The sequence below is a fragment of the Callithrix jacchus genome, chromosome 2 (genome assembly GCF_049354715.1).
Source record: "Callithrix jacchus isolate 240 chromosome 2, calJac240_pri, whole genome shotgun sequence".
Classification (NCBI taxonomy): Eukaryota; Metazoa; Chordata; class Mammalia; order Primates; family Cebidae; genus Callithrix; species Callithrix jacchus.
This window is the reverse complement of record NC_133503.1, coordinates 161,037,482-161,161,548: the sequence shown is the minus strand read 5'-3', so window position 1 is coordinate 161,161,548 and position 124,067 is coordinate 161,037,482. Positions and strand designations below refer to the sequence as shown.

Here is a 124,067-nt window from a genome sequence, read left to right as displayed (position 1 = left end):
GGAGAGCGATCAACATTTCAACTAATTTGCTGCATTTGATACAGCACCCAGATTTTAAACAAGTTTTCTGGTAATAAAACTGTGTTGTGTCTTAAAGTCTATTTATGGTATTTTGAATGCTGAGTCCTCCTGTAATCATTTAGCATTGGGTTATCCCACCATAATTTTATTTCCTTTGCAGAGGTTTAATTTGTTGAAGGTCTGATATCTCTTTGCTTTTTTAACTACTAACAGTTCAATGGAGATGGAATTTCACATGGCGAAGATAGGAGAGTAAGATACAAAGCACTGTCAGCATTTTAGATATTATTGGCTTCACCAGTATAAGTTATCAGTGAAGGATGGATTTTTGCCCCAAATATCCAATAGACAATACATCTTCCCATGTGAACTTAAAATTACAAACTCATGGTTAGTCAAAATATATAATGAACAAAGATCACCACCAAAACAGAAATCAAAATGGTAAAGATTATCAAATACTTAGCAATAAACCTAATGAGAAATGTGCAGATTATATAACAAGGCTTGAGGAAATGAAAAATTAAGTTTGTGGTTGGTGAAAACTCAATATTATAAAAACGTTTATTTACCCCAAATTAATGACATTTTTAGCTGTCACAACTGGTAGAGCATTACTGGCATCTAGTTAGTAGAGGTCAGGGAAGCTGCTAAATGTTCTACAGGGTACAGGGCAGTCTAGCATAAAATGTCAATAGCACAGAGGTTGTGAAATCCTTGCCTTGAACAGTGTCTTTAACAGGGAAAATCATTAATATAGACTCCCTCATGGGTCAAGTATAATTTGGAAACAGAGGTTCTTGGCCCAATAGTTTAGATTTTTAGTCAAAATATTAAATTCAGCAAACTGACAAAAGAACAGAAAATCAAATACCACATGTTCTCACTCTTAGGCGAGTATTAAAAAATGAGAACACATAGACACAGGGAGGAGAGCATCACACATCTGCTAGGGGGATCTAGGGGAGGGACAGCGCGGGGTGGGGAGGTTGGGGAAGAATAACATGGGGAGAAATGCCAGATATTGGTGATAGGGGAATGGAGGCAACAAACCACTTTGCCGTGTATGTACCTATCTAACAATCCTGCATGATCTGCACATGTACCCCAGAACTTAAAGGACAATTAAAAAACCAAAAACACTGAGGCAGGAGAATTGCCTGAACCCAGGAGGCGGAGGTTGCGGTGAGCGGAGATCGCGCCATTGCACTCCAGCCTGGGTAACAAGAGCGAAACTCCATCTCAAAACAATAGCAACAACAATAAAAACAAAAAAACAAAACAAAACAGAAAAAAGTAAAATAATAATAATTTTAAAAAGATATTAAATTTACTTTTACTTTCCTATAACATTAAAGGACAGTTTGAGATTTTTGTGTTTATGAAAGAGGAAAAGGTCTGTGAAACATTAGGTAGTAATTAAGGAATTATGGTGCTTAAACCTGGGTAGATGTTAATGGATCAATAATATTTTTAAGAAATAAGACAATTGGCCATCTACGGTGGCTTATGCTTGTAATCCCAGCACTTGGGGAAGCCGAGGCGGGCAGATCACGAGGTCAGGAATTCAAGATCAGCCTGGCCAACATGGTGAAACCCCATCTCTACCAAAAGTAAAAAAATTAGCAGGGTTTGGTGGCACGTTGGGAGGCTGAGGTAGGAGAATTGCTTGAACTGGGACCCAGGAGGCAGAGGTTGCAGTGAGCTGAGATTGCGCCACTGCACTCCAGCTTGGGCTACAGAGTAAAAGTCCATCTCAAAAAAAAAAAAAAAAGAAAGAAAAAGAAAGAAATAAGATCATTAGGAGAGAATGTTTGGCAAATGTAACTGTACTTACAAAGGTCCTTGTAGTTTTTGGTTACATAACACAAGCATTCTTTTGTTTTATTTATTGTGTGTTCCAGATGAATTTACTAAAGTGTTCAGAGAAGGGGACCCTTATTATTTACCTATCTTGTAATTGCACACAGTAGGAACACAGGAAAGGAACCAGTTTAGTAATGTATTTAGACTCAGAAGTTAATTCTGCAATTCTTTTGGGAAAAGGAAGACTAAAAAAGACAGAGGCTAGGACTGTAAATGATTGTGAGACCAGGTACCTATCCCTGGTATAAACTTCCATGGATAGGATGCAAGCCACTGGGATCAAATGCATGCATTGGCAGGATGTAAGAGTTGGGTAAGAGAGCATCTAATTTCTATGATGAAGACTAATAATATTAATAGTCTTCTAATGTTCTAATCTGAAGTGGACAATATTTATTTGAATGTATAAATTTTGATATGTTGGCCAGTGTAATTATTTTGTAGTCATGTCTCCCTGACCATGTAATTTCAAACATTTTTCTGTAAAAAAATCATTATTAAGATATCTTACTCCATAGAAACTATTATAAATTATCAGAAGTTAATGGAGGCTGCCATGAATAGATTTATATTGCATATAATGGTTTGATTATATTTTTTCTTGTTTCTCTAGTAAACAGATAAGGTCAAGAATTTTTAAAAATCAGACCATCAATAGCATATCTATTCCACACTCAATTTTCTGGCCTACACCAAATTTACCTAATTTGCATATTGAGATATAGGTCAAATGTAGTTATTCAAACCTATTATGTGTAGGGCCATTGGGACAAGCATACAGAAACTTTGAGGGAAAAGTGTACCATGGTCATATGTCATCCCCATTACTATGGGGATATTACAAAAAAAAAAAAAAACCCAAAACTATTGGTAGATTAAAGACTTACTGAGTAAAACTGTGCATGCATGCCTTAGGAGGTTCATATTAACAACAAAAGCATTTTTTTGTTAATATGAAGGTTAGAGCAAACAATTCCTGCACTGAGTGAAAGCCTTATGATTCCAGGTGTGTCAGACCACTTCCCAACTATGAGTTCTGTGGTCTTAAGTTCCAGGCCATGTATTAGTTTCCTAGGATTTCCATAACGAAGTATCACAAACTGGATGGGTTGAACAACAGAAATTTATTATTTCACAATTCTGAGGGCTAGATGTCTGAAATCAAGGTGTTGGCAGAGTTGTTTTTTCCTGAGGGAGAATCTGTGCCACACGTCTCTCCCAGTTTCTGGTGGTTTACTGGCAAGCTTTGGTGTTTCTGGGCTTGTAGACTCACCACCTCTGTCTCTGCCTTCACGTTCATCTGGTGTTCTTGCTATAGACTAAATGCTTCTCTCCCCAAAATTTCTATGTTGGAACTGAATCCCCAGTGAGATGGTAGTAAGAGGTGGATGGGGCCTTTGAGAGGTGATTAGGTAATGAGGGGAGAATCCTCTTAAATGGGATTGGTGCCTTTATAAAGGAGATCCTGGAAGCTTCTTCCTCCCTTCTGTCTTGTGAGGATACAGTAAGAAGGCAGTCATCTATGAACCAGGAAGCAGGCTATTACCAGAATTCAGCTAAACTGGCACCCTGGCCTTAGACTTCCAGAATTACAAGAAATAAATTTCTATTGTTTATAAAAGCCACTCTATTTATAATAATATTGTTATAGCAGCTTGAATGGATTAAGACAGTTCTACCTATGTGCAAGCATGTGTCTAAATTTTCCCTTTTCATAAAGACACCATTCAGATTAGAGGTCCACCCTACTCTAGCCTGACCTCATATTAACTAATTGTCCTGTTTCTAAATAAAGCCATTGACCCTGTTTTTGAATAGAGCTGCATTGGTAGGTACCGGGAATTAGGACTTCAACCCATAATAGTCCTTATGTTTAATTTTTTTCCCAATACTATGATTAATTAATTTAAATGATTAGGGATAATTAAGGTTATCACTAGGGAATACTGATGTGTGGAGAGAAACAATATTTAAAAATTGGTAGGGAGAATGTAACAATAATTCCCAGTTCTCATTACTAATTGCCTCCAACGATTTTTGCAAATACTACTATGGGGTCTTTGCTCATTTGAAGCAGCCGAAGTAGGTGATTGGTCCAAATAAAGTCTGTCACTTTCTTGTGAGTCTAATAGAGGAATACATATCACATAGTTCTTTAATATCACCTGGCACTGAAAATGAGGAGAGAGAGAAAGATAAGCTAATTGCTGCAGTTGAAATATACTGATTGGACTATTTCTTAGGAGATCTTGGAGGATGAAATGCAGAACTTTTATAAGTTGAGGAAAAATGATTGCTGATACTGACTTGAAAATCGCATTTAGTTTCATGGTTTGCTGCGTGACAATAAACACAAACTGTAAAATGGGTTTCATGCCCAGTATCTAATTTGTCAGGAAAGCAAATATGATATTGTTTGTATCTTTATTTACATGCATGCCATATCTCAGTGTTTCTCTTTTGTTTTCCTCAGTGGAAAAGCTCCCTAAAACAGATATTTTTCTCATAACATTTTATAGGTATTAACTTAAATACCACTGACATCTGGACATATTGATATGTCACAAAAAAAATGGCTATCAAGACATTTAGTGTTTATATACCTGATGTTAAAATATTTTTAATGCTGATTTGATTTGATTAGTGACCCCAGTCTTAATACTTCTTGTAACCATAAAAAGCAGACTTTAAAAAATTGTAATACCTCATGAAACGCTGGTTTTAATTTGCTTCTTGAAAGACCTCACTAAGAATATTTGCATTGTCAGCAGCTTAAATTGACCACGGAGATAATAACTAAATAATTTAGAAAACTGTAAAATGATTTAGTCATTTAAGATGTGTATAAGGTAATTAAAAGCAAACTTTAGGAGGGCTAAGGCCACACTGCAATTGGTTATTCTATATCTAGGGTCACTGCCTAAGTTGTATGAAGGCATATGTTCAATTTACAGTTGTAATGAGGAACATGGGGTGTTTTGATTCTTCATTTGTTGTGCTCATCTCTAGAGGATGCAATTGCCTGAATTAAACAATGAACATGGGCTCTTTTGTGGCGGATAATAAAAATGTGTAAGATAATACATGCCACATGCATGTATGGTTGGCATATGGCTTTTCTCTGTGTATCAAATTGTTGCCTTTGGTTGCTATCATGGAACAGGCTCATGGAAAGCTGTAAGATGATTTAGGCATTTTGGATGTGTATAAGATGTGTATTATTATTAGCCACATAGGAACAAGATCAATTCCTTTGACATCATTAGCTAGATCATGATTATTCCTTTTTAACTAATACATGGTATTTATGAAGGTGTTTTTCATAGATTATTTACTTGTAAGTGCATTTTGCGTTTTATTTTTTACTCTTCTGCAAAAGGATAGATAAACATTAGGTGATAAATTTTTCTTTTGTCACATGTTGAATGTAGTAAAAGAAATGAAGCAGGTTTTGTCTTTTTCCTTTTTTTATTTTACAAATGAATGACATCAGGGTTTCAGATTTTTTCTATATGTTGATATACTTGAAAATACTAGCACATACTCTTGGGGTAAACTGAAAGAAACATTTATAACATCATGTTGTTATACAGGCTGAAGTAGAAGGACCAGATTTTTATTTAGTGAAAACTTGCAGTCATCCCAAATGAATGTTTGCAAAACCCCAGTGAGCCTAGTTATATCCAGGGCCCCACTCTTGGCTTAAAACAAAGCAAAGCAAATATAATCTTTCAATGGTAAAGAACATATGGAAGAGAAAGATCTTGAAACCTCTCTGATTTGGACAAATAGGTGAAGAATAATTGGAATTGGTGGGGAATAATTGGAATTGGTGGGAAATAGAAAATGTACTTATGTTACTAGTCTCATTTAATAAGATGTAGCAAACAACCATTTGGTTTTTGCACCTGCGCAGCACTGCTGTCTCCTTGGTGTACTATTCTTCACTAGTTGTAGTTGTGTGGGCTGCCAAAATCTGCACCTTGCCTCTCTGTGGTCATGTCACTGAAGATTGGCCAATCACAATGCCCAAATCTCTTATACTGATCGGTCTAGAGGTTATGTTATTCAAACCTGACCAATAAGAATTACAACTAGGATGTTTACCTTTTGAATCTTGTAGTAAAGGAATTTGGGGTTTTCAGTTTGGAGTAGGAAAGAAGTAGACTAGAAGCAATCAGTAGCCAACTAAATAAATCCAGTAAAGTGTAAGTAAGAGAAATTGAAGTCTGAGAGGAAGCAGATCTTTATTGCTTCATTTCTAAGTACTCATAGAACTCAGAGTTCCTTTTTCTCCTGAGCATCCTTTAAAGATACTTCTTTTCCTTTTATATATATTTTTTGTTTAAGTTGTAAAAGTCCTGCTTCATGAAATAAATAAGAATTCTTTTCTTTTTTTTTCTTTTTTTTGAGATGAAATTTCGCTCTTGTTACCCAGGCTGGAGTGTAATGGCGTGATCTCGGCTCACTGCAACGCCTCCTGGGTTCAGGCAATTCTCCTGCCTTAGCCTCCCAAGTAGCTGGGATTACAGGCACGTGCCACCATGCCCAGCTAATTTTTTGTATTTTTAGTAGAGACGGGATTTTACCATGTTGACCAGGATGGTCTCGATCTATTGACCTTGTGATCCACCCGCCTCGGTCTCCCAGAGTGCTGGGATTACAGGCTTGAGCCACTGCTCCCGGCCTAAATAAGAACTCTTAATCAATATGCTATCTGTTTGCATGTTTATGTCCTACTTCTAATGTACTAGACATCTTCTCTTAAATATTTTGAGCTTTCTATGTATACGTACACACACACACACACACACACACACACACACACACATATATCTTTATTTAGACAAAGTTTGGGCCAGCTAAACCCTTCACTAATATGAAAAAGTTAAATTTAACTTTGCTGAATAATTATAAGCCTTGAATTAGCAACATTGAAATTATTAGAACTGTGCTATATTAATGCTGATCTATGTAAATTGGGTCCTGGAAACAACTTGCTTATTATGTATTTTTTCTCTATAATTTTTAAATCAAATTCATTGGACAATCATCCCCTTGAAATCAGATTCTGCAACCACCTGGCTTTCCTCCAGAAGTTTTCCATTGTTTCACGAGCCATCCTTGTTTCCAATTCATTTTTCTTTATCCACTGTGTAAATTAGGTGGACCTGAATACTCAGAAAAGTTTGAAAGCATTTGGTTGTTATTAGAGTAAGGATAGCTAACTCACACATGTGAAACATTAAAGAAACCTTACAAATGTTTGAGTAATTTTTTTTCTGTTGTTGTTTGGGGCTGTGGGGCATTTAACCACATCCTGCCATGCACACAACAGTTGAGCTTCTCTCTTTATTACCAGGTAGAGTTTCTGACTAATAAAACAAACAAGGACAATATTTAAATTTTCTTTTCGAAGCATTTTTATTGTTTTTATTTAAATGTAACATACTATACACTGTGCAGCCTTTTGGGAGGTAGGAGGAGGGAGTGATTCTATATCTTTATGAGGAGTATTCTCAGAACCAAAACTCAAATGGACACATATTTGTGGCTAATATACCTTAACTGTGTGGGCTAGGGGCCATACTCCTGCAGCGGCAGAGCTCTCAAAATCTCCCATTTTTTTTTAAACCTACAACATTCAGGGCTGAAACTTGTAGTTGCAATAGGAACCAGAATTCTATTTCAATATCAAGCAAATATGACACTTTTAAATGCCAAATAATGTCATTACTCCTTACCAATCTTTCTTTCTTATCTCTTTCTCCTTTCCTTTCCTTCCTCCTTCCTTCTTTCCTTCCTTCCTTCCTTCCTTCCTTCCTTCCTTCCTTCCTTCCTTCCTTCCTTCCGTCTTTTCTCTCTTTCTTATCTTTCCTGTCTTTTCTCTCTTTCCTGTCTTTCTGGCTCGTTTTCACCCAGGCTGGAGTGCACTGGCAAGATTAAAGCTCACTGCAGCCTCGAGCTCCTGGGCTCAAGAGATCCTTCTGCTTCAGCCTCCTGAGTAGTTGGGACCACAGGTACATGCCACCACACATGACTACATTTGTTTTGTTTTATTTTAACAGAAGGATGTCTCACTAGGTTTCTCAGGCCAGTCTAGAACTCCTGGTCAAACCATCTTCCCACCTCAGCCTCCCAAACAGCTGGGATTACAGGTGTGAGCCACCGTTCCAGGCCAGTTTCTTGTCTTTCTCTAAGTGGGGGTGGGGGGGTTGGTGTGGGAGAGACAGGGAAATGTTATCTATTTTTGGCATCTGCAACCTTTAATACATTTTGCAAGAGCCGTTTCAGTGTCTTGAGTACTATAATGATGACTGTTTACACATAGTCTCTTTGGTAATCTAAATGGCTATGTAAAATAAGAATTCAGTCTGTGCCCTATTTGCTGTCACTGTGGTTGTCCAAAGTGTATTTATCTCACCAAACATTTAATTTTGGTTGTGGGTGGTCTATGTTCATGTGTCAGGTGCAATTATTGTTTTAAAACAAAGGAATAAAAGATACCTAGTTTTGATAGGAATGCATTACATTATAGCTCACAGACTCAACTACCAATTAAATATTAACATCCAGATTCCAACCACAAAATTAAACATTTTTAGAATCTCATTTGTCAAAAAGCAAGTTGGAAGCAAAGTATGATGAAATGCAATTTAAGCTATAAGCCAAAACACAGTGCCTCAAATATGTTTCTTCTGAAATACAATTTTTTTTGAAGAATAGGAGAAATAACGAACTTTTATGGGTTTACTTTATGCAAAAAATTTCTTAATAAAGCAATTTTTAAAATAACAGATTACCTGGAATGACTGGTTAAGCATTGACACAAATAAGTTTGTAAGAAAATCACAGAACATCAGCCTTTCCAGAGGTTAAACTTTAGTAAAAAGACACATTTAGTGCGTCTTTTTTTGGTACCAAAATACTGTGTCCTAACAATAAAAATAAACACTTTTCAAAACAAGAAAAATGAAGATAAAACTGCAGCATCAATATACTCTTATAGTTATTGCTTAAAAGTATTTAGAACAAATAATATTTTTCTACATTTTTAAAATCACTACAGACACTGCAAATAAGGCTTATGTGTTTATTTAGTGGAATACAATGTGATGATGATTGGTAAACTCTTATGTACTGTTTTCTATACCTGCTCTAACAAAATGAATTTTGATATGATTACATTATAGAACCTTGTAAAGCTCTTTAAATTCATAGAAAACAAGTTTTATTTGGTTTTGTAAAGACTAGATCATACAGCTTGAACAGGTTTTTGTATATGGTTACACATATACCAGTATATATTTAATTTGCTCAGTTTAAGCCCCTGGGAGATTTGCACTTCATACCAAATTCTTTGATAGTTTCTTTGGGAAAGATGCATCATGTGGGACTTACAGAGATTTTTTACAAATGGAACAGCCTCTTCACCACCATGACATACAGCAAAAAATCATGAGTAAATAATGAGGTTAGGCTGCTTAAATGTATTTAGTAAATTTTCCTTTTTTTCGTATATTCTTGGAGACAAATTGATGTATTGAAAGGGAAGAATTTGGCCTTCTGGTCTATTTCTTGAGACAGGAAGCCTCCAGAGTAATATATCCTTTCAAATGATAGCAGACATCTGTCACTCAAACCATGGCACAGCATTGCCATATTTATTGTTGATGGTTATTACTGCAAAAGTGCAAATTAAGTCAACTGATAGCACGCAGGCACTCATACTGCTTCCCTAATCTCAACTCCTATTTTTGAAGTGTTGGCCAAGTTTTAAAAACACTTTGTCATGAACATGCATATGGTGTGCTGAAGAAAAGGAAAAGATAAATCAGAAGGCAGCTGTTGAGGATACTCTTTAAAACCCCAAAAGATATTTAACATCCTATTAAATAAATAACTTAGAAATAGAAAGGGATGAAGGCAGAATGCACAAGCATACCATACTATTTGTATTGTTAGAACAGTTTCACACTAACATGTTTATATTTTTAAATTCTATTTAATTCTTCCATGAGACCACATCCAAAACTCCTTTGGTTGTGCATGTGACTTGAGCCAAGTGCTTTCCAGTAAATGCTTGCATGTATTACTGCTCATTGATTCATTAAGCTTGAATGATCAATGAAGTCTTTGATATGAGTTCTTATTCCATAAATAACTTTCCCGAAGATCATTCATTCAACAGATTGTTCTATGTCCTTTAAGTTCTATCTCAGAGGTTTAAAAACAAAAACTTAACTACAACAACAACAACAACAACAACAAAAACCCGGCCACAGTGTTTTTCACTTGGGAATAACTTCTATCCCATTCGACCTGCCTATATCTTGATTATAAGACATGACACAGAACTAATTAAAAGAACATCATATGTCAGCAGTGAGTACAAAAATCTTCAAAGGCTGGCTTTCTTTTAAGCAAGCAGACATCTGCAATGTGTCTTTGCTTTTCGAGCTACTGTCTTCATGAAGAATATCCACTATTCCCAGCAAAAGAGCCATTGGTTCTACTGCATCCACAAACATTGCCTTCTTCTATGAGTGTACCACCATTGGAAGAAAGTGAGCAGAGGTGTTTTTCCTTCGTGTTTTCTGTCCTCTCCTTGGAGCTCCTTTTCCATTCAATGCTACATACATTTGCCTCCCATTATGCTGCCAGTTAAAGGATGCATAGGTATTGTATCCATTTTCCTCTATCCTCTCCTTCAGCTTACAGTCATTGTTAAATTCTTTCTGCAAAGAAAAAACACTCTTTTATTCCTATGGTGATTGTATTTGATTTCATTTGATACAAACCATCTGAAGAACTCCAGTCCAAGGGTTCTGTTTGTAGTTGCCATTTGTACCTAAGTTGTGCACTTAATACATAATGTCAACAGTAGAAGAGTAAATGTCAGAACCACAAAACACATTCTGTTTGAAAGCACATGAAACATTTTAATTGATCATCAGAGCCACTTTTTGAAAGCCATTTTAAAAGCTGATGTGCTTTGAATATGACATGGTTTAAGAGCCTAGAATGATTGTTAAGAAGTAGACATTCCACTAACAATATTTGTGATGAGTCAGTAATAAAGAATAGTGTTATAGTGCTTCTTTTATAGTAATAACCAGTGGCCCCATGTGAAGAAAATAGAACTAAAGGAAAAATGTAGGCTTATCACATTTGCAAACTTTACCTACAAATCTACAATAAATACACACACAGATTCATAAGAAAGCAGACCTTATAGTAAAACCACAATAGTTCTACATAACCAAAATAGAGGGGATATCTTTCTTTCTTCCAAATATCAAATTTCTTAATTTCAGTAAATTATTTGTAATGTTCTATAGCTTGGAATTTTGACAGATTTTGCTCTGAACTCCAGGAATGATTGAAAACTACGACATGGAATTCCTCGTTTTGTGAACTACTATGTTAAAAAATTATGAGCGTGGTGAATACATAGCAATGCCTATATTGTATAAGCCTAAGGACTTTGATCCTGGGAAGTTTCATTCTATAGCCATAGAGCTTTGGTTTTGTTCAGGTGGCCAGTTGGATTTAAGGAGATATTCCAGGATAAGGCTTCACTAACACTTACTCCACAAATCCAGGATGTTACTCTAGTGTTAATAACAAAGAGGAGGTACCTCAATGATCTCAAGACTCTGGCTTTAGAAGTAACCCTCTTTTCTTATTCTCAAAGTAATTAAGAAGCTAAGGAATTGGAGTACTTGACCTCTGGTTCTACCTTCTTCATCCAAAGCAAGGGCTCTGTGGAGATAGTTCAGTTGAGGCCTCCACTTGGCAGTTTTTCTCACCTTGAGACTTTTTGAAATTTCTACAAGATTCCAAATTCCTGAAAATGCATATGTTTATATACCCAGGTGTCTGTAGGATTGATCATAATTTTGAACATTATCAGAACCATAAGCAGATATATTTTATGTTAATGTTACCAGCTTAAGTTACCTATCCTGCAATGTATTAGTCTTAAATGCTTCTCTTCTGTAAAGTAATATTTAAATATAACATCCAAATGATGATTTAACTGGCTCAAAATAAGAAGGAAAGGTAAATTATTTAAGGTAAACATTTTGATAAAACAAAAATAATTCTGCATTTGAAAGGAATATAAATCCTTAGTATGGATTTACTTTTATTCTGTTTACTTATCTCAGTTTGTCTAAAACTATAGTTTTCAAAGCAGAGATTATTTTTAAAATATGCATAATTATATTCATTTCAATAAATGGGGTAGAGTTTAGAGGCTAATGAAGGACTGAGATTATTTGAAGTGATTTCATATTTGAGATGAAACTATGTATAGAAAAGTGGGAGTAGAGGCTTAATTAATTTTTGTCCCCAAAATTATAGAGTAATATTTCTTAAAGTAAAGTGCACACATATCGGCCTTTTTATTTCAGGTATTTTTAGCATCTGGGACACGGTTCAAAGGTACCAAAATCTCTAGAGGAGGGGCCTAGAAATATGGTATTTATAGGATCTAAGCAAATCATAAACAGTAATGTATAAAAAGAAAATTCAAGCCTAGAGCAAGGTCTCCAAAGCAGGGTTTGGGGAGTTTTTTAAAAGAAGTTTGGATTTTTTCCAGCTACCTGAAAAATTTCTTTGGTCCTTAAATCATGCTCTATGAAGGTGTATTCCATTTAATTCAGTTTTATAATTCATTTACAGAATCCTATCAGTCAGGAGAAAACTCAGAATACCATAGATACATTGCTCAGAGAATGAATAATGAAAATATAAGAAAGGTATACAGTCTCCAAAAAGGAATAGAGGAAAATAATTCAAAATAATAGATATAAAAGTGGTTTAATCAGTCAATCTGCATGTTTGCCCAAATCAGTTTTTAGGAGGGCTTATGGAATAGATGGATACTATATGAAAAAAAATGAATGTAGGAATGTAAGAGTTGTCACCTAATATGCAGAATTATATTAGATATGTACTCATAAATTTTGATGTTAGTCCTATTGCGCTCTGAGCAGAACATTGAACTTTAGTAAATTTTTTGTTTAATTTGAACAAGTCATAATTTTTCATTATTCCTAGTAGAAATGTAAAGTCACACAAAAAAAGAAAGTTGTGGTTAGAGAATGAGTTTCTTTCTGAGACAGGCCAGAAGTAGAAGCATGTTCTGTAATTGCCTGAGCTACTAGGAGTGGTTAGGTTTATGCAGTGTATAACTGTGCATAAATGCACTTATAACATGATTGTAAATGCTGAACAAATAGTGGGAGACAAGACTGACCTCACCCTCTCCAAGGTCACAATCTATTGGGAAAAGACAGTGAACAACAAACACATTAATGAGAGAAATCTTACATAAGTGCCACTGCAGATATTTAAACTAGGGTGATGTGATAGAAAGCAACTGGACTCTACTTTAGATAAAGAATTTGAATGAAATAATTCACAGAGCTTAAAGCTCAAGGTGAAGCATAAGCACAGTCCATGAGCTATGTTGGGGCAGAAGAAAAAAGAGAAATGTAAGGAAAAGTATTAAATATTTTTATGTCAGAGTTTATTTGAAAGTTATCTATTTCTCTTTGATGTCATGTTTTTAAATAAGTAAATTTTATCAATTAAAATTATTTAAAATCTTTTATATCAATTAACATTTTCTTTTTACATTTTCTTTCTTCATCTAAATTAGTGTTAGCTGGCTTTAGGATGTTGGAGCTAGACTAAGTATGTGTGTTGATAGTTCTTCAAACAATATGTACCTGGTTCTCTTCTGCAGTAATTCTGATATAATAGATCAAGGAAGAACATGGCCATGTTTAATGAAAACATTAAACATGCCTCAAAAGTGATTATGATGTGAACCCCTAAATGGAACCACTCTTTATAATTGTCTGTTATTATAATTGTCTGGGCTCATTAGGGGAGCAATGGTAATGGAAAAATTTTAGCAAAATTTCTCTGACCCCCATGCAAAAAAGTATTTATGCTAGTCCCAGGGACCAACTCAAAGCATGCCTGACTCCCCAGTTAAAAATGGACCTGATATTAGTAAAATGCAAGGCTACTCTATGTCCAGACCAGTGGTTCTCAAAGTGTGGTTACTACACCAGCAGCATCAGGAACACCTAGGACCATGTCAGAAACTGAAATTCTTGAACCGCACCACAGACTTACTGAATCAGAAAATATGGCTGTGGGTCCCATTATTATGTCTTTTAATAAGCCCTTCTGCTGATTCTGATGCATAATCAAGTTTGAGAGCTGCTGGCTCTAAATGGTCACTACCAGCAGCCTTATGCTAATTAACATAGTATGTTTATTTACAAATTTAAAGTGAAATTGCATTTTGATTACGTAAAAGTGTAAAAATGACAGGATCTGTTTAGAAAAGATATAAAATTATTTAAGAGATTTGTGTCACTGGTTTATTTCTGGCCATATATATTATTGCATGTCCTCCAAAAAATGCAATTGAAATTTTTCCAAGTTTATAGCTGCCTTCAATATACTCCCCTGGAGTAGAATCCAGAGGGAAAAAATGAAATTCAGTTAGCATTCCATTGATCTACCTCTGGGAGGGACACAATGAAAAATATCCACGCACAAACTAATATACTCCTGTCATCATTCAAATGACAGCTAAGAGATTGAAACTTTGTTCCCAGCTTTATCATAAGGCTACTTTACTATACCTGATCTTTTCTTGCATGTAAGAAATATAGCATGTAATCATGCTATAATTATTTCATATTTGTTAACATTTTCCCCTAAATATAAATTATTTGAAGTCAGGGCCCATTTCTGTATTTCTTTCTTGTACATCTTTGATATACAAAGATGTCAAACAGTATCTAGCATATAGTAGATTTTAATATGATTGACTGTTGTGTTTTTTTCTAAGGACTTGAACAAGATAAATTGTCTCACTGCTTGTAATTTGTTATTACAATTGCAATTATAAAACAACTATTTGTTATTTTAAGTAAGATCTTAAATTTCTAAAAATTGGTTTAAATGAGTTTGATCCAAGATTGAAGTGGTATTCCAAATACTTAACATTTGGTATGGAATACAGGTGTGGATGTGTCCAAAGCACTGCAGGGATACCTGCTCCATACCCTATTGCAAGGAATATTTCCATATATATATATATATATATACACACACACACATACACATACATACACACACATACATATGTGTGTGTGTGTGTGTGTGTGTGATTTTTGAGGCATAATTTGAATTAATGGTTATTGTCTAGGTAAATAAAATTCTAGAGTTGATTGAACAACATGCAAAATAGTGTTTCTGATATGTTTCCCCATTTCAGATTTTAACAAAATGCAAAACATCTGAGCCCTTGTTTTATCTTCGGCCATAACACACACATAATACATGGGTTTCTACTCAATTCAAGATCTTTGTTTTTATTATTTTTTTTCTCGAAGTTGTCTGCAATTCCCATGCCAATCTGACCAGATGCTTCCGTGAGAGCCTGAGTTGGTTAGCAGTTTAGAACATTCACATACAAATGCCAGCAGCAGCCTGTGTGGTGGACTAATGGGTGAACAACAGAGGAGATTACAGAATTGGAAAAGATGCTTTGCCAGCCCTTGAAACGATGGTGACGGAACCACTGTGGCTCTATTTACTAGCAATAGAAGGATAACAAAGCTATTCAATGTCTGGAGGAAACATTCCAAAAACCGTGGTAATGATGTTCTGCAGTGGATTTGAAAACAAAAGCAGAATACTTACTGAGCCATAGAGTTTCCCCTTCTTGTTCATGGCTAAGTAATAGTTGCTGTTAATGGCTTTCACAGCAACAACTCCGATTTCTACTGATGTTATCTCCAGTATGCCTAAAACATACAATTTTAAAAGGGTAAATATAGAGAATCCTAAATACATTTGGGAAAAAAAAAGTAAAATCAAAAGAAACTATCGAGGTTTTGTTTTGTTTTTGTTTTTGTTTTTGGTGGTTCTAAAATCAAAAGGCTTAAAACATTGGTAAATAAACAAGCGAACCTTTTTTCAATGTGTTTTAAAACCCAGCAAAAGTATTCCCAGCAAATATATGGAGAAAAGTAATACGGCTTTAAAAGAATTCCCCTTCATTTTACTCTGAGCATACATAGAAAAATATTGTTTTAATTAAAATGCTTCCTTTGCTAACTCTGCATTTTCAACCCTATAAATATTGAAACAACTCTACTCATCTTAGCCTAGATTTCAAAATAACTTATCAGAGCCCATATCTGTGGTATTAAATTAAATCTATAGCACATGTCAATAATATGCCCGATTACCTCAATCTGTAAAAACAGTGGTAAACTATTTCTTCTTTGTAGTACATAGATAAACTCAATCTCTTGGCTGCATTTAACTGATAAATTCATTGTTGGCAAATGTGTTGACATTCTGAGATACAGAGAGACTAATCCCAATATCTACACTGTCTCTGAAATAGCGGAATCACTGCTCTTTCATGTTAGAGGAAAATCCACCAACATGGATTTTTAAAGTTTTTTTTCCCTAGGAAAAATGAAATTCAGGGAAGTAGTAAGAGATAGACAAGAGTTCCTTTTCCCCTTATACACAAGTTTTGATTGCTGCATCTAAAGATAATTTTCTTGGAAAAGTTTGTAGATCACTATAGGGAAGGCAGTTTATACTCTGCTCAAAGTGCTTACTCATTTTAGTTTAAGAAGACCTAAGGAACTAAAACTACTTATTTCATAACTCTCAGCAAAGTTTGTTCAGGGTAGAGAAGTAGCATTGTGATTAGCATGTGGCCTCTGGAGCCAAAATGTCCAGGTTTAACTACTGGCTCTACATTTATTAGTGAATTACCACAGGAGAAGTTACTGAACTCTCCCGTGACTCAATTTTATCTGTAAAATGGGCAACATAATAGTACCTCCCTCATAATTTTGTTGTGAATATTAAATGATATAGTACCTTTAAAATTATTAGAATTTGCCTGGAGCTTAGTATCTTCTTAATTATCATTAGAGGGGAGTTTTCTCCAACAGTTCTAGATTTTGGAAATTCTTCAGTGGGCTATGTAAATCCTGAACAATACATACAAATTCACATTGGCTTAGTACATAAAATATGAAAGTTGAGCATGTTATCATTTGTCATGTATCATGAGAAACACCATCCTAAATGTAGTCTACAGATTATATGTTTACACTCTGCCCGTAGACATAGAGTGGCTTAGCTTATTCTCAAGAGATGCATACCTTTGCTCCTATTCCTTCACAGGTTAGCCTTGCAAAGGCTAATAGAAATGCTTGAGTTTCCCTATTGCAAAGTTGACATGACCAGAGACTGCCAAGACTAAATGTCAGAAAGCCTTCTGTCTGTGTATCTGTAGGAAGTCTTTGGCCTAACACAGCACTCCTTTTCATCAAAAGAGATATATCTCACTCCATTTGCAAGCCAAAACCAAGGAAAGATTGTGAAGGATGAAGGAGATGTATTTGTTTTTTAACATCCATTTTCCTTATGCTGGTAGTTGCCCTAAGGTGTGTGTACACACACTGACACACACACACACACACACACTTGCATATTCTGAGAAGTATTTTCTTAATTCACACAATAGCACTCTAAGGAGGCATTGTTAGTCTCGATTACAAATTAAAAAAAATGGAAGATACTTAAGTTATTTAACTCATATACACACCACAGGTGGTAAGTTGATAAAGGTCAGTGATAATGGACGTAAACACTTAAGCCTCTGACTTTTAGATGCTATTGCTCTCATCTCTGACTGCTTTGCCTCTCCATCACATCTTCCCCCTCTCTCCCATTCCTACAAGGGAATCCTGTTGCAAACCATCTGACAAAATGACTCATCAAGATAATTTTCTTTAATGATTTAATGTGTTGTTCCTCCCAAGGATGATGGCATGCTGCAGAGGATAATGTCTGAATTTTAGAGAACAAAATCTAATATACTTTATTTATGTCACAAAAAGAAGATACAAAGCAGAGCAGGAGTTAGAATTCGGGGGCAAAAGATTAGACAGCTGCTTACTTTGGCCAAAAGACAAGTAAGTACTGTTAGTAAACTGCAAAGTATTTCCTAATGTATACTTTTAAAACTGAAAATTAATAGAGCAAAGAGGAATGAAGGATGATTTTAGGTAAAAAATAAAACAATATTTTTGAAGGTGCATGTAACATCGTGTGATTAAACTATAGTAACTGACTGAGCTATAGTAATAGTATAGTATCTATTCGTGAATTTTTGATCAATTATTTCTAGGAATGCACTGCATGTGGTATTATAGATTACATTTAGCTTAGGTACCCCTTGGTTTCTTTCTGCTTTATCTGAAATGGGAACTCAATATTCAAAGACTAAATCAACCATTTTTTCCCACTCTGCAACTAGTTTAGGCAAGTTTAAAAAGTTTTCGTTATTATTTTTACATTATTTAGTTATTGTTGCTTTAAAATAGAAAGAGGGAAAACATAGGTGATTTAAGGTCCTTTCGAATTTTGAAAATAAATTTTTGGATGCAGCGTATGGTCAAGTAAGTTATAATTTGATCATCTTATGGGTGATGGACAATGACTACACCTATTATAAACATCTGTGAATGTGAAAGGAAAGTTCTGCGGGACTGAAGCCTAGAGGGCTTTTTTACATTTCATAAGGAATCACTCCAGTTTTTCTGTTCCTTGGTGAGGATGATCAAGTTTGCTTATCAAATTATTTTTGGGAAGAAGTTCCAGAATTTTGTTTGGGTATTATTGAATCAGTAGCTTATAGTTCTATACGTGTATATTTTGAAGGAAAATTAAATGCCAATTCAAAGATCCTCCTGGCAGCTGCTTCAAGATCAAGCTGCACATCTCTTTCCAAGCCACTGGCTGCCAGAAACTCATTGAAGTGGATGATGAACACAAACTTCGTACTTTTTATGAGAAGTGTATGACCACAGAGGTTGCTGCTGATGCTCTGGGTGAAGAATGGAAGGGTTATGTGGTCCAAATTAGTGGTGGGAATGACAAACAAGGTTTCCCCATGAAGCTTGACCTGTGGTTGTGTCTGCCTGCTACTGAGTAAACGACATTCCTGTTACAGATCAAGGAGAACTGGAGAAAGAAAGAGAAAATCAGTTCATGGTTGCATTGTGGATGCCAATCTGAGCATTCTCAACTTGGTTATTCTAAAAAAGGAGAGAATGATATTCTAGGACTGACCGATACCATGGTGCCTTATCGCCTAGGGTGAAAAAGAGCTAGCAGAATCTGCAGACTTTTTAAAGAAGATGATGTCTGCCAGTATGTTGTAAGAAAGCCCCTAAACAAAGAAGGTAAGAAACCTAGAACCAAAGCACCCAAGATTCAGCATCTTGTTACTCTACATGCCTTGCAGCACAAATGAGGATGTATTGCTCTGAAGAAGCAGCATACTAAGAAACAAAAAAAGTGACAATGAAAATATATTAAGTGTGGTATGAGATAAAATATGTTATACATGACTTTAAATAGGGAAGTAATCCTGAAGAAGACAGATGGTGTTTGAGGTGACCTTTCAAGAGTAGGGTTTTAATAAGGGGGATTTAGAAAGTTGAGAGGGAACAGTCCAGGGAGAGAAAGTGCATACATGAAGACAGGCATGGAGAGAGAAAGAGTTCAAGTGCTTGAGCCACATTTCTCCCCACCTCCCCCAATGGCATTTTGCACTTTGAGGTGGCTGCTAGCTAAAACTTAGGGTTCTGCTTCGTTGAGTGGTAGTGGCGCCTTTCTGGGTATGGAATGTACTTTCCAGAAACAATTATTGTGAAGCGTGGAAAGTCTCATTAATTCAGGATCAGTCACATCTACTGTTTTTCTCTAAACATTTTAACTCAGAATTGATTATAATGCTATATAGTTTTATAGTTTTAGTCAATGTGCTGAGACATATCATCGTTAGCACAATGTTAGACACAAATACTAACCTCTCTAAATGAAATCTCTCTTTCTCTCAATAATTCTTGTTAAGATCCTAAGCTGATCTATTACATCCTAGGATAGAAGGACCTAGGGAGCTTGTTGGGGTTGTTATATTTTCACTAATACCTCTGGGATTATATGGCCATATCATGGGAACTGTAATCTCATGGACCAATACTGGAACTGGGCCACACAGCAGGAGGCAAGCCATATATAGGTGAGCGAGAGTGAGGTTTCATCTGTATTTAGCCACTCTCCATCACTAGCATTACTGCCTGAGCACTGCCTCTTATGAGATCAGCAATAGCATTAGATTCTCATAGGAGTGTAAATCCTACTGTGAACCATGCAAGCAAGGGATCTGCGTTGCAGGCTCCTTATGAGAATCTAATACCTGATGATATGAGGTGGAACAGTTTCATCCACAAATAATCCCTCCCGTCCCCATTCGTGGAAAAGATTGTCTTCTACAAAACCAGTTTCTGCTACCAAAAAGGTTGGGAATCACTGGCCAATAGCTCACAGGGTTGCAAAGAGTCTCAGAGAGTGAGTGCTAAATATATTTACTGTCTGCTCAATCAGAATAGTGGCAAATTAACCAATCTTCTATACCAATGAAGGTTCTCAAATATGAGAACCTTCATTAGAATCATTTGAAAGACTTTAGCTTAAAGAGTGGGATTTTTGACTTAGTAATTCTAGATTGGAGTTAGAAAAAATTCAAATTTCTAGCATATTTCCAAACAAGGCTGATTCTGCTTGTCCAAGGACCACACACTGTCTATATGCTATGATTCAGAGATGGAGCGGATCTTTGATGCAAAATGTATTGACAGAACATGTGCGTAGAAGCAGAACCACAAACAGGAATAGACACAAGTAATAGCAGCAGCTTGTCAACAAGAAAAATTTTAAACAATGTGGAAAATGAGTAACCTTATTTTTGAACATGTATGGGATTCTTAACATCTACATAACTATGATACTGTGAATTTGGAATCTGTGTAAAGATACGCTGTCCTGTTGATAATCAGGTTTTAGACTTAACAAAAGATGATCAGAATCTTTATTTTCTTCTCCTTTTTAAAGTGTGGAAATGTTGGTGGAAACTTAAGTGCCTTCAACTAATAAGAATTTTATAGGTTTGTTTCAAAGGGCTAATTGTGTTAACATCAAGAAGTAAAGGACTGTATGGCCTCCTTAAAGATCTGCACATGGCCAGGAAATTGTCTCAAAGCAATAGGGCTTCACTTTATCCCTCACCCTACACACAGAGTTAAAGATGTATATTAATACTTGCTCTAGAATGATCTCATTGCCAATAAAAGGAGGGTATCAGACTGGGCTAATCAGTAATCTAGGTCTAGTCCACCTTGTACTATTATAACCTCTGGCTGCCTTTTCAATATAATATATTTGAGTTCGTTTCTCTGTCACAATTCTGTCAATACACTTGACATGCATTTTAGAATTACAAATAGAAATGAGATCTGAATTAGCAGAAAATCCTTACCATCTCTAGGTAAGATATTATATCTTCCCAGCATGCTAAACACCAAAATGACCTTTTACCTTCTCTCCCAGTAATTCAAGTAATAGGATAAATACAGTGTTTAGCTTAGCCTTATTGATGAGCACATTGGCAAATACTAAAACACTTGTCAATTTAAGGCTATATGTAATTAAACTGTATTGTCATTTAAAACATTGTCATTGACCTAACATTAAAAGTATCAGATAGTTTCAATGAAATGTAGGGACAATATTCTGAAGTGGTAAATTAATTGTTAAAGTGAGTGAAAAATCAATTTCTTACTGCATTTTTTTTTTTGAGACGGAGTTTCGCTCTTGTTAACCAGGCTGGAGTGCAATGGCGCAATCTCGGCTCACCACAACCTCCGCCTCCTGGGTTCAGGCAATTCTCCTGCCTCAGCCTCCTGAGTAACTGGGATTACAGGCACGCGCCACCATGCCCAGCTAATTTTTTGTATTTTTAGTAGAGACGGGGTTTCACCATGTTAAACAGGATGGTCTCGATCTCTTGACCTCGTGATCCACCCACCTCGGCCTCCCAAAGTGCTGGGATTACAGACTTGAGCCACCGCGCCCGGCCTGCATTTTTATTACAAATGAAATGTGACTCCAGATCATTCACACTGATCATAAGTAAACAAATATTTGCAGATAGTCATCTATTACGTTTCTTCACAACACTGTGATAGATCAATAGATTTGGTAAACTTGACGTTTTCCTTCTAATTTTTTCCTCATTGGTAGAGATTTTTAAAATGTATTCAACATTATGGAAATAATTCAGAAAATAATAGTATCAATATTGTAATAATGTCATGTTTTCAAACATTAGCTTCTCTGTTCTTAGGATATATTCACAACGAGACATAAATGACATGTGTCTAGGACAGAAATGGATTTGTAATTCTTGAGAATTGTCCATAATATGTGCTGATATACATTTAACCACCTCACAAAGTGAGAAATTATTCTATAGCTAGTTTTGGGTGAAATAAAGATCTAGAAAAGCTTGTGTGACTCTAGAGATAGAAATTCTACCCTTATTCCAAACTGCCAGCAATCCAGCAAAGAAACAAAAAAACATCTAATACTGGAATGGGATAAATTGAGGGAAATGGTACAAAACAGAAGAGTTGAGAAAGGAAGGCTGAAGATTGCCTTAGAAAAACCCAGCACAATTCATCTGAATGAGAAATGTTAACAAAGCCATGAGCAAGGCCAAGAGTAATTACTGAAAATATTTCTTCCCGATAGGTAAACATTTCTGTATCAGAAAATGTATTTCTATATAAAGTTTTATGTAGCAATTTTTTGGTTTTGGCTTCCCCTAATTTCCTTTAGTAGATAAATCAACCCTTCCACAATTCTGAACAGTTAAAAGATTCTGGCTTTTTGTGCAGGCATGATGGCCACATCCACTTTTGTCCCTATTCTTATCTCCTACATTTCACATTTTAGGGAAAATCCCAAGGCAATCTTTGCGCAGCTTGTGTCTTCTCACTGATCATTGGAAGGACAGAAAGTCTGCCATTCTGTATAGAAAGAGTTTCATGTACTGACAGTGCAAAAATAAGGGACAATCACTGCATGTTATCACTTCTGGAAAAATCCATACAGAATGCAAAATAATATTATAAACATTTCATGCATCAGTAGAAGCCAACCAACTGCCTGGATTAGATGTATTATGATACAGAAGCTTCAAGCATCTCAACTGTCATCCCTGTCCCCAAAATACTAAGTTATTATATGTATTTTGAGATATCCTCTATGTTCAATTAAAACTTCTGATCAACCTAATTTAAAGCATGGATTTCAGAGCCTCAAAATGAGCTACAAATTACTACATTTAAAAATAGTAGTTATTATTTTAGTGAGAAAAGTTCAGATCATTTAAGGCTATGTCTTAGCAAATTATAGAGTCAGAGAAGAGTTTGAAGAAATCTAGAGATTGTCTGTTTCATATTCAATTCTCTTTCATAATAGATTACATTGGGAAATTCAGAGAGATTGAGGAGCTTATCTGTAAAGATTACTTAGAGCATTAAGTAAATACTTAGTCTGCCATGCCATGAGGATCCTGCTAACATTTATAAACAATTGGCAGCCGGGAGGGTGTCTTATACCTTGTTCACTACACAAAAACAATTCATTTGATTTGGGCTTGACCACTGCATTTTATTTATAAAGAGAGAAAAATTAAGCCAACATAGAGGGTGAGAAGAATTACTGCATGGCATATTTTAATAAATGTTAATATAGGCATTTGCCCTAAAGACATTGCTATAAACTGTCTACTGCATTTACTCAAGATTTTATGAATTTCTTTAATATAACTATTTATAATATAGAGTATCTTTTCTCCTTAATTTAAGGAAAAGAATAAAATATGTCAGTAAAGCATATCTTGATATTGGGTTTCCTATAAGATAAAGTCTTACTTGATGCATTAAAGTGTTCACAAATTAGCTAATAATGAACAGCCCTAAGTAGTTTAAAATAATATGGAACAAGTTTGAGGGGTTCAAGCCATAGGCTCACTTTGAACATGTGTATTGTAAATTTGACAAGCTTCCAACATGGTATGGAAAAATACATAATTGGCCTCTTTACTCCTTCAGAAATTGTTTCCATAATTACTTAGATAGTGGGTAATCATAATACTTATAAGAAATATATATTCTACTGTGTGATACGTGAATTTTGATTTGATTGTACAGAAAGACTATTTATGTATACTTGACAAATAACAACATTGATTTATTTGCCATATATAACTATATATTTTTGTAACTCAGGGAACCCCAACCACTAGGCCATGGACCGATAGTGGTGCATGGCCTGTTTGAAACCAGGATGCACAGCAGGAAGTGGCTGGTGGTAAGTGAGCAAAGCTCCATCTATATTTACAGCCACTCCCCACCTATTCCCCATTACTCCTTACTGTTTGAGCTCTGCCTCCTGTCAGATCAGCAGCAGCATTAAATTCTCATAGGAGGAGCTTGAACCCTATTGTGAACTGCGTAATCGAGGGGTCTGGGTTGCATGCTCCTTATGAGAATCTAAATCCTGATGATCTGAGTTGAAGCTGAGGTGGCGATGCTAGCTCTGAGGAGCAGTTGCAAATATAGATGAACTGTAGCAGAGATATTTGACTGCACAAAGACAAATATCAGTTGCTTGCAGACTCATATAAAAACCCTATCAGTGAGTGGCAAGTGGCAATTAAGCTGCATCTGGTGGCAGGCTTTAAGTCAGAATCTAGCACGTAATTTAGTCCATACACGGCCCATCCATTATTGTATTTACCATTTCCATCCGTCCTTCTTTCCTGCCCTATGCACTTGTCTCAGTCACAGTTTTGGTAAACCCACAAGGTAACCCGGCCAAAATGAGTAAAAAACAAACATCACTGGAGGAGTTTTTTGAAGGAGGGAAAGACTCAGTGATAAAACAGCAAAAGGCTCTAAGACTGCCTATAAATATAAAGCTTCATTTAAAAGAAAATAATAAGAGTTCTACTTAAATTATGGGTTCATTGCAACAGGTGATTTACATTCTGCAAGCCCACTTTATATAATACATGGTGACTGGCTATCCAACAAAGCCATAAAACCTTCAAAACTGCTTCACCACATGGAGATTAAGTACCCTGCATAAAACGACAAGTCTTTGGAGTTTTTTTTGTTGTTTTTTTTTTTTTTAAAGTTAGGATCTTACTCTGTTACCCAGGCTGGCATGCAGTGGCACAATCTCGGCTCACTGCAACCTCAGTCTCCTCCTAGGTTCAAGTGATTCTCCTGCCTCAGCCTCCCAAGTAGCTGGGATTACAGGTGCATGCCATTGTGCCCGGTTACCTTTTTATATTTTTAGTAGAGAGAAGGTTTCACTGTGTTAGCCAGGATGGTTTCAATCTCCGGACCTCATGATCTGCCGCCTCGACCTCCCAAAGTGCTGGGATTACAGGCATGAGCCACTGCACCTAGCCCAGAGATTTCTTTTAGAAAAACAATCACCATTAGCAGCATATTTCAGTGACACAGAATGGGTCCCAAAACTTGCCTACTTGGGTGACATATTGAGTCAGTGAACTCAATCTGTCACTTCAGGAGAGAATGAGAACTGTGTTCAGGTCAGCAGATAAAATGTCTGCACTCAAAGCCACACTAAAATTATGGGGGAGATGAGTGAACACTGGGATTTCTGACATGTTTTAAACACCAGTGATTTAGAAAGAGACTGAGCCCATGCCTTCTTTCTCCCAGCTGGTGCATGATCACCTATCTTGGCTTTCAAAAGAGTTTGAGCATTATTTCCTAACCACAAAAGACCCCCCAAACTGGGAAGGAATGGATCCATGACCCATTTATAAATAAGCCAGGTGAACAGACTTTGTCCATGCTAGAAGAGGATCAACTGCTTGAGATCACAAATGATGGTGTTAAAAATAGTATTTCAAGAAAGTAATAAATATTAGAACTCAGAATAAAAATCTGACCCTCTCGTACAGACAACATGGGAAAAGAAACACTGGGCTAGAGATGATCTAAGAACAGATACTATTACCTTAACCACATGTGGGGAGGGAGCATTACTCATTCTTTAGTGAGATGCAACTAAGGATTGATACTAGAATCCAACGTATACCTATTACTGTTTTTTTGTAATTATATATGCGAAATGGATTGTTAGGTAAGATTTTATTTCTAAAGCTCATTAAATACTTGTGTTAAGTCTTGAGTTAACAAACTATGTATAAAGAAGTTCTTAGAGGATGAGTACAACCAGACACATTATGATTTGATTCCTCATGATGGAAAAGACCAGCAATTATACTGTAATCCCATTTTGCTTTTTAGAAATGCTTACATTGTTTTAAAATCGTTAAGAAAAAACACGATCTATCTGATCCAATTTGCAAATAAAAACTGATGGATAAAGGAGACATTTTATATGGGAATTGGTGCCACATATCAACAGAAAAAATTGAGAGAGTTTTAAAAATGTAAAGAGAATTATAAGTGGAGAAAAATCATGTATATCTCGATCTATCTACCTGTCTACACACAAACAAGTGTTATTTCATAATGCTCTTGGTGTCTTAGTAAACAAGCTTCCACAGTGACAATATGTGGTTAACCCTTAACCACATTTCTGAAGGGAATATGTTGAAATTTCATTATTTAAGACTAGAAGATAGATTAAAACTACTATGTTCTTGAGTTCCTGTGCACATCAAATATTGCTAGGATCCAGATTAAAGGAGAAGGGAGATAAAGGAGAAGGTAAAATCTAAAAGTTAAGAGAAGAAATGCTTAAAAAAAAGAAAATTATTGAACTGACTTGACTTTGTATATATTACATTATTAAATGCATTATTAAAATGTATATCCAAGCCATGCCAACTGTAAATGTCTAATTTTCAAGTCAAATTCTATCCAAAACTGTAAAACTTCTAAAACTTAGAAGTATGATATTCAGAAACATCTTATCTTAAACTTCTTTGTGATATACCTGGGTTCAGTTAGATAAAAGCCCACAATATCATATCTGAAAAAATATTTCCATTTACATTTATTTGTCAAAATCTGAAGGCATTCCTTCCAGAAGAAAGACTCTCTTAATATTATTTATTGTATATAATGAGTTGCAAGAAGGACTTTAAATTGATTTTCTCACATTTGACTAGCTTCTAAAGTATTGTGAGGTAATTATTAAATTCAACTGAAGTAAAATAACTAATTTACAATAATGTGTGATGATCAAAATGCTGGTACATAAAAATGGGATAGGGGAAAATAGAAGCTGGAAAAGACTGGACAAATATGAAAACTTCAAATTGCCACCAAAATGGCAAAGCATAATTCTAGGTAAAGTGGTTGACTTTTTAGCAAGTCAGATTAGTAAATTAATGGAAACATCTATAATTCTATCATAGACAGGGGTCTCACTATTTTGCCTAAGCTGGTCTTAATCTCCTGGGATCAAGCAGTCCTCCCTTCTCAGCCTCCCAAAGTCTTGAGATGACCCTTAGTTTACTGAAAGAATACTGCTTCTTTCTTCACGGGGCCTCATCTACTCTCTTACTTGATGCTGTACTACCAGCACCTGGCTCATATTTCATATGTGCATATATATATATAAATAATAAATTTATTTGAAGACACTCATGTGAAAAGTGCTTATTTCAACTTGGGAAACTCATTTTTTCCTGGAAAGAAGAAAGAAGTGCTGGGTGTTCTTTCTGTTCACCTTGGTTCAATTCTCAAGTTGAAAAGGGACACTACAGGAAAAGGGAAGCTGATCTTCTGTTGGTAGGTATTCCCTATTTAACTGTGTCTCAACTCTGCCCAGGGTATGCAGTGGGGTAAAATCAAAAGTCCTTCCAGGGCAGGCAGGACTGTAGAGCAGCATTCCCTACCCCACTGCCCCAATTTTTCTTCAGTCTTTAGTGTGGTTTCCAGCCAGAGGCTGAATCCTCACATTATTTTACATGTGCATTTTCAGCTCAAAATAATGAACCAGTACCCTGAGGGACTGATTGCTACATGTAACCCTGTGAAAATCACACTGACAGTATTTGATGTCTACTGCATGTAAAAGCCATCTACCAAGCATAAAAAGGATTTCTTGTGACTTGTATGCTACAGGAAGAGAAAAAGTGAAAGTCCCAAGCCTAAATCAGAATTATCCTGCTCAGTCTTTTTCTTCTAAATTTACTTGCTTCAACCACAACAAAAGCCAAGGACCACTTTGTTCTCTTTTCTTACACAAGTTTGCAGTCATAATAACCTTTATAAAACAGGTTTAAAAAAGACTCCTTTAACCACAAAGTCCAATATCTCAGTCCACACCATGGATATTCTTTGTCTCAGAAACTTGGTCAAGGATGTTAAGGTAATAAGGTCTGCTGCAAACACCCAAATATAAACAACGGCTTGTTGACTCTAAACCCTGATGAGTGTTTTCATCTTGAGTGTTTAACAGCTTTCTGACATGGTAGGAGATCCTATCTTCTTCCTCTAGACAATAAACAGCTTTCTCGTCCCTCTTTGCCTTCGCAGTCATTCAACACTTTAACTACAGGGAGGAGGACAAATTCTTTTCTGTATGTGGAGACTTGAAGACTACTAGGAAGCATACACCCAATTCACACCCTTCCTCTTTCATCATCACCAGCTCCTCTCTTTATTGTTTCTCCAGCTTCCCTGTTGACAAAGACAGCTGCTAACAATTGCATTTGTGGTACTAGGATAAGAAATCTAATTGCACAGCCTTGTGGCCAGAGATCTTGTCCAGTTAAGCTTGCTTTCCAAAAGGAGAGCTACAGAGACTTTCCCTTAGATGTCTTTCCATTCACAAACTTCAAGGGAAGTTCATACTATACTGTTAAATGGCTGCACTTGAAAATTTCTTTCATCTTTATTTAACCCCCTCCAAAAATACGAGCATAGATGTTGAGTGAGGAGTGTACTCCTCATTGGAATCAATAATTTTCTTTTTTCAATTGTCCTTGCTGGCTAACTACTATGCAAGGTAATCACATTGGAAAGTCAGAAATATTTTTGACTTTGAAACTGAAGCAAAATAGTGATACACAAATTCTTTAAGTAGCAAAATTGCTGGCAAATTTATTACAGGCAGAAAAACCTAGAACTAGTTGTTTTCTTTACAACATACTTAATTTCTCAGATTCTGTACATTTCCCTTAACCCTTGCAATTATCTATGGGATCTTAACCCATACTGACAATCTCATGTATATTCATAAAATACTTTTTAAAAGTCTAGTGGTTAGGCATGGTGACTCACTCTTGTAATCCCAGCTCTTTGGAAGGCCAAGGCAGGAGGATTGCTGAGCTTAGGAATTTGAGACCAGCCTGGGCACCATAGCAAGACCTCATCACTACAAAAAAACTGAACAATTAGCTGGGCATGGTGGTGCATGCCTGTGGTCCCAGGTACTCAGGGAGAGGGGAGGGCTGAGACAGGAAAATCACTTGAGCCAAGGAGGTCGAGTCTGCAGTGAGCTGTGATTGCACTACTGCACTCGAGCCTGGGTGTCTTTTGCAGCAACATGGATGAAACAGGGAGCTGTTATTTTAAGTGAAACAAGTCAGACACAGAAAGACAAATATGTATTCTCACTCATAAGTGGAGACTAATAATAATAAAAATTATCTGGGCATGGTGGTGCACACCTGTAATACCAGCCACTCAGGAGGCTGAGTTGGGAGGATGCTTGAGCCCAGGAGTTTGAAGCTGCAGTGAGCCATGATTGTGCCATTACACTCCAGCTTGGGTGGCAGGGTGAGACCCTGTCTCTATATAAATAAGTAGTCTAAGAAGAAGAAAATCATGTAAGAAAGTGGATTCCAACCTAGAATAACTACTTGACATATTTGAAGAATTGCTAATGTAGATTTGCTCTTATTGTTAGTAAAGCAGTACCTTTCATTGATTTCTTTTGGTTTTACTAAGTACAGTCTTTTCTATATTGTAGAAGTAGATCTGTCATTGGCTGGCATAGACTGGTCATAGTTTCTTAACTTGGAATCACTATCTGCTACTTCATCAATGCCTCCAACCTAGACTAAAACTCATATTCACATGATAATTTAAATGAAAAAAATCATAAAAATGAACATGTACCCAATATAAGAAACATTTGCTTTGAAATTGCTGGTGCTGACCTTTTAAGTAGTTTTGGCAAAATTACCATCTAGTCTCCAACACAAAGCAGTTGTTTTAGGTGGCAAAATCTTGTCAAGCTGAAGCACCCAACCCTTAAGAATGGGTAATTGGCAAGACCTTGTTCCAATTTATCTTTAGTCTCTACTGAATCTGGGCAAACAACTGTGAATTTGCGCTAAATTCCTCTTCCTATAATAGGCAGCCTGGCTTCCCATGGAGACAGAGTTTTCAGAGCCTTAGTATCCTCAGGGTATCTGCCAGTACAAAGCTGGTCTAGGATAAGCCACATTAATAGCGGTTTCCTCTTGTCATTCTTAAGCTGTCCTTTTATATTTATGAGCTCATTCTTATGAGTTAAATATTTTGGATGTATTTCCGCTACTTTAATATTTATCCAATACTTATTCAAAAACTGTAAGTTGTTTAATCCCTTAGTAGTTTTTCAACATTTCCAAAAGACTGCATTTTGGAATGAAAGTTAAAGGAGCATTATAAACAAGGTGCAAGGAGACAGTGGCAATCGAGACTTCTCTTACTCAACATATGGCTTATGTTACAACTGAGCAAGCCCCCAGCTTTTATCTCTGAGAGCTGTGAAGTTGACTGCTCATAAGGTCTGAATGTCTAATTAATCCTTTCTTAAAATTCACCTAAGTAAGTATAACAGGGATAGGAAGTTGGTTTCTGTTAGCAGTTCCACCTTTCGCCCTACCAAACATCTGGGAAATATTCCGTTTAAGATCAGATCCAAGTCTTTTGGCATTAACTACCTTAAAACATTAAGATATCACCAGCAATTTGCCTCTGTTTCAGAAAATTAAAAGCATATTTGAGATATAAACATGAGTGTGCCACTAATATTACTGGCAATAATTGAGAGTTTTTCTTTTATTGTAATGAGGGGGAAACAGAGGATATTCTCAGATGAAATAGGTAGAATAAGTCCAAATGGTAATATTACTCTCCTAAAACAACTGTGTATGTAATGAATGCTAAAAATAAAGCATATTAAATACTACTGTTTTCCTTCATGGTTATCGTACTATTTGTTATGGTAGACAGCATACATAGCCTGTATATGCAATATAAAGCCTCGTCTGTCTCTGAAAAATATCAAAGTTACAATATAAACTGTTCAAAATATAAACTAAGGATTATCAGCTTAATTGATCAGACATTTTTTATGAGATTATTGACTATTTACTTAAAAAAAGACACATGGATTTTTTTTCAGACTTTGTCTCAGAGACAGTATTTTGCATTCATATTATTAATAATTAAAGGTGAGATCATGGGGAAAATACATTATAAATAGTGACTCCTGGTAAAATTTTGACAGTTATGACTGCATTTATATACTAAAGTTAACGGTAAAAGGAGAGATAGGCAAATGAGAAGTGCTTTCCAAAGGTTTGAAGACATAGTTCTGAAAAGTTTCCTTGGGAGCTAAATTTAAATTTCTGACAAGCCTCTTCCATTTGTCAAGTTACAAATTAAGCCAGATAGTCCTTAAAATTTTTGCATACTTATTTTAGGAGCTCCTTTGTTTCTGGGGCTACTCCACCAAGACTTTGCTTATTATATTTTTCATTTTGGAGTTTTGCTTAACATTTCAGACTCTTTCTTAGAAACTGCTTGCAAAACATTTATGAGTATCCAAATTCTTATGCCCATAAACTTCATGTGATTTTAGGCTTTATTAAATAATTCCATTGATAATAAGAGAAAGAGGAAACTGGAATTGTGACCGTGCCTTTAATTGGAGGTTCCAAAATTTTTCTCAAGCAATTTTCATGTTTGGTTCAATGTTTTCTAAAAAAGCATTGACATTTAAAACATTCTTTGAAAGGTCATTCTGAAGACATGTGAGCAAGTTGTACTGAGGGTGTTGTATGTGCAATTAGGGTTCTTTTCTCTGTTAAGCTTTGCCAGTTCCTTAGATGAATGAGAATCCACCAGCTCAGTTTTCATCACCTTTTATGTCTCTGAGTCTGACACAATGTTGTTGATCCTATTTTGCATGCAAAAAACATGTGGGATTGAAAATTAAAAGCAGTTACCAGCCAGGCTGTTAATAACACATAACCAAAGATCATCGAGAGCAGAAATCATGGTAGCATCATGCTAAAAGGAATGTTGAACGGTGCCACGAATATTGTGGTTACTCAATACTTACTGATTGGTTGATATTTACATGTGGACACTTTTGGGCTTGAGATGGAGACATCCAAGCTGTGTTCTGATGGTAGTGTAGCTGAATATAAATAACTTGAAGGGGAAAAAAAACCTACCAATTCCTCCCTATCTCTCCACCTCTTCAGAAACAGCTAATACTATTAAACCTAATAAAAGTGTAAAGCACCAGTATGGACTCCATTTTTCCATTAAAATAATACAAAGAGGTGTTTAGCATCAGGTTAAAGTCTCTCTCTCTCTCTCTCTCTGAAACAGCCAGTTAATGTCTAGGACTTTCCTTCCTTATCTGTAAAATAAGTCAGTTTCTCCAGAGGTGATTATCAAAGCCTTTTCCAGCTTTATAATTCTATGATCTATGAACAAGAGCCAAAATCACAATTTAGGATTTGGCACCTGATGTTATACTATCCTAGTGCCATGGAACTGCTTATTTCATTAATCTCACATGTTGAATTTCTCTATGTAACCTGGTTTGACTTTGTTGTTTTTTCCTTTAAAGAAACCAAGCATACTATCCATTTGGCAACTGAGAGTGGTTCTTAAAAGAGCTTTTAATTATACTTTGGAAATAAATGCAATGCCAGTGGCACATATGTCCTACTGCCCTCTAGTGGGTAAAACCTTATCTTCCCCGGAATAGTTAGAAGTTTGGTTAAGACAGCACTTCTCAAAGGATACAAATCACCTGGGGTGACCTTAGCTTGTGCATTACAAACTCCTAGTTTACTTCAATGCTGCTGGTCCTAGGACCACACTTGGAGTAGCATGAATTTAAGTGATTTTCTTTGGTACATAATTAAGGAAGGAAACATATTTGGCACATGATATGAAAGTTGGCACATATGATATTAAAGAAGTTTCTAGTTAGAAGATGCAGAGGAAGAAAAACAGAAAGGGAAGGAGGAGGAGGAAGAGGAGGAAAGAAGAGTATGAGGAGGAGGAGAGATAAGAGCAAGAGAAGGAGAAGGGGAAGACTATGAAGAAGGAATTAAATCCACCAGATTGAAAAGGCTCATATGGCAAAACTACATAGTTCTTCACCACTGGCAATCTCTAGAAAGTTTCTATGTCTAGGCTTAATATGACAGTATTTACATTAGGACTTACACTGTGTCCCTCTTATATTTTAGTAAATTTTAATTAAAATGTAGACCTGACCAAAAAATATTACTACTAGTTGAACTGAAATTAAGATTTTACGATTCTATAATTGTGTAAAAATATACATTAAAATCAGTCTAAACAGAAAATACTCACTACTTCTGTATATTTTATTACAGAAGTAAGCTGTGTTGATGGAACACTGAGTATATATACCCAGATGCACTTAACTCTTGCATAGTGAGATTTCTTACCAGACAGTAGAATGCTCAAAGTTAAGCAACAAAAACTTGTATGTTCAAAGGACTGTTCTGAGTACTGAGAATATAGACCAAAGCAAGTAAGCCAACCCAGCAGTGATATTTCGTCATGAGTTCATTCCATAGAGAAGAGAAAAATGACTGTGTTAAAGTATAACAAAATTTATAGAAGGTTAATACTAGTCCCAGTTATGGGGCATCACTATGTTCTTGACCCTGTGCCAAGCAAACATTGGTCATTATTTTGATGGCCTCAATTTATTCTCCATTATAAGCACGAGGAAGCTGTAACTAAAAGAGGTCAGAGTCAAGGTTCAAACTCATGTATGACATCAAACCTTAGCCACTAGATCGTGTTGCATTTTGTTAATTTTCAAAATGTTAACTCCATCTAATCAACAGATGAATGGGAATCCTTCCCCTCTGTTCCATATTTTCAACAGCTACCTCATTAGTACAATGGAAGATGATGTAAGGTTGCCAGTTTGAATAATAAATAATGTGTTAGTATCTCAGCATGTTTCATTTGTATTCAGTGTGTGAGGAGTGTGGCTTGTAGGAAAAGACAGGAGGAGGGAAAGCTGAGACTGAAACTAGTATCTCTGTTTTAAGTCTGATTCCCTACTCTACCCCTTCATTAGCTTTCATCCTATTCCACTAAATCTTCTGGCCCACACCCTCTTTCTTTTCAGAAACAAATGGACACATGGGGTAAAAGGTGATTCTCTTTTGCCGCTCCAACTATGAGGAATACTATTTCCTTAGAATAATGGTAAATATTACTCCAAATTTACCTTCCCAGTTTTCTGTTTCCAGGCAAGCCTCAGTTACTTGTCTTAAAACTTTGTTATGCCCCATTTTGAATGAGGATATAGTTCCCTATCCTATGTCTACAACTTTAGGCCTTATATCTGTTCCTGTTTTACCATATTATCCTGTACTTCAGAGTGAGAATCCATTTGACAATACTGCTTCTTCTAGTTCTTTCAGTGAATATTCTGTTTCTGAAATATTCTCAGGCATTGTCTACAAAGATCTCTTGAAATCCAAAACCAGCATAAGGTCTCTCCCAGGTCACTTAAAAAAAGAAACACCAGCCACCTTCTTATCCCAACTATACTGGGGAATATGGTTACTTTCCACAGGAAAAATTTAACTCAGAAGTGCCTTTAAAGCTTACAAATGGAAATTTCTTTAGAGGTGATATTAAAGAATGTCAGTAATTCGGATTGGACACAATGAATGTCCTAATGGTTGAATAAATTACATAGCTTAACACAACTGGTGGTTAGGCTAGCTGAAATTCAAACTCATATTTTTTTCAATAGCTGCCAAATGCTCTTTTTCTGGCTCTAGAAAAATGATATTATTGCAGAGTAGCTACCACCTGATATGGTAATGCCTAGTGAACAAGAAAGCTGGTGTCTGACATTGTTTAGTCAGCTGACAAATAAAGATACTTGCGTAAACAAGCCCAGGAAGAGCTCAGTGGAAATCGATCATGAAAGTGGGGAGGAAATCGTGAATAAGCATAAGGTAAATCCCTGTATCACAGAAGAACTTTTCCCATTTTTTGTCTCTCTTAATCATTTTCATTTAAACAATTTCCTCTACTAACGTTAGTATTTTGAAAAGATATAAACTGTATTTGATTTAACTTAATGTTTTCCATGTACTTCCAGATTCAAAATTTAACCTCATCATGAAAGACTGACGAATAATTGCAAGATATGAACATATAAATCTGAATAGATTGTCTTTTTCTAATCATCAGTTATAAATGAAATTTGGTTTTAAAACTGGGCTTACAGGTAGGAAGATGTGGATCATAACATAACAATAATCATTCATAACAATGACCACGCACCAAGAGGGGCATTCATGCATCTTTTCATAATGGGGAGAGGAAATGGCCTATTCTCCCTTCCCTTCCCTTTAGCATGCTCAAGTAGACTGGAGAACTCCAGATTTTCCTTTTTGTATCAGGTCAAACTCTAGTGGCTGTATTTTCCATCCTATTCATAGCTAGTGTTCTACTTAGTATGTATCTTAATATATAACAAAAAAAAAATCCTTTCATTATTGAGGTCACTTTATAAAAATAAAATAAAATTTAAACAAAAGTTCTCTTGAGAATTCTACTGGTAAGAATCATTTAGATTTTATGTTCCCAATTCTAGGTGACAAATATAATTTTTCTCATGTTAAACATATTCATTGATTTACAACCTGAGCATTATTAAGAGAGGTCAATTACATTCTGTTTATTTAGATTAAATTATTTTTAGCACATGAACGCTAATTATGGAAAACAAATCCTTTGTATCAATTCATAGAGCGGATAAGCCATATGATTAGAGTTGCCTGTCTAGCCTTAATTTACTGCTTTCCACCTATTGACTATACATGTTGGAAAAGTACAGATTGTGAAAATGAAAAATAATCTGTAAACAAATGTTATAGAATATGCTAATTACCTAGGCATACCCATTTTAGTAACTCATATAACCATTCATATTATTGAATATTTACAACATCAGAATATAATTGTGAATATTAATAAAAGTAATAACTTCAACAGAAGTCTGAAACATAGGACAATTCTATGGATTCAAATACTTGACAGACTAGAAAGTAACGGGAAAGAAAACTGAAACAAGATAACATAAAATATGTACCATTTCTATGTGGATATTGGACCACAAATTTATAGATGAATAAGATATAATTGTTTTATCCTTATCATTGTATATTAACCTGCATGTTTATCATCATATTTTAAAACCAAATTTTCCTCAGCGTTTCATTAATGTTTTGGAGAGCTGTGGTTATTACTGCCAATTATTAAGTTCTTTGTGTGTGAGTTTGATTCTCTTTCATTTTTTATTTCTAATTCATTTTATCTCTTCAATGAAAGTTTCTTAAAATATGTAAATTTTTTCTGCAAAGTGATTTTAAATAGTCTAAGAAATACTGGTATTTTTCAAAATTTCTTTCATAGTATTTAAATGCATAATTTTGTGCTAGTTTATGTATTTTATTCTCATCTTTTCATGGTTTAGTTTCATAATATTAAGAGATAATCACTTCAAATACTGTGATCAAAATTACTGATTGTCACATTCTATGTTTGTCTGCTTTGTTTTGTTGTAATCATATCACTTCATTTGTAGAGACAACTGTATCAAGGAAAGATTTCTCTAATGAGTACCATAAGTGACAGAAAGACTATATAGAGCAATGCTTATACATTTGAACTTTGGAAACCTGGAGTTCAAATCCTGGCTCCACGACTTATTATTTCTGTAACCTTGGATAAATAAATTTAAGCTTGCTAAGCCCAGTTTTTTCATCTGTAATGAGATGAAAATAGAATTTAGAACTGTGGTGAGGATTAAATTAGATGATGCCTTAAAAGTATGTAGAAGAATGATAAAAGGATATGGTAAAATGACAGTTACTATTATTAATCTTGTTTTGCATATTTCAGAAGTCAGCAACTTTTCATCTGAGTTATGTTCCATCTAAAGTGAAGTCTAGATAGAGGAAGTGACATGGAAGAATGCTTACTAACCAATTTAAGAAGTGGCAAGGCAGAATGGTAAACCAGAAAATAACCAAAGATGAACCTCAAATTTTCTTAGATCCTCCCCAGCAGCTGACTCAAACTGAGAATGAGAGCTATCTTATTTAAGATAGAGTACCACTTCCTGCCCCTATATTACAGCAAACTTTAATCCCCAAAACAGGCTTTACAATCTAATGGTTTTACTTGTGAATATTATTAAATGTTCTAAAATAGGTAAGCTTATGTTATATTAGTGATCCCAATTTATTTTGCAAAAGAGTAGCATAACTCTGATACTGAAATATAATTAAGATAACACAAAGAGAAAGATACTATTGAATCCTAAATTACACTAAGAATTCCATAGTCTATTATAGAAGATGTCATTAGGATCAATTGAGATATATCCCAGGAATTCAAATGAGGTTTACTCTTAGTGAACTATACCCACTGACACAACTAGTATTTAACATTAACTCACTAGTCCAGGTCAATGCAATGTAACATTAAACAAAAATTAGAAAGATAAGAGGAAACCATACCATCATTACCTTTTGATGATAGAATTGCCTAACTAAAACACAAAACAATCTACTGAAAACCTTTATTTAATTTTGTTCAATTAAAAGTACTTTTAAATCATTATTTTTCTATGTACCAACCACTATGAGAAAATAAAATGGTCAGAGATTCCAGGAACAGATTTAGATATTAAAAAGCATATTAGGGCCCAGCACAGTGGCTCACACCTGTAATCTCAGCACTTTGGGAGGCAAAGGTGGATCATGAGGTCAGGAGATCGAGACCATACTGGCTAACATGGTGAAACCCTATCACTACTGAAAATACAAAAAATTAGCCAGGCGTGGTAGCATGTACCTACACTCTCAGCTACTCAGGAGGCTAAGGGAGGAGAATCACTTGCACCCGGCAGGTGGAGGTTGCAGTGAGCCAAGATTGCGCCACTGCACTCAAGCCTGGGTGACAGAGTGAGACTCCATCTCAGAAAAAAAAAAAGTGTATTAGAATTATTATGTGTAATAATGACAAACTGAAAAAAATCTAAATGTCCAGCTAAATGTACGTGTTACATAAATTACTATTCTAGCATGGTTAAAAATAGCATTAATGAGTTGAGGAATTGCTAATAATGTAAGCTTTAAATATGACATTTTGTGCTTGCAATTCTATAAAAGCTGCAATTTAACATACTATCTTAAATAATACACTTTTTACATATCAGAAAGAAGAAAGATAATCTAAAATAACAATAATTGCTTCTATGTGATGACATTATTGGTTATTTCTATTTTCTTTGTACTCTCCTATATTTTCTATAACCAGTTTTTAGTACTTGTTTTTCAGAGTACAAAACTGGTTTTCAGAAAATATGACAATAATCAAATTCAAAGGATACCAAAATAAATTATATGTAGACCTCCTGGTTTAGAGTTCCTGCAGTGACTGGAGGTCTTCTGCCATTTAGAGGAGATAAATGCCATATCCACATTGAAAGATGTGGCACAGATACCATTCAGGTTGACAAAAGTATCTCTCCAGAATGTTTAGCTTCCTAAGGCTTTGATGTGTTTAAAAGATCAGCAGAGCTTTTCCCTTGTCTTCCCTCATCACAACACAAGTTCAAAGAAACATTTATTATGAAAAGGCTAAATTGTAACAAACATTTCTCCCCAGATTTGAATTACAATTTAAAGTTTCTCTATAACTTATCAGAAATTCCCCAATAGCTGAGTACTCTATAAATTTTCATTAGCTATTTGTGATTAATATGTTCTGTTTTAAGTATCAAAGACAAAAGAATGAGACATATTATTGTTATTGAGTGAGGAATGTAAGAAGATAACATAGAGAAATAATGTAGAAAAGCAAACTATATCTAGATTGAGATTGTCCATCCAGCTACTTAATAATGAATTTAAAGCATGTTAAGAACGTCAGTCAGAATGTGGATAAATGGTCATGTAATGCCAAATCAGTGAATCTAATTTCCTGTTCATTTAAAACCAACTATATTTAATTTTAAACAGCTTCTTTCCTTTTACTGTTTTTTTTTTTTTTCTAAAAGTGATCAAAGCACACAGGGAATATGATTTAGAGTGTACTTTATGAAAATTTCCAAAATATCTAATCTATCTTTAAATAGAGATTAAAATCTAAGCACAAAGAACATTTTACACTTATTTTTATTTGAAGTCTTCATATCTCGAATTCTAAATGTTGTACAGATATGACTAGAATAGTTAAATTATCTTAGAGTTCAGTAGTACTAGTAAGTATACGTTAACCCACCACTCAAAAAATGTTACACATATTATAATTTAATTGGTTTTTAACTTTTGAATGTAGAAATGATAACTGTCTTCACAGTATATTAAAGAAATTTAGAGTTGAGGGTGAGAGAAAAGCCTCACAAATTTAAAAACCTTTAATATAAGGCATTCTATTGGGGATATTAGCTTTCTTTATGTAAGTGGGTTTTGTTCTGGTATAGAAGGCAATTTTCCTTGTGTATTTGCAGATTATCTAAAATGTAGCGATAACCTCCTATCAATACTCTATTTGTGAAACAGTAGCCTATTAAGCCCATACTGAGAAATTTCCACTTCTTTTTCCACTTTGCCATTCTTTGAATGATATCTTCTTATCTTCAAGGTTACCTCTGGCCATTTGACCCCTATCTTTAATGTCATGCTTTTTGCTCTTTGCTGTTCAGCTCTTCACCTTCCCACTTTTGGTTAAATTCTTCCCTTCTTTCACAGTCCTGATTATCTCAGACAAAGGACTGGCACATCAGGCCTTCTGCCCCTATTCTTTTCATGTTCCTATCAACATCCATCTCTTGAATCTGAAGACTCAGGTCTTCATTCTTATACATTGCTTTTAATTAAGGTAGAGCTTTGCTCAATTCTCTTGACTCAGTTTCTTTCTCTACTCTTTGGTTAATAGGACAGAAAAAGGGAAGAAATCAAGATTTATGAGAGACCAGAGTGAAGAACTTTAGAATGTAGCCTTGCCTTTGCGCCAGTGACCACTTGCCACTACTGCCAAAGTGGCCATGAAATTTTCCATTTCACACACATCTACCACTTTGGACAGTTAAGGAGAAATGAAGCTAAAGAAGAGAGGAGTCTATAAAAAATGACAGGAGCAGATGAGACTGAGATAGTAGTGGAGGGAAAAAGCAGGAGTTGGTATCAACACAGAATTTGGAAGGTGAAATGAAAGTAGTCCAAATAATAGGAATAACATTCCTTGGGCTTGCTTCTTTCCCTGTCCCTTCACGAATTTCCCTAAAGTTATACACTTGAGTGAAGTTTATAAGCCTTTGAAATCTACCCTTGTATCCATAAAGTGCCAACTTTTTAGCTCTTGGGGTACTTTCCTTTAGCTCTTTAAAAAAATATACAGCACCAACCTAATAGCAAAATAATATGAGATATAATAAAATTTTGAAAGTTCAATGACATTATATGCAGCATGAAAGGAAGTGTTTAGTAACAGGACACAGATAAATGTTTATTTACCATGACGGCTACAGATAATGTCTTTTTTCAGTGTGATAATTTTAATTTTCATTATTCTAACAATATTGACTTAAATGATTGATAGTTCCTGGCTCTCACTTTAGAACAGCAGAATTTTACTAGACATGAAATTCTGAAAGAAAATGCCTTTGAGAATTTAGACTCTGGTGTAATAAATTTCTTGATACATAGCTAACCTTTTTCTTTCTAGGAATTTAAAATCTATCACTTTGGGTTAACTCAGAAACGTCAGGAAGAAAAGAGAATTAGGAGTGTGTTGTCCTTTAGTCAAAAGGAAAAAAAAAAAAAAAAAAGAAAAGACAGTCAAAGGAAGAATAAACCTAAGGTGGAAGGGGAGACACAAAACAAAACAAAAACCATGTCCATGTATAAACCTTAGAAATCAACATGAGAACCAGCCCCCAGTTAAGGATTGGTTTACACATGATGACTTGAAATATACTTTTCATTTAATATGAGAAAAATGTATTCTAATCAAGTCTTCCTTTGTTCTTATTTTTTAGCATTTCTGCAGTCTATCTGATTTCTCAGTTCTAGAGTAAAAGTTTGCACATGAATTCTAGGTGAAATAAATGGAAAGAAATGCTTGTTAATCTAATAACTATCATAGCATAATGTTTTATAATGGAGTTTGCTTCTTTCCTACAGATATTATGCAGATTCATTAACATGTCTTCTTGAAAATGTGGTATACACAGGGAATGCTGCATTGGATAAAAATTGGTAAAAATATAGCTTGTAGGGAATTTTTAGCAGCAAGAATGTAAAAAAAATAAAAGTATACCCCTCACTTCTACTTTATTAGGTCATGTATCTGGTTGAATACAGTGAAGAAGAAATATAATATGGTTTATTATCTTATGTATTCAGATAGATAATAGTCTTGAGCTCTTTCCATAACTTACCACCTTGTTATTTTAAAAAAATTAGTGTTTTCAATTATGTAAATTATTTTAGTCTATTCTTTGAAGAAGAGCAATGAAAGCTCTATAATGTCCACATTATAGACCAACCTAACATAATGTAATCTTGAAAGAGATTTAACACCCATTATCTGAAGACCTAAAATCACTAGGGAACTGTTTGGTTGCTCAGTACTGCTATAGGACCTAAATGTAATAACAGAAACATTTCTGAATAAGATCCAAAGTGACTGGGGAGAAATCATGGGATAGTGGGTTCATCATAGAATTTAAAATCAGAGAAACCTGAACCAGGTCTGCATTATACTGACCTGATTTTGAACAACCCTACTTCATAGGATCTATATAAATAATACATTATTTAAGATATGGAAAGTATTCAACAAATAGTGGCTATTTCTAACTCCCACCTAATCCTGTATGCTTTGCAGAAAGACCGTGTGGTGATGATCGAAGGTAGACATGGGAAAGCAAAATTGTCTTTTCTATAATAGTCTTTAAAAAGAATGTATGTATATCTTAATGACCTAACTGTAGCAATATCATTTGAGAATTTAAAACTATCTGGAAGTTAGTAAGTTTATATTTTCAGTCTATGCTACCATGTAATCCTTAGTTAGCTGTCTCCTGTATAAAATCATATTATTTTAGTCTTAAATTTTATCCTCATGAATACCACAGACAAATCAATGGCTACTTGTGAAGTAGCCCATATGTATTATTAACTATAGGACACAAAAAAGTAGAAGTCACATGCCAGCATCTAGACTTTACTTGAACTTCAGTCATTGAAATTCAGTGCACATTGTGCTAAGCACATCTGTCAATGGACAAAACAATTTGTAAAAGTTAATCAATATTAGATATAGATGTCACAAATCCTTTTATAATATATGAGTTTCTGAATAAATTGTGTAAAATATAACTTCAGTTGGAGTTAAAGGGAACAAGGATTTTGGATTAAGAAGTTTATAGAACATTTTAGGGGGAAAAAAACCTAACTAGAATTCACTTTTCAAAGTGTAGTATTTATTGACAGCTATAGGTTAAGCACTCTAGTAAACCATAGGCAGGGAAGCCAGAGTACCCTTACATAAAGGGATTGAAAATATTTAGGAAGTTCGTAACCTTGCCTACACTAACATTAATCTACATTAAAAAAAATTTCTTGCTTTGAGATATTTCAGTAATTTAAATTAGAGAATGTTGCTCTCTAAAGGAGGCCCATGATGTCTCCAAATTTGGGGATGTCAATCTCTCTGTTTTACATGAGTTAACAGAATCTAGAACAGTAAGCCAATTCTTGTGGAGTAAAGTTAGTCTCTAGCTTTTATGGCATTGTCTACTAGTTCCAAAGCACGAATATGCTTCCCCAAATGCATCACATAATTTGGTAGGATTTTATTAGTTTTATAATAATTTCCTCAGCATTCCATCAAAGTTTTCAAACTTCAGGAAAGAAACATCTCCAGAGATGGGTGCAGAGTCAAACAGAGGTGGGTAGGTGTGTGGTACCCTTACATGAACAAATAAAAATCACTAGTCTAGAGTTTGTAGATAATGATAGGCATTTTGTTCACAAAAATAATTTTTCATTTAAAAGCCCTAATTAAAAATTTTTTGCATTTAAAAACTTTATATACAAGTTAGGTACAATTACTCATTCCCCACTGAAATCTGTGCTATGAAGCCTAAAGTCTTATGAAATGACAAGAAAAAGAAAAATTGTTGCAATCCTAACTTATCTTGGATACCTTAAGTCTAAAGATCCTTAAAGTCTATTTCTAATGAGGGAATGTATTCTCTTTCTAGGTCCATGAGGGGGTGTAGTTTTAATGGCAAGAATTTCCCAGTGCCATGCTCCTTTCCCCTCTCTCTCCATCCAGGAAATTTAAGGGTTTGTGTTTAAATTTTGTGGGCATGGGAAGAAACTAAGAGTCAGTCACTCCAGTGGAAGTTCTAAGGAACTCCTTTCATTGGCCTGGGGTCTTAGAGAAGGTGGGGGTTCCTCCCAGGATAAAAGTCCCCTTCCACACCCTTTCAGAATCCAAGTTTGGATCCCCTTCCACAAACACTCTCATGCTCATGGAAGCTGTTTTTCTCTATCCTGGATTTTCCCTCTGGAGTCCCCTTCCACACACTCTCGTGGAAGCCTGTCTTCTCCTAAACTCCATCTCTCTCTCTATTCCCTAACACTCTTGTGGAAGCTGCTTTCCTCTCCTGGATTCCATCTTTCTGGATTCTCTCACTCAATGTGAGAGTTAGCTGTTTCTTTTTCACTCCTTCTCCTGTTTTTCTCTCTCTTTAAATAAATCACTTTCTACAAACACTTTTGAGTCCAGCATTTACTGCGCACTGCACTGTGGTCCCCTCTCTCATTCTTGAGAGGGCAGGAAACCAAGAACCTGAAGAAACGTTCTCTCAGGGGAGCTGAGGGCACCCTGAACCCCTGAACCCCCATATTACACTAATATAGTTCAACCATAGGAAATATGACTGAAGATCATATATTAGCTGATGGTATTACCCAGTTTTATTCATGTTTAGCAAAAACTCTCTGATAGCTAATTTTACATTAAAATTCTCTCTTCTAAAATGTGAGACACATAACATTCTAGATGTTACATGCTATGTTGAGGGCATACAAGATGCTTCTGAAGTGGCACATATACGTAGTATGAAATAACATTAAATTATAAAACGAAGCACTTCCCGTTTTTCAATTCTTCTGATTATGTCAAGGAAAATCTCAGTTTATTTCTAATATGTCCTTATCACTGCTGGAAAGCTTGCTTATCTGCCTTTCTAACATGAAATCTGAGGCCTCAGACTTATCTTCTTTTGCCAAAACATAGCATATAGCTAGAATTTAACTATGTTGTCTTGTTTTTAATTACAGAATTAAACTGTGATCATTTTCTATCTATGGCAACAGATACTGGCTTTCCCTTTATTATAATGTTATAATTCCTTTTTAAAAATAAAATTAATTTTAGTATACAAAATGAGCCCATTTAAAGGAAAAAATTAAGGAAATTATAGGATAGGGTCCTGACAAATATGGCAACATTTGTTGTAGTAGTATGTGAATGACTGGTGTTGAGAAAATGCTGCTAATGATGGTTTAACAATCCAGGAAAGTAAAAGCTCTTGCCAAATGCAGACAGATCACTGCACAATTCTGATTAAACAGCTAGAGGTGAGCAAATGTGAATTCAGACATAGGGGCCAACAGAACAGGCCAAGCTGGACGGTCAGATATCTGGTCAGAGTGCAAACAAAGAGTCATCCATTGAGAACAGTGAGACAGGTGAGACTGAAAACACAGAAAAGCCGTCTGCTCCAAGGCTGAGGCAAGCTGCTAGTTTAGCCCAGGTACTGTAATGCATCCCACTGCCACAGTCTTAATTTTATGGCTTCATGCTTGAATAGGGATACATTCAGGCAGATGATAATACCATGTCTGATTAAAGACAACTGTTAGAAAAATAGCATTTGAAGCAATTGTATTTGTTACTAGGGTACTGTAAAACCATAAGATGTGTTATTTGAAAGTTGTTAAAAAGATTAAATGAATTTTTTTATTACAAAATTTCAAACAGTAAAAATATCATATTTGAGGTGAATTATAGTTGGGGCAAAAGTTAAACTATTTTTTTTTCCTTTACAAAAATTAGAGTTTTACTGTTTTATTTTCTTTGTTTGTGTGTGTTTTTTAAACCAACTCCCTGACCCACTTCTGCTTCCAGGGTCAAATATTGTGTATTTCCAATACTTAGGATTGAGAGAGTACAAGTTTTCCTTCATGATGATTTTCTGTGGAACATTTGCTAATAATAACAGTAAGTTTCAGTATTGTTCTGATTTTATGGTATGCACTGGGTCAGTGGTTTCTAGGGGTCAGTAACGGAAAGGAAGTTTTGGAACTTTCAAAAGATTTCATTTGAAAAAATGACTTTTTGAATTTGGATAATAGCACTTGTGTATTACTTATAATTTCCCTGATTTAGGCTATATACAGTATATACAATTACTTGTTAGCTCCCTTCTTTTCATATTACATATAGACCACCAATCTGTGGCCTTGGATCCCTAAAAAACTTGAGTTATTACAATTGAGAGTCACATTAGACATTGTTTATAGCTTAAGTCAGCATATCTTATGTATATACACTATTTTCAAATATATATGAATATTTTTAGTGACAAAATGATAAAATTTATTTTAAAGCATCCACACTAGCTTTTCATAAAAATGTAGGTATAATGACTCCATGTGGGAGTAGGCAAAATATCTTCACCTTAAAAATTCTTTCAAATTCCAAAACAAACAATATACTGTTGGAAAATAATGAATAATAGAATGAGAAAATGGGAAGACCTGATTTGAAGATACCTTGAGGAAAAAAATCAGTAAAATAAAACTGAACAAGTAGAATTTAACCAATATCATATTTCAGCTAGGTTTTATATTCTTCTGTTGACAAGAATATTAATACCTTATAATTTTCCATTTTTATTGAACTTCCATTCATCTTAACCTGAGTGAATGACCATTACCATCATCAATATCTAACGGTATACAGGATCATTCTCTGTAACATGCTTGGGGATCTCTTTGCAAAAACAATCTTATTTTGATCTCAAGCTTTCCTCCAAATTTCTCATTTTTTTTTTCTTTGCTTCCCTTCTCAGAAAAAGAAAGATTTTCCCCATTGTTTACTGTTTATTCTCTTTCTCATCTCAAAAAAAAAAAAAAAAAACACCAAAAAATTGAAGATCTACTTGCCTTTCATCATGCAGCAACAATGCTGCCCAATTCCAGCAGTCATCTCATCTTCCTCCTGCTTGCACAGCATTCAATGTAGCTGACCCTCTATATTTGGAAACGGTTTTCTCATCTGAGATATCACTCTCTTGATTTTTCTCTCATCCCTTTAGTACTTCTAAGTCATTTTTCTGTTCTATCTTGCTCTACTCAGTATGAAAATATTGGGTTGACATTAGATTCAGGCCCAAGTGTTCTATGCTGCCTCCCAGGCCCTTCTGTTCCTTGACTTTAAATTCCATACATACGTTGGTGATGCCCAGACATACATCTCCAGCCCTGACCTCTTCTCTAACTTCACAAACCTCTAATCACTTAATGGCTGCCCTTGAAATTCTAATAGTGATCTTATCTCCAAAATTAACTGATTTGTCCTCCTAAAGCTGTTCCTTGTCCCACAGCCTTCATCTCAGCACAAAGCAACCCCACTTAATCTTTTTCTCTTACCTGTGTACCTCCCACCCCTATTTACGGTCAAACATGAACACTTATTTGTTCTACCTCCAAAATGTCTTCACTCTTTTACTTCTCTACAGCTCCACTGTCAGTGCTGTCCAAAGCCATTGTTTTTTCTCATTTGCATAATTCCCTCATTTTTTTCCAGTCCCCAGAATTGTCAAAATGATTTTTAAAAACAAACAAAACTTTATCCTGTTACTCACTTACATTAATCCATTCACTAGCTTCCAAATTAACTCATCAGCTAATTCTGGAGATAAGATCACTATTTAGTTAAAATAAATGTCAGACTTCCTAGTATGGCCTACATGGCCACAATCTACTTTCCAAACCTCTTCTCCCACTGCTCTCTCCTTCACCCCATATTCTCCAGCCTACTTGGCCTTCTTTCTTTTTGTCAGACACATTGATTTCATTCTTCAGAACTCATGCACTCTGCTTGAGCTTTAGTTTCTTGATTTTGCATAGCTTACTCTGCTTTATCATTCAGGTCTCAGTGCAGATATCATCTCCTCATAAGTAAATAATCTGATAAAAATAATCCGTCTCAAAGTAGCTCCATCTTGAACTCTTTGCAATAATAGACATGTTTGATAATTTATGCTCAGTATGTGAGTGTTGAGCACTTAAAATGTGGCTAATAATATTAAGAAACAGAATAATTTTCTTTAGTTTTCATTTACTCTGTCAACTAATTTAAATTAAAATAGCTACGCTTGGCTAGTGACTACTAAATTGAATAATGCAGTTCTAGCACAGCATCTTACTTTATTTCTTAGAAAATAAAACTTAAAATTATAAATTTTAAAAAATGAATGTACTTTTGAAAAATTTATTTCTCCTCTCTGCAGTGTAACCACCATGAGAGTGGGGATATCTTTGTCTATTTGCTTTCATATAATCAGTACCTAGAAGAACTAGGTACTGCACGTAGTAAATAATAAATATTTGTAGAAAAAAATAGTTAAATGAATGAATGGATGAAGCCCTCCCTCATGAAGTTAAGCATGAGTCATATCTCCAGTTCAGACTCCTATCACTGCATCCACCCTATGCTCCCTGGGACGACTCCCTGCCTCACTCGAATCTCTCCTTCAGGTCACTGTCAAAGTGATCACTCTGAATTACATATGGGATCAAGTCACACTCTTCTGCCTAAAACACTTTGGTTTTTATGTCACCATCATGAAGAAGTGTGAGCAAGCCTTTATAATATGGCAACTTCTGCCTAGTCTGGCTCTGTCCATCTCATGTTTTACTCGAGCAATATTGATGTACTTGCCATTTTTCACACATTGTAGGGTAGTGTGAATCAACTTCTTTTTGTTTGGCAAATCCCTATCCATCCTTCAAAAACCCTGAAGAGTGTTCTTTGTGATGCTTGTTCGCTGGAAAATCTTTCTTCTCTTGCTAAGAATCGCTCTTTTTTTTTTTTTTTTTGGACACCTTTTATACTTTGCCCAAATATTGATTGCCACATGAATAAATCATACATGACAGCATGGACTGTGACGTACTTTGTAACTTTAGCACAAAGCAAAAAGTCTAGCTACAGCACAAAATAAGTACTCAATCAATAATTGCTAATTAAACTCATCTCACACCCTTACAGTAGGGTTCCCCTGTGCTGGTGGAAGGGACCAAATGGCCCTGTCAAGGTTTTTCTTGTTCCTATAGAAAAATGATTTATTGTCTTTTCTACCAATTGTCTTATACAGAACAACTGTTTTTAGTGTCTGGATACTATGATTTTATTTATGTTGAGAACATGCTATATTTTTATTTAATTTAGAAAGTCAATAGAGGAGCCTTCCATACAATCGTTCTGGACTATGCTTCTCCCTAAGACCGCCACAGTTTGGTATAAAATGTAAATAGAATGTGGGCAAAAATATTTGACAAATATGTGGACGGTTAACAGAAGCTCCTGAGGATTCTACCTGCCTTCTTTCTATACCATGGATGAAGTAGTTAGTAAGACACAAGTAGGCTTGCAACTTTTTTAAAAAAAGAAATGCCTCAAATGTTCTGGAGAGTTGTGCATATAAAGGTGGGTTAGCAATGAATTATTAAAAATATAATATGCTTTTGTGAAACCACTGGCAATAGTAGAATGAAATATTCCATAAGTATTAAAACAAAGTTAACACTAATAAAACTTACTAATGGAATAGTCATGCCATACTCACTTGCCATAGTAATATACTTACTAATGGGATAGTCTTACCTAGTCCTGAGAACAGAACTAGGGACTGAAGAAAGGGCACTTAACATGGGATCTGGATTTTATAATCATTCTGACACTAATTGTGCATATTTGTGTTCACCAGACCCTCTGAGTTGTAAAGAAAGTTCAGTGCTAGTTTCTATCACTTTCAGCCCAGATAAGGTGGAACTGTCCAGCTTTCCCATTATCTCTAGAGTTTCTTAGGAGCAGGTTGCCAGACTTAGCAAACAAAAATACAGAATTCCCAATTAAATTTGAATTTAAGATATATAATGAATGGCTTTTTATTTTAAGTGTATGCAATATTTTGGACATATTTATAAAATGAAAATTTCTTATTTATCTGAAGTCCATATTTAATTGGAAACCATTTAATAGAAATCCATATTTAATTTTTCTGGCAATTCTACATGGGGAGAATTCTGGGAAGTAGTGACTTATGCTTCCCCTCATCACCTATGATTCTAAATTCTGGCTTACCCTAAATGCTCAACCTTAACTGTCCACTAAAATTCTAATCTCATTTTCTATGACTCTTTTTCTTTATGCTCTGAATGAGTTGCATTATGAACCAGGGTTTTTCTTCTGTAACGTTTCCCTCCAAAACTTGATCAAGAAATTTATGTACATAGCAGACTTTGCTTAACATTTGCAGCTAAAGAGGGGCCACAGAGCTGGCCAGTTTAAATAATTTAAGATTAAATGAAAGATGTGTTTAATTTCCAGGACACTTTGATTACACTCCCTGCCCCTCTCCCACTTTCTACTTTGAGAAAATTTCCCATAGGCCCTTGTTCTATATTTTGCCTCATTCTATTTTGTTTCACCTCCTTTTTCATTTCTTCAGCCATTGCCTCTATCTTGCTGCTTACTCCAGCAGCCAGGTCTTTATTAAGTTTATATGCAAAGCAATTTAGCTATCATTTCTTTTTTATCATCACTTTACAAATTAAGGTCCTTAGGGTCTTAATACTTTTAACAATGGTAATTCTTGCCTAAGAAAAAGGGAAAGCATTATATATACATATATGTGCATATGTATATATATCTTAGCATATACAGATATGTGTGTGTATATATATATATATCAGAATATACAGATATATGCATATATCTGTATATGTCATTTTATTTGCTCTACTAGACTTTAGTCTCTTTAGGATTTGGCCAAGATGTACATGTCATATCAGTTTGATTCATACACCATTTTGAAAATAGCTTGATATTCTACTTTTGCTAAGGCTAAGTATCTTTATAGAAAACTTAAAAGCTCTTTAGGAATATCTGTCAATAACTTAAAAAAATTGAATACTCTTAGACCTAAAAAGTTGGTTTCTAGACAAGTATTTGAAAGCATTGAAATTGAGTGGTTAAGGTCATAGTATTTGGATTCCTACAGATCTGGTTCAAATCCTAGTTTTGCCACCTACAACCTGTGAAAAGTCTAAGTCTCATTAGTTTGTTATTTGAAGGTACTGTATTGAATCATGTGAGTTTCTATTTTTCTAGAATATACTTGGAAAAGTATACTCAATAGTGTATGGCTCAATGTAACAATGTATGGCAAAAGATGAACAACAGGTTCATTCCTTTTTTAAAATTACACACATACACTAACATGTACACAATCTAGAGTTTGGATTGTTTATCTTGAAAAATGAGATAATCAGAATATCAATCTAACAGGATTATTATGAATATTATAACTTGATATATGCATCTTCTAAATATACAATAAATATATATTATATACATAAATGATTAAGCAAATTCTGATATAACTAGAAGTCAGAATAAGAATTTTAAACTAATAATATGAATATTTTTAATGATATGAAAAAGTATCCATGAGAAAAGACTATACCCAGGATAAAATGTATTGTATATAGTATAATATCTCCTCAGATTATCAATTTAATATATAATTATATAATCATAGATACAGGGAATGAAATAAAAGAAACTCACCAAAATAGAACAACAGCTTCTTCTAGGTAGTAGAATTATGAATAGTTATTTTAATACCTCTTTATCTACATGTTTCTAACAATTGGCATGCAGTACTATTAGTGATAAAAAAGTATATGTGTGTACATTTATAAACATAAGTATGCATAACATATATACACATACAACATATAGGTGTGTGTGTATTTATATATATATAATATACATATATGTCCTTAAGTTGTATATATTATTCATGTGTATTATTTTGAATACATGTATCCAATTTAAAATGATTTATAAATTTTTTAAAACAAAAGCATTTTATTCTATCCATAATTAATTTCACTAAAAAAAAATCAGTATCTAGGTTTAGCAAAGAACTTATCAAATTACTATGGCTTATTTTTTTTTTTTTTTCCATGTATTAGATGGCACTTTGGTTATTTTTGTTTTGTTTTGAGATGGAGTCTTGCTCTGTTGTCCAGGCTTAAGTGAGTGTCACAATCTCGACTCACTGCAACCTCCACCTCCCAGGTTCAAGCGATTCTCTTGCCTCAGCCTCCTGAGTAGCTGGGATTATGGGCATGTGCCACCATGCCTGCCTAATTTTTTGCATGTTTATTAGAGGCAGGGTTTCACTATGATAGCCAGGATGGTCTCCATCTCCTGATCTTGTGATCTGCCCACCTTGGCCTCCCAAAGTGCTGGAATTACAGGCGTCAGCCACCCTGCCCAGGCCTGGTGATTTCTTTAAAAGAATGCGATTTTAGTAACTTCCAGATTGAAAGTTTCCAAGTTCAGAAAATTTGTTTTTGTTTGTATCATTTGATAGCTTAGTAAATAATGCCCAGTGAAAATAATTATATATATTATATTTCATATGGTTAGGAATTTTAAAAGTACTTAAAGTAGGTAAATATATATTAGTTAAAATTAACCTTCTTGGGTAAGATTGCTTAATCTGGCATTGTTAAAAGAAGAAAAATGAACATTAAAATTTGAATTCTCTTGCATCTAAAAATACTCTTATTCTCTTATCCTTTTTCTTTAGGAAGAAAATGCTAACCTATGGTAGAATGACTTACTCATTTTATTCAAAATATACTAATCAGATACACAAGACATGTTTTAAACACATGACAGTATGTATCAATTTTCCTATATAAAGAAGTAGTTTAATTTCTCACGCAACAATAAACAGATAATAAGAAAGATACATAACTGGCAAAATCAATCAGCCGTTCACTCTCACATTCTTGATAATTAGAGATTATATTGAGAGGTCCTATAGCAATAAAATGTCACATTCTCTGATTTATTCCATTTGATAGAATCTTTTTTTAAGCAGTTATGTTGTTTTTCAAAGACTTAGAAATATCTCTGAGGATTTGTGAACTGTAAGTAAAACTTCAGTTAGATGTTCGATCTCAAATACTGTTTAATTAAACAGAGAAACAGGCTACTTTGTAAACTTTTCCTTTGAAAACTAAAAGTCAGTGCTTTTCATGGCAGCCCCATTATTGGAATCTTATCTGGTTAAGGAGGAAAGCTTCCAGATTACCTGTGACTACTTTCCATGCTAATATTCCTATTAATATTTTACTACCATTATTAGTTTGAACTTCATGACTTTCCGTTTTTACAGGATAAATTTGGAGAGATGGAGTCAATAGTTTATGATTCAATCTAATAATTTGTGCCAAAAGATAAATAGGTACATTCCTTTCTTTAAACACACACACACACACACACACACACACACACACACACACAGAATTAAATATTTACTGATTTATCTCTTGATTTTTAAGTACTAGGTTTTCCAACAAGTGTTTAACTATATTTTAATTTCGATTCAATAGTAAAAGAAACTAATAAATATTTATAGAATCAATCAGTTATTCCATTATCAGTAATTCTATCTTAGACTAAGTAGAGCCAAAAATTAATTAGAAGCATAGTCCATGAAAGAGGAGCACGTTTGGAGATGCATTGCATGGGTGACCATCATTCAGCATTGGGCTCAACATGGGACTAATAAACAAAGATAACACTGTGCCACTTATCCAGTTAGCAGGGTGTGGATTTGAGGGACTTTTGATTCAATTCTTTGAACTCTTGTGCTCTGACAATAGATTTCAATGGTTTAGTCAAAGAGTTGCTTTTATACAATGCAAATGCTGCCACAGAGGGAACTCATGCCTGGCCCTTCATACTTCTAAAAGGGAACACCAATACAGAGGTAGCATGATCCTTACCTGGACCAGGGTACAAGCCTGGCTCTTAAGTTTTGGGAACAGATATCAACTGTGCATATCAGGAACTCCACCTGACTCCTACTCAGCTACTACAGAACTCTGCTTGAAATGGCTGATTTTTGAGATCAACAGTCTAAAGCTCAAAAACATCTATCAAAGCATCTTAAAACCCACCACTGTGCTAGTTTAGATCAGTGGGAGTACATGATTTGGACATTCTCCTGGGAAATTTCTAAGTTCTATAATTACAGGTACCCAGGCTTCTTATGCTAAGAAAAAAATCTCCAGATACATTTGATTCTACCAAGAGAACCTTCCAATTTAGAAGCTACCTGAGAAGCTCTCATTACAGTAGTTGAAAGTGCCCCCAGGATTCTCTCTGTGATTCTTTTTTCTCATCAGTAAAATGTTATTTGTACCTAACAAAATGATTTCTCTGAGATTTGAATGAGTTATAGTATGTCCTCAATAAATATTAACAGAAGTTGTTTTTGATACTATTAAAAATAAAAACTATCAGTCTTCCTTATATTTTATCCTAGGCTTGTCACAAGAATTGTTGAGATACTTTCTCAGAGAAAATGCTTTCTAATTTAGAAAGATTTCTTAATATGACATAGTGCCATCTGTAGGTGCAATGAAATCAAATAGTCTCTGTTATCATTTTTCTTACAGAGATGCAACTTATTTCATAGCAATCTTCTGATGATCATGAATAAAATTATGCAGGTAAATTTCCTAGAACAATGTCTGGTGAACACTTTCTTCTTAGTTAATACTAGTTTCCTAATGCATAGTCCACATCCCTCCTCAGTTTCTACATAAGGATCCAATGCCAGGATATATTCGTTTATTGTCTAAATTACCTATTTATTGTTATTGTTGTTAGTTTTCCTGCTTTGCTTACTATGCTTTGTGTTTTGTTAAGAACTATATGGTTTTTTCTTTTTCTTTACATTTCAATAAGCTTAGAGCTAAATGTTATGATTTATAGCAACCTCCCTCACCGTTTCCAATAAAACTATTGCAACTAAACCCTCATTAGTAAGCTTTTATTCTCATTTTCCCATTTTATTCGTTTTGCTTTGCATTTGTATTTTTAAATTGCCTCAAACCCCTTGGTAATTATGTAGAAATAATAAATTTTAGAAAGTTAATCCTGAGGGTACATTTCAAACATTATAATAAGAGTTCAGATACCTTCTAATTTAAAAGAGACTCTTAATACAATTAGAATGTATCTAGAAAATTTTTCCTCAGCAAAAGTAGCTGGTAAGTAAGGAAAGTGGTAGAAGTTCTACCATCTCTCCCTATTTGCTTTAAGATTAACTGAACTATCTGCTAAGCCATCAATGGGAAGAGAAACTCAATAATTTAACATGAAAGAAAAGGGGCTCTTGTTTTTCTCTGCTAGAATATAGCCAGACTTGATTGAATACTTCAGGTTAATCCAGCTATCTAACATGCTTCCATTTCTGAAATAAAATATATTTGTAAAAAGTATACTTATCATGTCATAAGTAATTTGAGGATTTTCCCCTCCATTTTTGTCTTTCTTATTGGTAATACATAAAACCAAGTAATAATGCAAAGATAGAGTAAGATAGTGAATAATAAGCTATAACTCTCTGGAGTTCTTATTTTACGTGAATTAAAATATATTGGCTCTACTTTACCCTTTGAATATTAAAATATTCCCTTTTCTTAAGAGAATACAACAGACCCCTTAGCAAAGAATATACTAGATCCTTTAGTTGCCTCTCTAGGAAAACCTTTGTAAGTAAAACTCAAATAGAAAGTAGAGAGTAGATGGCTTGTTGAACATTCCTGTGTTACTTCTTACTAAAACGCTTTTGTCTAGCAGATATGCTGCCTTAAATTATAATTAATGGCATTTCTCTCATGGACGAAGGGGAAGGTATATTTTTAATTAAAAGTACTTATTAAATCACTAAAATAATATAATCGGTACTATATTATAGTTAATACTGTTACATCTTCCCTGTCTCTACAACTATCTCATACTAAAGGACAGTTAGGTGAGCTTTTTTAGGTCAAATAATCACTTTACTCTTTAATTGCATCTGAAAATCTTCAGAACCACTCCTTTTATTCATTGTCAGAAAGTATCCAAGTAGAACCTGTCCTCATATTAGTGTTAAAATCTCTAAAAGCAGTGGTAGGTGTGTTTGGCTGTAGCAGTAAGACATGTGTTGGAATTTGTTCCATAAGGAAGGTTACAATGCAGCTGAAGTTTTAATACTAAATTTGTGATGGATAAAACCCAGTGCTACTGGGTCAGCTACTGCCTACCCTGAGTCACGCTATCTCCTCTCCAAGGCACATGTAATATATTAACAATCCAACAATTAGTGCACAGTCCTGCCTGCTTCTTAAAACCTCACTCCCAGATGCAGCTTTGGTCAGATCTTGGTTTTATTAGCTTTCATAATTCACTACCATTGTGATACCAGTTTCCGTTTTCATTCATTAGGCTTTCTATCTAGCTAGGCAGTGTTGATGTGAACACAGAGCTTTAAAAGGCAGTGACGTTTTCCTCTTCGCATGTACCTGGCCTCTAAATTATGTGTTCAAATAGTATGTATAACTATGGTCTAAAAGGCATGAAAAGAAAATAAAATTTACAAGAACATTCATTTTGCTTGTATTTAGGGTTAGAAAAATGGGGTAGGAAAGAAGATAATTTGATTCACCGAGCATAACCATTGTCTCTTGGACTTTTCAAGATATGTAAAATCTCATTTTACCAAACCACTTTGATGTATGTGGCTCCAAACTAATATTTAAAATTATCTTCTAAAGGGGTATGTAAAGTCAAATTGTATTCCCTTTGTACATAGGTTAAACATCTTTGTTGTAGACATGATAAAAGAACAGATCAAACACAAGGAGAAAACAGATTATAGTGATCTGATATGAAAAGTCTCAAGTAGAACAGAGAGCTTATATAAGACTCTGAGTATGCATATATATATATATTTCTATTTATAATATATATTTAAATATATATGCAATATATATATTTACCATCTATATTTAAATAATACCATTTACTAAGAAGGTAGATAACTAACAAACATCTCAGACTCATAGTGCAAAACAAAGGAAGACTAATTGATTATTAGTGTGCAGAAGGTATAATACAAACAGGGAGAATATAATGGTCCATATTTTTATGCAATATGTAAACAAAACTAAAACAACATCAAAGCACAATGCAGCGTGAAAGAGAGGACATCTTCCATATGACTCCATATGACTATGCTGAGAGCAGGGGGTATTTATATTTAAAGCATCATGATTCAGTTTTTCTATGCTGCATCTTATAAATAAAAAATTCAGATAAATTATCCTAAGTGATACTGTGGGCCAAATATTCAAACCACATTGCAGCTTTTCCCAAAAGACTTGATCCACTAATACTTTAATAAGAGAATGCTGGTCATACAATTCTCAGTGTCAGGAAAAAGAGGGAAGTGAAATTATTACAATTTCCCTTAGGAAATAAGTGATGGGAATCTAAGCATTTAATTTCAGCCCCATTCCTAAACTTTCACCAACTCCATTCCAGCTCATAGTCCATAGGTCAGCCAACAGGGACAATAAAAAATATTCCTTGCCAACTGCATTTTAACAAATTTGAGAATCAAAATCAATTAAATAGATGACCATTAGCAATTCAGTTGAGATTGGCCAGCTTTTACCCCTGAAAGGGAGTGGTTCCCATGGGTAATATCTAAAGACTCTTACACTCTATTATCAACAAAAAGTTGGGTATGTTTCAGTTTATCAGAAAATCAACTCCCTTTGTCCCCACTGGGTAGTGAATTAAACCCAAATTCAACTTAGGTTTAAGTCTAAAGTAAGTAATTTTATTAGCTGATCTACCTAACACTTTATTACACAATGCATTCAGTGTTGTAAACATGGTTTTTGGCAATCTCTTACTTTAGCTCAGGAACTTAGTTGGAAAACACTAGACAACATTTGGATAATGACAATTTCATCTTGTCTTCGTTGGAGAGTAATAATGTAAACAAAATGAGCTCTTTACTAGCAGCCAAATACAATGGAGTTTGTGTCTGTTCCTTTTCTAATATTGGTGTCCCAAGGCTATTTTCTAACAATGTTTCTCAAGGCAGAAACACTCCATGCCTTTATTCAATATGAGAATATCATACAGCATTATCAACTGTGTTTCTCAGACTCTTCTAGTGAAAAGTGTTACTCAAGAAAATCATTAATTTGTCTGCTATTTTTAAAAGCAGTTATAAAGTTCTGGTGCTTTAATGGAGGAGGTGTCCATGAAAAGGTGTCTAGGATGGTTTTAGTTGTTAGGAAGGGCAAGGGAGCCTTATCAAACTGATGCAGTATTACCCAACTGCCATTCTGAAGAAGCCAGAATGAGGTGAGAGAGAAAAGAATTACATACTTAAAACTAACCAGGTGACCTTACATCCCTTTCCCCCGGTACACTTGGCTTTCAAAAATCTAATGTTTCACTTCTTCCTGCTTCAACTGCCAAAACTGTTTGAAAAAAAAAAAAGATTACTACAAAGAAAATATATGTATGTGTAGGTAAGAGATGCCATTTAGATCACCAACACTACCTGTAATTTCCTAAGATTTTTATGAAAAAAAAAAAAAAAACATTCTAATGCAATTTGGAAATATAATGAGTTATTTTGGCTCAGCAATAACAAAACCCTAAAGTTGGAAAAACTGAATGTTACACCTGAAAGGGGCCATGCCAGTGATCTACTTCCACCTCTTTCTTTTGCAAAGCTGAGGAATTTTAAACCCCCAAAAAGCATGTTATTGCACAAAGTCACAGCTTGCCTGTGCTGGGCTAAGAGCAAGAAGTTGTCTTGTAGTTTCCCCAGGTTTTTTTCTAGTTAGTTTATAGATATAAAAGTTGACCTATACATAAGTGACTAATAGTGAACTTTCTATCAGAGAAATGGATGGAATTGAGAATTCACAGTTAAAACTGTCTGACACTTACCAGGTAACAAATATCAAGTAATTTAACCATCACGATAGCCTTGAGTAAGGTACTATGCTTATCTGTTTTACATTTGACTGAGAGGTAATAGGCACATGAGGTTCAATAACTTGCCCAAGGTGACACACCTCCTAAGTGGTGAAGCCAGGATTCAAACTCAGCATCTGATCCAGTGTCCTTGCTCTTTAACCATTATGCTATATTGCCTCTCTTTGTGAGGTGCTTAGGGAGTTTGAAGACAAAGATGCCAATTGGCGGCAAAATTCTCCTGCTTTTTCAACATCTTGGTGAATGTAGAATTTTTCCTTATAGCTAAGTATAGTCAAGTAAATGCCTTTTCACTTAAAAGACCCTCAGGACCCTCAAGCTTCCCAATCTTTTCTGCCATGAAGGTTCTTAGGAAGACCTGTTGGAATAGTGTATTTCCGTCTGTCTCCTCCAGAACTTACCAAACCTACCACATTATAAGATTATGCAGAGTTCATGTCAGGTAAAGTAGAACTGGTGTACGCAAGAGGCTGAGTGACTTCAAAGTCAGGAATCTTGAGGTGGGCAAAGGCATTCCTGGATTAGCTTAGACTAGTCTTTTTCTACCCTTCGTTTGTTTAAGAACAGAAAGAATATTATAGATAAGAACATTAGTTCATTGACAATTAAGTTTCTACATGGCAGAAGTTCCAACAGATAACATACGACATACACAAGGGAGAAGATCTTTAGCGTATGTTCATTGGCTAATTTCTTCATAGCACTTCTGCAGGTTAGGATGGCTCCGAGTGCCAGCATGGACTTTGAAATTCTGGGTAAACACTGGCGTGCTTCCCCCTAGGTTCAATGGGCTGTTGTCCTGGGGCACATAATCTTAAATTAAGAATTGTTCTTAGATATAGAGAATTCATATTCAAGATTTGAATCTCTTGATTCTTCACTGTTTGGCTTAATAAGTATGTAAGTGCACATTTGATTAAGAATACATTAAATAAAACAGAAGGGCTATGTGAGTCAGAAGCTCTAAAAAACAAAAGGACATTATAGAACACAGACAGCTAGCTGCTTTCTTGTTCTGCTAATAAAGGTCTCCCTCCAGACTGTTTATGTAGTATGCACAGTGTCAACTGATGTGGAATTGTACTGGAAACTTTCAGACATAATTAACCCCGGTAGCCTCGTAATGCAGTTTCACCAATAATCCACAGCCCAGGCTGTACCCCAGAAGAATCTAACAGCTAGCTCACCCCTGGATTGCAACATTTCATGAAGAATCTGTGATTAAAGCCAGACATATAGACAGTAAGAAACCATGTGGTGCATATTATCTCCACACATCAGTTTTAATGGTACATGCTCTACTCATGACAACACAGAGTCGGTACATTGTATCTAAAACTGATATGTCTACTTTAAAAGCCAAGAAAAAAATGTAAATTAGATAATTAATAGGATTACTCTCCTAAAACAAAAATCTCAGAGTAACATTCTCCAATAAAGACTCTGCTTTTGTGATACATTTGTTCTCTATGTGATGCAATACATACATGCTTATCCTTGGCATACACAAAAGCTCAAGCCTTTTAGCAGTTGATTATGTGCAGTGTTATACCCCAGTGAGAGCCTCCTAACAAGATCTGAAGTCCAGCAAAGTCAAGTTATCATCTTGTACTTTTGTTCTACCATCTATAGCACCTTGCAGAGTGCTTATATTTAGTTTATGTGCCAGTGAAGTTTTGAGGATCGCTACTAGGTATGCTCTAAACTTGCAAATTTTTGCATAAAAGATTTTCTAAGAAAAAGTTATATTGGTACACACGGTATGCATTACAAAAATCACATGCATATTCAGAGATAGTGACATATGATATTCTGAATCCCATAGGGAAAACAATTATTCTTCCTGAGATTTGTCATCGCATAGCTTTCCAGTAAAATCACTGAATCACAAAAACTTCCATACTACCTGGAAGAAGGAAAATGTGAATTAGATAAATCTTTTTTGAACCAAACCTGCAGATTGAATCCAGGAGAGTGTTGTACAGTGGACTTTTCAGTCTAATAGACTGGGCTAAGTCTTAAATTTATTAGTGGGGTAACTTCAGTAAATTGGCTTAATGTCTTAAATTCTTATTTTTTCCTCATTATAAAATGGTGATAATGCCACTTTCTTCAATGGTTTACTGTAGGGACCTGACTGGACTGGAAAAATCTCTTTTTAAAAAATTTATATAAATTTATGGGGTACAAGTGCAATTTTGTTACATGTGCAGTTGTCAAGTGAGGGCTTTTATGGTACCTATCACCTAAATAGCATACATCATATCCACTATGTAATTTCTCATCATCCACCACAACTTTCACCCCCTAACCCTTCCAAGTCTCCACTCTCTATCATTCTACTCTCTTTCATTCTACTGGACTAGAAAATCTAATTACAGCTTGAAAATATGTGATCCAGGGTTACTCCTGTGATTGTTTAGAAAATGCCACGTTCCTTAACTTCCTGAATCACCTTAGGATACCTATATCTTTTTAAGAACCCTAAGAGTTGTCCCTCAGTTCATCCCTATCTTCATAGTACTGACAAACAGAAACCAGTTTGCATTGACCAGTATTCATTCAATGCTTTGGTTCTTGATGCCAGATTGTGACTTCATGGGATAGATTTTGCCAAAATGCACTTGGATAATTTTGAAGTCCAAGTGTTACAATTCATTATGCCACTGTAAAATAACAGCTTAATCACATCAGAAGCATCTTTAATTAAAACAGGTTTCACTTAATTGTTTGAAATATACTCCATCAAGAAAAGTAGTTTTAAAGGGCAGGACATTTAATGTGTTAATGAGTTTTCCTACTTATCCTGACATTCGATATCTTCTGATGGCTTTTGATATTCCCATTTAGCTTTCCCTGCTAATCTTTAACACTCCCTTCCCTAGGGCAATCATTCGTTCAACCATAAGCATCTGGTCCTTGATCCCTGAACATAACAGCCACATTTGTAATTTAAGTCAAGGCCAACACTTTGAATTCCCTGCAGCCACTTCTTTAGACTAAAGGCTTCCTTCAAAGAATACCTCTTGTCTACCTCATGGTTTCTTGTACCTGCCTTTGTATTAATTTTATATGCTATTTCATTTGCACTCAACAATTAGGAATTTATTTAGATATTTATGAGAATACTACCTGCCTTGTTTTCTAACTTTAATTGAAAGACTTTTAAGCATCGGAGCTGAAATCTATCTTGTGTCTCTTTATATGATGCCTGCAAGGATGTAGGGAACATTTGCAAGGCATGATGACAGTCGTTAAAACTACTACTAAGAAAAGCAAGTTACCTCTAGCAACACGATCACCAAGTGAATAATTGGGAAAGAATATTAATGGCATGACTTCTTTATCAAGCAAATATTCTGTCTTAATGATATTTCAAAATGTGGATCTTTTAAAGAGGCCTGCTGCTGCAGAAAGCATAGGTAAATTCTCTAATTTTCCTAACTTCAACTTCTAACTTTTCTGAATGAATGTCCTCCTAGTTATCTCATTGACCCAATACAGAATTCAAACCAAAGTGCCTGGAAATGTCTATGTTAAAAGGTACTCTGTATACTTAAAAGCAATAGTGAACATTTTATACGATAACAGTTGCCTTTCAGCAGCAACTCTGTGTCAAGATTATTCTTCAGTGCTGAAATCTTGACTGGTATGATGACAATCAGAGGGTTGGCTAGTTCAGATAAAAGCAGCTTCTGCTGCCCCACAGAAGCTCCCTTGGTCTTCTTAGCTCGTAGTTTATTGCTTTCTGAGTTCAGACATTTTTAAGCTGGAGAAATAACAGCTGAGATTTTTCAGGCACTCATGAGAGCCTTCTATTTTAATGCTGAGGCATTTGAAGGCCACTCAAGGGGTCCAGCCCATCCCTCTCCTCCCCAGAGGCAATGTCATAGATATGAGTCTGACAGTCCAGCCTCTAGAACTACTGGGTGCATGGGGATGACCCACAGTGTTAATTAGGAGAGCAAAGTTTGGTGCATCACTCTGAAACCTCAATAGGGAGTAAGAGTTCCACTCTAGATGATTGATCATCAAATAAGAATTTGGAAGGGGTCAGAGCATCTGGAATTATCTCTGCAGATAATAGCTGTGTTTAGGAGCTGAGCCAGGGAAGAGAGAGAAGTCTGTCTTGCATAGTCTGGCAAGATTTGGAAACATTGGGCTTCTACAGATTCTTTGTGCTTTACAAACTCATTATTACATTTCACTTAATAAATCTGCATTTGCTATTTTCTGTAAGTTTGCTTGAAAATTTTCCCTGATTTTGATTTGTCTATTCAGCAGTTTTGTAGTCTCCATTTTCTAAGCACCTAGATACCATTCTCATTTCCCTTTGTCTGCATTTGCAAAATGTCTGTCTCTCAAATACATGTGCACACAGAGTTACCTCTTGCCACTCTCTCAACTGCTCCCTTTACAGAAAGCTGATCCGTATTTATTTTTCCCAAACAAATCTCATGCCTTTATGGCTCCTGCTTCAATTCCTGAAGATCCATGAAGAGACTATACTCTTCAAAAAGCCTTGTCAAACCAGATAAAACACATAGAAGAGAGATGATATTTCATAATAATCAGAGTCAAGCAGACCTAGCTTGGCATCATGATCCTGCTACTTACCATCTTTATGAACTTGGACTAGTTACTCCTTAATTATTCTGAAAAATGAAAATAACATCAACTGTTCCATTATGTGTGCTACTTTCCATCCTCTAGTCACAATGTTCCCAGTGTCTTGGAGGTATTCTATATATCCCTGATCCTTTGCTAAAGAGATTCCCTGTTGAAACTTGAATTGACACCATTCCTTTCTGAGTGTTCTTGCTCTAAACACACAAACCTAGGTAGAGTTAACTCTTCTTTCTTTCTTTCTTCAGACCTCTGCTGCCCTGTTATTCTAGCATTTACTGTAATGTTATTATTTTTGATAAAATTAACTGGGACATAGGAACAACTCCTATAACCTAGTGAACAGCACAAAACACCTTATTATATTTCCTCATATTTGACAATACTAATGTTATTCACAGGAACTGGTCTTGCATTCCTTTTGTTCTCTTATCCTCTGTATGTATCACAGAGTATCAGTGGATACTATATGTTAGAGAACAATACTCCCCTAGCATGACAAATTGTTGTAATCTTATCTGTCCTTATAGATGCTGCTTTCCCCCCTCTATTCACAATGTCCCTAATGTCTTGAAAGAATCCTATTTGTCCTTTACCCTCTGCTAAAGAGATATCCTCTTGGAGAAACTTGAATTGACACTATATACCTCTGAGTGTTCCTGCCCCACTCAGACCTAGGCAGGGTTGTATCTTCCCCTCTCTTTTTGTGCCTCTGCTGCCCTGTTACTCCACCACTTACTGTACTGTATAATTACGTGTTTATGTGTCTGTCTCTGGTTTTAGTGGGAAACAGCAATTATTAATTATGTTGTCCCCAAAATATTTCACAGGGCCTGGCATGTAGTAAATACTCAAGTAGTTGTTGAATAATGAATGTACTTCTAAATAGTGCCCTCTGTAACTTTTCCAGTGTTCCACAACAATATCAACTTTCCTGGAGTTAATTTTTGTGCAAAACAACAGATGAATATGATTTCCTAAGTATTACATGTCATTAAAAGGTTTTGTTTTGCTAGCCTCAGATCTCTGAATTTCCTTCATTGAATTCACTGTTAATACAGTTTCCAACTTGCAATATAAAACATAACGCTCTTTAAGTGAAAACTTGTGGTAAATCTCAATTAAACACAATCATCTTTAATGGCTAATTGTGAATGTCACCTGGAAACTTAGATAAATAGAAGGAATGAAATGGGAATTTTAACCTTTCATAAGGAAGTTCAATTATACTTAGAGTTAAGCAACCGGACTCAGCCATTAGGCATTCTTGAAATCAACAGTAATTTGAAACATATAGATTGGAAAATTTAAAGACATTTCGAAGCTTGATGCTCTAAATTTTCTGAGTTATTTGTACAAGCAAATTTCACAGAGTTTGGGACTTCACAAGAAATGTCTTATACACTCAAAAAGCACCAAAAAAAACCCCAACAATATTTGTTGAAAAGCCAAAATGGAGCATGAAGGATTCATCCACTTTAAATGTGCCTTTCCAATAAGGTCACTGACAATATCTTCCTTCATTGAAAGAGCCTCTTTACAATATGGAAAAGTAGCTTTTAGCAACCTGGGTATTTGTCCTGTCATTAGAAAATCTATTTTTAACTTAGAGGGTGGGCAATCAGTACATATTCACTTGAAATCATTCTTAATTTCATATACACTTTTGGTCCCCAGGAACATTTTCCTTCATAGTTTATATCTCTCCTATAACCTCAGTTACACAAATAAGATAGCCCTAGGTCACATGGTAATGAAGCAACAAGTTGTAACTGGTAATAAACATGATTTCCTTATATTTAAATTGCATTATAGAATTCAGTATATATTTCAGAATCTCACAACCTCAGGAAGCACCATAAAAAAGAAAGAAAATCTCACGGCTCAGAACCTGGCTATCCACCAAGGCTGAGGTGACTAAGAGACATTCAAAGCTCATCTGAGTTACATTTTCTTTTTTTGAAAAGTGAATTAAGAAAAAAAGAAATAGCATTTCTTACTGTGACTCTTTTTAAAGCAAAAGTGGAAAATTACTTTTTGATGGAGAATTAAAGGCCTTAGAAGTATTAAGAAAAGGTATTGGATTATATCTTCTGTGAGGTAATAGGCATTGTCAAAATAAAAAAAAAAATGATAATCTTTTTTTTTTTTTGAGACGGAGTTTTGCTCTTTTCGCCCAGGCTGGAGTGCAATGGCGCGATCGGCTCACCGCAACCTCTGCCTCCTGGGTTCAGGCAATTCTCCTGCCTCAGCCTCCCGAGTAGCTGGGATTACAGGCACGCCTCACCATGCCCAATTTTTTGTATTTTTAGTAGAGACAAAGTCTCACCATGTTGACCAAGATGGTCTCGATCTCTTGACCTTGTGATCCACCCGCCTCGGCCTCCCAAAGTGCTGGAATTACAGGCTTGAGCCACCGCGCCCGGCCGATAACAATCTTATGTACATTTAGAGAAAGATGCACATCTTATATTTAGAGAATCTTATGGTACTTAATAGAAATTAAATGCAGTTATTCTGCAAAGATAGCCAGATTGTCAGGTCCTCAGCCTATGACAGTTTTTGGTTGTCACAACTAGGAGGGAAGTGTTACTGGCATCCAAAAGGTAGAGAGCAGGGATGCTGCTAAACATCCCACAAAACCCAGGGCAGGCTCCTACCATTAAGAATTACCTTGTTTAAAATAATACTGTGGCTAAAAAAATCCTTATCTAAGATGAATATGATAGTGCAGTGTAAAGATTACTAATTAGAAATCAAAGAAAGAGAATTCTAGTTTAAGTATGATGAGATTTCTCACATACATAATGAAGACATTACCATATACACTGCCTAATTGACAGTGTTATTCTGAAAACTAAATAAGATCATACATGTAAAATTATTGTGTAAACCAAATAAAGTATCCAAATGAATTGAAACATAATGTGAATGCTTTGAGTTTAAGGAAACCAAGGTGGAAATTAGGTAATATTTCCTCCATAGGTGTTTTTTCCATAGAATATGTAAAGCTTTTAAGTAGGTTATTTAGATCCAATTATTTCGCATGTTTACTGAGAAGAAACCAAGGCAAAATGAGAGAAGAAGGGATATGAGTTTAAAAATATATAGATAAAATAGGTATAACCATACACTAGTATTGGAAATTAATGGATGCTGTCAATTCTTCAATTATAACTAAGATTGTCAAATGTTGGCATGGGCGAGAGCTGTCTAAAATAACAAAGAATGTGGTTTGTGGAGAGATTGAAATGACCTAAATGACCTGTGAAAGCTCCTTCCATACCTAAGACTTCCACTCAGACCTTATACCCCAAGAGTAGCTGTCAACAGGCTTTGGCAGGTTGTCTTGTAGGATTCCAGACTTTGCCACATTCAGGAGCTCACCCTTTAATCAGTCAGCTCCTTCAGTCTCTTCATGTATCTTTCCTGGTGGTCAATTTGATTCTCAAATAATTTGCAAAGACAAAAAAGAAACAAACAAAAAGCTTCCTTTTTGTTATTGTTTCTTTCTTCATAAATCCTGATGCTGTAATGCTATTTAAAAGTACATTTGGAAGGAAACTCAAAACCTTATTCTTGCACCTCCCCTTTCTTGCTCCATAAAATTCCTATTCCACTGTGAGCCATGACTAACATGTACAGTATGCTTGAAATGAGAATGGTTTTTCCCCCTAATGCCCTAACTTCAGATTTTCAATCTTATGACTCTAATCTTTGATTAAGACTTAGGTTGAAAGTATGACTGTTGTCATCCCAGGCTCAGGTCCTTTGTCACTGAAGTCCTTGATTGGAAGATCTAACCTTACTGAATATTATAGTTCATTTCAGTGTGGAGAACCACAAATAACTAATGCTACTAAAGGGGGGAAATGCACATAGTTAGAGGAGGAGAACTAACTACAAATAAAGTTAGCCACATATGTGATTGTGTATATCTGGGCAATAAGAGTCAGAGAACATTTGGCTCTTCCTTCAAAGTACAAAAATAATTGTAAACATGAGAAGTGTTAAAAATAATATAGCTTGTGCATGGTTGGCCACAGTTGAACAATTTCTGGGTGCATAAAATTAAGATAAATTATTTCTTCCCCTTTATTAGTGTTTTATTAATCACCTTGGATTTGATCTTTTGAAATTGCTCTTCTGTCATTCTGATTATAATATTCCCAGACTTTAGCCAATCCAATGTTAAAAGTTTACTCAATTCTATATCAATTATTTCCCAATTTTTTTCTATTTTATTTTTCTCTCCCTCCTTCTAATGGAAACCAATTAGAATAATGAGGGCAAAAGGTTATATATACATCTGGTCCCTGCATTTAACATCCTGGTTTATCTTTTATGCTTTGTTGAGAACAATGGTGAAAGGTGGGCAGGGATACCCCTTGTATATGTTGTCAATGCAAATAAAAAAAAAAAGAAATCCTGCATTTTCACATGTGACATCTGAAATAACTCAGACATGGCAACATTAAGAAAATCATTGCTTCTTAGTTTCATGTTTAATTGTCAGAGCCAGGAAAGAAGGAGGTGAAGAAAGAAGGCAGGACTTGCATGGGCTGCCGCTTTGAGGGACTAGGCTGGAGCAGGCATGGCTTTCATTATATTTAAGTGAATTAGTCTGTTTCCTTTAAACAGGAGAGATTAACAAGCCACCAAGGGCCTGCTGTGGGATTCTGACACTTTTAGTGGCTTGTGACATATGATTTGTGAATATCAATTTGCCTTCAAAAGCAAAAAGCAAATCTACCATTAGTACAAGGTATACCAAAAGTTGATTCTAGGTTAGTTTGGTTGAAATTCATTGGGAAAAGTATTTGCCAAGATGGGGCTTTTATTTGATAGTATCTGGATAATTTTTAGTTTATACTTTAGACTTAAAAATGGATAAATATAAATGTAGGAGTTTAATATGTATGACTTTCTTTAATAAAAATAATATTTAAAGTCCTGAACTTAGGAACTATGGGAAGATTAAATAAAGAGGAAAATAAATATCAGCAATCCTAAGTTAACTTCTCTTAAAATTTTGCTTTCTTCGTAAAAGAGTATGTCTTCAGGCAGTTTGGCATCAAGACAAATATTTCTCAAACTGCAAGAAAACAAATAGTTTTCCTCATATGTGAGAAGGTTAAAAATCTTTGATATTAAATGAATGACATAAGAAATTTCAAACTGAGAGAACTGATAGAAAATGAATTCATACTATAAAAGTATTTCCCAAATGTTTTCATTTGTTATTCTTTGAAAAGATAACTACTGAAAAAGTCCATTTTTTTCATCTGTTTTGTTTTTAGCAATCATGAGTTTCAAAATAAAAGTGGTCAGGAGCCAGACATTTTTAACTGCAGGTAAACATTTGTAGATGGCAAGAAGAGATCTTGTTTTTGTTCTTTATGTAGGCAAAGTTTGTTAAGAAAGCACAGAATATACTCCAGAAGTTTCCTCTAGCTATAAAGTTTAATTTGCTGATGTAGCATAGTGACTAATTTGCCTCTGTCTAATTGAAAGATTTCAAATTAGACTAGTTGCATCTTATTGAAGGGCATAATAGCTTAGTGATTAAGTGTACAGAAACTGAAGCCACACTACCTGGGTTCCAATCCTAGTCTCATCACTTATTAACTAAAATGAAGTTACTCAGCTTCTCAGTATCTTCAAAATTTCCCATCAGTACAATAGGATAACCTAGTATCCACACCCTAGGGTTGTTTTGAACACTAAATGAATATACATATAAAGTATATAGGCCTAAGCATTCAATATCATTAGTTATTAATATTTTATCCTATTCTAAAAACAGAACTGAAACACTATCTAAAACCAAGAGCCAGATATCAGTAAAGACCATTCACCAAGTTTGCATTATCATGCAATGCTGCCTAATATAATTTTGTATGCTGTTTTTTAAAAAAAAAGTCTACGTGGTTTTTAAATGTAATGTGCTGATGCACAAAGTATTTAAAAAAAAAATAAAAACAAAACACAGTATTTTTTTTAAAAAAAACACATAGTATTTTTTTTAGGGCAGTTGATTAAAACTGAACTGCCCTAAAACCTTTCCTAAGTAAGATCAACATAGAGAAACAAATATTTTTTTTTGTAGTCAATCTAACATAAGAATATAACTTTAATAACAACCTATTCCAAGTTCTCATTTTTCTCTTTCTAGTCCCTATTCTACTTCTTCACAAAATGTCAATATTATTAATTTAAAAGTTTATTAATTCAATCAAAGTACCAGTCACGGAATAAGGACATGATAAGGATGGTCTAGGACAGAGACAATATGTTTCTATTCTAGAATCATAGTCACTAAAAGGGGAAGGGAAAAATATATAAGACAATTGATGTATGGCATTTTCCAATGTATAAAGTTAAAAGTTTGCAATTCAGATTCTTTAAAGTAGAAATAATTTGATGCCTTCTTTGGAGCACAAAACATTAGGGCAAAGATATCTTTGGCTAAGTGCTTCATACAACATAGCACAGCAGGATATAACAAATAATTTCAGCCTCCCGGCCCGCCCAGTCAAAGTCTTTTGGGATTGTGAAAAACCCAACCACACTGCTTTAGGTTGCTCAGTACAATAATGATCTCAGACTAATAAGTTATGGCCATTGTCAGTGGCTACAAACTGCTAAATTCAGCTAAAACTATTCTGGATAAGTTTATTAAATGACTTTGAAGCCTTCAATGCGAAGAAAGAATATTTTTTAAAGATTCATAGAAAAGTGGTCAATTTTTTTGTTGTTTCATTTTTTTGAGACAGAGTCTCACTCTTGCTCAGGCTAGGGTGCAGTGGCACAATTGGGGCTCACTGCAGCCTCATCTTAAGCACAAGGGATCCTCCAGCCTCAGCCTCTCAAGTAGCTAGGACTACCAGCAAGCACAATCACATGTGGCTAATTTTTTTCTTTTTAGAGATGAGGTTTCCTTAAGTTGTCCAGGCTGGTCTCAAATTCCTGGGCTGAAGCGATCCTCCTGCCTCAGTCTTCCACAGTGTTGAGGTTACAGGTATGAGCCATTGCTTCCATCCCATGTTGTCAATTCTTTATTAATATTTTCATATTCATATTTCCTATGACTTTACAGAAGACACCCCATGAATTATATGGAATATAAATCTGGCATTAGATGTCTTTTGTAGGTATAAAAAAATGCCACTTACATAGACATGAGCCTATAATGCATACTCATGAAACTTCCAAGGTGGACAGAGTCACAGCTTTGACTGTAGTCCGAGTTTTAGCCACCTGAGAAAAAGGCCATCTACAGGAACTGAAACTCAAATAATCTCCAAAGCTGAAAGAAAGAATTCCTCACAATAGAGGACTTTTTCTAAGTAAACCATAAGACATTAAAGAACTGTTTCAATTCAAAAGATGGTTCTTGAGGAAACTATAGAATCTTGTCAGTATTCCATTATGTTTCCAGTTTTGGAGGCTGGGCTGCAAATTCAAGTGATCATTTTGAGGACTAGGTTCCTGCCAACACTCCTGGGGTTAGAGGCACATATGCACAAATTCCTGTGGCTTAGAAGAAGAAGAAAGTAAGAGCTCTAGATCTCTAAAAGTTTGTTTATAGGATTGTCATTTGGTATAGCATCCTCAGCTCTTCCTCATAAATAGCAGTGGCGGAGCACTCTGACATGGTAAGAAAACAACCGGTTTTTGATGAGTATCAAATCTTCTCTTCCCTTCCTCCAGCTTTATCACACAAGCACTCAGACACTTATGAGAGTAAACTGAAAGCAGATCTAATCTCAGATTTATCAGAAAATCTCTTTCACCAAGCAGGGAGCGTTTACACTTAAGCATATATTTTAACTTACTTTAAAAATTACTTCCTTTTCATTGAATATACTGGTACTTTCTCCCTTTCGAGAATATGTGCAAAAACAGAAAATGTATAAACCTGGAATATGTGCATGAAATTCATTCTGCCAAAATTTTCAGATTATCTGAAGCTCAAAGGACCTTTGGCCTTTCCTCCCATCACCTCAACACTTAAGTGTCACTCTTAATTTTATTGTTTTTTTAGAGATTATTAAAGTTCAGATTTCTATGTGTGAATATATTTGCCCCCCTTTCCTCCACCGTCAACTTTGCACAGTACATCTAGAATGAGACTTTTTATAATTTACATTTTATATTTTGAGCAAGCATAACAGTTCATTCTGAGCATCTGGTTCATAGACCCAGGTTTGAGAAATATCTATTGTTGCCTGTTATTACTACCTATTTCCGATCTGGCTTTCCTCTCCTGCTCCAAGCCTCTTTTCTAAGTGCTCATTAGAAGGAATCTTCATACAAAGAGAAATATGTAAGGGATAGATCTCAAATCAGAATGTACAACTCTATCTGTGGGCATTGTCTCTCTAAGAAAGTTTCAGAAACCTCCTGGGGATTGGAATGAACATATGCATTTATTTGCCTAGTCTTAGAGAATATAAGTAAAAATCCTTGAATGGCACCAGGGTTGGTAGAATTGATTCTCATGCTAGTGTGCTCTCTGTGCTCAAGGTAATCCTGAGTCGCCTTTCTTATCTAGCTCTCTTGCGCTACAGCCCCATTCCTAATTGCACCACCTTTTCCAGTATCACAACCGTCACCTCTCTTCTCAAATTACTATAATCCCAGCACTCAGTAGACAATGAGTGTTGAAGAGAAAAAGAAGTAACTCCATAACACTCTAAACTAGCAGCTGTTTTGTCAGCCTCAGCTCCATAAAAGACCCATTACCCTAAGACTTGACAACAAAACATGTATCTGCTGTCTGCAACTTCATAGTCCCTATTACTGTGAGAGAAACAAATTTTCTGTAAGAGGAAATGCCAGTTTTAGAATCCTGTTTTTTCCCAGGCCATAAAAATTCAAGTGATATAAACAAAGATGCTAATAAATTTTAGGAGAGTTGTACTATGTATTATGGAAACATTTTGAGATATGAGAGGCTTAAATGTAGGATGTTAAAGGAATTCTATACATAGTGAGAGAAGATAGATGATAAAAGATGTTAGTTTCAAAGAGTAAATACACAGTAACTTCAACATATTTAAATGTTGAAAAATCCTTCAGAAAGTACCAGTTACTAAAATTTAATTACATCTGCTATGGTTTGAATATTTCTCCCCTTCAGAATTCATTTTGAAATTTAATCCCCAGTGTGGCAGCACTGAGAGGTGGGGCTTTTAAAAGGTGATTGGGTCATGAAGGCAGAGCTTTCATGAATTCATTAATGGATTAATTCATTAATGGATTATCATGGGAGTAGGACTGGTGGCTTTATAAGAAGAGAAAGAGGAACCTGAGCTACCACACTCAGCCCCTTTGATGTGTGATGTTCTCTGCTGCCACGGCACCCTGCAGAAAGTCCCCAGTAGCAACAACACCCTCAACAGATGTGGCCCCATGACATCGGACTTCTCAGACTTCATAACTATAAGAAATAAACTTTATTTCTTATACATTACCCACTTTCAGGTAGTCTGTTTTAAGCAACAGAAAATTAACTAAGACAGCATTAATTAGCCATTTTTACAAATTGATTTTCTCTCACCCTTAGCTATAAAGGGGCTTCTTTAAATAGGAAAGGTTCCTATTGGTTTAGCACCCATCTTCAAAAAAGGGGCTCTTGGGCCAGGTTAATAGAAACCCTTAAATCAAGCCAGATTGAATTTATAGCCCAAAGGAAAAACAGATCACTTTCATGGACAGGTTCTGTATCAAACAACTTAAGACCTTTGCCTCTGTAGTGCTTAGAAGTCAAGGTATTGTAAGCAAATAAACTATATTTTAAAATAACATTTTACAAACATATAGTCAATTAAACTTATCCCTTTAGATTAAACTAAAATTTGAGGTTCCATTATAAGCCTGACATTTTACTAGATACTTTTCATAGGTTATTTTATTTAATCTTCATAGATGGAATGAGAAAACAAAAGTTCAGTGACTTTTGTCACTCACACAATTCATAAGGGGTAAAGTGTTGGAACTTACATCTACTTGAGTTCATGCTTAGTGCTTTCTACCATAAGATACTGCTTTGTTTTTGTCAAATTATCCTTAATTTGGGCTGCACAAAGTTGTTATAGATTCCATATTACTTTTCTAGGGCTGATATGACAAATTACTACAAAGCTGATGGCTTAAAGCAACAGAAATTTATTCTCTCAGAGTTATGGAGGCCAGAACCCTAATATCTGTTTTCCTGGGCTGAAATTAAGATGTTGGCAGGGCTGCATTCCCTCTAGAAGCTCTCCAGGGAAGCATCCAATGCCTGCTTCTTTCAGCTTCTGGTGCCACATTCCTTGGCCACATTCCTTGGCTCATGACCTTACCACTGTTCAAAGCCAGCAGTGTAGCATCTTCAGATCTCTGCTTCCAACCTCAAATCACTTTCTGCCCTCTGTGTGTACATCTAATCTCCCTTTGCTTCTCTTTTATAAGGACCTTTGTCATGGTATTTGGGGCCCACTGGAATAATCCAGGATAATCTCACCTCAAAATTCTTAATTTAATCACATTCCTGGAATTACAGCCAGATATTTTTGTGTGGCCATTATTCAGCCTTCTATATCCTACCTAAATTAAAGTCTAAAATCTCATTTAAATGACAGCAGCTTAAAAATCTCAAATAGTATAATGTAAATGATGGGATTCAGGTATGGATGAGACTCTGAGTATGATCCATCCTGGCAAAATTATTCTCCATTACTGAATCCATAAACCTAGAAAACAAGTTATCAGTTCCTGAAATGCCATGGTAGAACAAGCATAATATAACAGTTATAAACATTCCTATTCCAACAGGAGAAAAATGTAAAAAAGAAAGAAGTCATTAGTCCCAAGCAATTTCAAAATCCAGCAGGGTAAATTTCACTAGGTTTCAAGGCCTGGGAATCATCCTCTGTGACTTGAGGGTCCTGCCTCTGTGCACATAGCTAGTCTCTGCCTCTATGCCTCTGCACTTCCTTTTTATCTAAGGCTCCGCACTCACGGTAATCCTTTTTCTTTAAAGCTATCATGTGTTTGCAGCTGAATAGTTTTATCAACCTATTTCTTGCCTGTAGAATTTTGGGAGTCTGACAGCCTTCCTTCAACTTGCTCTGTCTTTGTCTGTTTTAGTGCAAGCTGGCAGTGTTTCTGCTAATACAACATTCTCAAAACCTCTGTGGTCCTCCTACGTGTGTCACAGGGATTCATGCCTTGAGAGGGTTCTCTATAGATCTTTCCTAGATAACCTCATCTCTATTCCCAGCTTCTGCTGAGATGGCTGAGGGAATCCATCCAGCACATGTTTCATTTCTTCAGCACTATCATAAGGTTATCTAGTCGTACCCTGAGCCTTCTCTTCAGAGCATGTTTTCCTAACAGTGAATCTCCTAACAGCATCTTTTGCAATCTGGATAGGCTGAGAAATTCTCAAATCATCAAGTGCTGTTTTGATTTTGCTTAATAGTTCTTTTTTCACTGTATTTTACTACCAACAGGAAAAAGAAACCAGACTGATGCTTCAACACTTTGCTTAGAAATTTCCTCAGCTAAATATCCAAATTCATCACTTACATGTTCTGTTTATCAAACAACGTAGAACACACTTCAGCTACATTTCTGCCACTATATAACAAGGATTGCCTTTCTTCTATTTTTCAATAACATACTCTAAATTTTCTTCTGAGTCCTCACTAAAAGCACTGTTAATATTAATATTTGTTAATGATGTTATATGTATTCTCTAAATGAGGTAGTCATTTCTACTGTGCCTCACACCTCCTGCTAAATCTTTACCTTAGCACCTTTTATCTTCATATTTCTAACAGAATTCTGTTTAAGGAAATCCAGGCTATTTATCATGTGCTTTAAAATCCATCCAGCTTATGTCCACTACCCAATTCCCAAGCTACTTTCACATTTTTAGGTTGAGTTACAGCAGCACCTGCTTTAAGTACCGTATCTGTATTGGTTTCTTATGGCTTCTGCAACCAATCACCACAAAGTTGGTGTCTCAGACTAACATAAATGTATTCTTTCAATGTTCTGGGGACTAGGTGTCCAATATCAATTTTTTCTGGTCCTAGAACAAGGTGTCAGCAGGGCCAAACTCCTCTGTAATTTCTAGGGAAGCACTCTGTTCCTTTCCTCTTCTAACTTCCTTGGCTCATGACTCCTTGGTCCATCTTCAAAGACAACCACACTGTATTTTTAAATCTATCAGTTTCCATAGTCAAAATGCCTTCTGCCTTCTGTTCTTCTGTGTATGTCTGATCTTCTTGCCTCTCTCTTATAAGGGCACTCGTTATGGCATTAAGGGCCTACCTGGACAATGACGATAATCTCCTCATCTCAAGATCCTTAACTTGATTTGCAAGAACTTTACTAAATATAGTATCATTCACAGGTTCCAGGGATTAGAACCTGATGTCTTTGGGTGGCCATTATTCAGAATCATATAGCTATATTTCCTAATATAGGTATAGTCAAGGAATTTGGTCCTTAGTCTATGAAATAAATATGCTAAACTAAAATATTTTAATAATAATTTAGTTCAGTACACTCATAGATTAAGTCTGAGGCTGAGATAAAGTAAATGACCTACTTAAGATCCACAGTACATGTTTTGACACATACAAGACCACTTCCTTTCCTCTCTTTGCAGCACTTTATTCTTGCTCTCTAAAATAATTACTAAGAACTGCTAATTTTTCAGTAGCCACCAAATTGTCCAGAAATCCAAAAACAAACTCTGAAACTAGAAATAACCATGTCATAGCAGGAATTTTAAAGGGGATAAAGTAATTTTTAATCTCTACTAAGCATTATCAGTAGTTACCTTAGATAGGAAAATTAGAGAAACATGAAAAATGATTCATTTCATGATTACACATTTTTATTCAGAAAGTTGAATGAATTTAAGTATTTAACAATCTCTTAAATAATGACTGCCCTACTAACTTATTTTTCAAGTTCTCAGAATTGTAGAACTTAAAACTAAATGGAATTGTAAGAGCTAATTTACTTTGACCATCATTTTTAGGTAGGTAGCATATTAATCACATTTTCCAGATCAGGTGACCAAACTTTTAGAGTCCAAGTAAGTTTATCAAGACCATGCAGTTAAAAGGAGTAATTTACTTAGTAATATATAGAAAGAGGACTTATTATATGCCAAATACTATATTAAGTGCCTGCATGTCAAAGTCAATGAGGTGTATGGTTCTCACTCTAAACAAGTTTTCTGTTTATGAGGATATGAGATGGGTAAACAGTCAACTAACCAAGTGTAGTATTGTGTTATAATACTAGGTGTAGGGTTTTTGGAAGCACAGGTTTTGAGAGGACAGCAGGAAGGTTTCCCAGAGAGGACATCTAAGTGAAATCTGAAAAGAAGATGGTCTGGGAAAGAAGGCAGGGACATCATTCCAGGCAGACCTAGCAGTGGCTGGCAAGGCTGACCATGAAGGGACAAGGCAGGTTCTAGAACTGAAATCAATATAAAACAGCTATAATGGGCACCATAGTAAGAAAAGAGGTGAGGGAGTTGGTAGGGAGTAAATCATGAGGGTCTTACATGACGTGTGAAGGAGTGTAGAGATTAGATGATATTATATGACATATAATGTGATTTAGTGGAATGTTCTAGTATCTGAGAGGGAAGTCACTTATGTAGATTTGTTCCTTACAAAGACCATATTTACTAAGACTAGGATTGTCCTGTGATACTACACTGAGACCGAACAGGTATTAATAATAAAATGCCAGAACAAGAAACATTTACTGGGACTGTCGCAGGCAAACAAAGATAGAAGATCACTGTCACTAAGACTGGCCTTGATATTAATCCTCAGTTATTCTAACTATATAATGTCAGTCTGGCACAATAACTTTTAGGCCTCATTTTCTCATCTAACCATAGTATGGGTGTAACAATGATTATCTTACCCATATTACAAACATTTTCTGAGAATCAATTGATGAAAGCATTAATCTGCCTGATTTTTTTATTATTCCTTTATTTAGGGATTTTTTCACGTAATGGAATAATTAGTAACAAGTAGTCATGGCAAAAAAGAGTAATGAGAACTAACATTAAATGGTGTTAGGTCCTATATTTAATGTGACTTTACATTTATCATCTCATTTATAAGTATATGACTTATTCTTCCAACAGTGGTGAGATGGGTGATATTACAATCTAAACTTAAAAGATGCAAAGCCCAAGACCCACACAGCTATGAAGTTTTATAAATAACCCAGATTCTACACCAAGAAGTCTGACTCAACAGCTCATGGTCTCAATAGGGGGTGTAGTTGTAAATATACTGTCTGTATGCTTCTTCTAGTTTGCTTAAAAGATATTTTACATGTACTCTTTAACAACAACAAAAAAAATTTAGTGTACTTTGTTTCTTTTTCTGATCATCTAAACCAAGTGAATCTAAGACAATTTAGAATACAAATGACAAAAATAAAAACCACAACTAGAGCAAGAAATACTGATGCTTCAGGTGTGCCTTTTGGGAATTTGCTGGAAATTACAAAACCTTTTCACAGTGAAATATACATATTAAGAACTTCTGAAGTTCTGAGTATTTTAAATATTAAAATAATGATCATTTGGCAAATCAGAAATACAAAGAGTAATGTCATATAAGTGAGGAGCAGAACTGCTTCTTTTCTCTGTCCCTAGTATGAAATTTGTTCTTTTTTCTTTTAAGCTAGCTACAGTTCCTTGTGATTTACTATTTATATTGAGATTGTCAATTTTAATATAGACTTTCCAATATTATTCTGCTTTCTTTTTCTTTTACTTCAAAAATTAAAAATGAAAAAAAAAGTAAAGGCCGAGTTTAAATATAATTCATGTCAATGTAATATTTTGCTAGAAAGTTTAGATCCTCAAATATAAGGATAAATGTACATACTTCCCTTTCACATTATAGCACCTTCTACTGTACTTTGCTTTGTCTGTCAGAAAATGCCTACCTGCATGCAAACTTTCTGTTCCCTGCCTGTGGTTTCCTGAAAACTTCATGTTGGATTCTGCACCCACATACTTCTGTGCCTTCTTTTAGAATATTCTTCTTCCTCTCATTTTATCTCTGTCTAGCTGGAGTCCATTATCCTCAGTGTGACCCTCTGATGTCGTGCATCCCTCCCTCAGTTAGAGACTGCTGTTTACTCAAATTCTGGCCCACTTCTTAGCCTTGAGTATAAACTGCCTTATATGCTCTTCCAACTCCCTGTCATGATCTCCTCTTTCTAGTTCTAGATGGCAAATGCTTTAAGGATACAACATCACAGTCATAGGATGAAAAAGGTCACAGTAACAGGATAAGAAACAAGAAACAACCACCAAGTTTACTAAGAACCAAGTATCTGTAATCATCTTGGTTCAAAACTGTAAGTTGAAATAAAAGATTTATTCTGAAATATTTAAAAATTAAGAATTACTTTTCTTTGTTGCCTTCTATTATGTAATCATCAAATCTTTATGGTTACCTGTTTTGCTATTCTTTTATTTCTTTCTTTTAGCCTTTTACAGATTGTGTCCTTGAAAATATTCATCTTCTATTCCTTATTTTCAGCACCTTGCTCTCTCCTCAGGTTACCTTCAGTTTTCAAATACAGGTTGATATCCTTTATCTGAAATGCTTGGGACCAAAAGGGTTTCAGATTTTGGATTTCTTCAGATTTTGAAATATTTGCATATACATAATATGATTATCTTGGGGATAGGAACCGAAGTCTAAACATAAAACTAATTTGTGGTTTATATACATACAGCCTGAAAATAACTTTTAAAAATATTTTAAATAATTTCGTGCATGAAACAAAGATCATATACATTAAACCATCAGAAAGCAAAGGTGTCACTATCTTAGCCACTGATGTAGATAATCTGTGGGTGTTTGGTACCACTATCATTCCTGACTCAGAATTTCAATGCTACTCATAAGCAATCATTGTCTTACACTTATTCAAACATAAGTACTTCGGAGTAAACAACATGACATACCACTATTAGAGTGAAAAAATAATGTTTGGGGTAACTAGGCAGCAAAGTAGTATCACCGGAATACCTGTATCAGCTGTCCAGCAACAACAGCCGAAGAGGGACGGGAGGGCCTTTTTTTCTCTTGGGAATGCTGAATAAACTGTGCCCCTTGTTTGGACTGTGAACTGTCATATGAGGGCAGGTTTAGAATTTTCCACTTGTGGCATCATGTCAGCACTCAAAAAGTTTTGGATTTTGGATGTGAGATTTTTGGATTAGGAGTACTCGATCTGTTTCTTCTACCAATGTCTTAAAGAATCAAGCCTCCACTCTCTCCCCAAAACTTCAGAACATTATGAATATTACAATTCCAAATCAAATTTCGGGTAGTTTTAATATTTTCCTTTTTAAACAAGAGCCAGGTATATTTCTCCTTCCTGCCTCTTTCCTCAATTCCAGCATTGTTAATTCCTACTTCATCAAATAATATAGTTGTTGCTTTCCCGACGTTTTCCCCTGAAATAAGAGGAAACATCATATTTACTTGTACTTTATATAATACCCTTTTGATTAAGGCTTATTATGTGCCAGGCACCATTAAGCTGTGTGGATGTGTCAATTCAGATGTCTTCAAACTTCTGCCATGTCCAGCCTCAATGTGCGCCTTCTCTGTACTTCTTGAATGAGGCACCAAACTCTCCCTTTGCAGTTCGCTTCTCACCTCTTCAAAAGGTTTCTCTAACAGCGCTGTTTGGAGTAGTTTCCAGTTGTTTTCTATTAAAACATCGTACTTGTTTCATTGATAGCCCTCACCTCAATTTTTTATCATATCATCTCTTGGTTTACTTGGCTTTTGACACTATCTGTGGAGAATGTAAGCTCTATGAGAGCAGAAAGACCAACTGTTTTCAACAGTGCATTTACTCAGTGCCTCACACACTACCTGACACAAAGCCAGCACTCAAATTTCAGTTGAATGAATCAATGAATGAATATATGGTCTTATTTAATCTTTACCTTGTAGGAAAAAGGTAGGTAGTGTTAATATCCTTGTTTTACCGATGACAATTAGCCTAAAGTTATTCACTCTTATCTGGCAATTTGACTACAGGTCTGTGGTTTCAAAGCCTGCTTTTTTTCCAGGGCTATATTTTTTAATATTTTGAATCAAAGCCCATACTTTTAATCACTTTATCATACCTCTTTAGCAGGAACTGGGATTTAGCTTTCCTTACTTTGATAACCTGGCTGCGACGACTTCCATGGGACTCCTCTTAGATCATAGGTTCTCATTTCACTTAATTTAACATCCAGTCAAATGCCAGGGCTTGGGTTATATTTCCCGCACACCTTTCTTGTCATGTCAGCCCTTTTGCAGTGCTACTCATTAGCTTGATCTCTTTCCTGGGAGTTCAAAACCCTTGTCTTCATCACTCCAGCAAAGCATCTCCTCCTCCTTTCACAGTATGTATCTAAACACTCTAGGACTTCTCCTTTTCTACTTTTCCCTCTGGCTTCTATAAGTTTCATTATGTGATCTTTACCATCTCTCTTGCTTCCTGGACGTCAGCATATTTGAGCTCTAAGACACTATTTTTGTTTATCAAGTTTTATACTATAATGCTATTAACATCACTAGCACTTTTGTCTCATTTTTATGGAATCATATCCTTCTGCACAGATATTCCCAAAAAATGCTGCCCCAAATCTGGTAATTACTGCTATGAATACCATTATGAATGTATCTTACTTTAGATCTTAAATAGTATGCAAATCAGTGTCATGTTACTATTTACTCCAGGTTACAGAATATTAATTCTTCTTTTAATAATTCTATCAATAAATTAAAATTACTTAAAATTTGAAAACAATTGCAGAAACAAGCTTTACTTTTATTATTATTATTACAGTAACAGATAATTTAAGATATGCCAATAGTCAGATTCTGCACATGATAAACATAAATCTAATTCATCATTCAGTGCCACGAAATTATTTCTTAGAAGACATATATGAAAACACAGAATTATTTCAGATTCTAACTCCTGCTGGTGTTTCAAAAATCCCTAGTAAAGGCATATGCATTTCTATTTTTGTTTTTCCTGACATACATATATATAAATATTTTACATTGTTTCTTGATTGAAAAACAGTTTTATTGAGAATGTAGGCTTTACTTTTAAAAGCCACATATATTTGATAGGGTTACATTGAAAAGCTTGATAATCTAAGTGACATTCTGGAAGTCGGGAATATCAAAGACCTCCAAATCAGCATTCATCTTCTTTAAAATAAATGACTTAAGTAGGGGAAAAAAAAAGAGGTGTTCAGGTTGGGTGTGGTGGCTCACACCTGTAATCCCAGCACTTCAGGTGGCCAAGGCTGGAGGATCGTTTGAGCCCAGGAATCTGAGACAAGCCTCAGCAACATAGTGAGACACTGTCTCTATAAACAAACAAACAAACAAAAACAATTAGCAAATTATCCAGGCAGGGTGGTGCATGCCTGCAGTCCCAACTGCTTGGGAGGATCACTTGAGCCCAGGAGGTTGAGGCTTCAGTGAGCTGTGATCATGAGTGAGACCCTGTCTCCAAAATCATCTTCACTTTCTTTCTTTTATGGTAGTCCAGATAAAGGCAAAATGTAAGAAAAATGACAAAATAGCTTGTAAGCGTTGTGTATGCAAAAAATTTTAAAACAATAATAGGAAAAGCAGAAAGGGTTATTGGGAACAAAAGTTTAACTTAGAGGAAAAATGCAGAATGATGATCAAGTAATGGGATAATCAGCACGCTGAAGGGTGCTTATCTGTGGTTTATCTACTTCACTTACAGCAGAGATTAAAAGAAATTGACTTGAAATGCTGGGATAAGAAGGAGATTCACTGCAGAATCAAAATGAGAATATGGTCCTGATGGAATACATTGAATTTACGCCACTGAAGATTTTTATGCAAAATTAAAATAAAACCATCAGTTTTAGATGACACGCATCTGAAAATGTCTAGGCCTCTGGCCCTGAATGTTACCTTGGGTGCCAAGTAATACTAATGAATGACTTTCCCTGGCCTGAAAAGTATGGAGCCAGTTCAGCAACCAGAGAAAAGAAAGAAATAAAAAAAGAAACAAAAAACCCAAGGAGGTGAAAATGATGGAATGAGGAAGAGATGATAAACTATTAGGGATTTACAATGCCTCAGAATTAGGGTTGTCACAGACTGACTCAAAACGAAACTGTTAGGAAGAAGTCAATGAGCCTTGAATTGTAAAGACTCTATGAATATGTCAAGTTGTCCTCGACACAGGAGCAAACAAGGTTAAGGATGAAATAACATGTCTGTTTATCAGTAAAGCATGTCAATACAAGGTCCTCTTAAGTAATAATAATTACAGAAAAACATTAAAAATACCTTCTTTAAAAAGTTCTAAATCTTGCAGCAATCCCACACTAATCAGAATTAGATGGCATTTAACCCACCCTATTCAGAATTGGATTCCAGTTGTATTGAAATTGTTAGGTTTGTTTAGTTGACAATTATTTGAAATTTGGGGGATATCAACTTAAATCTTTGCCTTCTGTTAGGTTTAGATGATTCATTAATAGCTCAATGACATCATTCATTTCAGGAAGCATGCCAAAACTTTGAAAATTACTCATTAATAATGCACATACTGACAGAATGTATATAGGTAAAGGTGGACAGGTTTAGGTTGAAGAATTATTAGGTGAACTATAAAATAAGGCAATGCTTTACTGCCAACACTATGAATCTATCAGATAGTAATTGGATGCACGTGTTAACAGCAGTAAAAAGTCACTGTCCAGTTGTCCACCTTACATGGGAATCTACTCTGAGTGTCTTCTTTGATTTATTGTGCCAATTAGAACACAGCGTTCAAAGAAAGAACATAACTGATCTGATTTAAAAGCAAGGGAGACTTTAAGTCCATTATTTTGTGGGTGACCTGGCTCCCTTTTAGATATCTTGAAACTTTCTATTTGTGTAAAATCTATGCAAATCAAGTACTGGGTTTTAAACTGATTCTGTAAGACATCAACATTTTGTATTTATTAATTCAGTATCAGAGTGTCACTGGTAGCTTCCCAAGGTACATATATATTTCCTTTCACTAATTTTAAAGGCACATTTCTAAGTTATTCTTTGTTATACTGACTGACTGGCACAGATAAAGGTAACATGCACTGAGATGAAAGAGTGGCGATTACAAAATAAATGTTTTAAATCTGCCAAACAAAGTAATAAACACCCATGGTCAAATGTCAAATGTAAATTATCTCAGATCATTGCAATATACCATGAAATATATGAAAACTTCTGCATAAGTGACTTGAACCAAATGAAGTTGATTACATGTCTAGATTGTGATAAAACTGTATTAAAATTATATAAATATGAATTGTATGTCCCATCTTACTGTAAAATAAAAGAGATCTGTAATTTCTGGAAGGAAAATTCTAATATTTTACTTACATTAAGCAAACATCAACTATTAATGTTGACAAATGTTGGAACAGTAATACTAAAAATGTCATCTGGATTACTCTTCATTGGAAAGTTCACAGAATTAATGTTAAGATAGATTAAAATCACTTTGAACTAATATACATGTGTTACTCTTCTTTCTGAAGCATAATAAAGAAATATTATTTGTACTACAATGTCAGATAAGCATACAGACATTTAAGGCTTAGGAAAGATGTAGTTATTCATAGGCAGTTCATAAATGGGAGGAACATTAGTTCCATTTCAAATGAGCTGTCAACTTTTTATTTTTTTTTAACATTTTGGCCTGTGGAAAGTTAGACATTTGGGTAATTAATGGGCTTTGCTTCTGAACATTAAAGTAATTGTATAGGAATTTAAAGTGCTCATTCACGTTCTACTATAAGTTCTTTAAATTCTGAAGAAATGCACTGGAATAAAGCTTTTCAGTCTAAACTGGATAGTATAAATGTAGAAGAAACTGTGAAGACAATGGAGTTTATTTGATCCTATAAGACACAATTCTTCTACTTCGTTTCCTATTGTTAAAATTCTGTGCCTAAACATCATTTTGAAAACACTGCTTTTAAAGAGTCATCCACACCTTTAGGTAATAAGTTACTGAAATATCCAAGACCTAGAACTTGGTGTCTGAATTCTCATGCTCCAATGCAAGCATGTGATTCCTGACAACTGCTTTCTTAGGTTTCTCCTCATAGGTGGTTATAAATCAGGTTTATGAAGAGGAAAGTCTCTTGAATTGTGCATTTTTAATAGATTTATGATAAAGCCATCAAAGTGGAGGGTCCATATGGTAGGAATGCAGTAAAGGTAACAGGACAATGTCATGTAAACATTAAATACAGTGCCTTTCACCTTCATAAATCCTCAATGTTCATGATTCAATGCTGCCGGTTATAAATTATGCAACCAAATGCTAGAAACAACCAAAACTGAAATAAGACACCGCTGGAAACCATAAATTGTCTATAGTTTTTCTTCCCAGAAAACTCTTGTGTCTTTATTAGGAGTTAATTTTTGAGTTCCTATTTTCCTTAACGATTATTTTTTCTCACTTCATTTAGCTTCCTAATAAGCTCTAGTCCTGGTTGAAAAGTAATAGTCCAAACCTTTAATCCCAGACAATAATCTGTCATTTTATATGGTAAAGTACCTTTTTGATTTGCAGGTATCTTTTGAAGTTTTCTTAATATAGCTTAAGTCTCTAAGATGTCACCCTTTTTAGAGTCATGTATCGGAATTTTCTTCAGCAGTCCAATTTCTCACAGGTATTTACAATCAAATTATTTTATTACAGTTGGGAACAATTAAACATTTGGCCCTCAGCTGTAAACAATTACTATATAAAATGACATTCATGGATTTTTTTCTTAAATACTCATGTATTCCTAATGCCCTCTGTTAACATTAAGTGAGATTGATGTATGTGTATTTTATGTGTCTCCATAAACAAGTATATTCCCAAATAGTATCAAAAGAGAGAGTTTACCTAGAGAATACACTAATCTTGTCTGATATTATGTGGTCGCCTGCAATGATACCTTTCATGTATTTGTTTTTCTTCAATTGTCATTTTATTTCTGTTCCAATTTAATTCTAAAGAACTGCTGGTGTTCACAGCAAGAAGCAAGTAAGGATTTGGATAATTTGTCTTTTTAAAGATTTGGGGTGTCAAATTCTAATGAATTGATATCCATTTTGGAAGTAGCAGACAGGTACAGTAAATAAGGAGAGATAAAACCAATAGGTTGGGGCTTGAATCTCGGTTCTGCCCATTTCTAGTTGAATGACCTTGGACAGTTTCCTTTTTTCAGAATTAGTGTGGATAGTTGTAGGACTGTTATGATTGTTAAATGAAATATGTATTTATAGAGATAAGCATATACTACATACTCATTACATATTCATTTCTCTGTTGCCTCCCATACTTCTTTCCCAGAAAGGCCTGTGTGCCCTTTTTTGTGCCTTTCCCTTTTGGAAATATCTATCCTTAGTTGTTTCATGTTTAGGGATACATTTTCTATTCACTAGACCCCTCTTATCAACAAATGACAACCATGAAAGAAGCTCACAGATTTCTCTATTGCCTCCCATACTTCTTTCCCAGAAAGGCCCATGAGCCTTTTTTATGACTTTCCCTTTTGGGAATATCTATCCTTAGTTGTCTCATGTTTAGGGATACATTTTCCTTTCACTATAGATCCCTCTTATCTACAAATGACAACCATGAGAGAAGTCCACAGCTGTTTTCCTCACATCCAGAAATAAGTCAACTGGTCCCAGTTGCAAGGATACCTAACAGCTGTATCCAGCCTAAGAGGTCAGAACTAAAGCCGAGTGGTAAGGTTTCAAGGGCAAAGCTCTAGATGTAAAGGATGATAAAACAAAACCTAAATGAGCCTGCACATATCTAATGACAGATACACCACAGCTATTCTAAATTATTCAAGCTTTCTCAGACTTCTAGCAGGAGAAATATAATTCATCTCTGCTCTCTTTATTCTACTCTCATATCATGGCAAAGAAGCAAACAAAAAGTATAGCCCCCTCAAAAAACATTATAATAGCCATAGAGAGAAGAGCTTCTTTAGTAGATGTGGTATTTTTAGAACCATCAAATTTCTGGGAACTAGCTTTGGAAGTAGAAGTTAAAAATGATTTTGCAATACTTGAGAGTGATTGTCTTTCTTCCCTTTTGTTAGCATTCTGCTGGCAAAAAGCCAGTAAAACAGTTGTTTAATTACCCAGGACATCAAAAACATATAACCTCTTAGATAAGCTGTTACTGTATTTTAGCAGCAATAATACTAAGGTCAAAAGCAACAAAGAAAATTAACCTTCAAATAAACAAACCTCAAAAGAACGGTTTTGTATATTGAGAATAATTAATAACTTGTTTAGGAAAATGTTACTGAAATGTGGTTTTTGGAAAAGGAACTGACACTCTTCAGAGGTTAGCTATTCGAGTATTTAACAGGCTACCATTTGGTGGTGGACGGGCTGGCTGGCTACCCTGTAGGCATGGCAAAAGTTTGTTCATATGTTATTATGCAACATTTAGACAATATCTTAATGATACCATGTAGTTCAGCTGAATCAGTCCAGCTGGAAATTGTAGCAGCACTTAGATTACCCGGCCACATGTGAAATTAAGCCTTTTTCAATCTCTCATTTTCACTTGCTATGTTTTGATACAGATATTCTTGGAAAGCCTAAATTATTTATGGTTTGACAAGATTTAGCGAAAGGAACCCTTCCCCTTTCGCTTTTAACCATTGATTAAGATTGCATTACCATATAAGATATTTAGCTTGTCATTATAAGAAATGCTTAATATATTTCATTACATAGAAAATAAAATATTAGTATATTTTGGACAGTTAGGATGGAACTTTTCTACACCTCTTTTATACAATATATATTGTATACTTTCCTTCTATGCAAATAGTTCCTATTGTGAAGATGAAATTCAGTGGGTACTGTGGAAATCATTTTACTATGCAGCTAATCACACATGATTGTTATTCTAGAAAATAGCAATTTAAGTTGTGTAAACTAAAACAGCAGATTTGTCCTTAAGTCACATCATAAAGACATTTAAAGTATAGCACAAACATTTTTTAAGAAGAAAAAGAATTGCTCAAGGATAACACTTTGAAATTTTATCTTATACTCTTGAGTTTTCTCCATGAAAAATAAGAAATCAGTCCCTGGAAAATTTTTTTTTTTTTAATTCCCAGCTCACTCTGTCCAGCCCAGTGTTTGGACAGCTTCTTTCCCATCCTCCTAACTGAATAAGACCACACCATTTTATGTTAGAAGTAAACGAAGGTTTAAAATTTTTAATTGAAAACCCTTAAAGGTTATACATAGGGTCTAATGAATTCAAGTAACAAATTACTTTTAAGCAAAAACAATTGTCATCATTGTAACATTATTTCAGCTACTTTCTATGAATCAGGTATGGAATAGTTAATATCTCTAGTATGAAACATAAAATGAAATACTTTAAAAACATTTCTACACATATTTTTATTTACTTGTAAGCATTTTGTGAATTTCAGTAAATAAAAGCAGTGGCTGAGGAGGAATAGAAGTTAATGTTGAATGTGTATGCATCCCCACAGAAGAAAACTAAATCTTAATTCTTGTAAATTTGTATTTAAAAATAAAATGCTAAATTCTGTTCAACTGTCATTCCCATTAGCACCTGGCACTTTCTAAACCAAGGAATCTTGAAATGTGTGACTCGTGTATTTAAGTTAGCTGACAATCTACGCTTAGAATTCCTGAACAACTAACAAAAAAGTCCCCGTTAAAGGTGACTTGGAATTTACCATTGAGATAATGCCAAATGGTCACTAAAGATGTTTAAACATCATTGTCTACTGTCTTCAGTGTGCCATTACAGAGCCTTGGGTTCCTTTCAAATAACAATCAATAGGGGATGAATAAGTCTCACCACTTGAAAGTAACTGAGAAAGGAAGTCAACAGAGTAATCTGGCTTTGCAGAGTTGATTCAAGAAGAGACACAATATCCACCCCTCCTCTTCTAGTTCTCTCTACCCAACCAGCCCACACCCCTGCAAGAAAGAAACAAGAGAAAGAAGGAAAGAGAGAGGGCAAAGGCGAGAACAAAATCTAGGGATCCCAGGCATAATTTGTGCTGGGGAGGAAACGTCACACTGTGGGATAAACTATAGCCATGGAAACAGACATATGACTTTTACTTTGAAAATAAAAGAATGACAATGAAATTTGTGTGAGGTCTGTGTGAATCCAGTCCCAGATGTTTACAATGCTGTAGTAGTATGGCTCTGCAATATGAGAGGTTTCAGAAGAAACAGTACAACAGGACACCACAAAGCAGCACATACGCTATTGACAATACAGACATGAGCATCATGTTACCAAGAGAGAAGGCAGGCAGAAGACAAATAGCAGCGGTGGTGCCTGAAAAGCTAAAAGCTAACTTCATGAACTGCAATCACTCAAACTAAAATAAGGGACCCAAAACAAAACAAAACAAAAATCAAAACCAGAAAAAATGCTTTTCGCTGATATCTAGAGGTGGTGGGGTAAAGGGATGGGGGTGGGAAGAGAGTGGAATTGACTTTTTTTTCTTAAAGTTCCCACAAAGCCCCTATAATTGACAGTGGGTAATTATTTTCAGCTTGGGGAGCCTGCCCCAAAACTCTTAACAAGAAAGAGAAAAGGGGGAAAAAATGTGTTTACTTGAGCCATTTCCAGAAGGAAGGAAAAAGAGCTCTTTGGATGAGGTGGGAAGGGCGGTGGAGAGAAAGAGGCATCTTTGCACTGCAGCAGCTCTCTTGGCCGCCCTGGTCCGGCTAGTGACAGGCTAGAGAGAAGGGGTGGATAGGGCGGCAAGGGGTGGGGGGTGTGGAGGGAGCGCACTTAGGGGAGGGGATGCAGCAGCACAATGTATACACGGGAGGGGGGTGAATTAGTGTGAAAGTATTCCACTTAATCATTTTACAGGGGTTGGGGACGTAAATATTTAGCTGGCCACATCTGGAACAGATTTTTCCCCCCCGTGTGGGCTGGGGGTGGATAATTGGAAGGAAGGGAGCACGCATTTGTTACTTACTGTACGGGCAGTTCTCCTTCTTGGTCCCACTGACCTTCCCGTTCTTCTCAATCTTGAGAAAGTACTTGGTGAAAGAGAACAGCTTTCTCCAGCGGACATCTCCTTGAAGGTGATTGTAGCTCCGCACATGCCTTCCCGCGCTGGAAGGAGAGGAGGAGGAGGAGGAGGAAGAGTTGGTGGCCTCTGGTGACACCATGTCCTGACCAAGGGCTTGGCAGGTGACAGGGATGGAAGACACCAAGAACAGCAACAAGAAGCAGCAGCAGCAGCAGCCGCCGGGCAGGTGGGGAAAGGCTGAGGCACAATGTGTCAGTATCCATTTCCACATTGTACTGAAACTCTCGGAACTGGAACTTGTCGCATCAGAAGGAACATACTGGAAGGGTAAGACCTGGTGCAAGGCAAGGAGAGAGCTGGAGTTGGTGGCTGCTGGTTAGCTCCCTCTGGGCGCGGATCTGGCCAGAAGTGAATGCACCAACATCCATAACTCCTCGGAAAAGCCGGCTTTCTCCCCTCGTTCCTTTCTCGGATCCGCTGCCTAAGCCTCTGGAGTCTCCCAGTGAATGGTGGATGTGGGTGGCCGCAGCAGCAGGAGCTGGTGGTGGCGGTCGTGGTGTTGGTCACCAGCGCTCTTCGCTCCCCCAGGAGTTACTTTGTTCTCTTCTTTACTCCTTTCTTCATGTTAGATGCCAAAATGGTCTGAAAAACAGATGACAGCACGGTGAACAAAACCCAAGGGAGGTGGGGTGAGGGACAGGGGGAGATATCTGCACCCCTCTGCGGCTGGCACCTCCTGGTCTCTCTCTGCGGAGCCCCAGCCTGCGAGCCACTTCTAAAAGTGTATCCCTTTGGAGTTGTCAGAACCGGAGGCAGCTGCCCAGTCGCCGTCGTTTTCTTCCCTCTCTTCCTTTCTCTTTTTAGTGGTGCCTGCCGATTTGAAAGTCACTTTTTGTTTTGGGGGACGGTGGCTGGTGTTTTGTTTGGCCCTATCCCCCACCCCCTTCCTTTGCAGAGTCCACTTGTAAACAGGTTGAAGCCTGGAGTCGAAATGTCAGTGATTCTAAGCCAGAGGTAGGCTCTGCCTCTGCTGGTCAAACCTCATTTGCAGGGGTGGAGAAGAGGGGGGAGGGGGTCAAACTACGGTGGGACATCTGAAACCCTAGGCTGCTGGGAACGCCAGGGAGAGGGAGGGTGAAAGGGGCAGAGAAGGGGGTGGGGGAGCAGGGGAGCGAGGAGAGAGCGGTGCCTTTGCTCCGAGCTCGGGGGCTGCCAGGTCCCTTCCACGGCTTGGCTGTCGCAGCCGCAGCCTCCGCCGGAGGAGCTCCTAACCCTGGCTAATTCACGGCTAAAGCGTCCTGTGCTCGAAGTATCCTCCTGCTTTCCGAATTTTACTGTCTCTCAGCCTGAACCAATCCCCTCTGGGGAGCCCCTTTCTCACTTGTTTTCCAGCGTTAGGATCTCCTCCCCCCACCCCCATTTCTTTTGGCAGTGAAGTACTTGAGAGCCACCTGGAGCCTGGTGCTTGGCTGACTTTTTCCCCCTTCTCACTCCCAGAAGAGGAGAGGGCTGGGAGAAAGTAGAAGATGCTGAGGATTTTAAACCCTCCGGAGCAGCAGATTATAAACTGGTCGGAGCGGGCACAGAAAAGGAAGACATAATTAGCGTCCTTTCCTCCTCTGCTGCCAGCTTCCAAGGAGGTCTCCGCTTTAATGAATCACTGATTTCTCGCTTCCGTTGCTGAAGTAAAAAGTTCACACTTTAGCCCTCTCTGCCTTTTAAGCTCAGGGAGATTTATCGTCACTCTTAAAAGTTGCTTCTCTCTTGGCGCAAATGAAATCAGGGACCCAAATAACCGATTTCTAATTGCTAACATGAGCCCTTCACTGAATCACGCGTGCACTTCAAAGCGAACGCTTTGGCGTTATTGAGATCGCAAAGATTTTACCATACAATTTGGCTGAATATCCCTGCTGTCTGTTTTCTTTTCTATGCAATTTCCTTCGCACTTTGTCATAAAGAGGAGGTTTTTCTTTTTCTATCTTCACATTTACCGTTTAAATGGCCCGTTTTACAATATTAATGCACTACCAGTCTTCCTCTCTTCTCACACTCTTTCACACCATCCCAACGTCTCCCTTGCTCACAGAAACTAGCTCACAACCCAGGTATTAACAGAACAAAGTCCAAGGCTAGGAAGACTTTGCCAAGAATTAAGAGGCTCAAAAAAGGAAATACTGTGATAATCCATTCCAATCTGAATAAGAAACAGCTCCTGGAGGACCACTTCTTTAAGAATGGCTCTAAACTAGGGAAAGTGTAACTGGAAGGAATGCCTAAACATGTACTGGAATAAAATCTATGTCACAGAGGACAACTGGATATTTGTGTTTTGTTGAAGCCCATAAAATTGCCAATATTTTGAGGTTTTGCACCTACAAAAGTGGTAATTTCGTATGGTTCAACCTAAATTTAAGCTGCCAATATAAGACAGAGGAACACTTCAAGGTGAACTGGGAGTTTAACAACAGCAACTATAATTTGGAGGGAACTAATGAGAAGAGCCTGTGTTTACACAGCAAGGATCCCTATAATGTGGGTTTGACCTCCATGTTGGTTGTGAACCAGAGGAAATGCAAAGAAATTAAAAAAAAAATGGCTTTAGAGATGAGCATTAGGAATGATTGCTCAATTAAGTATTTAGTGACTTGAAAAATGGGTTTACATGAATGTTCCTAAATTTTTCTGTGCTTTCAAAGCCTTTGAAATAGAATCATTTGACCCACCTGGGCAACATGGTGAAACCCCATCTCTACTAAAATACAAAAAATTATCTGAGTGTGGCAGCTTGTGCTGGTAATCCCAGCTACCAGGGAGGCTGAGGCAGGAGAATCACTTGAAACCAGGAGGCAGAGGTTGCAGTGAGCTATCGTGCCACTGCACTCTAGCCTGGGCCGCAGAACCAGACACCATTAAAAAAACAAAATAGAATCATTTAATACTAGAATCGGGATTTTAATTACATTAGTTATAACTGTTAGATTTCAACAACGTGGTGAATATTACAATAGGTTTTTAAGTTTAGTATAATTAGCTCTAATTTCTGTAGATATTAATTGGAAAGTTAAACAAATAAAGAGCATACATCAAACGAGTCTTTTTCTTTAGGATATTGAAAAATGAACCAATAGTGCTAATTTCAGTTTTTTAGTTCACAGTTTTATACCTGAGAGGACAAACAACTAAAAGTAAGTGTAGTGTTTCCAGGGGATTTGGGTTTCAGCCCAGTGGTCCAGAAGAATCCAAATGTTTGAATTGACAACTAATTAAGACTACATGTTTTTTTAAAAATTATGTTTGATGAAACCATACAATAAAGATTCTGCTGTGAAAAGTTACAAAACACAGGAAGTTATTATTTTGGGGTTTCTTTACAATAGGAACCAACACTATTGATGCCAGCTTGGGATTTAAACATTTTTGTTAAACTCACCCTAGACATGCACCCCTGCAATCCAAAGCTAGTCTCTTTGCCTCTGTCTCTCACACACATCTGCTAACTTTATGTTCCAGTCGAAGAAGCTATTCAGATCTTTTAGGTATGAGTTTCTTTTTTCTTTCTATCTGAAATGAGGGAAAAGACATCTTTAAACTTTCATATTAAAATCTGGTTGCAGCAGGTGCAGTGTTTGAAAGTTCTAGAGCCCCTTCGCTGCTCTTCTATACAGCTTGATGACAAGAGGGCATTTACAAAACAGCCCAAAGGAAAAGCTGACATAGCTTTTTAGATTATATCTCATTCTTCTTTTTCTTTTCTGTACAGCCTTTCTTTTACAGCACAGTTGAATCCCTAAATACCCTACTACTTTGCATTGTTAGGTCACCTCTTAGGTTAGCCCGAGAAAGCCTGAGAAAAGTTCCACAGGAAAGATGTACTATTTAACGGAATTCAATCTCTCCCAATAGATTTGAATCACTAACATAAATGTATGAATGTAGATTATATCTCTGTAATGAGGCCTGAATCATTCTCAGTTACTTCAAAGGACTGAAATTCTACCTTCCTTTTTTAGCTGCAATAATCAGGTCTTAATGGGTTCCTTTATTAATTGTTTCTTTGCTAGGATTGAAAAGGACAGTACAAGCTTCAGATTAGAGTGATACCTACTAATTCTCAAAGGCTGTTTTTCTCTTTTATCCAGCTTCTGGAAGGCATACTTTATTTCTATGCCCTAAACATATCTCCTACTACTAGATTAGCCCTGCATTGAGGAAAATAGATGCAGCCTTTTGTTACATATAATGTCTTGAGAAATGATTTAGGCTTTTTAAAGCAAGACCATTGAAGAATCCTAAAACCTGGCTCCTGAACCTCAGAGAAGCAATCAGTGTATGTACCAGCAGTTCCTTCAGTAGCTATTCTGTTTGAGCAGTTTACAGTCTACATATGTATTGCCTGGATTCTTTATGTTGCTCAGCACCATCTATGGTTCACTTACAAGATGTGTGTCCTAATATGTGTGATGTTATTGGCAGTGTCAGTAAGCTGCTTCAAATAATGCTAAGTCGGGTCAAAAGTCAGCCAGGCTGCTCAACAATTGAGACATGTGCAGGCCTCATTTTTTCAGCCTGTGGTACAGCTCTTAGAGTATGTGTTTCAGCCCATTTTTCCGTTTTGGACATAAGATATGCCAGTTTTAAGGCATTGTTAATTAAGACTTGTGCACTTCCCAGGCTGCAGCTAGAAATGATGCTCAGAATCACTCACATTTGGGCGAATGAAGGAGTAATATCTTATTGTTTTTAAACCAGGAGCTTCAAGTGAACAGAAGAGAGGTGTTATCCCACAGAGAGTAGTATGCATTGCTTCAAAGCCAGTGAGAATCTTAGCTATAACTGGATCCAACACATGTATTTTATAGATGAATAAGCTGATACCCAGGTCACTCCATGGTAGACCAGAATTTGGAACTCCTGTGATAGATGGTAGACTACTACCCTAATTTTTGCAACATATGTCCTGTTTATTTCTATATCTCCCTCCCTGATCCCCTTCTTACCATTGACCACTCATCATTTTAATATGTCTAAGATGCCAGAGTAGAAATGATAAAAAGGGTCAGGGGCTTTAGTTATGGAAAACCAATTATATCTTTGCTGCAATAAATTAACCAGAGAAAAGTAAAAAATAGTTTAGTGTTGAATTATTAAGTACCAGCTGTTTAGCCAAAACAAATATTGATATATGCTTGGCAAGGGGAGTATTTTATCAATGCTTCTGAGGTGAACACAAAAAGCAATGAATACCTCATATTTTCAGGAGAGCCAAATTTTTTTTATAGAACCTGAATTTATAAGTTCCCCTCTAGGAAATTGATGACACTTTCTAGAAAAGTGGATTTATAATTTGATCCAAGTTTCTGTGTTCTAATATTAACTTTCCACAAAGTAGTGTGATATTTCAAAGCATAGGTTGCTTAAACAATTTTTTTTCAAAGTTGGAAACTAAGGTTAATTTTCTGTTCTCTCACTTTCAAACAGACTGTTATTGGGAAGGAAATTTGGCCAAAGATGATAAAAAGGATCTTTTGAAACAAAAAAAAATTCTGTATAAGAATGTTTAAAACATACAATAAATCACCACAAATTCCTGGAAACAACTTCGCATCTTGGCACTAAACGCAACAAACATATTTTCACAAAGCTGCTATTTGTCCCCTCCCAGCTGATGGTAAACATAAACTTCCCTTGACAAAGCTGTGAAGTTTCTCAAGAGTTTTGTTTGTTGTCTGTATTCTCAGCTGTGGTGCCTCCTTCTACTTCAAGCCCTCTAGGCATCTTAGTCCTGTTGCCTATGGCAAAATTGTAAACATTCTGATATTAGTCATTTATGTTAGTGAATTAGTTGGCATATTATAATATTTTCTTTAGAGTTTTGATATGACAACAGACATGTAACTGGTTTTTATTTAACTAATATTTATTGAGTCCCTACTATATGCTAGGTAGGCATTGTGAATGCTGTCAGGTTTTTCCAATAAGTAAGACAGAGAAACTTACCCTGTAAAGAGTGTGTATACAGGATTGAATGCATGACTTGAGGCAGTTTAATTAATGCCTAATTAAATTAATAGGCAGTTTAATTTTGCCCAATTACTATGGGCAAAATATGGTTATCTTAGGATTTGGAAAGCAGATACTGGGAAGAAAGATATTGGAGAAGAAAGAAGAGCCCCCCAAAATTCTTTCTGATTATCCTTTTCTCTACAACAAGAGCTAAGGGAAACTGTGACTTCTATTTATGGCTTCATGAAGGATTTAGACTTGATTTTTTTTTCCTGTTTTAGTCCCTGGCACAATCCTTTTTTCTGGATTTTCCCTGCAGTGTGGAGATGTTGGTTGCATCCTTTCTGTCAACTCAACCTGACCTCCTCTCCTTTACTTCTGCTCCCTGACTCCTAGAAACATATGTCTTGTTTTCTAGCTTATAATTTTAGTTACTTCCCAATAAAAGTTTCCTAATCCATTTGCTGTCCTCTGTGCCTCCTATTATGAAATATAATTTGACTTGATATCCAGTCTATTCGAAAAATTTTGCCTCTGTTAAGTGAATTATGACAAAAAGGATGTATTTTCTATGAATTAGTATTAACAGAAAAATTATTGTGTTGGGGACAAGGCAATATTTGCTGTATTTGATTTCCTCGGATTAGCCCGCAGACCCATTCTTTCCCCTTCTCTGCTCAGCTCGGTACTGACATCTTTGAATCACCAGTGCTTTTTAATATAAGACTTGGAGCCATTTTTGTCAGTGGGAGAATGGAATCTTTAGATCAGCACACAGAAGGTGAGAGAACTCCGGTTATTTCTTCCTCTCCTCCTCCTCTATGTTTTAGTGACACTTTTCTGGCAGTGGCTCTATCCCTTCAGATTTACACTTCCCACTGGGTGACCCCTCCTCTAGGACTCTGGCTGTCACTGACATCCCTAAAATATTTCTTCCCCATCTTCCTTAAGCTCAAGGACTGGTAGCAGTTCCTGTCTATTGCTGGCCTATCATCATCATCCTTTGTTTCTTTCACCTTACCTACACCTTTGTAACTGGTTACTTTATTAAAGCCTCTTTATTTAAATCAAGTGGGAAGAATTCTGTCCTAGTCAGGACACTAACTTCAAACTGCAGGACATACCCTCAGAGTAAGTAACCAGTTCATAAAATGTGGTTTGTTGAATATATAAGATAACAGGAAGGTGCACCTTATTACAAAGCAGGTTATAAAGCCTCTAATGCTTGCTTAGTGATGTACAGGATTCTTTGAACCATACAAAAGGTAATGCTGCATGACATTTGCCCTCTAGACATTTATAATCTAATATTGAATTTTGATTGATTATTGTAGAGTTTTTTATTTAGCTAATGATTTTGAGGTCTAAAATCAAAGGGTAAATTATTTTGATTGCTGACTGTTCAATAAAATACATTTACATAAATGACCTCAGAAAAGGAATACAGTAAAGTAGAAATTATGTTCATAAATGACATACATTTGTAGAAAACTCTAAAGTTCTAAATTAAAATCAGCTTTTTTCTTTTTAGTTTAAATATTTTCTAAATTAATCTTTACTAATATTTAAAACTATTAATGTTTTCATAAGTAAACATGTTATACTGACATTTGCTAATAGTCTGATATAGAAAAGAATGGGGGAAATTATTATTATTATTATTTTGTAGCCTACTGAGAGTTATTATTCAAACATTTTCTTTTCAACTAAAGACAGTTCTTTAAAAATGAAGAAATATGCAGCCCTCAATTGTACAGTTAGGTGCAAAGGCTAGGTATAGCACCAAAAACTCCAAGATGAAATACATTTGCAGATAATCTTTTGTATTGCTCACTATCTAGACAGTGCCACACATTTCATAAACAAGTGACTTCTTATAGAAATCAATATAGCCTAGAGTCTATGAAGCCCAGATCAGGGCTTAGTCTTTCATCCCCTCATCTTATAACCCTGAGAAATTATATAATTTTGTATCTTTATAGCTGGAAAATACTGTTGCATTATGCCACTGAAGCCATGTTCATTTGTGGGTGAAATAAGGTAGATTCTTCCTACTTTATAGCACTAGATAGTAATGTTTATTTATTTAGCTGGTATGTTTTTAGTGTTTCACCTATACTTCCTGTTTCATATATATACTTGTTCTAAAAATAGGAACATATATATAAATATATAATTTTCTAAAATATATGTGAGAAATATTTTGATCATGTGTTTTCTACAATTTGAAACTTAGTTGTGGGAAATCACCCAACTCATTCCTGTCATTTTGCACACACACACACACACACACACACACACAGACACAGACACACACACACACACACACCCCTTCAAGGAACTCTTGTTAGACATTTAGCCTTGTTTTGAATTTGAAAAATAAAGCTTGTCAGATCATTAGGAATAGATTGAAAAAAAATAATGAAAAAATTTAAAGACTTAGATATATAATTTTGGCACAGTTCAATATCTACCTATAACAGATAAATGTTATTTATATGAATTATTGCTAGATTCTGTGTTTTAGAGGTCAACTTCTAGACTGATAGAAATAATGCTAGTAAAAGAATTGCATAGTAGGAAAATAAAAGTAGCCCATTGTAATTGGAAGGCAGTTATAAGCATTTGATTTAGCAAAGAAACGTAAGTGTTTTATGAATAGATGTGTAAGTTATTTGCCTCTAGTCTGACAAGATGGGGGGGAGAAAGTAGAAAGGAAAATGGACCTTAGATACATAAGCCCTTGTCCAGGCAAGTGAAGTAACTTGCCCAAGTGGCGGACCCAGCATTTATTTCCATCTTCTGACACAATCCTCTGCTTAGAAAAGCCCTGGGCATCCAAATTCAAAGTCTGTGGAGCTCCGTGTTGAGAGAGTCTTAAAAAATAAGGACAGTGGTACTTTGCATTGTGTCTTTTTGCATGTTTCTCTTTCAGGTGCCTGATTTTGTTTATCGTAGAAAGTACTGGGTTCTGAATGCATACTTAAATGAAAGCAGTTCCTCTGCTCTCTGTTTCATTCACAAATGTAGACGTTTGTTGTGCAGAACCACCTGCTCTGTTTGATTATTGATACTACAACAGTAGCAGTAAAGAGAGCCCTTGTCCGAGACTTGGGACTCTGCTCTGTGTCAAGTTAACCCTTCTTCTTCCCTTTGGAGTCAGAGACCTAACCTCTGGGGCTACTTTTGCACCAAGATGAAAAAAACCAATTGATTATTTTGCTTAGAAACCTAAGGGTAGATAGTGCACATACATTCTACATAATTAGTGGAGAAAAACTTTTCAAACTAGGTGATGATATTCCCTGAGAGCATTTGAAGTTTACTTTAGTGAAGATTCTTAAAATGACATCAAAGGGGCTATGAGAAAAAGAAACCCCTATTTACTCTTTACTTAAGAGTTAGAATTTAGCTAACAAACTCTGCTGCTATTCTCACCTCTGTTTTGGTACTTTGAATATCTCAGTTGAATTTTAGCTACTGCATTTTTAAACTAAGTAAAATTTTCAAGTAGTAAAACAAGTGTCAACCTAAAGACAGAATCTCCTATTATCAAAGTCCAAAATGAAATTGTTTGTAAGGTTAAAAACATTAAAACTAAGCAAAACCAGAGGAAAAAGTGACTAGTTTATCTTTTGGTAAATAAGCAAGGGAAATGAAATACAGACAGCAAGGAAACCACATTTTTGGTAAAGTTAGAAACCTCAACCTCAGAGGTTTTTTTTTTTTTAAATAAAGCAACTTTTAGATTTAGTAATATAAAGTATAATTAGTTTTGGTACTTAGGAACGTGTTATTGATAAACACTATCCTTTTAGGCCTACTAAAAATACACACAGTTGTATCACATGAAAGCAGATAAAGGTTTTAGGAAGAAATTAACTGTTAAAAGTTTTGGGAGCCAGTCTCGTCGTCATTTTTCTCTCAAAAATATTTGCTTCTGTCATTTGGAGGAAAGCTTTTCTCCTAGCTGAATTGTCTTTCTTACAAAATGAATTTTTCAAAACTATCCAACTGAGGAAAGGTGAATGACTATTCGAAGAAATTAAACAGTTATAGCTGACATGATGTTGGTGAAAAGGAAAGAGAAAGCTGTGTGTCCCAATTTCCATTAGGAAAGAGCAGAAGCTGGAAACAGAGCATTAAGAGAAGGAGGGGAAGATGGAATGTTTTGTCACAGGGCTGCTCCCTATAATGGTCTAGTAAGGGCGGGATGCAGAGAGCCCTCCAGCGGTGTGCAAATGGAAGGGACTCTGATCCAAATCCCTGCCTTGGTCAAAGCATCTCAAGACCAAGAGCCAGGGCCCAAGCACTTTCCTCTGTGATGAAGAGAAGTGGATGAGGCACTCTCCTCAATTTCAGGAGTGTGTAAGCTTCCTGTAGAGAAGTTGTATGCTTAAGTAAGATCCTGACAGAAGGGAGTGGGTACCTTTGTCACATTTTCCAAAAGTGACATTATTTAAGACCCTGATATGGTTTGACTGTATACCCACCCAAATCTTGAATTGTACCATAATTCCCATCGTCATGGGAGGGACCTGGTGGGAGGTGATTGAATCATGAGGGCAGGTTTTTCCTGTACTGTTCTTGTAATAAGTCTCATGAGATCTGATAGTTTCATAAAGGGGAATTCCTCTGCACATGCTCTCTTGCCATGCAAGACATGAATTTGCTCCTCCTTTGCCTTTTGCCGTAATTGTGAGGCTTTCCAACCATGTTAAAATGTGAGTCCATTAAACTGCTTTTCTTTATAAATTACTCAATCTCAGGGATGTCTTTATAAGCAGTATGAGAACAGACTAATACAGACAGAACCTTTACCTAAATTAACCTTTTTTTAAAATAATGTTTTATTTCTAGCACTGTTATATAAATATTAAAGTTAGTATAAGTAACATGATTTTATTTGGGAATGAGTCTTGAATTAGTAGGTTTTTAAATAGTTTTCCATGATGAAATGACCTAAAATACATAGAGTATGGAAGTAATGTGTTTTTAACTGGACAAAATTTGGAAACAAATCAGTGTTTTCCTCGGTAGACGTGTGTGCTGTGTGCTGTGTGCTGTTGAATATTATTCTGGATTTATTCTCCAACAAAGTGTATTTCCTGGAACTAATTCTTATAAGAAAATATACAGTTTCTTAGCTTTCACTTGTAGACGTTTCACATTGCTGAAGAATGCCAAGTCTATTGAGGATGAAAGGGAGTTATGGAATGACTATTGCCTGATAACCCATGCTTTAATAAACTCTACTACTAGTGTCTTCTGTCACATGGGAAGGAAAGAATAATTCAAATATTTGTCAGGCTTACATAGTTTATTATATTTTCAGATGAATGGGAAAAGAGGAAAAGGGTGCTAAATCAAAAAATTAAGAAATCTAGATTGTATTTCTGGTTCTGATACTCATAATTTTGTGTCTTAGGGATAATATTTAGTCAAAGGAATAGAGACTTTTTGGCTTTAAAATTTTCTAACCTATGAGACCCAGAATAATAATGTATGTATTGTAGTAGCACCACTTAATGGCAATAGTGAAAATAGGTCATTAACATGGAAAACACAATCTAGTTACTTGCTTATTTCACAGAATCATGGAATTACGGAACTGAAAGCCTGTCTAAAATGAAGCTCTATTTTCATATTTTTTATACAGTTGCACATGAAACAACTGTGGTTCATAGAGGAACAATTACTTTCCTAAGATTATCTAGTTAATTAATGACAGAATCTTTAGAAGACATGTGCCCCAACTTTCTAGTATTATTTTTACAAATACCAGTATTTTATAACAGCAAACAGTAAAATTTTGTTGTTTTCTGAAAAAATGATAATGAGTAATATAGTAAGAAAATGCAAAGATTGAAAGAAGGGAACTCTGACTAAATGGATTTTGTAAGTTTTATGCAAGTTTCTATAAAAAGGTATTGCATAAATATACGTATTTTATGATGAGAAGGGATTGGAAGTCAAACCCATGGTACTTGCATAAAGATAAGAAACTGAGTAATAGGAGTAAACCCTGATGAGATGATACTACCCTGTTTGTTTGTTTACCTTTTAATATTTGAAAGTTCTTAATGGCACTGGTGTTTTAGGCAATTGGAAGTTTATAGCTAAAAGGAATTCATTGCCAAGAAACTACCGAAAACTGCATTAATGAACAGAAAAGTATAATTTCTAGGAATTTATCCCAAGGAAAAAGTCCCTGGCCTTCACTTCATCTGAAAAGATGACTTAATTTTTAATATGAATGACACTCTTGAACTAACTGGATCTAATTACTGCCTATTTTGGTCCTGTCCTTTTCTAGGAATACTTCTGTAAACAGAGAAGTTTATCATTAAATAATTGCTTTTATTACCACCCAATGAAATACTTTTGTGATAGTTAATTTGTATCAAATTGACTAGGCCATGAAGCACCCAGATATTTTGGTCAAACATTATTCTGAGTGTGCCTTCAAGGGTGTCTGTGGATGAGATTAGTATTTAAATCAAGACTGAGTAAAGCAGATTTCCCTCTCTAATGTGGGTGGGCTCATCTAATCAGTTGAAGGCCCAAATAGAATAAAACAGCTCCCATAAATAAGAGGAAAGCCCTCCTTCCTGACTGGGTAAACTAAGACATCAATCTTTTCAGGGCCAAGCATGGTGGCTCATGCCTGTAATTCTATAACTGAGAGGCTGAGGCAGGTGTATCACTTAAGGTCAGGAGTTCAAGATTAGCCTGGCCAACATGGCAAAACACTGTCTCTACTAAAATACAAAAATTAGCCAGGTGTGGTGGCGCACACCTGTAATTACAGCTTCTCAGGAGGCTGAGGCACGAGAATTGCTTGAACCCAGAAGGCAGAGGCTGCCATGAGCGGAGATTACAGCCACTGCACTCCATCTTGGGTGATGAAGTGAGACTCTGTCTTAAAAAGAAAAAAGAATTCTTGCCTTCAGACAGAAGCTAGAAAAGCAATTCTTCTTGGGTCTCAAGCCATGGCCTTTCAGACTGAGACGTACACAATCAGCTCTATGAGTTCTCAGGACTTCAAACTCTGATTGAAACTACACCATTGGCTTCTGGGTCTTGAGCTTTCTAACAATAGATCTTGGAACTTCTCAGCCTCTATAATCCTGTGAGCCAATATATAGATGTATTATTAGATAATAAATACATTTATAGCTATGTGTAGATAGATAGATAGATAGATAGATAGATAGATAGATAGATAGATAGATAGAGATCCTATTCATGCTGTTTCTCTGGAGAACTCTGACTAATATAACTTTATTTGCTTTTCTCCCCCATGAGAAAACTTACTGTAGACTTTTTTACAAAATCTAGTCTAATAATTTCTTTTTCCATATTTTTGTCAGTAATGATTATATGCTAATCTATATACCTTAGAATACTCTCCTTGTTCTTTTTAAACCATGCTTAGAGGGTCTAAATCATCAATTTTAACCAATACTGATCTCATTCCTATTTAAGTGGCTTTGCAGTTAGATGGAAATAAAACTGGTTTTCATTTTTTAATTTCCCAATTCTATTTTTTAAAAATTGAGTAATTAATTTTAACAGTTCCAAATGATACAATTCTGGGGCCCATGATTCTTGTGTTAGTCCATATGAAAACTGTCTTTTGGAATTTTGTAATCCAGAGCTTTATGTGGAAGATACCGTTGGCTGCCTATCCAAGAACTACAACCAGCTGTTTACTTTGTGACAGAGTCTCTGGTTTATTTGTTGAACCAATCTCCTCCTCAAGGCCATATAACTCACTAAACCAAAAGTAATATACCATTGTTTTTTCTGGCAATTGGACTTAGGATGGGCATGTGACATAGTTCTGGCATAGGGGAAGGCTTCTGGCAACCTTACTGATGAATAAAAAGACATGTTTCCTTTATTATGCCAGGCATTGTCCTATGTAGATGCAGCTCCTGGAAGTATGACAGAGTTTGTGACTATGAAGGGAGAAGTGGAACTGGATATAATAAGTCAATGCAATTCGGTATCTGAAGAATAGGGTGAAAAAGATTTTTAAAACATGAAAAGAAACTCTGGGATCCATACCACAATGGTGTCCCAAAAGAAAGAAAGGAAAACATGTGGCACAAAACAAGAATAAATAGTGACCAAAACTTCCTCAAGTAGGTGGAAGATCCAAATTTATAGATTTAGTGAAGTTCAGTGACTCCAGCTTATATGAATAACTGCCCCATGTGTCTTAAATAAATTTAATTTGTAAAAGAATATGTTATCACAAAAGAAAACAGGCCTAGACATTGTCACCGATGAATTCTAAGAAGTATTGATGAAGAAATAACCTAATATTACACAAATTATTTTCATTAAAAGAAGACAACCTGCTACCCAACTTGTTATGAGACTAAGAGTAGGTCTAACAAAGACATTGCAAAAAAAATTAAAGACAGATAGCCCTCATAGACACAAAACAACTAATAAAATATTACCATATGGAATCAAGCAATGTAAAAGCACTTTAAATCTTGAATAAGCAGAGTTTATTTCAAGAATGTCCATTGGTTTTAACATTTAGAAAAAATCTACATAAATCACCAAATTATTACAGTAAACAGGACAAGCCAATTTCAAGAAATGCAGAGAAAATATTTGGGAAAATTGAGCCTCTATTTATAATAAAAATTATCAGTAAGTAAGAATATAAAGGGATTTTCTTAACCTCATAATGGACATATACAAAAATTTACAGGTAACCTTTTATAGTGGTAAAATAGTTAATATTTTCCCCAGGTATTGGGAATAATGCAAAAATACACACAATCACCACCATTTATATTCAACATTGTATTGAAGGTCCTAATTATTGAAATAATAAACTTTAATTTTCATTTTCCTTAATTGATCTAACAGATCATAGTTTGTTCAAAATAATAATAGTATTGTATTTAACAATATCAATAGTCACCTTAAATATCAAGGTCTAAATAAACATATTTAAAGGAAGAGATGTTCAAAGTAGATAATAAAATAAGAATCAAATATATGTTTTCTGAGGAAACCCACTTTATATATAAAGACACATACAGATTAATAGCAAAGGGATGTAGAAAGGTATACCATGCTAAAATTAATTTTTTAAAAACAGGAGTAGGTATTTTAACTTCAGACAGAGCAGACTTCAGAGCAAGGAATGTTGTCAGAGATAAAGACAGGCGCTATGCAATGATAAAGAGATCAGTTCTCCAAGAAGACATCACAATCCTTAATGTATACCTACCTACCACCAGAATATCAAAATACTTGAGGCAAAAATTCATAGACTCTAAGGAAAAATAGATTAATTCATAATTATTGTTGGGGACTTTTACACCCTTGTGTTAGAGATGGACAGATTTAGGAAACAGAAAGTCATTAAGTGCATAGCTGAACTCAAAAACACCGTCAGTCAACCGGATGTATTGCTCATCTGTAGACTACTTCATCCAACAACAACAAAATGCAAAATCTTCTCAGTCTCTTATGGAGCATTCACCAATATGGACCACATTGTGGGCCATGAATTACACCTTCACAAATCTAAAATCAAAACTGGACAATGTCTGCTTTCAGAATAAAATAGAATTAAACCAGAAGTTAATAACAGAAAGACAACTGAAAAATTCCAAAATACTTAGAGATTAAGCAACACATTTCTAAATAACACATAAGCTAAAAAAGAAATCTCAAGAAAATTCAAAAAATATTTTCAACTAAATAAAAATGAAAGCCCAACTTACCAAAATTTGTAGAATGCTGTAAACTAGTGCATAGAGAAAAATTTATGGCACTGAATGTATATATGTAAAAAAGAAAGAGCAAAAATAAAGTTTCTATGCATCTGCCTCAGGAAACAATAGTTTTAAAAAGTGCAAATGAAATCCAAAGTAAGCAGAAAAAAATGAAATAATAAGAATTACAGCGTAACTCAATAAAATTGAAAGCTAGAAATTAATAGAGAAAATCAATGAAACCAACAGCTAGTTCTATGAAAAGATCAGTAAAATTGATAAAGCTCTGGCAGGTTAAGGAAAGAGAGAGAAAATATAAGTCATTAGTAAAAAAATGAAAAAGGAAATATTAGTATAGATCAGATGCATATCAAAAGGATAATAAAAATATTATGAAAACTTTCTCCTCACCAATTTGATAACCTAGGTAAAATGGACCAGTTTCTTGAAAGACACCACCTGTCAATGCCCATGCAAGAAGAAACAGATAATTGGAATTAGGCCAATGTCCATTAAGGAAATTGAATCAATATTTCACAACCTTCCAAAATAGAGAGCAACAGGCTCAGATGGGTTCATTGATGAAGGCTACCAAACACTTAAGAAATAAATGATACCAATTCTCTACAATCTCTTACATAACATAGAGGCACAGGAAATTCTTCCTAATTCATTATATCAGGTCGGCATTACCCAATCAAAACTAGATAAAGACATTACAATGGCCAGCCATGGTTGGCCTGTAATTCCAACACTTTGGGAGGCTGAGGCGGGTGGATAACTTGAAGTCAGGAGTTTAAGACCAGCCTCGTCAACATAGTGAAATCCCATCTCCACAAAAAATACAGAAATTAGCTGGGTGTGGTGGAAGTCACCTGTAATCCCAGCTACTTGCGAGGCTAAGTCAGGAGAATCACTTCAACCCAGGAGGCAGAAGTTGCAGTGAGCTAAGATCCTGCCACTGCAAGCAAATTAAACACCTACTTATTTTTAAAACTATCACAAAATTAGGAATAGAGAGAAACTTTTTCAACTTGATAAAGAACACACACACACACACACACACACACACAAACAAAATCCACAGTAACATATATTATGAGAAATAATTATGAGAAACTTGAAGTTTTCCCACTAAGATGAGGATTAAGGTAAGATTATTCCCTCTCACTACTGCTATTAAACATCATATTGAAAGTCCTAACTAATGCATAAAGACAAAAAAAGGAAATAAAACATATAGAAATTGGGCAAGAAAATATAAAACTGTCTTTGTAGATGGCATGATGTAGACAATATGAACAAAATAAACAAAAATACTCTTAAAACCAGTAAGTAATTATAGCAAGGTTGACGGAAACGAAGTTAGTATAAAAAAGTCAATTACTTTTTAATATACCAGCAATGAATAAGTAGAATTTCAATTAAAACACTATTTTGTTTACATTAGCACCCCAAAAATGAAATACTTAGTTGTAAATTTAACAAAATATGCACAAGATCTGTATGAGGAAAAACTATACAACTCTAATGAAAAATAGCAGATAAGAAATAAATTAAGACATAGTCTGTCTTCAAAGACTCAATATTGTCAAGATGGCAGTTATTTCCAACTTGTTCTGTATATTCAAGGCAATCCCAATAAAAATCTTAGCCAGTTAATTTGTGGATATTCACACACTAATTACCATGTTTATATGGAGAAGCAAAAGACTAAGAATAGCCAACAGATTATTAAAGGAGAATATCAGAGGACTGATATTACCTAAATTTGATACTTACTATAAAGTTACAATAATTAAGATAGTTTGGTATTGGTGAAAGAACAGACAAATATGTCAGTGAAACAGAATAGTGAGTATAGAAGTAAACTCATATAAATATAGTCTGACAGAGGAATGAATAAAGGCATTACAGTGGGAAAAATGTAGTCTTTCACTTGCTGGTGGGAATGGGAAATGGTACAGTCACTTTTGAAGACAGTTTGGCAGTTTTTTATAAAACTAAACATACTGTTAGCATACAGTCCAGCAATTATGCTCATTGGTATTTACCCAAATGAATTGAAAAGTTATGCCCTCACAAAAACTTCCACGTGAATGTTTATAGCAGCTTTATTCATCATTGCCAAAACTTGGAAGCAACCAAGATACACTTCAGTAGATGAATGGATAAATAAACTATGCTACATCCAGATGAAGAAATATTCTTCAAGACTAAAAAGAAATGAGCTACCAAGCCATGAAAAAACATGGAGGAAACTTAAATGGATATTACTAATTAAGTGAACCCAATCTGAAAGAGCTACATACTGTGTGATTCCAACTATGTGACATTCCAGAGAAGGCAAAACTGGAAACAGTAAAAAATTAGTGGTTGCTGAGGGTTCAAGAGAAGGAAATGATGAATAGGCAGAGGATTAGATAGAGGATAGAGGATTTTTAGGACAGTGAAACTATCCTATACAATAGTACAATGGTGGCTACATGTCGATATACATTCATCCAAATCTATAGAATGTACAACACTAAGAGTGAGCCATTATGTAAACTATGGAATTTAGGTGATAATGATGTGTCATTCTTGGATTGTAACAAATATACTACTCTGGTTCAGGATGTTGAGAGTGGGGGTGGTAGTTGTGTTGGGAGTGGTGGGCACTGTGTGCATGGGAACTCTGTAGTTTCTGCTTAATTTTGCCATGAACATAAAACTTTTCCAACATATAAAATTTATTAATTAAAAATTCCCTGACACCATACACAAAAATTAACTCAAGAGGGACTATTGACATAAATATAAAATCTCACATCATCAAACTTTTAGAAAAAATGTAATGTTCGTGATATTCATGTAAGCAAAGACTTTTAGGCTATAGCAACAATACCTATAACAATTGATGAATTATACTTATCAAAAATTAAAATATGCTTATCTAAAATACACAGTTAAGAAAATGAATAGGCAAACCACAGGTGGGAAGAAAATTGTATACATACTGCTGGCAAAGAATAGGTATATGGGATATACAAAGTTACCCTATAATTCAATAAGCAAAAGACAACCCAATAAAATGGACAAAAAGTTGTGTAAACATTTTACAACACAAGATATATAAGAGGACAATAAGCCTGTAAAAGAGTGTTTAGCATTATCTGGCATTGGGAAAATGTGAATTAAACCTGATATGTGCAATTTATTTAGACATGCATATAAAGTGAAGTGGCTGGATGGCTAAATGGGACAATGATGATGTAGAGATACATGCAACAAAGCAAGTACAGGAAAATGTAAATGGTCAAATATGAGTGATGAGTATTCAGATGTTTATTACAAAATTTATTCTACTAAGTTGCATGTTAAACTTTTTTCATAAGAAAATCTTGGACAATATAAAGACAAGTGAATAATAATTAAACACTAATAAAAGTGATTTACAATTATGAAATATCTAAACTGATCTAGAATGTGTAAATTATACATTTTATTTAAAATCAATGAGTGCTGCATCATAATAACACAGAGATGATGAGATGAATTGGGATGTGGGAGGTGCTTACAATTTTAAATAGGGTTGTTAGAGTCTTTACTCTGAAAATTCCATCAAAGTTCAGAATTAAAGTAGGTGAGGAAATTAAGTAAGCAAAAATTTGGAAGAAGGTTGTTATAGTCAAGGGTGACAAGTGCAAAGACCCTAAGGGGGAAGCATATCTAGCACATTCAAAAGAGAACATGGAGGTCAGTTACCTGGCACAGAATGAGCGAGGTGTAGAGGAACAAGAGATCAGATAGAAGATCTGGTAAAGAGTTGCAGGTGGACCTGTGGGTTTATGTGTGTAAAGACTTTGTTTTTTACTGACAGAAGCAGAGAACTATTGAGATTTTTGAGGAGAATAGTGGCATCATGTGTCTTAAAAAGAATTACTCTGACCACTGAGTTGGGAGTAGATTGTAAAAGAACAAAGTTAGAAGCAAAGAGACCATTTTGACGGCTGTATCTGTAATCCAGAAAGTGAGATAGCTGGACTAAAGCTTACAACGTTAAAAGTGGCGAAAAGTGATTGTATTTTGGACACATATTAGAGTAAAATCAACCTGATTTGCTGATATATTGTATGTGAAGCACAAAAGAAAGAATAGTAAAGATTTTTTTGTTTTGAGAAAACGGAAATACTGAATTTGTGTAAAAGAAGAAAAGGGGAGAAGTGCTGGAGTGAAACTGTCTTTTTGAGTAGGCAAGAGAGAAGGAGATATAGTGTGTAGATGAAGGGATTCGATTTAGGAGAATAAACAATTATACACTGAGAGAACATGGTATATGATATAGATCCTGTCAAGTGGTAACCTTGTCTCAGTTAGCTTGTGAGAGTTCCCTTTTGATTGCTTTTTATGTTTTTTGTGAAATAAAAAAAATCTTGGTTGTCAACTGAATTTTATTTTTACGTTGTACATTAAAAAATGCACATACTCTTTGACCCAGAAATTCCACTTCTGGGAATCTATCCTTTGGAAATAAAACACTGGCATACAAGGACATCAGTACAAAATTTATTAGTGTATCAGTGTTTACAATGACACAGAAAAAGCATCATGTTTAATATTCATCATTCATAGAGAAATAATTTTATACATTTTGGGTCATCTCTATTATTGAATATTTTTCTCGTATTTGAAAATGCTGTAAATGTATGTGTATTTATCGGAAAGATGGTCATATAATATTGTTAAGTGGGCAAAGGACAGTAAAAAGTATTGTGTATACTGTCCCTGTTTTAAATGAACAAAAATAAATCTTACATTCATGTTTACATGTATGTATAAATATGAATAGAGATATTAAGAATAAACAACAATTTAAAATTGTTTAGCTGAGGAAATAAAAATGGAGGATTTGTGCTTTAGATTTTTTCTTTATATATATTTGCATTGCTTCAGTTATGATAGAAAACACATATTGCTTTTGAATAAATAGTTACCAGTGAAAATTCATTTTTTAATAAAGGAGTGTTTAATTTTTTTGTAAAAACTTTTGCCTATATATTTGATAATTTTGTGTTGGGGTATTATTTAATGTCATTATGTTCATATTTAGTTTTTGTTTAGCTAACCATCAACAGATACAGCTGAGTTTAACTCTCACTCCATAACTCATCTGTCAAATGTTTTCCAAATGTCTTAAAGATTTTACATCACATTGTAAAAGCTTCTTTATTTCAAATGTCAAATCGTATTTATGCCATATTTTTATTAAAATATATTTTGTCATAATGCAATTACCATCCCAGTATATCTTATATTTTTTTCTTTTAATTTTCCTTTCAATCTACTTTATGCTATTATGTCTCATGGTAATGCATGAATTTGCACTCTGTTCAGTCATTATAAAATTAGTTACTAGGTCAACTTATCATCATCCCAGATCACTTTCATTACATTTCCTATTTGTATTTTTTTATATCTCTAGGTTTATGGGTTTGTTTTGCTTATGATTGAGAAGTAAACTGATCTCCAATTTCTGTTGTCATTGATTTAAATATTCTCTTATAACTGTTTTAATAAAATACTATTTTCCTATGAAAGAATACTTAGTCATATGATGATATAAAACATATTTTAATGGAACAGAGTTTATATACTGCTATGGTCTGAATATTGGTGTCCTCCAAAATTCATATATTGGAACTTAATACCCAATGTGATAGTAGAAAGAAGTTGAGCATTTAGGAAGTGATTAAGGCCTGAGGGCTTGATCCTCATGAATGGGTTAGTATCCTAACTAAAAAGAGATTCAAGGGAAGTTCCTTGTGCCTTTTGCTGTGTAAGGACTTAGCAACAAGGCCCCATCTGTAAGTAATGAGTGAGCACTTACCAAACAGCAGATCTACTGGAATCTTGATTTTGGACTTCACAGCCTCCAGACACGTGAGCAATAAATTTCTGCTGTTTATAAGTTACTCAGCCTAAAGTATTTCATTATAGCAGCCAAAAAGGACTAAAACACATATGTAAATTAAAATCACATGTAACACCACCAGAGTTATCAATCTTCTGTCCAGCTTCCCTCTGATGCCTTTTACTATTTCATGGAGCTCTGACCCTAAGTTTGTTGCACTTTTGCTCCAAGCAACCTGTTCCTATGACTGCTCAAAAGAGGACATGCACACAAGGTAACTCTTAACTAATGAAGGTCTGCTGCAATGCAAGAGTATGAAAGCCAGCTCTCTTGCACTGGGGCAGAATAACTCTGACATGCCTCCTAGACTGAAGAGAACCCTGGTGGAATCAAGTTGCAGCTATCCTCTAGGGCAGAAGGCTTTGCCTGAAATTGCATTCTTGTTTGGGTTGTTCCCCTCCCTTTCCTGCTTGTCTCACTCCCTTACCCTGGGAGCTCTTTCTTCATAAATCACTTGCACATGGATCCTTGTATCTGAATTTGATTCAGGGACACCCAATCTAAGTTACACTCAAATTATATGGCTGTCTAATCAAACCTTCACTTTTAGGCCTCTGCTTTTTAGTTTTTCTGGGTGATAAGTAAATAAACTGTTTCAAAAGGAGATTGCCAAATGGAGTGCATGCTTTTGGGGTTCTAATATTTTACACAAATCTCTTGCCAATAATTTCTTATTCTATATCAATGGCTTGATTGGTTAAAATTATAAACTCTATTTGAAAATTGAGTCAATAAAGAATATGTTTAGGAAGAGCCAAGATGTATCAGCTTTTTTCAAATCAAGTTACATTTGTTATCACTTATTTCACATTCCTAGAAATCTGTGGTAGAATTAATTTCTATCCCAGCTATTTTTTAGAAATCAATTTTCTTACTGTCTGCCCTGTCTTATGTCCTTTATATATACTGGCTTATCTTACTTTATACGCCACTAGAACAATGATTGCCCAAGTCCTACGATCTTGGTAATTGTCCAGTTCTGACCCATTGTTTCTCGGTGTTGACTTCCCTGGATTATTGGCTGTCTTGGCTTTGACTTTCAGGCTTCTTTGGTTTGACAGCACATTTGGACACATTTCTGCAAATTGACCCTTGGCATCTCTTCTTGGAACACAATTATGTATTTGGACTCCAGCACCATACACCACAGATGCAAGCAAGAAACATTTCTACCTTCTGAGGCGGCCCCTCAACCTCAAGCCAGCTAGGCGAGGCCTGTCCAGCTGTCCTTCAGAAAGAAGGATTGGAGAGTTGCCGCTTTCTGACTTTCCCAAATGTCATTACTTAGCCAGTCTTCTGAAGACTGAGATTCATGAACATTGGACTCTTGCCTGTAATTACAATTCTTAAGTATATTAACCTTATTTTCAGCTGTATTTTTAGTTGCTTTCTGACTTCATCTTGAAAATACCCATACTTTATGCATTTATTCTAACCTTATTTCTGAACTTGATTTTAGAAGATCTTTATCAATAAAATCATATATAAAAAAACTCCAAGAAGTATTTTTGAACTTTAAGATATATTCTTAAATTTTTAGTGAAATAGGATTTATAATCAACTTTGTGAAGAATTCTAATGGAATAACAAATAGCTCCTACCACAAGGTAGCTTATGGTTAATGTTAAGAATATTATACTTGTTTATAGATAGAAAAGCCATTTTCTTTCTCTGAACTTCAGAGAGCTATTTATATTTAACGAATGAATGAATGTATAATAAATGAATTCCTGTCAGTCTTTACTGAAGTCTTATCTCTTATCTGGAATTCTTTCTCTAGCCCCTATGGCTCCATAAATTCTAACCAATATCAAGGCTTAATTCAAATTCCTTCCAAGGATCTCAGAAGGGTTGGAGTTGCAGTATGGGTATGACTGGTAAATAGTTTTGAGTAACACTATCACCAGAAAAATCTCTATTTTTCTCCCAATGATTTTTTTGTTGAGGTTTGAAGAGTTTCCTTAAAGGTTCAAAAAAAAAACTGTACTCATCCAAAGTGTTACAGATGTAACTTACGGTTCAGCAGAAGCCAGGATACAGAAAGAATCTTGAGCCCTTGCAGAAGTTTTCAGATTCAGTATCAGAGACTGAGATAAGAGTGAAATGGTAATTCTGGGTGTAGTGTTGTGGCAAGTCCTGAACCCAGTCCCAATACACCTGCCCTAGAAGCACGTGGAGATCCTGGGGACATGAAGTGCTCTGTGCATGATCTGGAAAATGTGTTCCACTATATTCTGAAATACTTATGGGGTGTGACAGGCAGAGCCAATTATCCAGCAAAAAGTCATGAATTGTTACTGGAAAGTGACTTTTCAGATAAGTATTACCTTTCTCAGCTCTCCTTGTCATTACGTATTACCACCGTGACTCAGCTCTATCCAGTGAAATACTGTAAAAAGTGATGTTACTATTCAAGATCTGGCTCATGGACGTGCTCCTCCGTGATCTTTTCTCTATTTTTGGCTGCCTATAATACAAACTTCTCCCAGGGAACTTTGGAAGCCTCATGCTGAAAACAGCAGAAACTTCGCCCATTTGCCTCTCTGTATGATTGACAGTATGAGAGATGGCAGACCTGTTCTCTCACCTCTTACTGTCACATGATCAAGAAATACATTTCTGTTGTTGTTGAGCCATGTATGCTTTTGTGTCTACTTGTACTTTAAGTCTACTCTAGTTCAGATGCTCAAGCTCTCCTGCTATGGAACTCTACCCATTTCAATTGAGCGTAATATAGTGGGATGAAGTATTGCAAAAACTCCTTACATTCTGTTGAGCACTGAGAACATTAATGTTGCAAATGAAAAGGTAGGAATATGTACCTTAATGAAATAAGAGTGCTGTGTGAGGCAACCAGACAGGAATGATGGTGAAGATAGTGCTTGGAGTAGCAGACAACAGTGGGAAATTACAGTTCAAACAGATATTGAAGTGCATGTAAGATTGTTTTTGTTGCTGAAGGGGTGGGAAGTGTCAAGGCATTTGAGTTCTTGAATGAGAAAATGAGAAGTTGGAAATAGCAATCAATATTCAAGTACTGCTAATAATGTGACCTTAGATGTGTCAGATTGGTGAGGAATTGTATTATGCTGTTCTACAATGGGGAACAATGACAAATGCTTAAATCAAAGATGAATGAGAACTGTGCCGATACAACTGAAAGCATTTTTTTCATATTACATTGTTTTATTATTGTTTGTTATATTTATGTAAGCTCTGTAAGAGCATTGATTACAGTTTTGTTCATTTATGTATCATAAGTTTCTAGAACAGTGTCTGGCCTATGACTGAACAAATGAATATCCATTTTTCAAAGAGAACACTGATAGAGAAAGAAAGAAACTTACTTCCTTCATATCTCATAGGGATTAGAAGAATTGAACCCAGGTCTTTAGGCTCCACTCTCGCGTTCTTTTTCACTATCTTATGCTTCTTCCTATACATGTTGACAGAATCCTCAAGGTGAGTATCAAGATTTTCTTGAGGAAGGGTGTTAAACTTACTTGGAGAAGTCTGCGTTCAAGTCATGATTCTGCCCCTCAACAAGCAGATTCTAAGTACCACAGTTTTTCACTTGCAAAAGTCAGTTGAACTAAGATGATGTCTAAGGTTCTTCGTGAAATATTAGTAAATCCAGTGACACTACCCAGATGTTTCCCAAGTCTTAAATAGTAGCATAAATAACTGTCATTTGGAGGCATCAGCAGGACAAGAAAGCCTACCAAATATGCTAATTGTTTCTTAGATTCCCTTGTATAGCCAGATCTAGGAACCTTGTAAAGTGGGGCAAGGTTTCCCAAGGCTGGTTGCTAACTGGTGACATTTGGTGCAGCTGGCGCCCTCACTGGTGATATATGCAAATGTGGTTGTTTGGGTAAAACAGTGTGATATCTAATTACTTATTTATTTTATGCCTTTACTTTGTGGAATCAAACTCACATCCAAATTAGGGGTGTGATGCCTTAGGGTTTATAACAAGTGTTTCTGTGGTTTTTCTTGCTCATTAGACTAGAGTTCACTGTATATATATATATATATATATATTTGTGTAAGCATTTGTGTTTAATCTTCTACCTCAAACACAATGGATTTTTGTCTAAAATACACTATTCCAATCCTAATTGGCTCTTTATTCCAGCCAAGCCAGTTTTATGATGGTTCCTCTTAATCTCCCTTTTATTTTTCTCGATCCCTTTTTCTTCCTTTCTTCTATTTTTGCCTTCCTTTTTTTCCCCCTTTTTTAAAAAAATATATTTTATTGCATTTTAGGTTTTGGGGTACATGTGAAGAACATGCAGGATTGTTGCATAGGTACATACATGGCAATGTGGTTTGCTGCCTTCCTCCCTATCACCTATATCTGGCACTTCTCCCTCATCCCTCCCCAACTCCCCACCCTGCTGCTGCCCTCCCCTTGTTCCCCACCACAGACCTCAGTGTGTGATGCTCCCCTCCCTGTGTCCATGTGTTCTCACTGTTCAACACCTGCCTATGAGTGAGAACATGTGGTGTTTGATTTTCTGTTCTTGTGTCAGTTTGCTGAGAATGATGGTTTCCAGATTCATCCACGTCCCTACAAAGGACAAAAACCCATTGTTTTTTTATGGCTGCATAGTATTCCATGGTGTATATGTGCCATATTTTCCCTGTCTAGTCTATCATTGATGGGCATTTGGGATGGTTCCAGGTCTTTGCTATTGTAAACAATGCTGCAGTGAACATTCGTGTGCATGTGTCCTTATAATAGAACAATGTATAATCCTTTGGATATATACCCAGTAATGTGATTACTACGTCAAATGGAATTTCTATTTCTAGGTCCTTGAAGAATCACCACACTGTCTTACACAGTGGTTGAACTAATTTACACTCCTACCAATAGTGTAAGAGTGCCTCTTTCTCTACATCCTCTGTAGCATCTGTTGTCTCCAGATTTTTTAAAGACTGCCATTCTAACTGGTGTGAGATGTTATCTCAATGTGGTTTTGATTTGCATTTCTCTAATGACCAGTGATGATGAGCATTTTTTTCATGTTTGTTGGCCTCATATATGTCTTCTTTTGAAAAGTGTCTGTTCATATCCTTCACCCACTTTTGAATGGGTTGTTTTTTTTTTTTTTTTTTTCTTGTAAATCTGTTTTAGTTCTTTGTAGATTCTGGGTATTAGCCCTTTGTCAGATGGGTAGATTGCAAAAATTTTTCCCATTCTGTTGATTGACGGTTCACTCTAATGATTGTTTCTTTTGCTATGCAGAAGCTCTGGAGTTTAATTAGATCCTATTTGTCTATTTTGGCTTTGGTTGCCAATGCTTTTGGTGTTTTAGTCATGAAGTTCTTGCCTATGCCTATGTCCTGAATGGTTTTGCCTAGGTTTTCTTCTAGGGTTTTTGTGGTGTTAGGTCTTATGTTTAAGTCTTTAATCTATCTTGAGTTAATTTTAGTGTAAGGTGTTAGGAAGGGTTCCAGTTTCTGCTTTCTGCATGTGGCTAGCCAGTTTTCCCAACACCATTTATTAAACAGGGAATTCTTTCCCCATTGCTTGTTTTTGTGAGCTTTGTCAAAGATCAGATGGTTGTAGATGTGCGGTGTTGCCTCAGAAGCCTCTGTTCTGTTCCACTGGTCTATATCTGTTTTGATACCAGTACCATGCTGTTTTGATTACTGTAGCCTTGTAGTATAGTTTGAAGTCAGGTAATGTGATGCCTTCAGCTTTGTTCTTTTTGCTTAGAATTGACTTGGCTATGCAGGCTCTCTTTTGGTTCCATATGAAGTTTAAGGTGGCTTTTTCCAGTTCTGTGAAGAAGGTCATTGGTAGCTTGATGGGGACAGCATTGAATCTATAAATTACTTTGGGCAGCGTGGCCATTTTCAATGATATTGATTCTTTCTAACCATGAGCATGGAATGTTTCTCCATTTGTATCCTCTCTTACAGCATTGAGCAGTGCTTTGTAGTTCTCCTTGAAGAGGTCCCTTACATTCTTCATTAGTTGTATTCCTAGGTATTTTATTCTCTTTGTAGCATTCGTGAATGGCAGTTCATTCTTGATTTGGCTCTCTTTAAGTCTGTTATTGGTATATAGGAATGCTTGTGATTTTAGCATGTTGATATTGTATCCTGAGACTTTGCTGAAGTTGCTTATCAGTTTCAGGAGATGTTGGGCTGAGATTATGGTGTCTTCTATATATACCATTATAATGTATTGAGAGTACTCTAGTTAAATAGATCAGCACTTTGCAATATAATCTATGCTTTTAGCCAAATTTAGGCATTCAGATCACTTGATTACTTATAGATGTATTAAAACATCAAAATTGCAGTACTGGTTCAATCACTTGGGCATTCAGAAATATTCATTGGGCATCTGTTATGTCTTTGGCATGATACTAGTCAATGGTGATGAAATGATGGATTAGGACCCATAAGATCTCTGTTTCCTCATGGGGCTTGTTTGCCAGTAGAGAAAATAGACAGCATAAAATTAACAAATAAGATGATAAAACTTGAAATTGGTATTGTGAGAAAAATAAAAAGTGTTTTTTAATAGAAAATATTAAGAAACATGAAAATGAGAAGGAGCCAGACATGTGAGTAGTGTTCTATGCAATGAGCGCAGTAAGCACAAAAACACTGGCAGGAAAGAGTTTGGGAAGTTCAAGGCACTTGGAAAAGACCAATGTGGCTGGAACATGGTATGTAAATAGTGGAGCTGCTTGATATAAGATTGCAGATGCTGATAGAGACTAAATCAGTCATGACCTAATAGGTCATAGTGAGGACATTGAGTTTTTACCTAAAGGTAATAGGAAAAAAGGAAGAACTTTTTCTGTTTGTTTTTTATTTTTAAATTATTTTTAGTAGTGGCAAGGTTTCACTATGTTACTCAGGCTGGTCTCAAATTCCTGAGTTCAAGTGATCCTCCTGCTTCAGTCTCTTAAAGTGCTGGACTTACAGATGTGAGCCACCACACCTGGCCAAAGGAAAGTTTTAAGCAGAGAAGTGAAATAATTTGAGAGTAAGAGAGGTAACCAGTTAGGAGGCTATAACCATAAACCAAGCAAGAAGTAATGGCGACCTGGGAAGGCAATGGTAGAGATGCAGAGTAGCAAATGAATTTGAGGAATATTTTGGAGTTAGACTCAACAGGATTTACTGTGCTGATTACTCTAAATTTCTTTCTTTTATTTTTTTTTTAAGACAGAGGATTTCACTATGTTGTCCAGTTTGGGTGCAGTGGCTAATCACAGGCACAGTCATTGTGCACTATAGCCTAGAATTTCTAGGCTCAAGTGATCCTCTTCCTCAGAATTTTGAGTGCTCTGTATTTCTTGCATTGCAAATGGATGAATACAGGATGACTGGAGATTAATCAGGTTTAAGATTTAAAATCAAGAGGTCTTCAATAGACATACTTTTGAAGTACCTTCCTCATATCATGGCCATTAAGTAGGCATCAGAACACAATGATACTATCATCAGTCTCATGCTAGCCTTTCCAGAGGAGATTTATGTTTTTGACAGTCTACATTGTGTATCAGCTTCATTCATGTTTTCATTAACTCAAGAGAAATGATAGATGAATATCTCAGCGCTTAGTTTCTAGTCATCTGTCCTGACTGCTAGTTGTCCAATTTTATTTCTGTGTAACAACTATTCCCATACTGAGTGGTTTAAAACAACAACCATCTTATTATATTGCCTTAATTTTGTGGCTGAGGAATTTAGGTAGAACTTGAATCTGTTCCTTATGGTATCAAATGAGGGCACTCATGATATTCACTTAATAGGCTGGTCTGTAGAGTCGAAGATAACTTTATTCAATTGTTTGGTACCTTGGCAAGAATGGCTGGGATGGCTGGGCTCAGCTGGGACTGCCTACTTCAATGCCTTCAGGTAGCCACTCTAGCATGGCAATTTTGAAATAGCCACACTTCTTATATGGAGGTTAGCCTCCCCCAGAGTGATCATCTCAAGAAAACTGGCAGAGGCTGCAATACCTTTTATGGCCCAGTCTTGGAAGTCATATAGCATCGCGTTTTCTGCCTCTACTAGTTGAAACAGTCACAGGGAATCTTAGATTCAGAAAAAGGGACATAGACTCTACCTCTAGATGCAAGGAGATACAAAGAAATTGTAACCATTTTTAAAAACTGCCACACTGTTATAAACACACTTCTTAGTTGACTCTGTGCTACTGTAACAGAATACCTGAGACTGGGTAATTTCTAAAGAACACAGATTTATTTTTTACAATTCTGGGGGCTGGGAAGTTCAAGGTTGAGGGGCTCCATCTCCATACAATCTTGGATGTTCTAGTACAACAATTATTTAAATTGTTTTTAGTTTCTGAGCCTCTTAGAAAAAGGCAAGTTCATCACTTTGAAGTGTACATTAACTCAGGAAGTAGGGCCTCCTTGCTACATCATTCAATGGCAGAAGGTGGAAGGACAAGTAAGCATGGGCAAGAGAGGGTACAAGACATCAAACATACGGTCTCAATCCCTTTTATGATCAACATTAATCTAGTCATATAGACAACTCCCATAAGGACCCATCTCCCAAAACTGTTGAATTGGGGATTAAGTTTCCAACACATGCTTTCTGGGACATCTTCAAACCATAACACTTCCAAATCTTTTATTTTCTACTACAACAGTTATTTAAGTTGTTTTTAGTTTCTGAGCTCCTTAGAAAAAGGTAAATTCATCACTTTGAAGTGTACATTAACTCAGTAATTAGAAAGATGATAAGGCAAAGAATAAAATCAAGTAAGTTTTCTAGTGCTAAGGATCTTAGCTAGAGAGCATTCTCTAGATAATGTCACGTCTTCTAAAGGAAGAAACATAGGCCTGAACATAAGGAAAATTGTGGTTTTTTTCAGACCTTTAGTTTGGCTGGTTAGAACACATTGGTAACCAAGAGGTTTAATTTGTAAGTAAGAGAATACAATTCTGTTTAATAAAATAGCAAGTCGTTTCATTTTTCATTTGTGGGGTGGTTTGCGTAGCATGCTGGTTAATTTTATATATTAACTTGGCTAGACGATGGCTTCCAAATATTTGGTCAATCACTAGTCTAAATGTTGTTGTGAAGGTTTTTTTTTTTCATGAGATTAACATTTAATTTAGTAGACTTTGAGTAAAGTACATTACTCTCTATAATGTGGCAGACCTCAACCACAATGCTCCGAAGACCTTAAGAGAAAAAAGCAAGAGGTCTCCTGTGGAAGAAGGAGTTCTACCTCCATGCTATCTTTAGACTAAAGCTGACACATCGCTTTTCCTTGGGCTTCTAGTCTGCTGGCCAACCTTGCAGATTTTGCACTTGCCAGCCTTTGCAATCACATAAGCCAAATCATTAAAATAACCCCCTCCCGTCATCTATAAACACACTTGCACACACATATACATCATACCTTTCTACACATGCACACACACACATGCACACGCACACACACATACACATACACATACATCCTATTGGTTCTGTTTTTCTGGGTAACTTTAATTCACCAAGTTATAGAGTTTCTGTATATCTGACTGTATCCCTAACCTCAACTACCCATCTAATGAATAAATATATGACCAAAAACAGTGTCGGGAGACTTCCCACTGGCATTTGTACAACAGCTCAGTGGATTGGCTTTATTGTGAATATGAAAGTCAGCAACCTGTTTCTGTCCTGTAGGGATTAACATCTAAGTAGAAAAATATAAATGCTCTCCATGTAATTCAATAAAATCTGTTTTCTTTTTTTTTTTTAGACCAATGATTCTCAACTTTGGTATTAGTATCAGCTAGGGAACTTGTTAAAAGATATCAATGCTTTGAGTCCTACCCCAGATCATTGGTTCCACATTTCTGGAGGAAAGTGGTAGGCATGTATAGTTGTATTTTGTTTCCATTTATGCCATGTCTCTAATGTGCATCTTGTCTTGAGAACCACTCATCTAGGTTAAATGATACAACATGGCAGCTGTTGGGCTGAAGCTACCTCATTGATCTATCTTGTTTTGGCTAGCTTTGTGGGGTTTTTTTGTTTCTATGTTTGCTTTTTCAATAATTTGAATTTGAGCATTCTGGGGTTGGTACCTACTTTGCAGTTCATGTTAGGTCCTGTTCCTTTCTGTGACCTTTTACCTGGCTGCTTTACAAAATGACATTGCCTTCCATGTCTCTACTGGCTTTCACGGGCATGATCCTTGAATTTTAGACTGTAAAATATTATCATCAAATATATATTATGACTCTAGGTAGAGGGACTAAGAAATAAGGACATGAAAGCTGGGAAATGCATTTGGCAGTCCATGAGGAGCACATTCAAATACAGGCAGGGTGGAATTTAGGAAAATATTGATGATTCTGATCATTCCAAAAGGCCAGACTTCAAGAAGAACCTGAATTATCAATGTAAATTCTGTGTCTTTAAGCATTAAAAGAGCACACAGCTGATACTGTTATTGCTTAGGTGTCTTGAAATGTAATCTACTTGATTTTTCTTGTTAATACTTAAGTGTCTTATTAATTAATTTCTTAATTTTTTATTTGATGCTTCTAAGTTGTCATAAGCATCTGTAATCCAGCTCCCATCCCCCAAAGTGTGTCTGTGTTCACTGTTTTTAAAATTTGGGAGAAAGAACATTTTTAGCTTTAGAGTCACAATGTTGTTTTACTTAAATGCTCTAGTTAAAATGTCCAGAGAACTTTGATAATTGTTTGATTTAGGCAATGATGTCATTGACATTTTATTGCTGAAGTTCTTTTTTAAAATAATAGCTAACTTTAGACTTTAAGTATTATTTTTGTTGGGGTAATAGAGCTATAAAAGATGCAAAAACTCATCTCTAATTTTAGTATACCAACGTTAATAGAATAATTGCCAGAATAAGAATTTTATTAATCAAACATTTTAAGAGTAGTCCAGACTGCAATGAATAATTGTCACAGATGTTTTCTAGGCTTAATTTGGTCCAAGCAATAAAATTTGTTATAGATAGCTGGTAAGTGACCTATTTTTGAGTTTTTCCTTCCATCTCATAAGCAAGCTATTGCCTTTCTACTATTGTTTCCATGGAAGAATGCTTTCTTTTTTTATTGCATTTTAGGTTTTGGGGTACATGTGCAGAACATGCAAGATAGTTGCAGAGGTACACACATGGCAGTGTGTTTTGCTGCCTTCCTCCCCTTCACCCACATTTGGCATTTCTCCCCAGGCTATCCCTCCCCAGCTCTCCCCTACGCTGTCCCTCCCCTATTCCCCACAATAGACCTCAGTGTGTGGTACTCCCTTCCCTGTGTCCATGTGTTCTTATTTTTCATCACCCGCCTATGAGTGAGAATATGTGGTATTTCATTTTCTGTTCTTGTGTCAGTTTGCTGAGCATGATGTTCTCCAGATTCATCCATGTCCCTACAAAGGACACGAGCCCATCATTTTTGATTACTGCATAATATTCCATGGTGTATATGTGCCACATTTTCCCAGTTCAGTCTATCATCGATGGGCATTTGGGTTGATTCCAGGTCTTTGCTATTGTAAACAGTGCTGCAATGAACATTTGTGTGCATGTGTCCTTATAGTAGAACGATTTATAGTCCTTTGGATATATACCCAGTAATGGGATTGCTGGGTCAAATGGAATTTCTATTTCTAAGGCCTTGAGGAATCGCCACACTGTCTTCCACAATGGTTGAACTAATTTACACTCCCAATAGTGTAAAAGTGTTCCTATTTCTCCACATCCTCTCCAGCATCTATTGTTTTCAGATTTTTTAATGATCGCCATTCTAACTGGCATGAGATGGTATCTCAATATGGTTTTGATTTGCATCTCTCTAATGGCCAGTGATGATGAGCATTTTTTCGTATGTTTGTTGGCCTCATGTATGTCTTCTTTTGTAAAGTGTCTGTTCATATCCTTTGCCCATTTCATATCCTTTGCCTGGGCTTGTTTTTTTTTTTTCCTGTAAATCTGTTTGAGTTCTTTGTAAATTCTGGATATCAGCCCTTTGTCAGATGGGTAAACTGCAAAAATTTTTTCCCATTCTGTTGGTTGCCGATTCACTCTAGTGACTATTTCTTTTGCTGTGCAGAAGCTGTGGAGTTTCATTAGGTCCCATTTGTCTATTTTGGCTTTTGTTGCCAATGCTTTTGGTGTTTTAGTCATGAAGTCCTTGCCTACTCCTATGTCCTTAATGGTTTTGCCTAGATTTTCTACTAGGGTTTTTATGGTGCCAGGTCTTATGTTTAAGTCTTTAATCCATCTGGAATTAATTTTAGTGTAAGGTGTCAGGAAGGGGTCCAGTTTCTGCTTTCTGCACATGGCTAGCCAGTTTTCCCAACACCATTTATTAAACAGGGAATCCTTTTCCCATTGCTTGTTTTTGTCAGGTTTATCAAAGATTGTATGGTTGTAGATATGTTGTGTTGACTCCGATGCCTCTGTTCTGTTCCATTGGTCTATATCGCTGTTTTGCTACCAGTACCATGCTGTTTTGATTACTGTAGCCTTGGAGTATAGTTTGAAGTCCAGTAGTGTGATGTCTCCCACTGTGTTCTTTTTGCTTAGAATTGACTTGGCTATGCAGGCTCTCTTTTGGTTCCATATGAAGTTCATGGTGGTTTTTTCCAGTTCTGTGAAGAAAGTCAATGGTAGCTTGATGGGGATAGCATTGATTCTGAAAATTACTTTGGGCAGTATAGCCATTTTCACGATATTGATTTTTCCTAACCATGAACATGGAATGTTTCTCCATCTGTTTGTGCCCTCTTTTATTTTGTTGAGCAGTGGTTTGTAGTTTTCCTTGAAGAGGTCCCTTATATTTCTTGTAAGTTGTATTACTAGCTATTTTATTCTTTCTGCAGCAATGGTGAATGGCAGTTCATTATTGATTTGGCTCTCTTTAAGTCTGTTATTGGAGTATAGGAATGCTTGTGATTTTTGCACATTGATTTTATTATGCTGAGACTTTGCTGAAGTTGGTTATCAGTTTTAGGAGTTTTTGGGCTGAGGCGATGGGGTCTTCTAGGTATACTATCATGTCGTCTGCAAATAGAGACAATATGGC

General features: G+C 35.5%; 1 protein-coding gene across 1 annotated transcript; it reads right to left on the bottom strand.

Annotated features, from left to right (window-relative positions):
- Nucleotides 1-7,727: 7,727 nt before the first annotated feature.
- FGF10 (fibroblast growth factor 10) lies at nucleotides 7,728-90,285 on the bottom strand. Its single transcript, XM_002744997.6, has 3 exons — nucleotides 89,233-90,285; nucleotides 15,628-15,731; nucleotides 7,728-10,625 (listed from the first exon to the last, which is right to left on the bottom strand). The coding sequence occupies exons 1-3, from the start codon at nucleotides 89,558-89,560 to the stop codon at nucleotides 10,428-10,430; spliced, it is 630 nt and encodes a 209-aa protein (XP_002745043.1). The 5' UTR covers nucleotides 89,561-90,285; the 3' UTR covers nucleotides 7,728-10,427.
- Nucleotides 90,286-124,067: the final 33,782 nt, after the last annotated feature.

Excerpts from the sequence above, each read along its gene's own strand:
- FGF10 (XM_002744997.6), bottom strand. The coding sequence starts at position 89,560 with ATGTGGAAATGGATACTGACACATTGTGCCTCAGCCTTTCCCCACCTG. Across the intron at positions 15,732-89,232 it reads GAAGGAGAACTGCCCGTACA|GCATACTGGAGATAACATCA; the intron begins GTAAGTAACAAA and ends TGTATGTTTTAG. Across the intron at positions 10,626-15,627 it reads AGGGGAAACTCTATGGCTCA|AAAGAATTTAACAATGACTG; the intron begins GTAAGTATTCTG and ends TTTTCTTTGCAG.